Source organism: Hibiscus syriacus, unplaced genomic scaffold (genome assembly GCF_006381635.1).
Source record: "Hibiscus syriacus cultivar Baekdansim isolate YM2019G1 unplaced genomic scaffold, ASM638163v2 tig00111693_pilon, whole genome shotgun sequence".
NCBI lineage: Eukaryota > Viridiplantae > Streptophyta > Magnoliopsida > Malvales > Malvaceae > Hibiscus > Hibiscus syriacus.
Window position 1 is genome coordinate 613,964 of NW_024063156.1, and position 115,985 is coordinate 729,948.

General features: G+C 35.3%; 4 protein-coding genes, 1 long non-coding RNA gene, 2 other non-coding genes and 10 pseudogenes across 9 annotated transcripts; 6 read left to right on the plus strand and 11 right to left on the minus strand.

Annotated features, from left to right (window-relative positions):
• Positions 1 to 857: 857 nt before the first annotated feature.
• Positions 858 to 13,411, minus strand: LOC120167683 (chromatin modification-related protein EAF1 B-like). Of its 2 annotated transcripts, none has more exons than XM_039176626.1 (23): positions 13,132 to 13,411; positions 11,920 to 12,150; positions 11,754 to 11,808; positions 11,582 to 11,679; positions 10,053 to 11,493; positions 9,837 to 9,956; positions 9,401 to 9,667; positions 8,576 to 8,764; positions 8,335 to 8,415; positions 8,035 to 8,092; positions 7,467 to 7,960; positions 7,297 to 7,350; positions 6,730 to 6,787; positions 6,429 to 6,619; positions 6,273 to 6,326; positions 6,106 to 6,186; positions 5,750 to 5,884; positions 5,512 to 5,628; positions 4,520 to 4,620; positions 4,168 to 4,383; positions 3,711 to 4,083; positions 1,788 to 3,559; positions 858 to 1,148 (listed from the first exon to the last, which is right to left on the minus strand). In XM_039176626.1, the coding sequence occupies exons 2-22, from the start codon at positions 12,060 to 12,062 to the stop codon at positions 1,871 to 1,873; spliced, it is 6,015 nt and encodes a 2,004-aa protein (XP_039032557.1). In that variant the 5' UTR covers positions 12,063 to 12,150; positions 13,132 to 13,411; the 3' UTR covers positions 858 to 1,148; positions 1,788 to 1,870. The 2 variants fall into 2 exon arrangements, with proteins under 2 accessions (XP_039032557.1, XP_039032556.1); XM_039176625.1 differs by having other exon boundaries at positions 3,711 to 3,996; positions 11,920 to 12,157; positions 13,132 to 13,410.
• Positions 13,412 to 14,773: 1,362 nt separating this feature from the next.
• LOC120167687 lies at positions 14,774 to 15,931 on the plus strand. Of its 2 annotated transcripts, none has more exons than XR_005520064.1 (3): positions 14,774 to 15,123; positions 15,209 to 15,316; positions 15,602 to 15,931. It is a non-coding gene; the product is annotated as an uncharacterized LOC120167687 (long non-coding RNA). The 2 variants fall into 2 exon arrangements; XR_005520065.1 differs by having other exon boundaries at positions 15,270 to 15,316.
• Positions 15,932 to 27,947: 12,016 nt separating this feature from the next.
• Positions 27,948 to 30,452, minus strand: LOC120167684 (pentatricopeptide repeat-containing protein At5g48730, chloroplastic-like). The gene is given in 4 exon segments (XM_039176627.1): positions 27,948 to 28,474; positions 28,477 to 28,796; positions 28,928 to 29,334; positions 30,035 to 30,452. Coding segments are annotated over 4 exon segments (1,506 nt in total). The 5' UTR covers positions 30,422 to 30,452; the 3' UTR covers positions 27,948 to 28,082.
• Positions 30,453 to 30,947: 495 nt separating this feature from the next.
• On the minus strand, positions 30,948 to 32,135 carry LOC120167769 (annotated as a pseudogene).
• Positions 32,136 to 32,140: 5 nt separating this feature from the next.
• LOC120167685 lies at positions 32,141 to 35,478 on the minus strand (annotated as a pseudogene).
• Positions 35,479 to 35,772: 294 nt separating this feature from the next.
• On the minus strand, positions 35,773 to 37,253 carry LOC120167770 (annotated as a pseudogene).
• A 3,415-nt stretch (positions 37,254 to 40,668) lies between these two features.
• On the plus strand, positions 40,669 to 41,313 carry LOC120167686 (annotated as a pseudogene).
• A 922-nt stretch (positions 41,314 to 42,235) lies between these two features.
• On the minus strand, positions 42,236 to 42,991 carry LOC120167667 (small ubiquitin-related modifier 1-like). Its single transcript, XM_039176611.1, has 3 exons — positions 42,816 to 42,991; positions 42,579 to 42,728; positions 42,236 to 42,449 (listed from the first exon to the last, which is right to left on the minus strand). The coding sequence occupies exons 1-3, from the start codon at positions 42,900 to 42,902 to the stop codon at positions 42,378 to 42,380; spliced, it is 309 nt and encodes a 102-aa protein (XP_039032542.1). The 5' UTR covers positions 42,903 to 42,991; the 3' UTR covers positions 42,236 to 42,377.
• Positions 42,992 to 46,830: 3,839 nt separating this feature from the next.
• On the plus strand, positions 46,831 to 48,673 carry LOC120167666 (annotated as a pseudogene).
• Positions 48,674 to 55,418: 6,745 nt separating this feature from the next.
• LOC120167722 lies at positions 55,419 to 56,993 on the plus strand (annotated as a pseudogene).
• A 648-nt stretch (positions 56,994 to 57,641) lies between these two features.
• LOC120167723 lies at positions 57,642 to 65,615 on the minus strand (annotated as a pseudogene).
• A 3,000-nt stretch (positions 65,616 to 68,615) lies between these two features.
• On the minus strand, positions 68,616 to 68,703 carry LOC120167798. Its single transcript, XR_005520077.1, has one exon. It is a non-coding gene; the product is annotated as a small nucleolar RNA snoR114 (small nucleolar RNA).
• Positions 68,704 to 68,708: 5 nt separating this feature from the next.
• Positions 68,709 to 68,779, minus strand: TRNAV-GAC. Its single transcript has one exon. It is a non-coding gene; the product is annotated as a tRNA-Val (tRNA).
• Positions 68,780 to 76,015: 7,236 nt separating this feature from the next.
• Positions 76,016 to 78,024, plus strand: LOC120167663 (annotated as a pseudogene).
• Positions 78,025 to 78,919: 895 nt separating this feature from the next.
• LOC120167737 lies at positions 78,920 to 82,464 on the plus strand (annotated as a pseudogene).
• A 701-nt stretch (positions 82,465 to 83,165) lies between these two features.
• On the minus strand, positions 83,166 to 88,108 carry LOC120167735 (annotated as a pseudogene).
• Positions 88,109 to 93,937: 5,829 nt separating this feature from the next.
• LOC120167736 (transcription factor bHLH62-like) lies at positions 93,938 to 96,617 on the minus strand. Its single transcript, XM_039176663.1, has 8 exons — positions 95,683 to 96,617; positions 95,398 to 95,595; positions 95,250 to 95,315; positions 95,086 to 95,154; positions 94,931 to 95,002; positions 94,619 to 94,834; positions 94,437 to 94,536; positions 93,938 to 94,344 (listed from the first exon to the last, which is right to left on the minus strand). Exons 1-8 carry the CDS (start codon positions 96,118 to 96,120, stop codon positions 94,307 to 94,309), a joined length of 1,197 nt encoding a protein of 398 aa, XP_039032594.1. The 5' UTR covers positions 96,121 to 96,617; the 3' UTR covers positions 93,938 to 94,306.
• Between the last annotated feature and the right edge of the window lie 19,368 nt (positions 96,618 to 115,985).

Genomic DNA, 115,985 nt, shown 5'->3' on the forward strand with positions numbered 1-115,985 from the left:
GATGTAAAATTTTAATATATTTTTACATAAATTATATAAAATTTAATATTAATTAAAATTAAAAAAAATACATGATATATTTAAATACTCAAGTAATATATTATCAACAAATAGAATTTTTATATAAATAATCTTTATTTAAATATTTAGAATTTCATTTGTTAAAAAAACAAATATAGAACAAGGACAATTTGATAAAATATACATTCCAGTAATCTTTTATTCCTCCAACTAAACACTGTAATCTTACATTCCTGCCAAACCAACCAAACACAGTAATGTAACATTCCCAATAATCCTATTCTCTGATAATCTTTTATTCCCACTGGTAATCTTACATTCCGTGAACCAAACGCACCCTTAAAGGAACAAGTGCATATCCATTATTTTAAAAAAGTTATTAAATTTACTTTTTGTTAAAGGAAGAAGGAAAAATAAGACAATTTGTATACCAATTTTTTTAAATGAATATTAAAAAAATTGAATTTCTGAATCCGTATCTTGAATGACAGAATGAGTCTATACAGACGACTGTCGTTGCTGTTTTTTCTGTCTGCTTACTTTCAGTTCACCGGCCCCGCATAATGCTTATATCTGATCAGCCACCTCCCTGCTTCTTGCATAGTAATTTAAGAGGTTTAGGTAGATTTCCTGCTCATCACTATTTCCCCTTCTAAAATTTGTAATGATAAAAAGACATGTTGACTGAATACACACAGCATACTGTGTGTGAAAATCTAAGGAAGCAATAATTCATTGGCTTATCATAATCTGGATATAACCATATTCACAAAATTTTTGAAGGCTTTCTTTGCCCATAACAATGATTTCTACCCTCAAAAGGGTAATTTAATACATGCCACAAATCTCCTGGGCCAATAACAAATAAGACTCCCCCTCCCTTCCCCAGCAGGAAACGTAGTAGTATAAAGTAGGGGAAAACGAAGACGTGAGTTATGTACAAATGCCTCTATATTCTGTCTTCATTTTCCCAATACTCTTAAGTTTAGATCACCAATAATATACATAACTTCCCAAAAAACCAAAAAAGAAGAAAAAAGGGTCCATTTTTCCTGTTAATTTCTAACCTGCAAATTGAAACGACCTCTTTCCATATTGCAATGCCCTTGCAGAATAACCAGCTTCATCTGCATAAAACCCATATAGCTCATTCAGTGTCCACTCTCCGTTCAAGTTGAAGAAAATTTTGATACCAAAGAAATTAACATAAGGAAACCAAGTAAATAATCCAAACGGTACACAGAGGCAAGCACCCAGAGACTGCTAGTTGTAGATAAGTAGAGAGATGAAAGAATTTTGACAAGTTTTTATACTCTTAATTTTTCTCTGACGAATGCGGTAAGTTAGGCCTATAGAAATAGGCAGATTACGACAGCAATATACAATCTTGAGTCCTATTTATGAGTTAACCTACCTGGATAGAATTCTAATCTAACTTCTACTTAGATTAGATAAGTCATAGTGTACAAGTTTAATAAGAAGTGAAACACCAATTACAAAGTCTTTTAGACTTGTACGGCTACATTCTACACTAGCTGTAAAAGGTAGCCATCCTTAAATAATTCTCAATCAAGAGAGGGTACAGAAATAGTCGAGTAAAAGCCTTAAGAAGCCAATTAAGAAACAATGTGACGGACGGGTCAGCATTTATCATAATAATATTACAACAGTATGATAATTCCAATTGTCTTAGTTTTCCCTAATATGCCAATCTAACATGTAATAACTCTATAACAAAACTACCTAAATCTGTAAATTATTAGTACCTGTACACTGCTGTTACAAAGGCATGCAAACCCAACCAAGCAGAACCCTTTCGCTGTTGGAACTAATCCGTGCACAAGATTTTTCATTCCAGCTTAGAACTGGAAGGCCCGTGATATAAGCTACCTTGTACAGCTTGCAGATGCGGTGTTTGCTGTTGTGACTGCTGCTGCTGCTGTGTGGGTGAATTATGCAGATCTTGCAGTAATTGCTCTTGCAGCTGGCAGTGCTGTTGAGATGGGGATGGTGTTGGGGATTGTTGTATTTGTGGCTGTTGTGGCTGCTGTGCCCCAGCCTTGTTCCCATGAGGTGGTAAGCCACCCGGTAATTGTCTCTGATCTAACCCTTGGCTGACAGAAGGTACTGGAACATTACCAGCTGAATTTGTAAGAGGGGGGCTTCCTATGGATCCCATTTGAGTGGCCACAGTTGGCATACCAGGATTATACACTGGTTCTGATGATTTCCACTGAGAACCAGCAGAAGAAGGAACATTTTGCACTGTGTTGTTTGGTAAATCGATACCAACTTGGGACATTGCTTTGGCTGTGGTTGTACTCATCTGTGAAGCATTGTTCATGGGCTGTTGGTCAGCTTGAGCTGGCTCAGATTGAGATTTGCAGGAAGGATCAGAATTCACTGCTCGACTCTGTTGAAGCATCCTTTGAACAGCAGTTTGGTTTTGATGAACCTTCTTTTGGTTTGGCTGTGACTGTAGCTGCAAATGCTGGGGGTTGGGACCCACAGATGTTGGCAGGATGCATTGATTCACAGCTGATGGTGTATGGCCAGAGGGCACTGTGAAAACTTGACCTTGAGAACTATTATCAGAATGGGAAGCCATCTGCTGGAGTTGCTTTGTAGAAGGGGGTGTTGCCCCAGAAAATTGTTTTTGTTGTGGCTGGGAAACTAAAGGTTTAGATTGTTGGACAGGGCTCGTACCAGGCTCGGAATACAAACCTTGACCTTGCATCAACTGCGTGGTTTGCTCTCCTTTCTCAGCAGTTTGGTTTCTAGAGGCCACGCTGAGGCCATTCAGATGAGCAGGATCAGTAGAAAGGTTATGATGCACCAGCATGTTCCCTCTTCCCACTCCCTTCAAAAGTTTAGTTTGCTGTTGAGACTGTGTTTGTTGTCGTTGCTGAGGATGGTGCCTGCCAGATTGTTGATACTGCTGCTGCTGTTGCCAAGGTTGCCGCTGCCATTGCTTGCCTATCTGATTGTTCAATCCACTAGCACCAGTTTGGGGATTCCTACCAAGCCCATGAGGGGCCAAGTGGTGTTTCTGTTGGTGCTGTAATGACATACTAGTCACTGATGAAGATGGAGAGGGGAGTGATACTGGTTGAGTTGCAGCTTGAGATTGAATCTGGGAATTATTCTGAAGAGAAGAGGTTATGGGAAGTTGGGTTTGAGGTTGGACGTGTGGCATCAAACCACTAGATGCAGCGAACTGTTGTTGCTTCTGTTGCTGGGGCTGCTGTTGCATTTGCCTTTCTTTAGCAAGGCGCATGGCATATGCTTGCTGCTGTGGCCCATTAGCATGATTGGAAACCTGATTTTGAGAATGATGAGAGTTGCTCAGCACATGAGACTGCTGTGAAGGCGTTTGCTGCTGGGGATGACCAGGATACGACTGAACAGATGTAGTTGATTGATTAGGGTAAGCAGAATTCAACCCATTGAAAGCAGGGATTCCCTGGCTGGTCCCTTGAGCCTGCAATTGGAGCTCAGGTACCATTAATTGCCTTTGGGGGTCTGGACTGTGGCCAGACTATCAAAAAAAGAGAAGAAAAAAAATCAGACGCGAATATTGATATATAACAATTAACCATTTATATGGAATAGAAGAAGCCCAAACAGCTTGGAGGCAATACTATGTTGAAGCATAGACTTGACTATACTGCCTTATAAATGTAACTTACTCGCATCATGTGCTTGGTGTCACGAGGCCTCAACATTGAGTTTACTTGACCAGAACCTGGGTGCATATGGACGGGGCTTGGCATTCCCACCAAATTGGAGGAGAGCATGCTGCTAGAGTTCAGCATTGCTGATGATGTCATCCCTTGGAAGCCTGGCCTTGACATTGGCATGCTTCTATTTATACCACACATCATTCCCAAATTATTTCCACCAGGTAGCATACGAACCATACGATCTGATCCAGACACAGCCCCAGGGAGAGAGAAGTTTGACTGCTGAATATTCCTGCCAGATAACATTTGATTATATTGCTGCATTCTATGCTGCTCATCAGTTGGCAAAGATGTTCTGGGAACATCATTCCTACCAATCCTGAGAGAAAAATGACCCAAATTTTGTGCCATTAGCATACGGAGGTATGCAGGCACAGAGAGAATCTACACATTAGCTTAATACCTCACAGATGCATTGAGTGGTGTAGACGGTGATGCTAAATTACTACCAAGAACCAGACCAGAAGATCCCTGTAGTGAGGAATTTGCTCCAGAGGCAGGAGGCGTTGATCCCGCAGCTCCTTGATTTGATGCTGCTAAACCACTTGTGTGAGAAGCCTGATATCCAAGGGGTAGAACATCTTGACTTGATGCAGCAGCATCACAAAGATCGAGAGGCCTTTATCCAGACAAATAATAATAAAAATGATATTGCAGAACATTGCAATAAAAGCGCTAGCAAGAAAAGTGAAAAACTACAATGATTGAACTATCAAGCTAAAAACATTAATAAAAACAGGGACAACAAAGCTTACGTTAGAATCCCTCCATTTAGGTTATTAGGGCAGACTTGTGAAATAGCAATAACATGGGAGTTGTGGACAGGCACTATCTGCTTCAAACCCTGGTTACCATGCTTTACAATACACAATGAGATAAAGGCAAGTAAGGAGTTTGGAAGAATCAAGGTGAAGTTAAAAAAAGACATTCTAGGATCCTTTGAAGCATTAAGCGTGTAGGTTTTGTTCAAATCCATACTTATTTCCACACACTCAATTTAAATAAATTTCATACACTGGGCCACAACTTTGAGATGTACAAAGGCAGCAAAATTCAATAATTTCAAAGAAAATCTCAAACTTCAAAATCTCCATAAATTGTGTGATTCAACTTATCATACTATTTATTAATGTTTTATACTACCACTCAAATACTAAATGAATTGATCAGACTAAGCAAAAAGTACAAAAGATACTATGGATTCACATAGCAAGCCTCTATTCTATAAGTGGGAGTACAGAAGAGGTTATCTAAAACCAACAGATTCCTTTATTAATCTTCCTGTATATCCAAGAAGCCTAATGGTAATGATTTTTAACTTTTAAGAAGTTGCAGCTGGAGGACAACGGGACTACAGGTATGCTGTTTCCATCTTATGATTTATTTTCATAATTTTCTAATAATCTACTGAAGTTCGGTATTTCATTCCAGTCTTGGTCTCTCGGAGCACCGACAATTACAATATGTGAAACATCATTCACAATATTTCTTCATCTAAAAAGAAGGATGACAACATACAGTTGTTGATCAAGATGCACCTAAGCATGTCAAACAGAATCCTAAAATGACAATTTGCCTTCGTTGAAGAATAAATTCTAATGGTTCAAACTAGGAATACAGCAAAATTGACATTACTGAAGATGACAAGAAGACTATCTTCAACTGCTTGATTAAATCAGCCTCATCTGTTCTTAAAACTACCAACATGTCAGGATCTCTAGATATTAAAAATGTATCACAGATGTACCTGAGTCTGCCAGCAGTGCTGTTTCTTGCCAACAAGTACAATTTTCTCGAAATGAGACTTGAGAGTATCCTCTTCCATCGGCCCTTGCAAACGTTGAAACAGCTGTCTCGCACTGCCCTGCACAGCATACAGCAATAGACACCAAACATAGACTATAAGATTAGCTCCATTGAACACATCCGTCATCAATACATTTAAAAAAGAAATAGAAACTACTAGTTTTAGGGACAGAGAGGACCTTGGGAATGCCAGGCAATGTGGATGGATATGACAGAGAAGATCCTGAATCATCAGCACTGTCAGCTCCATCTCCACTTCTATCCATTAAAATTTTATGATGTTCCTTGCATTCTTTAGGATTGCGGAATACGCACTACAAGCATTGAGAAGTTCATGAGAAAGTTTCCAAATGGAGAAAAATGAATGGAGAACTGCTGTAGAGTGTAGATATAGAAAGGGATTATAGACAGATGAAAGAACAAGTAGCACTTTAAGAACAGTACACATTATTGGTGACATTTAAAAGGATGCACATTGGAAGGAAGTCCTACATAACAGAACATATTTGTAAAGACATTTAGCTCAAGCACTAACCTTAAATTGAAGGATACCGTTGATGGCATCACTTACAAGCTCCCAATTAGGACCCATGTCATGAACTAGTACAACAAGTGCCTGAACATAAATGCAGTAACATCTCAAGGCCCTGGTGCTAATGCTGACAGAAATAGAAGAATACGAACAGGATAACAAAAACTAACCTGATCTTCAAATAGTGACCACGGACAACCAGAACCAGGCTCCCCAGCAGACATCTAGAAGCAGTTTGCGTGATTATAATAATTACAAAAGGGATAAGACAACTATGAAGCATGTGATCAACCAGACAAACAAGAAAGGGTCAAGTAAAAAACTACCTTGGGTGTTTTGACTTTTCTAACTCTGTCACGACCATGACTTAATCTAATGATTTTGTTGGGGTTGGACATATTGCTCATTTGTGATCCCACTGGTGAAGGGATGGATCCACTGGGATTGATGTCAAAAGCATTATCTGGTTGTTGCTTAATTACCTTCAGCTTCGTGGCATTATGTTGCCCATATAAAACTAAGAAAAAGGATAATTCAAAATGTGAAATGTGAAGAACATGACACTGGATAGATATATCTTACCAAGTAACCAACCATTAACTCAAATACGAGAAAATAGAGCTTTACCGCTGGTTCCATTAGGATCAAAATGATGACTCTCTGATCTCTTTTTGGAATAATCTCGCTGCCAAAGAAACGGCACCATCAAACAAAAGATTCTCAACTAAAAAAGAGCACAATGAACAAATAATGTGGCAAACATAGAGGAAGAACAGAAGAATATCAGATAAAGTTCAATGCTGCAAAAAATGTCTTATGACTTGAGCACCCTCATTTCTATCATGCAAAGAAAAATATCAACTTGATCAGTGTACTCCTTGCTCTGATGTAAGAATGAAAAGACTAAATAAAAATAAAGTTTGAGGTTTTCCTTAATCAAGAAAACAGAACAAATTTGACAGAAAGGTTATTTAGAATTAACTAAAATATTTTAATTACTTTGAAAAATGAATGCGTAAAATTGCACTTTAAAAGTAACATACGCACTAGCCTAAAATTGTAATTACTCATTAATACAACTTTTTCTTTCTTAATGATAAAATAAATATACTATTTTAAAAAATAAGCAAAAGAAAAGAAAACAAGTCTGTTAATATCAAAATAAACATGGCATAATCTTTATAACAAATTCACCTGTTCATTTTGAGTGGTAGATTCCAGCTGCCAATCCTGATCATATGTAGAACCCTACCAAAAGCACAATTGAGGCCCTTAGAAACTACGAAGACAAATAACGAAACCATCCATACCATTCCTGAGGTAAACAAACCCCAGTCAGTTAACACAAAGGAATTCCTACGCACAAGATTCTTGACTTTTTTCTTCTTTTTTGGTTTTGTTGGTGTTTCTGCATAGTCATATGGAAGCTGCCTAGCAAAATCCCCAGTTGATTCAACCTCCATGCTTTTATAAATCTGGAATCCTCCTTGCAAAGTACTCTGATCATCCTGAAAAGAATTATTATCCCCACTGGAAGCATCTGTTTTTGTCGGAGCAGTGGCACTGCTAAAAGGACTTAAGAGCCTCTGTCTGGACCCAGTGCGCACACGTTTTGTTGGAATAGAATGAACATTTAAACTACTACCTGGCCTTTTGCCAATCAACATGGACTGCTGAGCACAGTTTCCATATGACAAATCAGCACAGGTTTCATATGGCCTCACAGGAAATGATTTCATAGGGTTCTTCCGCTTCTTGTTTAGTTTTGATGATTTTCTACCTTCCAAGGCTCCAGGCAAAGAATATGTACTTGTTTCTCCTTCATCCTCTTCACAAAAAAAGTCACCATATGCAAACTCTGAATTTGAACAAGTAGTAAGGAGCAGAAGACCATTAAATGACAAAGAAACACAAAAAAAGTGTAATGATTACCCGCTCCAGCATCACAAGCAGATGTTTCAACTTCCTCTTGTGCACTACTCCCAGTTTTCTGAAAAATAAAACAACAATCAACATTGGGCAGAAAAGTTCAAAAAGCTACGCAGAGCAAATTAGAAGAGATGGAGATGCATATATGTTGTCCATGACAGTTTGATTGGTGCAATTTTTCATATGCATCATATCAGGCCATTATACTGTTCTTGAGATTTTTATAAACGACTCTTTTTTATTAGATATAGGGGAAGCAAAAGAAAAAGGTCACGTATGAACTCATTAAGGAACTATATTTACCTCGATCTGTACCAAATAAGATTCAATAGATCTCCTGTAGGTTTCCATAGAACCGGAAGGAACAGAATAAAAGAGGCTTTCCTGGAAACAGAGCACATAAAAGTTAAGAGCAAAGAATGTAAAATAAGGAAAAGAAATATTTCCATAAGATACAACTTATTGTAAGAGATAGATCAAATTCAAAAGCCAAGAATACTGTCTAAATAAATGTTAAAAGCTAAGGAAAAAATTTAAGACATACATCTGTTAGGTGTTCATTCCAAGGAATGTCTATAATGCCGACATTGGATATACTGTCAGGTTTTCCTGGTGCTTCAGCTTGAAGTGCATGAACAGGGGAGCTGCTATATTTGAAAAATCTAAGAGCATATGCCCGAATAGCAAGATCATTAGTCTTTCCGGGGAGCTCCTGCTGCTCCTTACTCACATCCTGCCACAAAACATGGTGCACATAAAGAGATGATAGAAAGAACAATCTAGCATATTGATATGAAGTGAATATTGAGAAATGTTAATAAGAGAGAATCTTAAGGCAGGGAAAAAGAGACCAAATAACACTAGAGCCATTCCAAATATTTTAGTAGATATCCTTGCCCAACACCCAAGCCTGTCCAACTTCAAAGGTTATTTTTCTTTTAAATGTTAAAAAGTTAAAATTTTATATTGATATTAAATATATTTTACAATTAAAAATTACGGCTAGGCCCAGGCTAAAAGTATCTTGTCTGAGGCTCAAATTTGTATAGTGTACCTAAGTTCTTATTTTTGAACTGTAACCATCCAAGAGTTATCCATATAACTACCTAAGCTCTCAATAACCTCTTCTCTTCCTTCCCAGTTCAAGAAAAATTACCTTCATACCACATTGAAGAACAGAACTTACAAGCAGATAAGCAACATGAATAACGTACAAAACCAGTTATTAGAGAGGATACGGAAAAAACTAGCACCATAATTCAGTAAGAAAATTAAACATAAAAAATTATCATCATGACATTCATTGCAAGAGACATCCATAACTACTTAAACAAAAAGACCAAAAAGAGCACAACAATATAATCAGTACCATATCCAGTTCCATATTCTTGTTCTCGGTAACTTCATTGGCTCTTAACCCCACCAAATCATGACCAGAGATCTTTGGACCAAGACTTCTATCCTTACTATTTAGAAGCACCTCTGCTGAATGCCAAAACTCCATGACAGCATTGGCAAGGGTTAAAGCTACTCCTTTGAGTTTCCGGAACTGATTTAGTTCTTCATACTTCAATCGTGAAGTAAAAGCAGCAAATCGACATAAATGAGCAGCAGCAGTCATCTTCCAAAGACGCTCCTTTAAGAACATAAAGAACAAAAAGTATTTAAGGAAATGATGTCATATGTTCCTAGTCAATTTCATATACAGCTGCAATACTTGATTAAATCTAATAATAGAAAGGCTTTCAATAAGAAGGAAAGGAGAATACATAATATGGATTAATTTATATATAGTAAAATGATACCTGAGCAAAATCATTTGCCAACCATGCCATTTCCTCAAGCACAAAATCCCAGTGAGATTTTTGTCGATTCTCCAAGGGCAAGGTACTGACAGATAGCTCTGCAGTCCTTTGCCGCTTAGCCTGTTTACATAATGTGAGCCCTTTTAAACTTTTTAAAGAAAAATAAAATCTTACATCTAAATTTAATAGAACAAAGAGCATATATAATCAAACCACCTCTATAATCCGAGCCTCTTCCAAGATTGAATCTTCATGCGTCTTTTCCACCTCTTTCACATGATTATCCAAACTGGTTGGAACATCAGTATTAGCAGTAGGGGTTTTTCCTAACAAAGTCTTCTCAGGAATCTCACAAATAAAGTTACCCATGGTGACTAAAGGCCTACTAGAAGAAATGTTTTCACTTTTCGAGTTAGAATTATTACCCAGCACAGTACTAGTTTTCCCATCAGCTTCTGATACAGGGTGACAGCTTTGTTGCGCCTCATTGTTGGAAGGTAAACTCACTTCGTTTTGCAATACAGATCTAATTTCTTCCTCCACTTTTCCCATAGAATTGTTAAGAGAATGATTTTGGTTCAAGGAAGTATTAGTATCATAAATAATAGCAACATTATCAACAGACATGGTCTCATTATTTTCTTTTGACAATTCACCAACAGCAAAGTTTAGTGATTCCTCTTTTTCGGATTTTTTTTCCATGGGCTTTCCTTTAGATTCAACATTTTTTGGATTAATACATACACCATTATCATTATTTACATCTAAGCTTAAGCTGTTTTCAGTGCAAGCGGACTCCGAATCTAATACCTTCACCCCTCGTGTGACACTACTATTTTTCCCTTCAAGTTTTATGTCTTTCCCATCTCTTTTGGCATCACCAGCCCCATTTAGCTTTTTAGAAATAGTTTCATTTTCAGCTTTGGTGGCACCTGTACTAGGTGGACATTCAAAACCAGTTGAAACTACCTGTTCCTTTCCACCAACAGGATCAGGTTCCTCAGAAACCAAGTTAACTGGAGATTTGCGAGCCTCCAGTTGAACAGCTTCGTTAGGTACTGTAGCATCAACCTTGCTATTGGATAGATCACCTCTTGATTGGTCAGTTGTTGCTTCGGCAGCCTGCTTACCATCTAACTCCACATTCAACTGATTACCAGAAGTTTTCACCTCTGAAGCCAAATCACCATTTGAAGTCACAAATTTTCTAGTATTAACAGAGGGTGTGTTCTTCTCCTTTTGGTTATTTGTTTCTGATGTCAAAGCCTTATCATCCTTTGATGATCCATGAGCGGGTAAAGAAGAGCAATGACCACCTCGACACTGAATCATCTCTGTTGAACTTGATCGTGCTCCATCACGATTTATTTTTGATCTGTTCCTTCGAGCATACGGGCGGAAAATAGCAGAATCTTCTGATTCCTTGGCATTTTGAGCCCAATCCATCTGAGAAGATTGCTCTGATGGAACAACAGTATTCCTCTTACGAGAATGCATAAATTTCCTTTCACTTTCAGGCAACTCATTTTCACCATCAAAAAGTAAGAGGTTATCGGCACTATTGGGTTCACAAACTGCAGGAATCCCTGGTCTACCACTACTCTCTACAGAATCACCATGAGGTGAGGCAGTCAATGCAAAACTACCTTTTGCTTCACTGTAATAGTAATGGACAGGTGATACATCAGCTAGTTACTCAATTTAGATCCATAATTCAGCAGCGCACTACAGCAAGAAGAACATACCTGATAACAACATGTTCTGCTTGCTGATCATTAAGAGACGTAGACTGGACACTAACTGATGCTACATTGCTGAATTTGAAATCCAAGGGATTGCCACCCTGAGAGCAATGCTTTTTATCATGAATATTAATCAATAAAAATTAGAAGTAGCAAGAGGAGATCAAACACATACTTTCTCAAGAAACTCCAGTTCCCTTCTTCTTTCCTCACGAACATCGTACTCCTGTCTGTCATAGACCAGTAAAAATGAAAAATTGCATGTGGTTAGGGATGTGAACCAAGAGCACTTTTCAATAGAACTAAAAGAATTTTTGTAAGCAATGGAATGCAGGTATAACCTAAGCTCTGCTTGAGCCCTCTCAATAGCTGCTCTGGGCGGAGAGGTCTTGACACCAATCCCATCTCCACCATCAACAATACCTCCCATGGAATCAACCTCAGCATTTACTAAGAGAGCTGATCCTGAGTTACATCCATGCATCCCTACCTAAATATCTACTGGCTGGCCCCTCCCATTGAAGCAAAGGGGAAAAAACGAAAGAAAGAAATAAGGAGATATTGGTGAACACCTACAAGCTACAAAAGAAGTTTGAGGGTAAAAATCAGAATAACAACTAGAGTATACAGAAACAAAGGCAAATAAATGAACAATGAATTAAGAAGAAGCACCAATGAACCACAAAAATATTAGAAGGCAGTTATGACATTTTTTATGATAAGGACTGCTTTAGAAGGTTTTTTCTGGAAGATAACAAAATGTACGATAGAATAACTTGAACTAAATTAAAGAATGAAGAGAGACAGTATCCTTCTTCTTCTTTTTTAAAAAATATTTTCCACAATGTGTTGTTACTTCCCAGAAAGGAAAAAAAAAGGTTTACATTAATACATAATTATATCGTCAATCCCACAAAGATTTCATATCTTTCTTTCTTTAATTCCCCCCTCCTGGACAGCAGTTTCATAGCAACTTAAAACAACCAAATTATCTCCAGAAGCCATTAAAGTTCACTACCTGCCTTAAGTCTATATAAAAACTTGCGAAACAAAGTTAAACTTGCATGAGGAGAGAATGGCGCCACATTTGAGACAGTTAAATAATATAATAAAGGAAAAATGTATCTCGGCATTAATTGGAAGGAGAAATGCAACGTTGAATAGTAGTAATTAACAATTAAACCAACTGATGCCTCCCAATAGGCATACTTCTTGTCATATACATCCATACACAGAAGCAAAAGATAGCACGAAAGGAGTTTGGCGCCAGTAATTCTCTACAAATTCCAGGATAAGAACCACAAGAAGTCCAAAATCAGTTGCTAAACAACAAAGCCTAGAGCGTAATGAGCTTCCCCTGCATTTAACTTCCAATTAATGCCAATAAACATATATGAAGACGCTGCCACGTAAATCCACAAGCATTCAATCGAAATGCGAATGGAAAATCACAGGAAAAGACAAACTGATACCCTAAATGCATTGAATCACGGAAAGTGTTCCCTAATTTGGAGCATTACTCGAATTCTAGGGTTTTCAATACGAAAAATAACCTGAATTGGGGCACGGAGTAGTGCAATTAGGAACTAGGGCAAAGCTCCGAGGACCTCCTGAACGTTCCCGCTCTTTTTAACACTCTATTTACCTCTCAATCACTCTCTCTCTCTCCCGGGGTTTTGAAGCTACGAGCCCTTTCTCAAAGTTGTTGTGCTCAATCAAAACGACATGAATTAACCCCGAAATACGACACGTCCCTGTGAAATGCAAGCCATAAGCACGTTGTCGAGTCTCTCATATCAGTTTGTCGAATCTTTAATTAACTCTATTAACCCTCAGTTTAGACTTAAATTAGACACCGACTCTCCTTAGATTTCCCCCCCCCCCCAGTTTAATCTTATTGACCTGCGTTGTTTCGAGGAGTATACGGTGAGAAGTGATTTTTGAAAAATAATTTATAGATTATCGGAAGAAATAGAACAAAAATGGTATCATGATTGTGAAGAGTTTTCAAAATTGTCATTCATTAAAATGTCGAATTTTAAATGTTTCTTTGATCAGGGATGAATTAAGAAAGGTTTGCGAGCATAATTATCTTTTGAAAATTTAAATTACTTTATATTTTAAATATTTTTATATTTTGTATTAAAAATATATTGTTACTTTTCTAAAAGATTTATAAATTCGTCTTTTATTAAAATTTTATAAATTCATGTACTCACTATGAAATCGTGCTAAAAAGAGTACTTTACTAACAATATTAGCCAAAACATTTTCTAAAAGTAATAAAGCTCTTCCATCTTATGTCGAAATTAAAAAAAAATAAAGATTTGGGCTTACATATATGAATATAGATGTTTGTGTAAATGATTACATCCTTTATAAGAATAAATATAAGAGTGCTCAATCTTATCCAATTTGTAGTGAATCAAAATGGAAGAATGATGACAAATATGAAAATACGACCAATCAACATAAAAAAAATGGATGTTCCTTGTTCCTATATGTAATGGGGTAAGGAAAGGTAAGATAGTAGGATGCCTTCAACACTAGGTTGAGAACAACTTCCGTAGGAGACCTCCAAATTATGAAATATCCTCCATGGGACTCGATCCCACGACCAATCAACATGGTTCTAGCAAAATGGTTGTCCAAAATATTTTACAATATTTTACCAGTAACTCAAAGCTTGCAAAGATTATACATGTCATTAAATATTGATAAAGAGATTACATGACATGACATAAAAACAATCCTTATAGTGATGGGTTCATGTAACATCCACAGATTCTCTAGTTTGGGGGAAAATTGATTTATGGGTAATTTTAATCTTATTATTATTTGTTTTACTTATAATTTATTATTATTCGAATATAGTGCTGGCCTAGTACATGTGCCAGATGGACCTTAGCCCAGGATAACATGTTTGAGGGGCATCAGACTGTCGGGGTTATAATAAACATTCGTGAAATACAAAGGCTAAATAATAAATATGCATGTTTTGACTCGGGGACCAAAAGGTATTAATTTAAAAACAAGCATGACTCCCTCAATAATAAACCCATTCGCCCGACAATGAAATACCTTGGACCCTTATTAAACGACACCGTTTTATTAAAGTTAAATAACACCTTAAATTAACAAAACCTAATTTCTGCCACACTCAACCTATTACAGCGCCGCTCTGCTCGCCCTTCTTCTCTTCCTCACCCTCGCATGGCCGAAAGCAATGGCTCCTCAAGCCAGATAAAATCCGACCGACCACCATATTTTGTTGGCCACTCCTCACTCCGTTCACTGCCAACGACAGCCCGAGGGGCCAAACGACTCCCTAATCGACCTAAACCGCTCGAAACGATTCTCCTAACCTCTCATCTTCTCGACTGAATAATCCCCAAACCCATGGACGCCATTTTCTAACCGTAGATCGGTGAAGCTCCACCTCTTGACCACCATCCACGACAATGGATCAAACCCAAAGCCGCTCCTAAAACGAACCTGACCGATCACACCTTCACTCCCGACAATAGCCCCGACGCTCGGCCAAGGTAAGTTCTCTCTTTTCTTTTTGCTTCCTTTTTTTTTTTGTTTTTTACTGGAACTGATCCACTTTCCCTGTTTTTTATTCTTTAGATTTAGTTTTGTTTCAAAAATTTTATAAAGCTTAATCTCATCTACAACAAAACCCGTACAGAGTATGGATGGAACCAACAAGACCCTTTTTGCGTTCGAACTGCCCAGGTAAATCCCCAATCCCTCTCAAATTTAGGTTTTAAATAACAATCGCATACACAAAAAAAAGGGAAAAAAAACGAACTGGAAAATAAAAAAATCGAAGAAGAATTTTTCGAAATACATGTACCACTATAGCTTTTCTATTTTTGAATTTGAGATTACACCATTGTTCCTTTTTGTATCCCCTTTTACACTGTAAAATTGCAGATCCTTCTTCTTTTGTTGATCTTTCTGTGTTCGGTTGATTTCTGGTTCTCTATTCGATCGTTTCTGTTTTTCTCTTTTTTGCAGATTCCGACAATTGGAGCAACAACTTGACTAGGATTGTGGTCCCATTCCGGCATGAACAAACAATGTTGCTGTTCTGTAGGCCTTTGACCTATCTGCCTTTGCTCTTTTCTCAAATCGAGTATTGTACATTTGTACTAGGGAATATCTGTAGATGCTGGGGCGTAAACCAGCCTTTCACTGCCCTCCATACCAAAATTTAGGTTCAAATTGGCCCTTTTATTTGACTACTTGGTTTCACTGGGTAATTGTATTCGGCTTATTGGATCAAATAGGTTAAATAAGTACCGAATTAAACGAAGAAGCATTCATGTGACAATGTTAAAGGGACTTTTTTTTACTCTATGCTTTAAAATTTCACTGCTCGATAAGGATAGCAGCGGAGTGATGAACGTTGCTCGTTGTAGCTTTTTGTAAAGTCTTGATTATCGTAAAATAATAGTGGTTTTTGATTCAAAAAATGCACGAAATCATAATTTTAGGTGATATTTGTAATCTTGTAGGTTTTGGTTTGTGTTAGCATTGATATTGTTTGACTATAATTTCTATTATATTTTTTGTTTTAAAAAAATTATTTATGTTTTGTCTATTATACGGTATAAGTATAAGGACATAAAATTATTATTCGTCCGGGGCATTAAATCTCCTTGGACCGGCCCTGTTCGAATACAATTATTATTGATATTTCTAATGTATTATGGGTAATTTTAATCTTATGTAGAGATGGGTGACAGCGATAGCGGCGGAGATGTTGGTAAAGTAGCCGGACAAAAGCGGGGCAGAAGCCATGGCAGTTCAGATAGATCAGGTTTTCTCGCTTAATGAATACAATAATTGAGTCTTTAATGCATGTACTATGAGCAGAGTTGAAGTAGCCTTTTCATCACCTCTTTGAAGATCCACACCACGTACAAATCGGCCAACGAGTAATAGAAGGAAATCTGAAAACAAAGAGGATGATAACAATGAGAAAGGAGCTCCATCAGCAGGAGGTGACACTGATGATCCTGACTTAGACGATAGTTCGTCTCACATGGAAATTGATTAACAGTTTGTCGAGCTGTTACCAACTTATTAAATCTTTTTATCACAAAGAAAGCTTTTCACTGTTTTATCGTTTCTGGTAAGTTGGTAACAGCTCGACACACTTTTAATCTATTTCCATGTTGGACGAACTATCGTCTAAGCCAGGATCATCATTCATCAGTGTCTAAGCAAGGACGGCAATGATGAGAAGGGAACTTCACCGACAAGAAATATCTCCACCGGAGATCAAAAGCAGACAAGGATACAAGTTACAGTCTCAACAATCCAAAAACAAGGATGGCAATTGTTAGTGTGAAAAGCGCACAGCTGACGCGTCACGATCAGAAGTGAAGACGCAAGGTGAATGTTAGTGTATGAATAAGGTAGGTGTGTTTAGCTTAAGTAATTAGCTTAGTTGTTTAGGTTTGAATGAGTGCAGCTAGGTCCTTATTGTGCTGTACCATTCTGTTTTGTTGTTGTTGTTAGAGCTTGGTGTTGAACGGTTAAGAGAGTTGTTAAGCACTGTTATAATTGTCATCTCTAATAACATGAGTTGTATAAATTGTTGGTCTTCCTTGAAGATATAACAGCTTAATCAATAAAAATTAGAGTGTCGTCTCTCTTTTCCTCTCTATTATGATTCCTCTTTCATCTTAGCGTAAGGGTACTCTCTTCTGCTTTGAGAATCCAACATAGTATCATTCGCCAAGTTCTGCTGCTGCTCTGAAATTTCTGTAAAAGCAATGATATCATGAGACAAGTATGACTTCATCCGGCCAAACTTGCTCCATGCTGTTAGTTTGTTTGGAGACAAATGCTGATATGACATCTTGTTAGTTGCCTTAAAATTGTCAAATAATTCCCTTGCAGGTCATTTTCTTTTGCTAAAATTCATGCTAATGCCGTGGCAATAGCACACTTTTTTTTTCTCGAGAAACGCAAATGTTTTTGGGCGTAGTTTATAAACATCCTTATTGCCAAACTTAGTTACCTCGGGTTCGATCAAATTACAAAGTTGAACCAAAATTATAACTCGATGGAAAGAATTTTTATTAGTAGTCGCAGTCTTTCTCAATTTTGTTGATGCTTTGAACTTGAACACATTTGAAGATTTTTCTTTTTACTGGAACTGGGATTGGGGAATATGGCAAGACTAAGGCTTCTATATAAAAAGAGAAAATCGCCTCAGTGACCAAAAAAAAGTTATAATATACGATTTTAACCAACTTTTTTTGGATTTGCCAAAATGACCAACAAATTCGCAACGCGAAATAAAAATCGCAACGCGAAATAAAAATCGCAACGCGATCCCCAGAATCGCAAATCAGTTTCCAAAATCGCAACGCGATTCTTGAAAATCGCGATGCGATAGTACAAATTCGCATTGCGATTTTCCATAATCGCAACGCGAATATGAAAATCGCAACGCGAACACATAAATCGCAACGCGTATCCGTAAATCGCAACGTGTATCCGTAAATCGCAACGCGTATGGGTAAATCGCAATGCGTATCCGTATATCGCAACGCGTATCCGTAAATCGCAACGCGTATCCGTAAACCGCAACGTGTATCCGTAAATCGCAACGCGTATCCGTAAATCGCAATGCGTATCCGTAAATCGCAACGCGTATCCGTAAATCGCAACGATAATCCGTAAATCGCAACGCGTATCCGTAAATCGCAACGATAATCCGTAAATCGCAACGAGAATCTGTAAATCGCAACGATAATCCGTAAATCGCAACGAGAATCTGTAAATCACAACACTGAAATTTTGGGTATATAACACTGAAATCATAAACTAAATCCCTAAATCGCAACTCATTCCATCTCCATCTATCACTCTCTCCGGCGACATCCATTCCTATATCCAACGACATCCTTCCCAATCCGGCAACAAGTTTTAGTTTCGCAGCTCGTCTGTTTAGTAAATTAATTTACAACCATGAAATCATCTAATGTTGATCATGTTTGGATAGATTTGTGTTTTGGAGGGTCATGGGATAATGTTCATGGTGTTTTACAATATATGCCTTTACCCATGAATCTTCAACTAAAATTGTCTTTACAAAAGTTAACTTATGAAACTCTAATGCTACGTGTTTCAAATAAATTGAATTTAGAGCCCCTAAGTGGATTTAGGCTATCTTATCAGAGAAATGGTAAAGTTTATTTGTTAACCGACAATGAAGATGTTGAACGATTCATTGCTTACATTAGTGTTTCACAAGATGATGTTACATTGTATGTTGTTGAACCTAGAAGTAGTATTGTTGGGTCAGTAGCGGGTAGTAATCAACTAAGTTTTTCTCAAAACCCACAACCTTTCTCTAATCCAAATCCCAATCAACTTTCAGCACCAAATTCCGGTTTTCGTATTGACCAGTTAGACGATGATGAGCCAACAGAAAAAATTGTGAGTACTAGTCAGTATTCGAAATTTGGTCTTGGTCAATATCCGGACTTTGATATTGGTCAATACACGGATTTTGATGATGTTTCAGAAGAAGAAACAGACCATGCGTGTAATGATATTGATATTGGTCAATACCCGAATTTTGATGATGAAACAGCCGTTGCCGAAGAATGTAATGTTGATGATAATGAGGAGGAAGTTACGACTGTGAATGAACATGTTGAACATCCATTCTGTAATTCATATAATCCTGAAGAAGAAAAAGAAGAAGAAAAAGTCCCCGAAGAAAAGAAAATGCCACGGGCGTATAACTGGAATATGCCAGAATTACTTCAGATACCGGAAGAAGAGTTGATAAAGAAAGCAGTTGATTGTTACACAAAAGTTATTCGTATCAAGAAAGATGATTGTTTTGATACAAAGGAAGACTTGAAGATAGCTTTATATACGAAATGTGTGGAAGATGGCTATCAACTAAAAGTTAACAAATCAAGCAAAGATCGTTTCGAAACAAGGTGTATGATTGACAAAAACTGTACGTGGCGTATGATTGCAAAGAGAATAAAAGATTGCAAAATGTTTCAAGTTAGGACTTTTATTGATAAACATACATGTTCAAGAACCCAAGTTTTTCCTCACCATAGACAGGCAAACAAAAAGGTGTTGGGTGGTTTTCTGGCTGAGTTAATGTTTTTGAATGGCAGGGTATATCGGGGACATGAAATTATGACTGACATGAATGCTCGGTTCAAGATTAGTATATCATATTCTCAAGCTTGGAGAGCCAAATGTTATGCCTTGGAATTGTTGAGGGGGTCGCCAGAAGCATCGTTTGCCCAACTGCCGGCTTATTGTCACAATTTAAAGCTGAAAAATCCTGGGTCGGTAACTCATATCAAAACAGATAGAGATGGACGCTTTGAGTTGCTGTTTATCGCCATTGGTGCTACGGTTAGTAAATCAATATAATTTTGTTGACTCATTTTTGTTAGTTACATGCATTTCACATTTAAATGATTATATTTCTTGTGTATATTATTTTGTAGATTCGTTCGTTTATTACTTGCATGCGCCCAGTTATTATAGTTGACGGAGCACATTTGAAAGGTCGATACCTTGGAGTAAACTTATTAGCAGTAGCCATGGATGCTAACAATGGGATATTGCCAATAGCTTACGGGGTTGGCAAATCTGAAACCTCTGATTCATGGACATGGTTTATGGGGCATCTTAGGGATTGCATAGGTCCTATTAGCAATCTGACAATCATATCCGATAGGGCAAACTCAATTGACAACGCTGTTAGAAGGTGTTTCCCAGATGCTTTTCATGGACTTTGTGGTGTTCATTTGTATAGAAATCTAAAATCAAGGTCTGCTGGTATAAAAAAGCACAAATGGACATACTGGAAGGCTGTAAAAGCTTATCGGGAAGTGGATTTCAATAAGCATATAAATTGTTTAAGACGTGTTTTGCCTCAGTGTGCTCAAACACTAGAAGATGTCGGGTTTGAAAGATGGTCAAGAGTACATCAACTTGGAGCAAGATATGGTTTCATGACGTCTAATAGTGCAGAATCAATCAACGCTCTAAGTCGTCATTCCCGGAAATTACCCATTACTATGTTAATGGAGTTTTTTCGAGCCTCTATTCAACAGTGGTACTACAAGAAAAGAAACCATGCAGGTATTATTTCTTTGAATTCGTAACTTATCATATTTATATATTTTACTAAGTATTGTTTATTTAAATTTACAGGAACATTGGAACATCGTGTTACACCATGGACTGAAAAAAAGATAACGAAACGTGTTGTGAAGTCAACGTCATGGAGAGTTGAACCATGTTCAAACACTTTGTTTCAAGTACTGGATAATAACTTAAATGGGCTAGTCGATCTAAATGCAAAGACGTGTAGTTGTATGAAATGGCAAACATCTGGTTATCCGTGTGGCCATGTTATAAAAGTTGCTCTTCATTTAAACCAAGATGATTCAAGCGCATACGCTATGGATTGCTACACTACAGAAGTTTATCGACAGACTTATGCCGAGATTGTCTACCCTATTCCACATCCTTCTGAGTGGGACATACCAGATGACTTACAAACAGTTTTGCCACCAGCCATGGACAGAAGGCTACCTGGCCGACCAAAAAGTCACGATCGTATACCGTCTAAGGGTGAAGAGAAGAAGAGATCGACATGTAGTCGGTGCAAGGAAAGTGGTCATACAAGGTTGACATGTGGATCACCAGTGCCATCAAAATCATCTTTTCCTCTACCAAAATATGGATCCTCATCAAAATCCAAAGCTCATATGGTGTCAAGCAAAAGGCAATCATCTTTAAAATCCCAATCACGATTGGCTTCACCTTTTGAGACTGTTAACTTAGGTGATTTTTAAATGCAAACGTTGTATTATGTGGATTTTATGTGTGAACTTTTAACATTTTCAGTTGAATTAATGACTCAGGCCAACCATTTTGACTTAACCAACTCTTGTTATTCAGTTGTTATCACTATTAGGCATGCATTTGACTATCGCAACACGGAAAATACAATCGCAACGCGAAATGAAAATCCCAACATGAAAATCGCAATGCGGAAATGAAAATCGCAACGAGAGAATCGCAATGCGAAATGAAAATCGCAATGCGAAATGAAAATCGCAACGAGAGAATCGCAATGCGAAATGAAAATCGCAATGCGAAATGAAAATCGCAACGACAGAATCGCAATGCGAAATTAAAATCGCAATGCGAAATGAAAATCGCAATGCGAAATGAAAATCGCAATGCGAAATGAAAATCGCAACGAAAGAATCGCAATGCGAAATGAAAATCGCAATGCGAAATGAAAATCGCAACGAGATAATCGCAATGCGAAATTATAAACGCATTGCGATTTTCATTTCCGCATTGCGATTTTCATTTCGCATTGCGATTCTCTCGTTGCGATTTTCATTTCGCATTGCGATTTTCATTTCGCATTGCGATAGTCATTTTTGCCTTCAACATAATGCAGATTGAAATCAACAAAATCAACCATTACATTTCAATCAATTAAACAAGCACAAATAAGAATTATGTTCGCATCAATTACACAAATCAACTTTTACAAATCATCTTTTACAAATCAATTAAACAATCAAAAAATAAGCAATAATTCTTATTTCCGATCATCTACTATTGAATCAACTTTTACAAATCAATTAAACAATCAAAAAACAATCAATTAAACTATTGAATCAACTTTTGCAGCTCGACATCATTTTCACGCAGTTCACTTCTGAGATTAACCTGCAGAAACCAAACATTTGTTCAAACAACACTTTCTACGCAAATTATTGAATTCTAGTTACTTAACCAAACATTTTCATTTATAAGTATAAACTTACCAATTGTTTATGGACATTTTTATAACGCGGATGCAGGTAGGCAGCGTCTCGTATATATCGATTTAGCCATATAATGCCGAAACCACAAGCCTACTGCAGCTTTATCTCTATCGGTGGGAGGTAGATACTTGATGCTTCCCGTCGTCAAACGCTCCAACGCCAAGCATACGAGAGGACCACAATCTCCTCTGGCTCCGCTCGTTTGTTGTGGCGCGGTCTCGTCTCTAATAACTGTAATATTGAGCTTCTTTGGCTTCTTGTTTCCAGAACGAGTCCAATAATTGATCGCATCCAAGAATTTAGCCAAATGAGAGCTCCATCCCTTAATAACATCTCTTAAATCAGCCAATGATATGTAATTTATCATGCTGTCATACACTATTGTCTTAAGGGATGGGAGCTGAAGCTCGACGAGAATCCAATGTTTACGTTCCAAAACAGGGATAAACACCTGCAATCATAAGTAATAATTCATTCATTTGCGCACTTATTTCATAAAACCTTTAAACTCAATCTAAAATAAATACTAACCTTATCGACCTCCCACCATGCAGGATAAAGTTTAGCTTGTCCATTGCCCAAATCAAATGATTCATCTCGTGCATTCTTCAAGTGAACGGCGTGAAAAGACGTCGGCATTATTGTATATCGTATATTTTTATTTTTCTTAAGTTTTCTTATTATTAGAAGACGTGTCACCCACGCATCGATATGCTGTTTTACAAAAAAAAGACATATATTAGTGACTTACATAAATTTAAAAAAAAATTAATCAAATTGAAATATAAGAAAAATATAAGACTTACCCCCCATCGAAATAGCCATTGTCTTCGACCCCTAATAATACGCCCCACCAAGGCCGTTCAAGCAACAAAAGATATCATCGGTGAGCTTGCATATGTCAGTGAAACACCCCTTGCTCCGCTCATGTAGATAAAAATCAACTGCGGTCTTAGCCCAAAGGGTGTTATCCAAAATTGTGTCCGGTAGTTGTTCCCTCTCCTCTTCAGATACCGGTATGGTACTGGCCGGTAACTCATACGAGAGCCAACTTGAATCCATCATGTCCGGCACGTCAGAGGGTTTCTCAAGAAGCCTACATATGACGCCATGTGAATCGGGCTCTTGAATGGTGGGAGGGACCTCTTCAATGATGACAGTGGCCTCTTGAACGGTGGGAGGGGACTCTCGAGGAATGATATGGGGGGCCTCTTCAACGATAGGAGTGGACTCTTGAGGGATGACAGGCGAGTCGGGCTTCTTCTTGCGGTGTCTTCGCACTATTGGGGTGTACGGAGACTTAATAGCACGTGCACGCTGTCTGATGCGTGAACTCCGTCGTGCAAGCATAACCCGACGTAAAGCATCCACTCTATCGGGCCGCTAAATAATTAAATACAAAAATCAGTAAATAAACAGACATGATATTTAAACAGTGAAAACAAAGACAAATATGTTTCAAACTTGCATTGTATTCACCCAAGTCATTATTCTATCATAGTTCACAAAATGCATCAGATAACAAAGAAAAATATGTTTCAACTAATACCCTGAAGTTAGTATTTGTCTTTGTTTTGTCTATTGGTTGAAGTAATGCAATCCATTCAAGTTTCAATTTGCAGAAGAAGAAATAGTTTACTTTCGCAACACGAAACTTAAAATCGCAACGCGAAACCAAAATCGCAACGCGAAATGAAAATCGCAACGACAGAATCGCAATGCGAAATGAAAATCGCAACGAAAGAATCGCAACGCGAAATGAAAATCGCAATGCGATTTTGGTTTCGCGTTGCGATCTTGTCGTTGCGATTTTGGTTTCGCGTTGCGATTCTGTCGTTGCGATTTTGGTTTCGCGTTGCGATTCTGTCGTTGCGATTTTGGTTTCGCGTTGCGATTTTGGTTTCGCGTTGCGATTTTAAGTTTCGTGTTGCGAAAGTAAACTATTTCTTCTTCTGCAAATTGAAACTTGAATGGATAAATTTACTTTCAACCAAAAGACAAAACAAAGACAAATACTATTTCACAGTGTTAAAGAATACACAGTTTAGCAGAATTGGCAGCAACCGAACAAATTTACTTTCAACCAAAAGACAAAACAAAGACAAATACTATTTCACAGTGTTAAAGAATACACAGTTTAGCAGAATTGGCAGCAACCGAACAAATTTACTTTCAACCAAAAGACAAAACAAAGACAAATATATTTCACAGTGTTAAAGAATACACAGTTTAGCAGAATTGGCAGCAACCGAACAAATTTACTTTCAACCAAAAGACAAAACAAAGACAAATACTATTTCACAGTGTTAAAGAATACACAGTTTAGCAGAATTGGCAGCAACCGAACAAATTTACTTTCAACCAAAAGACAAAACAAAGACAAATACTATTTCACAGTGTTAAAGAATACACAGTTTAGCAGAATTGGCAGCAACCGAACAAATTTACTTTCAACCAAAAGACAAAACAAAGACAAATATATTTCACAGTGTTAAAGAATACACAGTTTAGCAGAATTGGCAGCAACCGAACAAATTTACTTTCAACCAAAAGACAAAACAAAGACAAATACTATTTCACAGTGTTAAAGAATACACAGTTTAGCAGAATTGGCAGCAACCGAATAAATTTACTAAGCAATCTAAGTGAAATGGCTAATCTAAGTGAAATTACGAGTAAATTTATCATTAAGTTAAATATGGAAAATCTTAAACTTACCTCGTTGCGTAGAGTATGAACCTCATTCTGCAACGATACTATCATCTCACGTAGAGCGGCAACCTCACCACGTAAAGTTGACACCTCCACACGCCATGCACCATCGTTATCTCGTAGAGTACCGATCTCCTCACGCAAGGCATTGACCTCATCACGTAACTCCCTTGACTCATCCCGTTGAGGTGGAGGTGGAGAACAGGGAGATAGGAGTCGTGGCATCTTTGCCGGTCGCCTATCATGAGGTGATGGTGGAGAAGAGGCTCGATGATGTGACGGGATAGGTGATGGCTCTCGTTCTAGAGATGTATAGTCGGGTCGATCGGGTGATGGCTCTAGGTGAGGTGATGGCTCTCGAATTGGAGGAAGTGGATGCTGCTCATCATCCGTGCCATCAAAAAAATTCTGACTAGCTTGCCACCAATCAGTGGCAAGCTCTTCCTCCGTGGGTGTCAGTCTTTGTAATGGAATGTTGGCCTCCTAAAATATAAAAACTCAAACAAAGTTAAACGTCTACTATTAATAACTTGTTTATATATTATATGAAAGTATTTGTGTTAACTTACATTATTTATTGTGGCATATGGTATTAAGTCTTCCCAATCCAACAGAGTTTTCCTCTTCCAGGAAATAGCCCTGAGAATATCATTTGACGTTTTTATTGCATATGTACGCATGCTGGGGAAAGCCTCGAATATCCAATCTACAAACAATATAATAACAAAATTAGTAATTGTTAAATAATTAATTATAATTTTAGAAACATTATATAGAAATTCTTACCTTAAAGGCCCAAACAAAGCCTGACAAAGTGTATTTGGACCCATCGCCCCGCAAACTTTTGCGGTCATCAAAGGCAGACGACAACTTAGTCCAGGTAGCTTTCCATATATACGAACCCACGGAAACAGATTCCATGCATTCAGGTCCTCTACCAATATTATTAGCTCCCGATGAATAGGTTGTCTGGCCTCTCTGCCTAAAAAGCCGGCATACACAAGTAGTAGAAGGCATACTCGGACAACATCGACGTCTTCCATCCGAGTGAAACCAGCTTTCTTATTAAATAATTTCTTCAGGTCGTCGACATGTAGGTTCGGCTTCTCCATTGACTCATCCGGAAAAACCCGGGATAACCATGATGGGCGGGCGATATGACGAGTGTACCGGCCTACATCATCGTGTCCGAATCGTAGACCAGTGATTAAGCAGAACTCCTTCCGCCCAAAGCAAGTATACGCTGGTGGAAAATGAAACCATATCTCTTCCTCACCACGTTGTATACTGTCGGGTAGATTTGATGTCATGGTCTGAAGCCACAAATGGGTCAAATTAGCATCTCCACCCGGATGCTGTACTCTCAGCCATGGCCCGAAGCAGGTTTCCTCAAACAATTGTCTTTGAGCAGGTGAAAGCTTCTTTGCAATTGTAGTGGCCAGGCTGACTTTATTTCTCAAGGTCAATTGAGCCGAAAAAAATTTCTACAAAAACAATAAACATACCAAGTTAGATATACCAAAAACTACACTGTGAAGATTTACCAAAACAATAAACATAAAAAGTAGTAGTTTATTCTTGAAACTAAAATTTGCAACACTGTTTTGTCTTTTGGTTGAAATGAAAATCGCAACGAGAGAATCGCAACGCGAGATGACAATCGCAACGAGAGAATCGCAACGCGAAATGAAAATCGCAACGAGAGAATCGCAACGCGAAATGAAAATCGCAATGCGATTTTGGTTTCGCGTTGCGATTCTCTCGTTGCGATTTTCATTTCGCGTTGCGATTCTCTCGTTGCGACAGTCATTCTCTCGTTGCGATTTTCATTTATCTCGTTGCGACTCTTCTGCAAATTGAAACTTGAATGGATTGCATTACTTCAACCAAAAGACAGAACAAAGACAAAGACAAATACTAACTTGAAAATCGCAACGAGAGAATAGCAACGCGAAATGAAAATCGCAACGACAGAATCGTAACGCGAAATGAAATCTAAGTGAAATGGTTAATCTATTATTGAAATGACCAGTAAACTTATCATCAGTTTCAATATGAAAAACCTACAATAATGCAAACATTTCAAAATAAAAATAATTAAAAAAACTAACCCTCATAGGTTGATTTTCCATTTCTGAATATTGTGAGGGATTTCTGACCGTGAATGGTTGTGAGGGATTTCGCCGGAGATGGGGACGGAAATCTTCGGAGATGGGGACGGATTTCTTCGCCGTAGAGAGTGAGAGATGGAGATGGGACTGAGTTGTGATTTTAGGTTTTAGGTTATGAGTTGCGATTACGGGATTTTGTCTTAATATTCTTTTTGTAATTTGAAAATAAAATACGCGTAGCGATTATAATGGCGCTTTAAATATCGCGTTGCGATTTACGGATACGCGTTGCAATTTTATGTATTATCGTTGCGATTTACGGATACGCGTTGCGATATACGGATACGCATTGCGATTTACCCATACGCGTTGCGATTTACGGATACACGTTGCGATTTACGGATACGCGTTGCGATTTATGTGTTCGCGTTGCGATTTTCATATTCGCGTTGCGATTATGGAAAATCGCAATGCGAATTTGTACTATCGCATCGCGATTTTCAAGAATCGCGTTGCGATTTTGGAAACTGATTTGCGATTCTGGAAACTGATTTGCGATTCTGGGGATCGCGTTGCGATTTTTATTTCGCGTTGCGATTTTGTTGGTCATTTTGGCAAATCCAAAAAAAGTTGGTTAAAATCGTATATTATAACTTTTTTTTGGTCACTGAGGCGATTTTCTCATATAAAAAACTTGAAACAAAAATGGTGAATTATTTTCATTTCACTCGTGGTGATGGTGTGCATTTACAGCATTAGGGGGGGAAACTAAAATACACACTATATCTCAGGGATATTTGACCTGTAATATTCTGGTTGTCAGAAATCAGGCTTCGGCATTCTCGAAGAAGTCCCGGTCGCTGACTCAACAAGATCCCGTAGCTCCTTTGCATGGTTAGTCATCCCACCGATAGAGTAAGACTTAATCATGGTTCTGTATGTGATCTTATCAGGTTTACATCCTTTCTGCTTCATCATTTCAAGCACTCCCTTCATCTCTGCAAAGAATCCCATCCTGCCATAAGCATCCACCAGACAGTTGAAAAACACAATGTCCAACGTTACGTCAGAATTCTCAACGAACCGTAAAACACCAGCGATTTTTTCAGGTTTTCCGGCTTGACCATAAGCTCTTACCAGGGAGCAAAGGGTGACACAACTAGGTTTGATTCTTTCCGACCGCATTAACCTAAACAAATATTCCATCTGTTCAAATCACCAGCCCTTCCAAAGGCATCTATCACCACATTGTAGGTAACAATTGTCCACGAGTAATGGTATTTTTGCATATATTCCATCACAGCACTCATCTTCTCATAGTTTCCAGTTTTTCCATATGAATCTAATAGAATGTTGAAGGTCTTAATATTAGGCTGGATACCAGCACTCTGAAACCTCTCATAACACTTCTCCATGGTTTCGATTTGCCCACTGCTGCCGAAGGCTCTGATCGTGGAGTTCATGGTCCAAACATCTGGTTCACAATCCTTTCCCCTAAGCATCTCCACCAGTGTCATTTCCATCTCTTGGAACCTTTCATCAAACGAAAAGAACGAGTTACTTTCATGCAAGTGAAGTTCAATCGCTTTTTACACTATATTGTATATAATATGGCATTCAGATGGAGCATTCCTGAAACTACAGAAGAGAGATCAACAAGATACATTTTTGCCTTGCCGTAGGCGTCAATAAGGGTGTTGTATGTGACTGTGTTGGGCCGAATTCCCCGACTCGCCATGTCAGAAAGCAAGACACGTACTTTGTCAAAGGCAAAAACCTGCAGGCACGATTTAATGAGGATCGAGTAAGTCTGCACATCAGGGTGACACATAGGAATGTCCTTCATCTCCTCTAGAAGGTAAAATGCTTTATCAAAGAGACCACTCCGACTGTAGGCAGACAAGAGAGCAGTGTAGGCTTCAAGATTCATAACACAGCCTTCATCACTCATAGCTTGAAAGAGCTCACGAGCTTTCTCAGGCTGCTTGCATTTCCCAAGCATAACAATAAGCTTGATGTATATAGCAGGGTTGGGTTTATACCAAAGCTGCTCCCGTAGTAGCTCAAAAACCTGGGGAAAAGATGTGATGACCCTGGTGTTATAATTGGAACATGTGATCTAGGAAGTTAAACTTGTTTCTCAAGGGAGTAGATCTTCTGTGCGGCTGCCTAACTTAAGATTAATTTAGGGCGGATTTTAACCTAAAACGTTATTCTGTCTAGTACTCTAGTTTAAAAGTTCATACAATCGATAATAATTTCAGTTAAAACCCGAATGTGACATTGCAACTGCTTTTAACCTAAAATATTACCTATCCACTCTAAAGATTATACAATTGATAATAATTTTGGAAGTTAGAACCGGAATAGTTATAAAAATTTACGATATGATAACATTTTCGATTACAAACTAAAATGTTATATTACTGTAAAGAGTTACATTCATGATAAGTTTTTTTTTGTTGCAACCGATTCCTATCGGGCTGTATTTTATACTCGTCCTAAAAGAAATAAAGAACACTGCTAGATCATAAGATGAAAATTTTCAGCTTCTCTTTGACTGTAACTTGTTTATGTGATCGGTTAAGCCTAAGCACCATCATTTATAGTAAATCGGTATCTTCACCTCAACACCGTATGCAACATAGTTCTTCAATTCAGGAGATATTTGAAGGGGGAAAAAACATACCCACAAAATCCCAACGATGAAATTACAAAACTATATGTACAGAAACGAAGAGCAAGAAGAAATCTCAAAATTTCAATCAGACCTTAAGAGCAGATTCCCAACGCAAAGCAGTGATTCTCTCATGAAGGGCTTCAAGCACAGTCCTGGGAAGCAGCTTCTTGGAATTGTTGGGTCCTCTCTTAGTTTCGATAAAAGCCTTGGTGGCCTCTCGTCGAAGAATGACGGAAATAGCCTTCCTTGAAGCTATCTTCCTGTTCACTTCTTCTCTCTCGGCATGAACAAGTCCTTTTTCCCTTCTTCTATCACTCACTGTTAAGCTCCATGTTTCCTCTTCTTCATCCTTGTCTGGAGCAGATGTTTCGGACTTGGCAGCGGAAATGGACGAAACCCGGAGTGGCTTAAGGATATGAGTCGGTGGCCGATTGACAGCGGGTAGAAATGGGTGGGGGTGAGCCGAGAGAGTGGCCATTTTAGATTTGCGTACAAATTGAGCACCAGAAATTGAAGTGAGAGCAGGTAATCAATTGTATGGTATATTTAGCACTGCTGGACTTGGACGTTGGCTACTCTATCTGATTTGGATTTTGTTTGGGCTAAAGTTTATGAAAAGGTCCACTTTATAGTAATCCTAAATATTGATTAACGTTGATGTGGGTGTGCATGGGTCGAATTTTGATCGATTTGAATTTGATTATAATAATTTAAAATTTTTATCCGTATCTAATTAGATTTGATATTTGATGATTTTTCATTTAATCTGAATCTGATGTAAATTTTATGAATAAAATATGTCCCTCAACGGTTTCCAAAACAAATTTAAAAAATATATTTTTATTCGAAGAGAGGGAAATAATTGAAGAAATACATGGAGGGATTTGCTTTTACGCAATAAAAATATAAAAAAGTAATTAAAAATATAGAAAGAGTAAAATTATATAAATTATCTCTAAGAAACAATTTTACTATTATGGTAGATGTTCCACCTAGTGCTGATAAGGAGTTTCATTCCATTGTAGATGTTCCCCGTCTGTCTCCTGGACAAGCTGTTGATGTCTCCCCTGTTAATTGGGTAAATGATATGCTGAAGCTTTCTAATGTTACAGACGATGAAACGACTAAGCCAGCTGCAAACAAGTTAATTACAGATTTTCTATTTGGCTTGGTTTCTAATAGGAAAAAGGTCAACCAAATGCTGGTCCAAGGCAAGTGCAGAAAAAACCATGTTAAAAAGAAATCACTCCCCACTCAAGTAAAGGTCAACAACAGTAAATTCGTGTTACTGTTTGACACTCTCCTAACTAAGGGATATACAAGTATCAGTTAACCCAAAAGAATTTCGCTCCACAATCACCCATTGACAAGCAGTTTTGGCACACCACCTTGCGGTGCGAGATAGTTCGATAAGTCTAACTCGGAAGACAACAGTAAGTTCGTGTTGCAGTTTTGGCACAATTCAGTCTCGACATCGTCTTCTCTTCTAGTCCTTTCCGTTTAATATCAACACCACCACCACCACCTATAACTTTCTCCGACCCTGATAGAATTCTCAAACACTCAGTTCTGCAAAGTATAAAGGAAAGTATAATATAGGTTATCTAACTTGGCGGATGACTCGAAAGTTCAATTATCTGGCAGAAACATTAAAGACTTGAAACAATCCACAGCAACTTAAGCATGAGGTTGTTTGCAGCGGTGGAGGTGTGGAAGCAACAAGAGGCTGCTCTAATGTTTCAGCAGTAGGAATATCCGAGGATGGGAAATATTTTCCTTCAGCTCCTTCCAGAAATCCCATTTGATGCGGGCAACAAATTCTATTCGCTTGCCTTCAACCCTGCATCAGTTCTTTGCGGAAATGTCCGTTTTCTCTGGCATAGATAACGCACTTTTTACCAAATTGCCAACAGCAAGTCTTTCCTGCAGAATTACTTCCACCATTCTCAAATGTTACATTTTCAACAACCTTTGGTACTTCTTCAGACAAAACAGTAGTCCGCTTATCATATGAGGCTTCTTCCTTAGACTTCATCTTAAAGGCTTGAGATTCATCATCCCATTCCCAACTAATGCTGCTACAGCTCTTATCATGCTGAATAGAAACGTGTGTACTTCCTGAGATGCATGGGAATCAGCATCACCACCATCACTGTCCCTTTCATCTTGGCTTTTCTGATAATGTAAATATAAATTTAGTACAACATATAGTTTAGAGAATAAAATATAATTTAGGCACCCTCTTTGTCCATAGAGCCCAAGTTTCATTCTTCACCTGACATTCAAGACTTTGAAGTTAGAAGCAGCCGATGACGGACTCACCATAAAATCAAGAAAAATTATAAAGTAGGAAACATTTAGTACTCCATGTTAGAATGATAACAGGTTGAAATTGAACTCAGAATCTGTTTGTTTTGCAAAAGATGATTTGTTTTTTCTTTTACTTTTAACTGGTAAAGCATTGACTGATTAACGGATCTATCTATTGGCCGGAAAAAAAAACGGATCTATCTAAATTTACTCCCTACTTTAAGCCAATGTCTGTAAATTTTCATCGCAAATTCACGAGATGCATAGAAAAGTGATTCCTACATAGAAAAAGGAATACCTCCAAGATTCCATGACCAAAGCTACTTTTTCTGAAGGCACTGAAATCAGGTTGCCGGTCCCAACAGAAATTTCCAGCTGCTGGACCAGTAGTGAAGTTTGTTGCTCAAAAGCCACCCATATACTCGTCATAGGTAGATGATGGCTCTGGACAGTTACCAGCTTCATCAGCATGTTCAACTGCCATTTTCTCACGGTTTCCCCCATCTCCTACTGTGATATGTACTGGCCCACATGGATCTAATGTATGATTGTAAACTCGATTGGACCTCTCGTAGGCATGAACCTGTAAAACTTGGAACAAAATAAGTTCAGATATTTCATGGATACAATACATGTTGTGGAATGGATTTCCCCTCCAAACCCCCAAAGAAGAAAAAACAATATCCATATACGTGTGTATGTGTCGCACGTGTGAATTCAACTGATTTGATAAATGTAACATCAGTTCATGCGAAGCAAGTGACCATGTTCTTTTACTGTGTCAACTTAGATTGTATAATGTTGGTCCCTTGTCGGTTGTCACCGAAATACCATAGTTGATTTTCATGACTTACATGTCCATTCAAGACTATGTCAACACTATAACTGTAAAGTAGTTCTTCCATTTCCACCCTCGTACATTCTGCCTCTTTATAATGAGCTTTATATGAATTGTACCATGGTGGATGCCAAGTAGCTACCAGCCATGGAGTCACGGATCTATCGACATTAGCTAAGTCCCTCTCCAGCCACTTGTATTGCTTTGCTGCAGAAGAAATAAGTAAGAAGTCTTAGCAAGGTTTACACAAGAATTTGAAATGAGAAAGGGGGATTGCGGAGTCAGTGATATCACTTTTATACTTCATAATAGCAAGAAAAAAACACTCCTAAAATACGTTTACTCCTATAACAATGTAGTAAAATAGAGAATTTCTGTGATTGGATTTCAGAGAGATTAAAACACCTGAAACTCTATATTAGTCATTCATGTCATTAATTTATATAAACCATTAATAAAAGGAATTAATTGCGAGGGTAATCAGAAACATATGCCAAGAAAAAACGAACTGTCAAAACCAAAAAATGTAACAAAATCCTATCTTTGATATCATATGGAAAAGCTCTGTATAATGATTTTACAAGGACAATAGTACCTGATTTACTAAAAGGAACGTATGCTCCTAGCATGATGAAATGTATCCCTCCTGCATTAAAGGAATTGTAGAATGTTGATGAAGATCTGCTTTCCTCCGAAGGAAATGCAAATCGAGAACTGTAAGCTACAAAGCTCTGGTTCCCAACTTGCTTCTATTTCATGGTTCCCTTCTACTACCATTATTGGAGTTTTAGAAATTAAACTCTGCATGAACCTGCAGAAAAACATTCAATTAACATAAGTTCATAGTTTTCGTGCAGTTAAAGTCGGACTAAATGAAGGCAATCAACAAACCCTTCTCTACTAGACACAACCTAAAATAGAAAAAAAAAGGCAGTAAAAAACAAAAAGAGGTAATAGTGAAACATCTGACCTCCCCCAGTAATCCCAACGAGGCTGATAGGTCTCATGTATTGGAGTCTGTGGAAATGAGCATCATAGCAGTCTGAACCAGTACCATTTGTGAGATAAAGGTCTGCATAAGTGACATTTCCAACTAATAAAACTGAATCAGGCTTGTTCCTTTTCAAATGACTGATAGTGTCGGTTGTATTATATGTTAGTCCCAGATCTCCCACAACTGCTATTCTCTTTGGATAGCTCCTGGGAACAGAACTGGCATTGTCCGGAAGTGGTAGATATCACTCATGGCTGAAATGGATGGATCTCCGCATCGAAATAATATTGTGAGCTGGGTTTCAGTTCTACATTAGGGTGAAAAAAGTACAACACTCATCCAGTGGTTCAAATCACAAGTCCTTACAGATATTATAAAAAAAGTTAGGTAGGAAGTATTCACCAAAGTAGGGGAGACAAATGCCTGGGAAGGGGCATTTCAGAACCAGCATATTTTTTCAAGAGTAGAATAGCTCTAAAAGAAATCACTTATCATGTAATAACTTGCAACAATCATCAGGTAAACTAATCCTAGTTTCTTAACAGAATTCATGCACTATTTTCAGCCCAAACACCATAAAAATTTAAGAATGGTGATAAAAAACACTATCGAATTTAAAGTCAACATTGTTGTTACTAATACAAAACTGCCTGGTCGAAATTGTAAACTGAATCCAAAACCTTCTCCACCAAAAGAGGAAATACCTAATCAATGTTGTAAAACAAGAACAAGGCCAAAAATTTCATTAGGCTTGTTTTTGTATTGTCTTAATTAATTTTTAACTCTTCCCAATCAGCGGACATCTTCAAATGCTAAGATCACATTGTTGGGACAGAAAAAAAGCTCAGCAGTACCAAGCATACTGAATTGCAAATTCAAATCTATCTTATACTAAGTTAAACTACGGTAACCACTCAAACCTGTTAGATGAACATGGCGGATGCTTCATGAGTTAATGAAAACCTTGACCTCCCATATCGAACCAACTTGCAACAGTATTGAGGTTTAATGGCTTTATATTGTTACCAATCTGGAATTCCCCTGCAAAAGTTGCCAATATCTAATTCACATAAATCAAGCAATAGAGCAATAACAATAGAAATTGAGAAAAAAGAAAATATGCAGCTAAATTAAAATTTTCTTGCAGCTAACTGATTCCAGTGGCATCAACCAAATAAAAAAATGACTATAAATTAAACCACTTCCAAAATCACTAACAAAATTCTCATGATTCTCTTTTTACTTACTGCTTTCGCTTTGACATTAAATTTCCATTTTCAAACTTTAATGTCGTCGGTCGGCCCATCGAGAGTGGAAAGAATCCGGTCGGCATCGGTAACGGCGATGGCGAGGGAGAAAACAAAGGACCACCAAAATGTCATCGTTAAGGAATACTTCGACATTGCAGCGAGAGAGAATAAGAAACTGTGTGAAGAAAGGAATAATTTTAAGGGTAAAGTATAATAATTGTCACTGAACTTTTCTAAAGCTTTCATTTAGGTCCCCCAACTTTTAAAACTTGCAATATGGTCCCCCAATAGTTACGTCGGGGACCATATTGCAAACGGACTAAATGTTGAGGGATCATATTGCAAACGGACTAAATGTTGAGGGACCATGTTGCAAATGGACTAAATGTTGGGGGATTATATTGCAAGTTTTAAAAGTTGGGACCTAAATGAAAGCTTTAGAAACCCTTATTAAAAACATACGTTGATCCATATAAAGCAATCTTCTGAACCTTTGTAATCTCTGAACCCGACTGATTGTCTTCAATAAATATTGTCAAGCTGGTAAAGAAAAGCAATATTAACAACAATTTACTTAATGTTATGATAAAGACCAAATGGACCACTTCATGTACTCAAAATATAGACGTACCTACGGACATTCTGAAACTTGACATACTTCAAGACCAATGGTTTCCCCTGAAAAGAGGAAGAGAGAGTGAGCATCATGAGGTTTATCAATTCACGGTGAGTTCATAAAATACCCTTATTTCCTGACAATGGAAAGACAGACAAAGAAGAGCTACCTTCAGATTATCAGGGGATAAAATAGCAGCGTCACTTGGAGGGAAGTCACTGACGTTACTGCATTATGTAAAGCGGAACATACTCCTCAGTGAAATGCTAAGTGCTTAAAATGGATAAACAATTTGCTAGAATGTAATATATCTTTGGTCTTACCTAAACCCCATATGTTCCCTGTTAGTAAAAATTTCACCGTCTTTGGACCTGAAAAGACAATCTTTGTGTTCAAATACTACAACACTAGACAAAATCAAAGGTAACTCTAGGAGTGCAACTTGAAACAGGCATGCTTCAACGGATAAGCCAATAGGACTTTGCTTCAATGTGATTGCATTCAAGATTTATGGAAATGTAAAGATATAAAAACATTACCATCCTCATCGGATCCCGTGACGACGATGGAATGTAGTTTAATGACTTGAGTGAAAGGGATATAAATCAGAAGTTGCTCATCGCATCACTCTCAAGGTTCAAACCTTCATCTTCTCTATAACCCTAACTCATGAGCATAAAATTGAATGATTTCATGATAATAAAATTTCACAGAAGCAACAACTTAATTAGCAAAATTCATACATGATATTTACAATGTCGAATCGATTAACCCTAAAATCAATGTTATAAAGAACTTCAACGAAAACCATTAGTTTCCCACACAATAAAGTAAGCATATCAGCCTAATTAATTCAATAACAAATGAAAACCAGCCATTCTTAAGAGAAACAGAACAGGTTGAAGATAGTTACTTGCTTGAGGCATTGGACAAAGAATGACTGGAGCTTTGGTTAAGGCATTCAACTCCAGACCAATCAATAATATCCAAGAGTCAACCTAATTATAAAAAAAGGTTCCCAAATAATCATGTTAATACAATTTTCCAAGAAGCCTCCTTTCGATTAGCCCACAAATACACTGATAGCGAAATATTTCAATCATCCAAAGAAATAAAAAGGAACTTTTCAAGTAAAGAATATCATCGAAAACATATTCATTACTATTTTCCTTGTTTTCCATCCAAATTTTTTCAAAAATTTCTCAAAAACCAAACAAAGGGTATCCGTATAGGAAATAACTATGAGGACAGGAAGACTCACTTGGTTCCTTGAATTGCAGTAGCTGATTCAGAAGCCGACATGGTTTACGGGATTAACGAGATTGATCAACCTGAGAACGAATAATCGGAGTGAAAGTTAACGAAGAAGAAAAATCTTAAAACCAAAAAATAATGGCGAGTATTCGAAAAATACAAAACTGGAAGATGTTTACGAAACGTCGTCGTTTAAAGCGTATTATTATGGGTAAAGTATATAGTCACTTTCTAATATTTCATTTAAGTTTCTAAACTTTTAAAACTTTTAATATGGTCCCTCAACATTTAGTCCGTTTGCAATATGGTCTCCCAATAGTTACACCGGGGATCATATTGCAAACAGACTAAATGTTGAGGGACCATATTGCAACGGACTAATGTTGGGGATTATATTATAAGTTTTAAAAGTTGAGGGACCTAAATGAAAGCTTTAGAAAAATTCAATGACTATTACAATACTTTACACTAATTTAAATGTCGGATGATTGAAAATATGATACGTGTAGTTTTCGCGAACAGTTACTGACACTTTAGCTGATGAATGAAATTTTGGATTTTTTTATATCAAAATATCATTATTTAAAAATAATTTTTAAAATAATATCTATTTTATCTGATGTGTAACTTTCGTTGATAATTACCGACAATACTTGTAACACCCCCAACCCGTATCCCAACCCGGATACAAGTCAGAGATATTATATTGACTTTTAAAACACAACTCATTACAAATAATAGTAAAATACTTGAACTATATTACGAAAAATAATAATATACATATGGTAATATAAGTTTACCAAAATATTCAGAGCGTACACTTAACTATTTAATTACATGCCAACATCCATTTTCATAAGAAAATGACCTACTGATTAAGTTGCTTCTGATCTGATAGTTGCAGGAGTAATGTTGTCCAGCTGCTTAACCTCGATCGTCTACTTTATCGGATCCTACGTGTGAAACACTCACACGCTAAGTCATCGACTTAGTGAGGCAATAATATAATAATAATATCAATAAATATAAAGTAATTGCCAAAATGAGATGGGTTACAGTAATAAGATGTATGTAAGTAATGCAATAACCAAAACCATGTTTCTTACACATATACTTATCAAATTCACATTCATAAGTTTGCCTTAGTAAGTTCCTTAGCCCATGGTACCATACAGAGAACCTAAGGTATGTGAGTATTGTGAGGTTGTGCACTAGCTGTCACCACAGCTCATATAATTGCACCTAAGTGCCACGTAGAATTGCATCGGAGTGCCGCGTAGAATGCACTGTAGTGCCATATAATAATGTCCATAAGAACCACATATCATTCCTTAAGAATCATATACATATGCCAAGGATCAAGTATGTGTCTCACCAGACTTCACACATGTTCCAAAGAATACATATATGTCTCGAAGGACCACATATCATTCCTTAAGAATCATATACATATACCAAGGATCAAGTATGTGTCTCACCAGACCTCACACATGTTCCAAAGAATACATATAGTCCCGAAGGACCACATATCATTCCTTAAGAATCATATGCATATGCCAAGGATCAAGTATGTGTCTCACCAGACTTCACACATGTTCCAAAGAATACATATATGTCCCGAAGGACCACATAGACCCTCTACCCTTGGCATGCCAACTATACCTATAGTTCTCATTTACATAACATGGGCTTTCACAATTTATCTAATTCATATCACGTAGACATATTATTTTTCATACCTTTCATATAACTCATATAACTTTTCTTTCATATTCATGTCCCATAATGCATATGGTATGGATTCATGTCATATGTCATCATATGAACTACGATCATGTATCAAAATATTGAATCTAGACTTATCACAAGTCTAGAACTGAATAAAATACATATTCATGCTATGCATATGCATTCACCTAGATTTCTTTGTTTTCCCTCGATTGATCCTACTTGTCGATGGTTCCGGAACTCGATTAGGCTCAATATCTACATAAGCAAAATTTTCAAGATGATTATCATGCCTAATTCTTGAAATTAACCTCTAATAGCCTACCAATTTAAGAAATTGATAGTTTAGTCTCTATTCTTTCTTTTCTCTTTTTTTTTATTATGGGGGAATCGGTTCCCCCCTGGGGGTATCGATTCCCCTCTAGCGTTATGGAAATTCATATTCGTTTGAGGGGTATCGATTCCCCTTGAATGGTATCGATTCCCTAGCCCAGAAATCCTATTTTTTAGCTCGAAAATCACTTCATTTCAGCTTAACCTTCATATTTTACTTCCTTTAATATTCCTAACTTCCATATACATATTTAAACTCATTTCTATTCCATAATCACTTCTTTAAACCCACATTTCCATCATTTACATGGCATCAAAATCACACTAATTTTTCAAGGTGTTCTAATTCCAATTCTAACACTTCATATTCCTTAATTAACTGATGACAAGTCAATCTCACTTCCAATTCTTATTATGAACTCTAATCTAAGATTTCACTTTTCTACTTCCTTTCTTTAATTCTTCATATACTTCTCATCTTGAGGTTTTTAAAACATTAAACTTCCTTTAAACTTAACTATTGCCTAATGGTCATGAATCAACCATAAATTCATCAAGAAATTCACTAACAGAAAATCTTGCCTTAGCTTGGGTCTCACGTAGAAGAAGACGAAAGAAGAAGATGACTCTGGAAGCTTCTTTTAATTTCCTACTCTTCCACGTACTTAATATAATACTAACCCCAAAATTATATTACTATAAAAACCATTTTGTCCTTCTAATCTTCCTTCTTTATAATTCAATCCTACACAAAATAACTCAAATAAGTCATTGAACTCTTTCATCATTCTACTTAAATCACCAAATGCTGAAACTTTACAAATTGATCACTAACCCGACATGGAGGATGTTACAATACTGACATATCGATAATTGCTTTTATATATATATATTATTTTAGAATGTAAATGTATGTAATTTTGATATTATAAGTATACCTTATGATTTGGGTTGTCTGTTTAGCAATTGGATAAGTAAGCTACATGTTAATATGTAGATAGTATGTATAAGGTATGTTTGAATAAGTTACTATGTGTGTGTATGTTTATAGTGCAAGTGTACAATCGAGTATAAAGACTGCAATTGTGGAACACGAATTAAATTATCTTAATGGTTAAAAGATAATTGTTATCTTTAAAGGTCTTAGGTTCGAATATAAACGACCGTAAATTTAAACGTTATTGTCAAATATTGAAAGTCTTTAGAATAGATAATATCACTTATAATTATCACATATAATAAGTAAATAAAGATTGTAATTGTGGATATGTTCGATTTTCTACATAAACAAAAAAATGAATAAGAAATTATACATGAACAAAAAAAATTATCGTCGGAGTCGTTTTAGCATTTTTGGTTTAGAATTTGAAGGAAATTAGGTTGTTGATTTGGAAGATCGAGAATGAATATTTTCAGATTAGCAGGTGATTATGACTCACCTGGCCAGCATTCTCGTCTTGCTCCTCAAGATTCATACTATGAAATCTTGCGCCGGTGATTTTTTCTCCTTTTTTTTTTTCTGTTTTTTCAAACTATTACTTTTATTCTTAGGTTTCCATTCGTTTTCCAGATTTTTTATTTTGCTTCATCTGCGCCAGGTATTTCTTTGAAGACCCAAGAGCTTTTCGCCATCGTTTTTCGCTAGCCGTTACTTGGATATTTTCACTGATTTCATCTCTCTTCACAACACTTTGATGAAATTAATATTTCTGGGAAGCTCCTTTCGAGTATTTGTAACATCCGTGTCCATAAGATTGTTCAAAGGTCAAAGACCATGACACTTTCCGCCATTATTCCTCTATTCCCTTGCCTGCTCTGGCCCTTTTCATTCACGGGAAATTCACCTTCAAGAGGTATTGTTTTCAACTTCTTCTTCCTCCAGTATTATGGTTCATTTTATATTTTGATTTAACGGAAAATGGTTCCCAGGTAATGTGGACATTTCCTTATATCTAGGAGCTGTTGCCATACTTCCTCAGCTTGTACTCTTACAAGGACGAGAAACATTAACAACTTGACTGGCCAATATTATTCCTTCTGGGGTATGCTTTAATTTTCTAATGTTTTTAAAGCAATGTCTATTTAAATCATTGTTAATACTTTGTATGATAATTTTAGGTTAGGACATTTGTTTTCTTCAATTATTTTTCTTTATGTTTAATTTTACAGTCCCCCAACATTTATTCCGTTTGCAATAGGTCCCTCAACTTAATCACTGTTAGAAATTAGGGTAAATTATATAAACGGTCATTGAACTTTTCAAGCACTTGAATTTAGGTCCCCAACTTTTAAAACTTGCAAAACAGTCCCCCAATAATTTATTTTCTTATTAAATATAGATGTATAGAAAATATAATGATTCAATTTATATTAAATGTATGAATCATTTATACTTTTGATATTTTTATTTTTCTGTATAAACTAGTATTAAAATATGGTTTATATTTTAATCAATATTTCAATATCGAATAAAATATATTTATATAAATGTATATTTATATTTAGATGTATAATAAAAAATATATTCATATATTAACGTATGAATCATTTATATTTTTGAATATTTTATTTTAATAAGAAATTAAAATTATTAATTATATTAGAAATACTCAACTTAAGATTATATATATAATCATGAATTATAAATATGAAAAATATAATTATTAAATTTAGTTTAAAAATATATAAATCTTAAATTTATTCTTTTAAATATTGTATCACTAATATTTAAAAAATATTAAATCTATCAAACAATTTATCAAATATAATATTTTTATTGTAAAAAATATAATATTTTCCCATCATTTATTGCTTTATGCTCGATGGGATTTGCAGCTGGAAGAACAACAAAAGACTTCAGTTACCAGCTTGAGTTTTCATGCTGCATGACATATAAAACATACCCATCAATGCCTGGGATATGTTGTTGTTTTATGAGATAGGGATGTTAATAACTCAGTATCAAAATCTTGATTTCCAAACAAATATATTCATGCATAATAAAACAGAACCCCAAAGTTCACCAGATCTTTCATTTACATTAGATATAACAACAATAAGATGATACTTTACCAACACTAATGCTCCCAAGCTTTCTTTTCCAATTACCAGCTATGGACTTCCACCACCGCCTCCAGTCTGATGAAGCATTGCATCAATTTCATCTCCATCCTCCATCTCAAGCTGCCCCAAACATCAGATTATTGATTTATTATCCAAAACTTCTCACAATAAATTTATACGTTTGGTCCTCGTCCATTTTGGTGATTTGGTGTTCAGGACCTTGAAATGATAGAGGATTTTGAAATTTACCTCGTCGGGAGTCTGCTCTCCTCGGAGCCTCCGCCCATCAAATAAGAAAGCAATCGAGTTGAAATCTACCGACTGCCTATCGCAATACGCATTCATCAATTTCCTCAGCTGAGTGCTTCTCTTGATCCTAAAAAACACTTCGTTGCCGTCCTGCACAATATACGATCAGATCAAAAATAAATGGAAAAGATTAAACAAAAAAGAGAGAGATGAAACGAAGGAAAACAAAACGAATACCTGGCCCTTCACTTTGAGATTAATGTGAGCAGCATCCCCCGGCTTCTTGTCCTCCGTCTGTCCTCCGCCGCTAGCTTCCGCCGACATTCTCACCGAGCCGCTTCTTTTAAGTCACCTCCGCTTATGTGGAGAAATTAAAAAAAGGCGAATTGGAGGGAAGAAGACAAATGGTGGGTGCTTTGAAATAGAAAAAGGAAGCGTCGGTTTTACGCTATATATACAATCTGTAAACCATTATGTGTGTGGGCTAAGGGAACATTGGTTTTAGGATGGGGACCCTTTAAATGGACGGCTAAAATCGACTATGGGGAAATTGGACGGTTGAGGGTGATTCCCATAATGGGATAAAGTCGAAGGGGGAATCGGCGATTCGTTTTCTTTGAGCACGATGCGTACTTTATTGCACGTTATGAAAATACTAATAATAATTACTATTTGATTATTGGTTGAATTTCATCCTTATCCACATAAGAAGAAGATAAATTAATATATGCATCCAGATATGTATTTATATAAAACATATTCAAAATTTTAGAAATATTTTTTTTATTTTCATTTATATATTAGTTAGAATTTATTTTTTATAGAAACCATTAGTTTTATTAAAAAAAAATATTCATAATTACAATAATAAAGGTTTAAATTATAATTGTAAACTAAACACATAATTGAGATATTTTTTTATAAACACAAAAACTTACAATTTAAGATCACACAAGGACTATACAAAAAATTAAAAATCTAATCAAAAATTTAAACAAAAGATAGATATGAACATATTTGATGCATCATAAACGAATCACAAAAGAGGATAAAGCTATTGAAAGACTAACGACAAACCATAAATCAGAGTCGAACGATGTGAAAAATAATCCAATAACTCAAATCACGTATCCAAATTCAATCTGATAATTCAAAGCAAAGAAGAAGATCATTATAACAGATAAACGCTATTTTGATCAGTCGTGACGAATGTCAAATCCAACCATAAGAAAAATATAAACAAAAATAACAGCCAAACAACTAAAACATGTTAAATATATAAAAAACATATTATATGCATAATTATTAAAAACTAAAAAAGAAAAGAAATCAAATATGTATTATAAGAATATAAAGGGAAAACAATAAATATTGACAACGGCAATCAACATCAAGTTTAATATCATCGTCTATCAATCATAAATGAAAATAGGACCAACGACGTTTTAGGTAAAAAATTAGTTAGAATTTGAATTTATGTGAGTATGTGTTTTTATCATGTCATGTATAAATAATTGTTAAATGTTATAAATATTATATTATATTATCTTGTTAAATACATTATATTTATGTAGTCCACATATAATGTTAGTATATGTTCTTTTCATTCGAATAATGTCATATAATCGTACTTTAGTTGTTCAGTTGTCTTTGTTTATAATCTTTGGATGAGATGATTAAAAGTTTTTGCTTAATATCTTTATTTTTTTAAAGTATATATTTAATATTTATTAAGAATAATAATTTTCTCCCTTATATAAAAATTATTTTAAAAAATATTTAAACCAAAGAAGAATTTATTATAAGACAAATTTAAAAAATATTTTTCATATCAGTAAAATTACATTATCATCTTAAAATCACCAAGACCGGATTTTTCTTTTGAATTTTTTTTTGACAAACCTTGACTTAAGTAATCTCGTTTCGATGAATCTTTTAAGCAAATAAAAACAGTTAGTTTTATTAAAATATATAAATTTAAAATTACAATAATAGTTTATAATTATAAACGTAAATTAACATTTCTTATAATCATAAATACGAAACTAGTCGGTCATATAACAACTATATAAGAAAAAAGTTAAAAATTCATAAAAAAAAACTCAAACAAAATAGATATGATAATAGGTTTGATTGCATCCACAAACAAACCAAACAAATCACAATAAGGGATAAAACTACTAAAATATCACCGACAACCGTAAATAAGAGTCGATCATCTCGAGAAAATTATATATGAACACAAAATGTATATCCAAATTCATCTGAGAGTCCAAAGCATGGCGTGTCAGTTAGATAATAAATAAACGCCATATACATCAATCGAGGCAATGTCAAGTTTAACCCTAAAAAAATAAACAATAAAATCAATCAAACAAATAATAAAAAATATTAAAACGTGCCAAAAGACAAACGAAAGCGTGTCACAAATGTAGAGAAAAATATATCATAAAAATATAATTATTAAAATTTAAAAAGAAGAAAAAAAACAAATATATAATATAAAAAATATTAATAAATGCTGAAAATTGGCGACCAACACCATACTGCAGCCAGCTAACCAAAACTCGGGGATTTTGCTACTACGAGAACCTGTAACTTTTTAATAAAAGAATAAAAGGTTAATAATGCATCATGTTTTTAACTATATCTTCTTAGAAACTTCGGATGTAAATTAAATCAAATTAGAAAGTTAATTTGCTTCTAACTTGGTCAGTAAAAGGTTTAATATTTTTATTTTAAATATCGTGTAATTGCAATTTTTTAATTAAAGTTGATAATTAATAAATCATCAAAACAATAAAAAAATATTTTAGTAATCGGAATATATTCAAGAGCTAACAGATTCGTAATATACAAATATACCCTTGCAAAGCAAACCTTATTTAAAAAAATGTTACTAAAAGGAATATTTTTTTAATTAATCTATCATAATTATAAGGTAATATTTTTTAATGATTCTCAACCATTTAATAATAAAAATTCAAACATTATTACAACTTTTAATACTCAAATCTAAAATCTTAAGAGATAATAATTATTTTTTTAACTCGTGGACAACATATACCTTTATTTAAAAAAAGTATTTATAAAAGGATAGATCGTAAGGTGTTAATGAAAATTAATTATATTTCATTGTTATTAATATTAATGTACACTTCTTATTATAAAAAATTGGGTAAATTATATAAATCGTAATTATAAGGTTTTATTTTGTTGAATCACTGATTATTAAAAGTTATAAAACAGTTTATTAATTATAGGGTATTATTTTATTTAGTCCCCAAACTATAAAATATTACAAAATGATCATTCGATTATTCATATGTTCTAAACTCGTCATTTCCTGTTGAAAATTGACGATCGTTTGAGCTAGACATTAATCTGTTGATTGAAATATGATAAAATCGTATTTTAATGATGTTTACTTGCATCGTTATTGCTTTCAAGTACTGACTCGACGACACAATGTTTCAAGCATTGCCTCTATGTTATAATATAAATGGAGAATTGATTCATAAAATGCAGTTCAAACAGTTTTGGGATCTTATTTTATCATATTTCAATCAATAGTTTAACGTCTAGATTAGACGACCATAAATTTTTAACGAAAATGACGAGTTTTAGAACATATGATTAGTCGTAATCATTTTGTAACTTTTAAAAGCCGGGTAGCAAAATAACACCCTATAGTTTAGGGATCATTTTATAACTTTCAATAATTAGGAGACCTAATAAAGTATCATCCTACAATTAGGGGATCATTTTTGTATTTTACCCTAAAAATAAACAAATTCTTAAATTTGAAAAAAAAAATAGTTAACCGTGGAGAAAGACAGTATAGGCTTTGACGAAAAGTCTGCCCCCATAGACAGTAACGGCGTTAGATTTATGACTCTAACAGTTTAGCCAGCACATCCTTTTAAGGCTGCTATCGTCAGCACCAAATTCATTAATTCCAGTCACCAAAAACCATTGCATTCAATGGTTAGATGAGTGGGGAACGATGGTAACTGGAGTGGAGAGTGGAAATTTAACTCGGACGAAATTGACTGGGAAATAAAAATAAAAATCGAAGCTTGGGTTTGAGAGAGTCAACTGAAAATGTGAAGAAACTGAAGTTTTTACAGAGTGAGAAAGAAAGAGATGTAAGCGGAGAATGGTCAAACATTACTTGTGGTGCCGATCAATGGTTGATAAACCCTCCATCTCCACCTCTTTCTCTCTCATTATTTCTTATTTTCTTCTTTAAACTCTTTCTCTATCTAAAACTCTCCTCATTTCTCTATCTGGGTTTTCTGAAGAAAGAAATGGCAGTAAGTTATTTCTTAGCTTTTTTTTTTTTGGTATTTTGGTGTAGTTTTATACTATTCTTCTGTTTGTAATTAATGGAATTATGGGATTTTGTTCTTTTTGTTATGCCACGAGAGATAAACCTAAGCAAAGCATGATTGTGTGTTTCCTTTTAGTTCTTTAATTGATTTTATTTGATGCTTTTCAGGTTTTGTATTGTGAATATTGTTTATATTATTATTATTGTAATCTTGTTTATGTTTTAGGCAATTGATTTCCTGAAATGAGCCTTTGGATGGATGAGATTTTTATATGACGCGTTTCATGTTCGGCTTGATTTCTGATCTGGGTTTATAAGGATCTGACTGCTTTGTAATCTTTGATATTAGAAAATTTAAAGCATCCAACAATGTCGATTAAATTGGATAAACAAGGTTGGTTTATCTGTGTGTTCGTCTCTAGTTTGTTCCGAATTCGATAAACTTGTATATGTTTATCATCACAAATTCACTGCATCCTAGCACCCATCGATCCATCTCTGTTTGTTTTTATTAATGATGGAGATTATTTCTGTTTGTATTGCCTAAAAACAAGCTTTTGTTTCCATTGCAGCAACGGCAACAGCGCTCCCCGTGCCGAAGTTTGGCGATTGGGAGGCTGAAGAAAATGTTCCCTACACAGTTTATTTCGATAAGGCCCGTCAGGGTCACGCCGGAGCAAAGTTTGTAAACCCAAATGATCCCCAAGAGAGCCCTGATTTGCATCAAGATTTTGTAGATCCAACTAGGTCTAATCCTGCTTCAATAGCAAACCTGGAGTGGATGAACCGGTAGGACAAGGACCTGCTAGAAGGGTACATGAACGCCGAAGGAGCAGGGAAGAAGGTTACCTCAGGCAATATGCTGACTCCCCGACACGTCATGACAATGTCAACCGCAGAGCTTCTGGGGACACTACTCCTTCACGCTATGGCCGTGGAGTAAGTTCCGGTGACGCACCAAAACGCTCTACAAGATCAAGTATTGCATCTGAAACAGCCTAGAGAAATCACCTCTTCATCACCAGGCACGAGGAACAGGGCGAGGTAGCATGGCATCACCTGCATGGGAAGGAAAAACTTCGTACGATAGTAGCTACGGTACTCCTGGGAGATCCAGACTGAGGCCAAATACTAGAGACGATGAAAGTGTAAGCTATTTTCATAGTCATTTCATTTTATCATCACAATTTGTCTGCAACACTTGATAATGCATTATGCCTGTCTTGCTTGGCTTGGGAATGACTCTTCTTGAGACAATCTTATCCCGAATTAAAAACTTGTCACTTTAGTCAAGCTTGGTGCTAATAATCTGGTTTCTTGTGTTACAGCCTGATAAAAGTGCAGCTGTTCCAAAATTCGGTGACTGGGATGAGTAATCCGGCATCAGCTGATGCTATACTCACATTTTTAACAAGGTGCGAGAAGAGAGGAACAATGGGGGTAGGGTACCAGGCATGTCGGGTGATCAATCCCCTACAACAATGCTCGGAGTCGGAAGCCAGCTAACAGCAATGCTGTTAAGGTATGTTGTTTGTGAGCCTCACTGAGCACCTCAGTTGCTTTGCTACGCCAATGGTTTACATGCATACAGATAATTCCTAACCCGTATTTCGTTGTTTCCTTCAGAGTTGCTGCTTCCATGGTGCAGGAAATGATGGATGTGAAAAACTTGTGGATCTGTTGTGAGTTGTGTGGGATGGATAAACATGTTTGTCTCTTTCGTTTTCTCTGTCATTTCGGCACTTAGCTGTGTATTTTGCTCTACCATTACATTATGTTTGATACACATTCTTTTATTGTATTCTAACCCGTAATTCAAGATTTCTTGTAAGTAAATGCTTAATAAACCAATTAGTATAAGTGCAACATTCATTCTTTAATAACTCACATAGATGAAAATACATCGAATGCAACTTTAAATATATAATTAAGTAAATCAGATAAGTTGAATTTTTATTAAAGTTAACCCCTTATTTTTTTGTTTAACAAGAGAAAATAACAATTTGCGTTGTAGATTACACTATCATCTTCATCTTTAATCATTGTGAATTCTATGTCTTATAATTGAGGGAACCTATGCATCTGATTGGAAGTGTCCGTACAAGCTTGGCTAGTGCATCTATCCCCTTATTCCACGAAGTTCTACAGTGTGACACCTTTAATATAAGATTAAAAAAAGTCGTTACCAGTTTTATTATTATTTAAATAACAAAAATGATAAAAATTATCTAAAAACATCAATGCTTTTTAACATTTCCGGTAAAGTGTCCAATAATAACAACCCGATAGAAAAAATAATAAACCGATACCGCTTTTTTTAGCTGTTTTTAAAGCTGTCGCACGTGATTATTTCCCTCTTATTCTCTTCTCGCATAATATTTTAAGTTTGACCGCTTCTTTATTGTCTATTTTAATTATCTATTAATTTATTTCGAGTTTTCATATACCTCGGAGACCTTCATAATTTTACCAAAGTTATGCTTCAAATATTGTAGATGTCCCAATAATTTTTTGTATATCCCCACTCCTAATTACATCTATTATCACGAATCACTCCTCCATTGTTTTATAAGTAATGTTGTCTAAAGAGAATCGTCTTGCCGCAACTTATAAGCCCAACTAAGTTCTTACTATTAAATAACATAATTAATAAATATTTGTATTATTTGATTAATCTACTTATTATAATAATTAATTTCACCACTGTAATTTGTAATCTCACCATTAATACAAGAGATATAGAAGTAGAGTGACTGACCACGAAGACCCAAAAGAAAGCCAAGCGAAAGCGCTTAGCAAAGATCTTGCATGTGTAAACGAATACGTACCAGAATAGAGGGAATCGCGCCACGTGGACACTTTTTAAAGCTCACATCGACCGCGCAACCTTCATAAAACTGTTGAAACTCTCGTCCCTGGTTTAAAAAACTCTAGACGTCATAATTTCACCAGGATTCTCCACTTCGCCCACATCATTCCCGATTTTTTCTTACTGTACTTTCTTGATTCTCGATTCAGGTATGATATTTGATCTCCCATTCTCTTCTTTTTTAATCTTTCTAGTGGATAATTTGAATTTTGATTAAAAGTATGCCCTCTTGTTATTTTCTGTCAAGTGATTGTTCTTGTCTCTTTTTTTTACTATGTTTTCTTGATATACTGAATCGAACTGGATTATGATAACACCTTGATGCTGTTTGCTCTTTCTAGGAGCAAGTTTGTGAAAAAAGATCTTATTTTTATGCTAGATAGTATTCTATCACTATACCATGTCCATGTTTCACTTGTTTTTAATTAAAAAATGGAACATAACGTGTCAGTCCCTGGATTCTGTTTTTTAGCTCTAAATAACGAGGTGTGTTTGATTTCAGATTGAACTTTTTGTGTAATGCAATTAAGTATCTTAGAGTTTTCATTGTTTGCTTTTAGTCTTCGAGTAGTACTTTAAAAAATCATAAGATGAACATGAGCACTCTGGAGGGTACTTCCCTTCCCACAGGCGTATACAAACTAACAAACTAGCCAATCCGTACAGCTTGGACCACCTGCAACTATTGATTGAGGCTATTGATGATGATTTAATTGAATCTTCCGCTAGAGCTTTCACAGAGTATGCTTAGTTTTCACTTAAAGTTTACATGAAATCTATCTTTATGGATCTTGCATCATGCTGATTGTTATTAATTTATTGGGATTTTATATCAGGCTCAGAGCAATTCAAGGAGGAACCATGGAAGGACTGTTGTGATGTAGATTCAGGTAGTTAAATTTACATGGGATGCTGTTTATAGTATTTTGTTTGACCTCATGTGCTACCTGAATTGCCTAGTAGAAGCTTTTTTGATGAGCTACCTTGTAAACTCATTCTATTTATCTTTACGAGTTGAAAGATTCCTTGTTAATAACAATGTTGAAGCTCCATCAACGACTGAATTTTAAGGTAGATATCATGTGGGTTTCAACCCCTGTATTGACTTAGGTGTTGTTAGTTTTTGTGAGGTCCAGGGTCCTTGGGACAGATTGTTCTGCCCCATAAATTGTTGAATATATGGAATTGCTGTTAATCTTTTCATATTTGAAGTAAGACTAATTAGAAGCACATCAATCACACTCCACTTAACCAAACGCAATGTAATCCAAGTGAAAATCTAGGTTATATTATGTGCCTTGCAATTGATTAAAAAATGATGATGGATCAAATGCTTCTTTATGTTACTTGAGAGATTTGCACTGAAATGGAAGTAAAACAGGAAGTACTTATAGTAATTTTACTTTGTTTTTTATGCCTATATTTTCTCAGAAGATGTATTCACTCCTTTAGCTGTATGCTGAGCATTGCCACCTTATAGAGTTTGTGCTTAATAACAACAAGAGCATTTTGTTAATTAAAACACACTTCTTTGGTTTCTAACATAGTTGTTTACCCTTATTCAGAAGGATGTTTGTAGGATTTACGAAGGTTGATGTTATTGCTTTTCAACTTTTTAGCCCAATCTAATCTTATGTTTTACTCGTGTGATCGCCTAGGTTCTTTATTACTTAATTTATTCTTTGTAGTTATTACCCTGATATTACTCTGCGTTTCTAGTTGCTGTAGCTCGCATCCCTCCCCTCCCAGGCTGGAGGTCAACTGATAATAATCGGAATAGGGTCCGAAGACTTTCTCCGTGCCCAAGTGTTATCACTTTGGAATGTTCAAAACTGTCAGTGGTAAGAACACTTCCACATGGTGTGCTGTCCCAAATGTGTAGCATAAAACATTTCAAGGAAAAATGTGTATATTTCCTTATTGTTTCTGTGCACTTGTGTTCATAAACGATGTAATAAAATTTTCAAGTGTCTTCATGCGAAAAGATGTTGATTTAAAGAGCTCTTAACTATTTAGTATTTATAGGTGTTTTCTCCATAAAAAAATGACTCCACTCTCGCATATTCATAACAGTTCCTACAAACATCATGCAATATAACTGTAACCTGGAAGCAACTGAAGAATGAACCCACTCACCCCAGGCCCACAATGAACCAAAACAGTCAACAAAATTAACTTTGAAACAATGGTGAATTTCCCTTGTAAGAAAACAGACTAAACTATTATCTTTACAGTATCTTATAACTAAGTATTAATCTAATAATAACCGTGGAGCATTTAGGCAGATCCTTTGCTAATATATAGTATTAATCTATAACCCATATTTATACACTAATATAAAAAATATAATCTACAAACGACATTAAAAGTACATGAATAGTTAAAAGAATTATTATTATCTTTAAAGGTTATGGATTTCAACAAAGTCTATTGAGATATTTGGTCTTTATTATAAAATAATTAATTTTTTTTAACATATATTATTTGTAAGAGAAAAAACTTGATGACCGAAAATGACTTATAATATATGATTTAATTAACTTTTTGTATTTGTAAAAATAACCAACGAATTCGCAACAAGAATTTACATTTCGTAACACGAATTTACAAAATTCGCAACTCGAATTCGGATTTCGCAACTCGAATTCGTCAATTTCGTAACTCAATTTTATCACGTTTACCTATATAGGTAATTTACATTTCGCAACACGAATTTATCAAATTTACAACTCGAATTCGGATTTCGCAACTCGAATTCGCCAATTTCACAACTCAAATTTACCGCGTTTACCTATTTAAATAATTATAACCGGTCAAAATAATAATGTTTTCTATCTTTTTTTACCGGTTTTGTTAATAATTCAATTTAAAAATATATATGTGATATTATTAAAAAATATATTAAAATTATTATTTTGAATTTTTTTTTCTTCTCATTTTGTTACAATATATAACTTAAATTCTACAACAAGCATTGGTTTATATTTACCTATATAGTTAAACGCGGTAAAATTGAGTTGTGAAATTGACGAATTTGAGTTGCGAATTTGGTAAATTCGTGTTGTGAAATGTAAATTCTTGTTGCGAATTCGAAAACTGTGTTGAGAAATTGGAATTCGTGTTACGAATTCGAAATCGCGTTGCGAAATCGTTGGTTATTTTTGCAAATCCCAAAAAAATATTAAAATGACATTTTCGATTACTTATGTTATTTTCTCATCTTATAATCATTTACATTAAAATATATATATATATATATAATTTATAAAAATATTAAATATTTTTATATGAATGAATTGAGTGGTCGAGAATGAGGATGATTGAGGGGACAAAGACGGGGGAAGTTTCCAAAGCGAGTTTTGCTTTTGGTTATGAATGGTAATTTTCTCTCAATCTCTTCCCTTTATTCACGCCGCTCTCTCTCAACTCTGTTTCGTCTTCCCCTGTTCCCATCCATCACCGTTTGCTTCACTTTCTTAATTTTCCACCTAAAATGTCTGAGTTTTCTTTGACGTCCGCCAAGAAGAAAACTCAGGACCTGTCAAGTCTTTTGCTCTCTGACTTTATGTTCTTTTGCTCTTTCATTCTCTCTCACCCTCTCTACTTTTCCGTCTTCATCTTCTTCAGGACCTGTCACTTTCACTCCCACTTTTGTCAACCATGGCTTCGCTTGCCACCACCTCGACAACTCACCCGAATCCAAGGTAAGTTTCCTACTTACTACCTACCAAACACTTGTTGAAACATTGAGATCTAAAGTTGAGGATCAAAGTGATGGCTTTGGATGCTTGGAAGAGCTTGAAGCATTTAAGATCGTGTTTGAAACTAGAGAAAGCCCAGATTCAGTTTTGGAGATGGAGTCTCAAGGAGATTGCTTTCAAGCTGTCGAAGAAGCTCCCACTGGAAACAAGGGTCCTTTAGCTGTGCCTGAAAATGTAAAACCACCGGAGATTACGCGTACGGAAACGAATCAGGTGAAGGCGGTGGTGAAGATCTTTGAAGACTTTGTCGTCAAAAAAGATGGGGGAGAAAATTTGTCGTCGAAAAAGAGAGGCAAAGAAGTCAAGTCAGTTGGCGTGGAGTTCAATAAAGTTGATGAAGAAAAAGAAGATGAAATCATGACAATGGGGAACAACAAAATAAGTGATGTTATAGTGATGGGTGCTGAAAATGGCTCTGAGCATGCTGCTAAAGCAATGGTGAATGATAAGAATTACAATTACCAAACAATGGGATCGGATGTTTGGAACTTGGGGTCGATGAGAAAAGGAGTGGAAGAGGACACTGGCATGCAAGCTTTTCGAGGAGAGACATTCACAATGTGGTGGGAAGAATTTGCTTGGGAGACTTTGAAACCGATTCCATTAGTGAAGTAGAAATGACAAGTGGTTTGAAGAAAGGAAAGAAAGGCGGCGGTAACAACAATGGCGGCTACTACCACGACAACGAGGAAGAGGAAGAATCGAATAGGCAACTATGTTGCTTACAGGCTCTCAAGTTGTCGGCTGGGAAGATGAACTTGGGAATGGGAAGGCCTAACCTTGTGAAGATCTCAAAGGCACTCAAAGGGATTGGATGGTTGCATCATGTCGGCAGCAGGCATGGCAAGAAGAAAGGGTACCATTGAAGTTAGATTTCATTTCATCACAAAGTAAATATGTTGAAATGTTACTCTTTTTCTTGTGCCCCATTTGTATGGGGTGGATGAGTAAGAACATAAAACAATGAATATGCAAGTGTGAACATTTGATCGTTTTCCTAGAGGTTTTCCATTTTCCTGCCTTGTTGGCGCGGTAGAATAGGTTAGGCCTAGACCCTAGAGAGATGCTTGTCATTGTCCATAAAAACCATTGGTTCCTCAAAGCCAAACCTTCAGTTATGTCACATGCTGACTAATGCACTAATGGTTTTTAACATTTTTACCTGGATTTGCATCTAAATGTAACTTGCGTATTAAATTCCATTTCTATGTGCCCCAATAGTTGGGATCTCTGCAGTCAACTACCTATATTTGCGCCCTTCCGAAGGGTGGGTTTGCAAAGCAAGCGAATTGTATTGTATGGTTTTGTGACTCTGCCATCACTTTTATTAGGTATTTTTCCTTCCTGTCTCAGCTTGCCGGCTTCACCTATTTATTTACTTTATTGACATTTGGAAGTTAATATGCATTATTGAACAAAAAAAAAGATAAATGTACACTTCCCCTAAACATTATTGTACAAAAAAGATAAAAGATAAATGAAAATTCAGCTCAGTTGGTAGAGCACAAGGGTTTTAATTTTGAGGTCGTGGGATTAAGTCCCACGAAGGACATTTCATAATTTGGAGGTCTTCACGGAAGCTACTCTCAACCTGACGTTGAAAACAACCTACTATTTTACCTCTCCTTACCCCATTACATATGGAAATAAGGGTCATTGGATAAAAGAGAAAAGATAAATGACGACATTTTACCTATTTTTTGATTTTTTCATTGGATTCCAAAAAGAGAAAGAGATAAGGATAAAAGAAATCTGATTGTAGCCGAAGCTAGTCCCTCTCAAACGATAAATGGTGCCCGCAAGATATTCAATGCCTGTACGGTTGGTAGACAGTCACTTATTAATATAACACCAAGATACCAGGGACGGACCACTAGTAGCGATCGGGAACCGTCTCCTATTAATTTTTTTTATAAATCATGGGATGATTATATGCACTCACGCAACAATCATCCTAGTAGTGGTATACGATATTAAACAATGGCGGATGAAGGGAAAGAGATGCATGCAGTGATGTTCCCATATTTTGCTTTCGGTCACATTAGTCCATTCATTCAACTCTCTAACAAGCTTTCCCTTCATGGAGTTAAAATCTCTTTCCTCACAGCTCCCGGTAATATTTCACGCATCAAATCATCATTCCTCGTCTCCCCAACATCCAAATCATCCCTCTCCAAATCCCTCCGGTTCAAGGCCTTCCCCCCGATATCCACAACACTTCTGAGATGACACCCGCCATGCATGAGCTGCTCAAGCAAGCCTTGGATCTCATGCAGCCTCAAATCCAAACTATACTCTCAGATCTCAAACCCCATTTTGTTTTCTTTGATTTCGCCCAACACTGGCTTCCGACACTGTGCTCTCCGCTAGGCATCAAGACGGTTAACTTCTCGGTCTTCTCCGCCATCTCTGGCGCTTACATCATTGTCCCCGCAAGGCTTATTGGAGTTGAAACCGATGAGCCCACGGTTGAAGACCTAAAGAAGCCTCCTTGCGGGTTCCCGGAAACATCGGTTACTTCTCTCAAAACATTCCAGGCTCGAGACTTGACATATGTTTTCAAGAGCTTTGATGGTAGCCCCGCGGTTTACTATAGAGGCAACGATTGCCTTCAAAATTGCAGTGTAAATGTTTTCAAAACCTGCAATGAAATGGAGGGTCCTTACATCGATTTCATGAAGACCCAGTTTCAAAAGCAAGTTCTTTTATGTGGTCCAATTGTTCCAGACCCACCGTCCGGTGTGCTCGACGAGAAATGGGCAAATTGGTTGGCTCAACACCCACCAAAGTCTGTCGTTTTTGCTCCTTCGGCAGCGAAACGTTTCTCCAAGATGATCAGTTAAAACAATTGGCTATGGGGTTACAAACTCATTGGGCTGCCATTTTTCCTGGTTTTGAACTTCCCCGGTGGAGTGGAAGCCCAGGCTGAGCTCGACGGGTTTTGCCAAAAGGGTTCATGGAGGCGGTTGAGGGAAGATGAGTTGTCCACACGGGATGGGTCCAACAGCAGCTTATATTAGCACACGAAAGTGTGGGTTGTTTCATTTGCCACTCTGGGTTTAGTTCCATTATAGAAGCTATGATGAACGATTGCCAGTTGGTGCTGTTGCCATTCAAGGGCGACCAGTTCTTGAACAGCAAGCTCGTGGCTGGAGACTTGAAGGCCGGAGTGGAGGTGAGTAGGAGAGACGAGGATGGGTATTTCTCCATGGAAGACATTAAGAAGGCTGTGGAGACCGTGATGGTGGATGTAGACAAGGAACCAGGAATTTCCATAAGAAAGAATCATATGAAATGGAAAGAATTTCTGCTGAATTCAGAGATCCAGGGCAAGTTTATCTCTGATCTAGTTGAGGAAATGACAGCCATGCTCTAAGCTCGTGTAAAATGCATGCAAAATGCATCTGTAACTTATATTATTATTAAGCAATAAAACGTACTATTTAATAAGAGCATTTAGATAATTTTAGTTTAGGCCATCTCTATTCTCTAATCCTTATCTTCACTCTAGCGCATTTCTATCTCTACTCTAGAGATAAACACATTTCTATCTCTATTCTAGAGATAAACAGTAATTCATCTCCAACGCTATCTCTACATTACCACTAACTCTACTTTATTCAAAATATTTAACTATTATAATATTAATTTTACAAATATAAAAAAATACAAAAAATTTGAAAAATTACAAAAAAATTAATATGATTATTTATCTAATTTCAATATATTTTTATCTATTTTATAATTTAATATATTTTAATTAAAAAAACCTAAATCTAGCACGAGTTACAGTACCACACTAGATGTAGTGTGATACTGTAGCAAATCTCCACTGTAGCGACAGATGTGACGTAAGACTAGAGCACACTACAGTAGAAATATCTCCACTGTGCTCAATGTTGGAGATGCCCTTAGGAACATATCTAAAAGTAATAAGGTACAAATATTGTAAGGCTCAGCTCGATCAAATTCATGAATGGTGGATGATATGAAAATGAAATTACATGGAGATGATGGATACTCGTTACCACTGCTTTGAATCTACACATCATGAGCTCAATGCAAGCCGTACACAGTGACGGAGAGGAGAGAGATTAGAATGGAAGATGTACATTAACCAATATGAATATTCCGCGACCAACATTTACTGTGAGGGTGAAATTTCCTATACCGGGAAGTGATGAAATCTGGAAAACTTCCCAAGAACTTTCCCAGGACAACGATTTTGCTGATGATGAATGGTAAAGCTTAGATTGATACAATAGAAGCTATGAGGGTGCTAAATGTATCTGACTTTACAAAAAGAAATGAAATAAATTACAAATTCTCTACAGGTCCGAATGATGTTATCCAACCAACTCAGTCGGAGGGGATAACCTTGCCGGAAGGGGGAGGCCACAGCCAATAGTTTTGGTTAACAGGGAGGTTAGGCTGCAATGATGCGATTGTGAACCCAGCAGATTGTGGAACTCCAATTGGTGGATGCTGAATTGAACTGCCATGTAAAAATTTCGACACAATAAATGGGGCAAATACATAAAGATACTGGAAACAGGACATATTCTGAGTGCATGAATGAAAAGAAAACTAATTTTCATACATGGATAATTTAAATGGTAAACTAAATCTATACGTTATTGCAGTAGTAGTTACAAATATAAACTGCTAGAACTACCGAAGGGGTTTCATTTTGGTGACTATTAGTGGCAAAGACCTATTTCTAACAAGGTAACGTTAATGACACAAAATCCAGGTACCGTAACAGATGTTCAGTTGTATCATAACACCTAGCTATTACAGCTAAGGTCACCGCATACACAACCTATGAGTGAGGCAAAAAGAAAAAACTGACCTGAATGAGAGAGACAAGGAGGATTCAACTGGTGCGTGAATTCCATTTTGATCAGGAGTAAGCAATGACCAAAAAACTGAGAATGAAAAGAAGGCAGACAATTAGAGGTTAACACCAAATTCTAAGCAAGAAAGAGCAAATGAAATAACTGGTGAACGCTGTTGTTTGTGGAGAGTTCAATGAAAAGGTAGTATCAACTCAAATGAAGCATGGTATTCAGATTAGCGTTCAAAACAAAATTGCTTTATGAATCACTATTGTTCATTCCCCTTCCTCTTGATCTATGTATCTTGGGATCATTTGAATTTACCTGATTGCTCTGCATGATCATTCAGACTAGGACAAAACAGTACGTTCTGCGTTATGAAGTCCAGGAGTTAGCCATATTTTTGGAATGTTAACATATGCGATCCACATCAAAGATATATATTAGCCAAGAGCAACTTTGTAGAGTCAAACAGGAAAACTCACCTCTTCTATACGTTGAGAGACATTATGGACTGCCTCTGCAGAAATAAATGAGTCAGATTCTTATTTTTGAAAAAGTAAACCCGGAAGAAAAGGATGAAAAAAATCGATGATATATGAGAAATGTTGCAATAAACATAAATTTATCCATAAAAGTCATGTAAATGGACCTTCCTAAACAATGATGATTTTATTGGATCTTAAAATCAGATACCCATTGTTTTAAAATGTAACAATGAAAAGCATATCCAGTCAATAGAGAACCACACAGCTCGCAGAGTATTGCTTCCCAAATGGAAAACAGTAGACGTTATTTCTAGGTTCATCTACTTCCATATCTCCATGAACATCTCAAACCATCAGCCTCCCCCAACTACTTGAGTGAGCACCACATTCCAACTTCAAAGACACCATCAACTATTCCTCTAAAATCAATCAGAAGATGAAAAAGGATGCCTGTCAATGCCACGTGCATATTCATGCAGTTGGTGACAAATTTGAAAGGCGATGGTAGCTAACAAGAGCAAACAGTCTACTAAAGTCTGAACCATAAATGCAGGACATACAATAATACTACCTAGTTTTGAAACACTGGGTTTTACAGCAAGTGTCAGGCCCAGAAAACAATCATCAGGTTGTGTGTCGAAATCCCATAGATTCAACTCAAGATTTGGCTTTGACCCTGCAGAGAATAATACAAGAAAACGTTAATTGGTTGGCCCACAAAAAAAAAGAGAATAGAAAAATGTTAATTAATAATCTTTGCACAGGTACGATAGTGAACTTCAAGACCCACCCATGTTGTTTAGCCTCAGCTCAAGTGGATCATGCAGTGGTGGATATGGAACACGAGCATCCACCTGTCCAGGATTTGTTTAGTAAAATTGATGTAATACAAATAGAAAAAAGAAAAATGACTCAAGAACACATGTATTACATTAAAAAAAGGATGCTGCAATGCCTGATCTGCCGTTGGCCTCCTTAACGGGTCCCATGAACAAAGTTGCTACAGACATTCAAAGCAGGGGGTGTAAGATATTATAGTAGTGCAAATGTCACTTTAATAAATGCTAGTCAGCCACAATACATACCTTGATTAAATCAATAGCATCTGGGCTAGCATTCGGAATGATATCCGATAGCTTGGTAGGTAAAATCTGCCCAAAAGTAATGGTGATAGATAAGAATAAAATAAAAGCAAGCATAAAAAACATAGAATATAAAATATAAATAATAAATAAATAAAACTACCTCTGAATAACTAATATTGATTAAACGAGAGATGTTTGTTGCTTCAGGAAATGATGTCCAATCTGGTGCACCCAAAACACAGCATATCTTGTACAGTTGATCTATTTCACTGCCAAGTGGTGAGAGTATAACAGTAAGGAAAAACCATCATAAGTTACATATCATTCTTTTACTTCAGTCAGTGATAAATGTTAAAGAACAAATCTACGTACACATCACCTACTACATACACAACACCTGCAAGTAAAGAAACATTCTTAAGATCACAGCACTGCCAAGATTGTTACACATTATACATATTTATAGTTATGCATCCATCCCATGGATGCATGCTCGCATATTCATGTACATAGACATAACAGTGTCCTCAAATATCTAAGGGTCATAGAACTGCCAAGACTAAGAAGGATAACAAATATTCCTTCCTCAATATCTATAGTTATTAATTCCCTAGCCATGAATGCATGCACACACATTCATGTACAAACACATAGTATCTATAAAGCATCAAAAGAGGCAAGACTAAGGATGCTATGAGTAAATTTGCATACACTACTTTAAGCAAAAGCAAAAAGGGTCCTACATATGCATGTAGAATCAATTTTGTTCTGGTGAAAACTTAAAAGTGCTTAAAGCACAAATGAATACAAAGTAGAAAAGAAACAATTTTAGAGGAAACAAAGAACAACCATATCATGTTCAATTTTTCAAGGAATACAATGTTAAATTACCAGTTACATAAAATCAATAAACTAGTAACTTTAAGCCATTGAAACTATTGACACTAGCAATCATAATTACAGATTCAACAGAAATACCAGAGTCCAGCATCACAGGACATGGCAACTGCATGTTACAGGAAACTTTACCAAAAACCAAACTTGAATACAAACTTGAGGAACATATTGAAGTTAGCATATATTAAATGTATGATATATGTTGGGACAACATAGTAAAGGAATACAAGTTGGACATCAAAGTATTTTCATGGCAGCAGGCATTTAATATGTGAGAAAAGATATATTTGTCAAAACAAAAGAAGTGCCTTAATTCACATCATCGTCCACCAAAATTGAAAAAAGGAAAAGCTCAGAAAAATAAATCACCTTTCACCAGGAAAAATAGGAGATGAAGTAAAAAGCTCTGCTAATATAGCACCAACAGCCCACATATCTGTAAATGTTACTTGTATCAAACATCATTCATGCCCTCCAAAAAATTGATATAGATAGACCTCAAAGTAACATTTAATGGAGAGAAAGAAATGCCTAAATCAAATTAACATGGAAAATAAATTATCAGATTCAAGTGATGTTTTGGATTCGTACAACAATACCATAAAACAACTAGAAGAAGATGCACACATGTACATATACACGCACACACAAAGATAATTAGACTAAGTTATATCCATGTACCAATAGCAGGAGTGTAGGAGGAAGACTGCAACAAAACTTCTGGAGCACGGTACCTGACATAATTATCCCACAAATTACTAGAAGGAAATAATACCGTATGAACAGGACATAATTACGAAGTAATCAGTGAGACTGCACCGACATTTTGTTAACATAAAGAAACATGAATGCAAAGTAAATGAGACAATTACTCACCATCGAGTAGAAACATATTCCGTATAAGGTGGCATCGATGATATTTCTCTCGCCAGTCCAAAATCAGCAATTTTAAGAACATTATTTGTCACCAGCAAGTTTTCTGGAAAAAGAAAAAAAGGATAGTCCACTATATGTATATCCACCATAAAAACCTACAGAATGCTCATAGATGTAAGGAAGATTTACCAGGTTTCAGATCTCGATGAAAATATCCATTTCTATGCATGTGAGCAAGTCCTTGCAGCATCTGAGACATGAAGCTGCGTATCTCCCATTCAGAAAAGGTTTTTGTCGCTCCCTCATGATTTCGTAAAGATTATGTTCCTAAAAAGAAATGTTCAACCTCTCACAATCAAACTGGAAGGGGATTCATTCAGTATAATGTTTGTTTACAATAAATAATTTTCTCACAACGAATTAAACAAAAGTACACAATTGTTGTATCATTATATTGAAAGGAAAGTACATTCAATAGTGAGAAGATCAGCAGTCAATCACCATTACTTGAAACCTTTATTATTAAATTAAACTATGAAATTTGTTGAAAGAGAAACAAAATTGAAGAATTTGTGCTACTTTGGGAAATGGATGAGGAGGTAGGTAGCGCCTGTACAACTGTCACTAAAGTTAATTATAGAATTCTGCAAAAATAAACCATGCATAGATTTAATTAATATAGGCTACCTTTCAAATTTTACAAGTTTAAACATTGTAATTAATATACCACATCCCTGGTACCCTAGCACTGGCATAGAAAATGATTACAAACTGGTATTTGTAACCAAGACAATGACAATTACTCTCCATGTTCCTAGCCCCAACCTAATCATAGTCATGTTCCCAAACTTCGTGTTGACCAAAAAAATGAAAATGAAGAAACTTAAATTATAATTACAGGGAGAGAAAAATACAATAGTTAAGTGGAAGATAAAATCATAAAACATCATGCATTTGTAGAATAATGTGAAGTTGGAAGAGATCCTTACCATGTACTCAAAAATGAAGAATAGTTCATTGCTTTCCCTGACAACCTCCTTTAGCTTTACAATATTAGGGTGATTTAGTTTATGAAGGGCCTGCAGATAATAAATAGAACAAGCTCTTGTGATTAAGGGTTATGTAAAAAGCAAAGGACTCTAACATTCAAGGAATTGTTACAGTTTACCTTAACTTCTCTTAGATTCATACACTCTTCCCAAAAGTAGAATTTCCGTTTCATTTTCTTTACAGCAACCTAGATTGAAAGCATTCACAAAATGCATCAGGAGCAACAAATCAAGGAAGTTCCACATTAATAAATTCACTATTGTCTTGTTTATCTTAAGAAAAAGTATAAACAAGGGGGATTTCAAAAGACTGCCCATGGTAGACTGTGTTAAGTGTTCCAGTCCAAGGGCTTCCGAATCACCACTGTAACATCCTCATTGAGGTGACAAACACCAGAATCATTTTCCAAACTCCAAAGTGAACCTTGAAGCGTTCAAGTTCTTCTAATCTTGTATATATATCTATACGCACACATAAACTGTACATGCACCAAATTTATACTTGAAGGGCTACTTAGATTATATAAGCTCTAATATCTCATGTCATGCATATATCCAACATTTCTAGCAATAGACAGCTCAAAATGCTTGCCAACATTACAGATATCCTGCTTGTTACACTCACAACTAGAGGCGACTTACATTGTCTTTCCAACATGATTTTTAAGTGCAGCAAAGTTTATAACCTTAACCACTGAATTAACTTCTACCATAAGTGAGGTGCAAGACTTATGTTGATTTTCCCACATGTTAGAAGAAAATTTTTAAGTGCAGCAAAGTATATAATAATATTAATCATTGAATTAACTTCAACCATGGCTGAGGAACAATGAGCAGAAGAACAAATCTTATCGACAAATAAAAAGAATTAGTGTGGTTATGTAAACTGAAAGATCAAAAAACACAACAGGAGCAAGTTACTTACAATCTCAAATGTTTCTATATTGAAGGCTTTGAACACACTACCACAGGTGCCATCTCCAAGCTCCTCGGAAATTTTATACCTAAGTGAGAAGAGAAAGTAGCAAGATATAGTGCCAAAGAGATACAAGCTTTAAATGAGTAGTTGACAAATTTTAAAAATGTCAAATCCAGTGGCAAGAAACAAACCTTTCCATTCTTGCAATTGTAGCAGATGACAATCAACAATTTGTCAATGTAGTTCTAGCAACCTCCAAATGGAGGTGTTTACAGTATTGACAAAGGCTTGATCACTAGTTTGCATATATGGTTTACTGCTAAACTGTAGCATGAAATGTAAGATACCGACAGGAAAAGACTTCTCATCGTAAGAATGATAAAATATCGGCCAGATAATTATCAACATCCTCAACTGCAGCTTCTACAAGCTGCGGCTGGAGCTTATCATCTAAGCTCAATGAATCTATGAGACCTCCAAAATAACTCCAGCACAAGTGTAAACTTCATCGGTTGATCCATTTTCCTTACAAGTTGCGGAACTGATGCCCCATATATCAAAACCAGGTTTGGGCTGTAAACAATCATAAAAAATCAGCATAACTTTACAAGACTAAACTGCGTAACATAAATCATGATCTAAAGAAAGAAAACTAACCAACATATTAGACCCAATCTTATAAGGCTTGTATAACAAAAATACAAAACAAAATTCTGCCCAAGATTGTAACACGGTGGCCTAGACATAGAAATTAACGTTGACTGAGGTCATGTATCAAAAAAAATTTCTTTATTTTTTTTGGGGGTGGGTGGGTGGGGGAGGGGGGAATCAGAAACAAACAAGGCAGTATCAATCTCTCCCTCCGTACCCGCTTTTTTACTAATTAATCAGCAAAATGTTCTGTAACAAATGAAAATCTCTGGATTTCAAACAAGGAGGAAATAAATCAGCAAATTCAATCAGATCTCCTACATATAAAGCCACAGATACAATTTATTTTTAACATCTTATCCATAAAAATAAAATCTAACTCAAGCATAACGCACAGATAAAAGAAATTAAAACCAAAATAAAGTGAGCTTGCTGGAAATCATCGATTTTCTAAAGCTGAAGAAGACAAATCAACCAATTTGAATTGTAAACAATAACATAAATCATCAAAAAGTGTAGGAGGGATAACCTTTCCCTAAATTAAAGAAAAATCTCCTTAACCGAAAACTGAACAAGAATTACAAAAAGGGTGAAAACTGATAGCTATCATGTTTAGCAAAAGAAAAGAAAAACATATACGTTCTATTTCCTCACCGAGAAAAAGCAAGTATTTCTTTTTTATTAAAAAAGGAAATATATAAATCTAAAACTATGAATTTAGTATCCAACGAACACCAGAACTCAATTATACTCAATAAAATCACATAGGCCATGGCCAAATTTAAATTAGTCTTCTCCGTTTTACCACTTCAATTATTAAAAATTTGCAACAAAAAAAAAGAATCGACAGCTTCCGGAAACTTTTTACCTCTCCTTTTTCTCGGAAAACAAACAGGAAGTAAAACGAAAACTCCAACTGCATTCCAATGTAGAAAATAATAACACAGCTCAGAAACATATATATTTATCCAAACAACGATTCTGAATTCTAAAAATTAAAATGTTTTTTTAAAGAAGAAGACAGATAGAGAAGAATAAATAGATTAAACTCACCTTCAAGGCACAAAGGGCGAAAATTATCTAAGGAAGAAAGAAAAAGAAAAAGGTCGCCAATGTATGTAGGATGATGTTTAAAACAATGAAAAGGGAAGAATTTCTGAGAGAGAGAGATTTAGATTACTAGAGAATCCATATGAGAGAGAATTCCGCAGAAGAAACGAAGGAGAAGAAACCGAGGAAAAATAAAATATTAAATTAAAATATTATTTTTTTAAAAAATAGATAATTATAGTTTTTTATTATTATTTATTTATTTTTCTTTACAAAATTGAAAGTTGAAACGAAGAACAATGCTTAGTTGGGGTGGGGAAGGGAGGTGGTCCAACTTTAATATAATATTGTTTCTTTGTTGAATTACAAGGTTATCCCTACAGATATTGATATATTACGTAGTTGCATTTTTTTGGACGAGATTGCCCTGAATTGATGGATAAGGAGTGACGTGGACGGCAACTACAATGGGCGCGATGAGTACGGGACTTGAGCGTCATTGAAGGATAAGTATATGGGTGTTCTTGTCTGTGACGAAATTTGAAGTGCGGGTTTAGCGTGTGATTGATACGGTTCGGATTCGGCTTGTTTCTTTGCGTGATTCGGGTCTAAATTAAGGATCGGTTCCTCTTGGGCTGGAATTTGGAACGACCTGCCATTAGTACTAGTAGCATGCTCATTCGTGCTATTGTGGTTAACAGCTAACACCACCCATTGTTTTTATTATTATTTATATCACCACCCATAGTATTTGTATTTTTTACAATTAATTAAGTTCGGTGTCCTTTGTATTAAAATATTAGCCCATTTTCAAAATAAATGTTTAAATTATTTTTAAAATAATTTAAGTTTTTATTACTATAAAAGTCTAATATTTCGTTTCATCCTCGTATGCATAAAGTATAACATAACCCGTCCTAGCTGGCTCCTACGGACCTTCGAACTACAGCCCGTCCTCTTCTTGCATCAGGAGCTATGACCACCAAGCAGTTTTAGGAAGAGATCCGACAGAAAAACTGTAAAGTCCAATGGCATAATCTGCTTTGGTTTTCATTTCACATTCCTAAGTACAGTTTAATTTATTGGATGGTAATCTTGGATCGTATTCCTACTAATGATAGATTGCAATGTTTTGGAATTGAAACTAATAATCAGTGCATCTTCTGTTCCGAAGGAAGGGAACTCAAGGATCATCTCTTTGCCGAATGTAAGACAACTGTTTCAATCTAGAATTCTATTCTCCAGCTCTCAGATATACATAAACCTTTCCTTACTTGGACTAATCTCCTTGATTGGGCATACAACACTGGAAAGGTAAATCTTTACTAGCTAGTATCTTGAAGATTTCTTGGTGCACCCTCAACTATACCATATGGGAAGAAAGGAACCGAAGATTTTTTAGAGGAACTTATAGATCCGATGACGAGATTCTTGACTCAATTAAACAGATTGTAGGAACTCAACTTAGCAATAGAAATGTTAATATATTTGATAGAACTAACCTATCTCTTTGTAATTATTGGGATATAATATAATTTTTTGGTGTAATTAGAACCCTTTCTTTTGCTCTTTTGATTGTATTGGATTTAAAGCTATTATGCTTTTTCGGTAATAAAATTCAAATTATTCAAAATAAATAAATAAATTATAACATAACTTTTTAGTTGCATTTTATTTTCTTTTTCAATAAATAAAGTTATATCTAATCCCTCCCAAACTCAACTCTGCTGTGTCATTCCTTATTTTTAATTTATTGCATATATTTAAATACTTGAAATTTTTCATATCTAAATTATGTGGGGTTTAAAAACTGTTTCTCAAATAAGTAATCACATGGGTTTTACAACTAATATAAAAAATCCGACGTGCCATTTCTATTTTACACAAGGAGTACACATAGGGGTGTTCATTCGGTTAAAACGGTGGCCGATCGAACCGAATTAATCAAATTTTTTTTTCTTTAACCGTTAACCGAACTGAATTTTTTTTCGAACATATTAACTGAACCGAATAAATTTCGGTTAATTCGGTTAATTTCGAATTAACCGATTTTTTTAAAAATTTTATAATTTATATAAAAATTAAATATTTTTAATTCAAAAAAAGTTTATAATTAATTTAAATATATATATAAAATAAAATTTTAGATAAATTTTTAATTAATTAGTATTGATTTAAGTTTAAAAGTTATTGGATCTTAAATTATTAATTGAGTTTTAAATGGTTTGGGCTTAGCCCATATGTTATATATAATATATTTAATATTTTTTAATTAAAAAACAGTTTACAAATAATTTAAATAATATATAATTATAAAATAAAAAATTTATATAATTTTTTAATTAATTAATATTGATTTAAGTTTAAAAGTTATTGGATCTTAAATTATTAATTGGGTTTTAAATGATTTGGGTTGAGCTCATATGTTATATAATATATTTAATATTTAAAATTTAATTTCGGTTAATTCGGTTAATTAACCGAATTCGAACCGAATTAACCGTTAATCGAATTCTAAATTTTTTTTAACTGTTAACCGACCGAACTAATTCGATAACCGAACCGAATTAACCGAACTAATTCAATTCAGTCGATTAACCGAATTAGTTCAGTTATTTGAACACCCTTACATATGGATCAAAGTATTTTGCACAGAAACATTAGAACCAAACCCAAATCTCACCACATGACGATGCTACTCTTTCCCACATGAAAACCCAACATTTCTGTCGAAATCCTTGAAGACGAAAAGGAACGTGTAATTATCAGCCTTAACATTCTGTCTCAACATGTTCAAATGCACTGAAATCCCATGTTTTGGGCAATAAGTCCTTGAGTAGCCTGTGATCATTGTGTTCCAAAGGAACACACTTTTCGGTTCAGGAATTTTATCGAACAAATTGTGTGCATGGCCCATGTCAGCCGATTTACCCATACAGAGAAAGGAATGACTTTGCTATGGGAAATCGGTGTTCTGATCAGGCCAAATGTTATGATTCGGCAATGGATTTGTTTGAATTGGTCTGTCGATTTGCAGGTTTCTACCAGAGAGAAAGGCGGGTCGAGCTGATGGAAACCTGGGTAAGCCATGTAGAAGTCATTAAACTTTGGGAAAGATTTGGAGTGTTTTGATAAAATGGGATATTGAAATTGGAAGAACAGTTGCATCAATTTGCTATTTCATGAAGCAGTACATCAAAAATGAATTAAAAAAATAATTGAAGCTCAGAAGCGCTGTTTTGTTCGCCTAGTTTATTAGGCGATAGTGAAGACCCAATTCTTCAACGGATCAATCAATCATCATAGCTTCACAATGCACCAGCCGGGAATCGAACCCGTGTCTGTACCGTGTCAGGGTACTATTCTACCACTAGACCACTAGTGCTTTCTGTTGATGAAGAACAACTAAATATATATATATTTTTTTTACAAGAGATGGAAGTGAAAAAAGTAGAAAATTTAAGACATACCAGTCATGGCATAAACCACACTCGGATACCTAAAGATGGAGTTTTAAAAAAAAGAAAATAAGAACGATATGATTTACGTTAGCCATTGATAGTGACATGAGTATGATTTTACTTTTTAAAATTTTACGTGTGTATATAGAATAGTTTTAGTTCACAGTTTTATATTTATGCGACAGATATATCAAATAAATATTACAAGAAAAATAAATAATTTAAATAACATATTATGATATTATATCCTAAAATCAAATTATATATTAATATTCATCAAAGATTTCACTAAAGAAAAGAATCATTACAATAGAGTTTGAATCTCTTTTGAATGATTTGAAACTAGAGATGAGTATGGGTCGGGTTTCTACCAATCCGAACCGAAATATATATACCCTCCACTCGATCCTATTTTTTGAAATAAAATCTTAACCCGATACAATCTGAAATAATAAAAAAATATTTTTATTCAATTAAAAAATGATTTAATTGAAAAAATAATATATAAAATGGTATTATTGTAATTATTCATAAATTTATAATGTAAAATTATTTTTTTACGTCAAGTATTGTTCACCCTAAACTCGAATCTGACCCGACCCGAACAACAACAACAAAACCCTGATTCCCATATACAATGAGATAAGGGGGAGGTAGGGTAGTATGCTGACCCCAACGCCAGGTTGAGAGCAGCTTCCGTGGAAGACCTCCGGCAGTAAGAAAATTAAAAATAAAGATAAGATGCAAATGCGTGTATAAATAAATAAATAAATACATAGATGAACAGTCTTCATATGCAGTCTTGATATGTGCGTCTGTAATGGGGAGTAATCCCTGTAAATAATTCCCTACAAATAATTCCCTACATAGAAATCTTAACCCGATACAATCTGAAATAATAAAAAAATATTTTTATTCAATTAAAAAATGATTTAATTGAAAAAATAATATATAAAATGGTATTATTGTAATTATTCATAAATTTATAATGTAAAATTATTTTTTTTACGTCATGTATTGCTCACCCTAAACTCGAATCTGACCCGACCCGAACAACAACAACAAAACCCTTATTCCCATATACAATGAGGTAAGGGGGAGGTAGGGTAGTAGGCTGACCCCAACGCCAGGTTGAGAGCAGCTTCCGTGGAAGACCTCCGGCAGTAAGAAAATTAAAAATAAAGATAAGATGCAAATGCGTGTATAAATAAATAAAAAATACATAGATGAATAGTCTTCATATGCAGTCTTGATATGTGCGTCTGTAATGGGAGTAATCCCTGTAATAATTCCCTACAAATAATTTCCTACATAGAAATCTCTGCATATAGACTGAAAATGTAAGACCCAGCTAAATTTAAAAAGAAGAAACATGAATAGAAATGATAAACAAAAGTCAATAATAGCAAGCTACAAGAAGGAATAAATTCAAATGAGTTAATTCTTAAACTAAGGCAACACTACTCCGATACCCTAGTTCTAAGCCTTCATACATTTCAATGACAGAAACATGTATAAAGTAGAAGTCATGGAAAGTACTACAAAGACATTAAAAAGAAGACAGAGATGTTACACCCTATGGCTGTGAACCGCACTACTCGACTACCCTGGTCTTAAGTCTCCATACTTTCCTATCAGAGGTCATGTCATCGGTAAGGGCTAATTCCTTCAAATCAGATCTTAAGCAGTCTTCCCACTTCTATCTTGGTCGTCCTCTCCTTCTGACACCGTCGACTGTAATCGACTCTACCCTCCTGACCGCATCCGACGGTTGTCGCCTAAGGACATGCCCAAACCACCGTAGTCTTCCCTCCCTCAATTTTTCGGATATAGGCACCACCCCCCAAGTACATCCTAATAGCAGAGTTAGGTGTCATATCCCACAGAGTCCTACCACATGTCCATCGAAGCATTCTCATTTCTACGGCCTCCATTCTCCTTATGTGATCCTTCTTGATTGCCCAATATTCTGATCCATACAGCAGCGCTGGTCTTATTGCCATTCTATAAAATTTTCCCTTTAGTTTTAGAGGAACCTTCTTGTCACACAAAACTCCAGTAGCAGCCCTCCACTTAGCCATCCCGCATTTATACGGTGTGTAACGTCTTCATCTACACCCCCATCTTTATGTATCATAGACCCTAGGTACTTGAAACAATCATTTGAGGGGATAATGTGTCCTTTTATGCATACTTCTACATCTTCATCGTTTTGGTTTCCACTGAAGTTTGAACATACATAATTTTTCTTTTCAATATTGATCCTTAGACCTTTTTCTTCCAAAGCAGTCTTCCATATAGCAAGTCTACTATTCAGCTCAGTTTTTGTTTCAGCAATTAGGACAATGTCGTCAGCTAAAAGCATACACCATGGAACACCGTCTGGTGTCGCACAATAGATGTCGTCCGTAATCAAGGCGAAGATGTAAGGGCTAAGAGCCGACCCCTGGTGGAGTCCGATTTCCACCGGGAATGCCTTGGTGTCGCCAACTGTAGTCCTGACGGTAATAGTAGATCTACAGTACATATCACGAATCACCCGGATATAAGCAGTTGGGATCCGTCTCGTTTCCAGGGTCTTCCAGATCGTATCGCGGGGAACGCTATCATACGCCTTCTCAAGGTCAATGAACGCCATGTGAAGATCACTATTTTTTTCCCTATATTTCTCCATAAGCCGTCGAAGTAGATGAATCGCCTCCGTAATAGACCTGCCTGACATAAAGCCAAATTGGTTTTCTGAAACCCTAGTAACATGTCTCAACCTAGCCTCTATTACCCTTTCCCATAGCTTCATGGTATGGCTGAGTAGTTTAATACCTCTGTAGTTACCACAACGTTGGGGATCTCCTTTATTCTTATAGATTGGTATCACCGTAGACTCTCTCCACTCCTTTGGCATCTTGGCAGTCTCTAAAATAATATTAAAGATGTTGGTCAACCACTTAACTCCCTCTTCTCCTAGGGTCAACCACACAGTGATAGGAATTTGATTTGGACCGACAGCTTTGTCCCTCCCCATCTTTCTAAGAGCCATTTTGACTTCCTCAAACTCAATTATACTTGTAGGGCAGTCATTGGCCGTAGTATGATGGTCGACTGACCCATCAACGATATTATCTCTACAGGGAGAGGCACCATTATTAAATAAGCCAAAGAAGTAACTACCCCAAACCCTCTTAATATCATCTTTAACTAAAAGAACACCATTGTTTTCCTTAATAAACCTAATGCTACCTAGATCCTTTTTCCTATTTTCCCTGGATTTTGCAAGCCTGAAGATGCCGTTTTGTCCTTCCTTGGTGTCTAATCTCTTGTACATTTCCTCGTATGCTTTATCATTTGCTTTAGCCACTGTTTTCTTGGCTTCCCGATTTGCGTCCTTGTATCTTTGTTTAGCTCTCGCTCTTTCTTCATCGTCATTGCATTGTAAAAACTCCTTGAAGCAAGTTTGTTTTCTCTTCACCATAGTTTGGACTTCTTCGTTCCACCACCACGATTCTTTATGTTCCTTGACCTACCCTGTCGAAACCCAAGAGTGTTTTTGCCCACATCTCTAATGGAATTTGCCATATTTTCCCATAACATATATGCATTATTTAATTTTGTAGTTCCAAAACCTGTATTAGACAAAACCTTACTCCTAAAGTCATCAGCTGTCGCTCCATGTAAGTGCTTCCAAAGGATCCTAGGTTTATCAAGTTTATCCCTCCTATGAGTGCTCCGCCCGCGGCGTACGTGGAATACCAAAACCAACAATCTGTGTTGTGATACACATGCCTCTTCAGGGAACACCTTACAGTCAATGCAAGACCATCGATCCCGATTTCGAACCAGAATGTAGTCGATTTGGGTACAATATTCCCTGCTATGGAACGAAATCAAGTTCACATCTCTCTTTTTAAAGAAGGAGTTAGTGACCACCATATCATGTGCAGTAGAAAATTCAAGCAACGTACGCCCCTCCTCGTTCCTACTACCAAAACCGAAACCCCCATGAACACCGTCGTACCCGTCGGTTGCACTACCTATATGGCCATTGAAGTCTCCCCCTATGAAAACTCTTTGGTCCTCTGGAATGCTCCTAAGTACATCATCTAACTGATTCCAGAAGCAATGTTTTTCCCCATCCCCTAGGCCAACGTGTGGGGCGTACACTGAAAGGACATTCACCACTTCCGCTTCTATAATAACCTTAATCATCATGATCCTATCCCGGTATCTACAAACTTCAACTACACTTTCCTTGAGCCTAGAGGATACCAAGATACCCACCCCATTTCTAGCGTTATCTACGCCTGAATACCATAACTTGTACCCATTACACTCTCTGGCGCGAGCCTCTTTCCACTTAGTCTCCTGAATACATGCAAAATCAATTTTCCTATTATTAAGTACGTCAGTCAGCTCCAGCAGCCTAGCATTTAATGTGCCTACATTCAACAAACAAACTCTAAGTCTAGTCTCCTTGGCACCACTTTGTCGAGCCCTCCCCTTATACGCCCTATGGGATCTAAAAGAAGGACATGACCTCAAGTAATCATCTATAGCCGAAGCTATGAGGAACTATGAAAACGCTAGAGAATTGAGGGGTACTAAGAAGCCTAGTTAGTTACTTAATAGGATTTTAAGACAAATTAACACTATCTTACTTAACTTTAGACCAACAACAAGAAACCAATGATTGAATTTATATCTTACTTAAATATGTAAAAGTAAAATACAGAGGTCATTATTATCTTTGTATTCAAATTCGAACATGTCAAACATATTTAACTAATTTAACACCCAAGATCTATAACTTTTAAAACACCAACAGAAAAATTCGAGGGCTTTAATATGGGAAGTGGTGAGATCGAATTTCGGAGTTGCAAAGGTGTAGCCAGAGATGTGGTATGGAGCCAGAGATCGTGATATAAACCAGATATATATAACAACAGATAAACAAAAAGCAATAAACCACTCAAAATCCTGCAAGAAATAGTTAAGAAAATTCCAAAATATTATCTACTATGATAACCCATAACTTGCAAAATTCAAAAATCAAGATATAATAGCCAAAAAAATCGATAAACAAAATAAAACGAAAAACGATGTATACAAAAGAGCAATTAGAAACAAGAAAAAATAGACTCGACTGAAGAAGCTGCAAATTGAAAAGAACATAAACTCAAAATTATATAGTTAGAAGACTATAAATTTTCGATGTTACCAAAGGAGATCTGAAAAGCGAAAGTGGAATGGAGATCTGAAAAGCGAAAGTGGGATGGAGCATTTCCCAGGGAGTTAAAAACCCAAGCGTATTCGCTGTAAATCCAAACAATTTACAAAGAGATCGAAGGAAATGGATTGACTGCTACTGCCTTTGTAAACTACTACTACGGTTTAGATATGGAATTTCTTGGAAACAAATCTGAAGAAGTTTCGCCCAGTAAATGGAAAGTTGTGTGAACGCGACCATTATTGACCCGACCCGAACATCACTTTTAAAAAAATCTGAGCTGAACCCCAAATTATAAAAAACAGCCCGATCGAGACGGGTTGAATCGAACCCGTCAGATTTGGGTCCTATGCCCATCCCTATTTGAAACACATCCCGCTAGACATGTCTCAACTAAAAATCGTTTTGCAATCTAGTTAGGGCTTTTGTTACCTTCTCCGGACATACTTTAGCCGAGGCATGCCTAGCAAGCGGTTTTGCAAATTGCAATAAGTTGTAAACAGCATCACTCCATACACGGTTTTGTGAGGGCTGAGACACCGACCTTCCATGGTTCCCAGCAGCTCCATGCGTAAAGCTTGGGCTTGAGAAGTCTCCGAAATTGGAAACAGCTTTCTTAAAGTCCAACAATCACTCGGCAAAAGAATTAGAATCCCACAGGTTTAAGGCAGTAGTTAAACATGAAGGCTCTCCACAGTCCATACAGCTTGTGCTGCCTGCCATGGATTTAAATAGTGATAAGCTATCAAAATAATGATAATTATATAACAGTAAAAGTATTGTCTGAAACTTTTATTGTACGATCGCTATATTTATATATCCACAATAACACCTGCTATAAACTTATATTGCAATTGCGACAAACACAACATAATCAAAAATACGTTCACAATCATAATTTAAATCTCTATTTTTGACCAAATGAAGTTATTTAATGAAATATATATGTTTGGTTGTTTTTCACTAGAGATGGAATTTAATGTTTTGTAATGGGTACTAAAGCGATGAAAGTGACAAATAATATTCTTTCTATTTCATAATTTTTGTCTTACATTAATTAAGCATATAATTTTAGGAGATAATTTTGACCATATTTTTAAGTTATATAAGATGAGAAAAATGATAAAATTATTTCATAATTTTTGTCTTACATTAATTATTTCTACAAAGAGAGTGATAATTATCATGTATAGAATTTTATTAATTATTTTCAAAAAAATAATTTTATTAATTAAATCAATTTTGATACATTACTTTTTTTTGTATTTGAAATTGTTTCAAATTTAATATTAACTACTAAAACGAAGAGTCTATATTTTCTTACAGTTTTGCCGACTTCTCTTTTTAACTATCAAAGATGTTAAACCATTATGTTTTCTTACATTTTTTTTCTAAATAATTTAATTATTTTTATAAGTAAAGTCAGACGACGCCATATTTACAATGGATAATATCCAAGATAACTACTTATTTGATCATTCACTTATTATTTAATTTTTATTTTGTTCATTTAATTATTATCTTTTAAAAATTATATTTAAAGTTACGTTTCAGTTATGTTTTGATCACCCATTGTTAAAAAATTAATGATGATATTGATATAGCATTTTTTTTATTAATTCTCAATGTTGATGTGGCATTATCTTATGATGACATGTGAATATCATCGTTAATTTAACGATAGGTGACCAAAATAAAACCAAAATATAACGTTAGATATGATTTTGAAAAAGAAATAGTTAAGTGACCAAAACAAAAACTAAATAATAGGTTGATGACAAAATAAGTAGTTTACCCTAATATTTATTGTTTAATGGAAGTCGTTTAACATTTAAAATGGCTAGGCCCTAACATAAAAAACGATGCCTCGAAACAGCCCAAGAAGAAGACCATCTGAGCCCATTATTCTTGTTTTATATAAATCTCAACCGAGTCAAGGAAAGATAATCCGAGTTCAGTGTTTGGAGTTGAGAGTGAAACAAAATGAATATCAGCTGCGCGTTGAAGTTGAAGGTGTCTCCCATTGTGCTCCTGTTGGTTCTTTTCTCATTAGGTATGTTCCTTATCCGATCAACCTTTTCGTTCATTAGTTATACGTTCTCTCGATTTCCAGATCTGATCGACTGTTGAAACGTCTCTTGTGTTCTGATTTAATCTATCTTCTTTTTTCTAATTTGTTAGCAATTCAGCTTACTTACGCTTTAATTAATTATCCGTTTCATTCGTGTACACTTTAAACTCCTCAGCGAATGCCAAGAAGTCCGGAGTTGTGACCGAGCTGCAGATCGGCGTCAAAGTGTTTCTTTGCCCCTTTTTATTCGCTATTTAATTACATTTTTGCGTATCTTTTCATACTTATCTGATCGGCGATAAATCAAACGCTGTAAAATCCGTCTCTCATTAGCTTTAATATGATATAGTGCATTTTGGAGAGTGTTAGGTTTGAGATTTTGAGTGGTCGTATTTTCTCCTTTATTTGTATACATTTATTTAGCATTGATTTTTCATGGCCGTTTATCTACGAATGTGGAATTTTCTACTTTGCTCATGAAACCTAACGAAATGCAGAGTTCAATTACAGAATGAGGTTTTAATTTTTACCTTTTAATTTGGTAATTTTAGTTCTTGTTGTTGAGTTTTCTGTGCATAAAAAACGATTTGACTGTTATTTATTGTTTCTCATTCTTTTTGGTCCCTTTTCTCTTTACTTTTGTGATCTTATTATATATTTATTTCTCACCTTTTTCACAGTATAAGCCCCCATCATGTGAATTCCAAGCTCGTAAAGGTGATACCGTGATAGAGTCAAAGTGCACTATCGGGTATGTTTCACTAGCTTCAGCTGGATGTTAAGTTTTATTATCATATTTCTTGACCCTTGAGCATAAATGACAATATTTACTTGTGCCTTTCTCCCCTGCTAAACATTTTCGAGCTCTCTATATGTTGTCTGGTTTCAACTTTCTAGCATGTTCTTTTGTTGGATTTTGGAATAGAAGTTTGGTTTAAAATTTATATTTTTGATTGTGCTTTTTCCCCTGTTCCAAATATCATTTAGTTGTGCATTTTTCTATTTCTAATTCATTGCACTAAAGGGTTTAAGAGGAGAAAAAGAAAAGCAATAAGTGATTTGTTGTGAATTTTTGTGGTTAAGATTTAAGAATTATTGCTCTGAAAGTTTTTATGGTTGGAATTAATCGTTTAACTACCTATGAGCTATGAGTTTCTTGGTTTACATGAATTTTCATTCATTTTTGCAGGGGAAGCTCATTGATGGAACAAATTTTTATTCCAGTTTCGAAAGGGGTGATCCCGTTGAGTTTGAGCTTGGTAGCGGACAAGTAATCAAAGGTTAATTCCCCTTAACAAATGCTCCACCTTTTGTTATTACTCTGAAAATGAATCATTTGCTTTACAACCAGATTGTTTATTCCTTACATTGTATGGAGTTCATTGATGCCTGAAAATGGAAATGATATTTGCAGGATGGGACCAAGGATTGCTGGGGATGTGCGTCAAGTTGAAAATACCCGCCAAGCTTGGATATGGTGAACAGGGTTCACCGCCCACCATCCCAGGTAAAATATTTGTTTTTGTTCGTATTCGTTTATGCTCGACTATTCAACGATAAACAGTTGTCGGTTATGCATATAATATTGAAGGAGTGATATTATTTTGGAAATTTTGAATCAAATCTTTGCTTTAGATGGCTGTTTGTTTGTCCAGAAGGATCTAAAATAAAATGACAAATTTGAGGTTGTGCCAAACTTAACAGGTGGAGCAACGCTAATATTTGAAACAGAGCTTGTTTCGGTCAATGGGAAGCCATCGAGTGGTGGGGATACGACTGACGATGAGCTATAGATTAGTTACTTGCAGCAGATTAGCGGTATCCTTCTTTATTTACGTTTGTTTTCCTTTTAGAAACGCTATATGCAGTCATGGATAAGGGAGGTGGTTCCGCTGAAATTTTTTATATATTTTAAATATTTTTATTGATAATCTATTTTTGTTTTTTAAAAAATTTATAAGTTTATCCTATTTAAAATATCATAAATTTGTTCCTTAACATAAAATTTTATATCTGTCTCTTACTATATGAAAGCAACAACTTCCACGGTTCACAAAACATTTAACATTATTTGATTAAAATCGATTTTGTTTTATTAGGATTGAACAAGAAAATTGAAAAAATTGGTAACCGATTCGGATAGTAATAATTGGTTACTTCGGTTTGGTTTTATTAAATTTAGTTCGTGGTTATAAACAAAAATTTGAAATTATCAAAACGAATTTATCTAATAAATAATTTGTGAATGCAACGTGTAAACCTTCCAAAAGTTAAAAATAGGATTAAAAATGTTTACGAATTAAATTAAATTTAAAAGTAAGTACAAGCATTTAAATTTATATTTGCCCATTAAAAATGAAGAAATAAGATTACTTTTAATCTTTGAATTTGACCTCTTTAATTTATTTTAATTCATGAACTTAAATTTTCCATGATTTTGATATTACGATACCATGAGTATATTTCATTGGTACACTCTAAAAAACATATTACTTTTGGAGAAAAAATCTTACGTGAAAATTCATCCAATAAAATCAAGTGTGTGATTTGGTGGATTAATCAAAATAAAATATTAGAAATCGGAATGGCAAAAAAAAGTTTACTAAAATTAGAGTGGAACATAATTTTTTTTAAAAAATTAAAGAAAATTATAAAAATTATTTAAGGACTTAAAATTGTTTTATAAAAAAATATAGAGAAAATAAAATATTTCTGAATTTAAAATAGTGAAATTCTGGAAGCATCCTAAACCATTAGGAAACAATCAATAAGTTATCGCTAAAACCTTTAGTTTGGAAGCCTCTAGAATCTACAGTCTCCCATAAAATCCCTTTCTTTGAAGTCCTACATTTGTTTGCTTCTCAAAGCTTTTCGTTCAAGCTCTCGCCTTATATTTCCACGCGCTCATTCTCTAGCTAATTCTAGATTCCACAACGCAAAATGGATGAGGATTTCGATATCCCGGCGGCTGACGATATGATGAAAACGACGACATCGATCTCCCCGACGAGGCTCCCATCATGAAGGTCGGAGAAGAAAAGGAGATCGGAAAGCAAGGCTTGAAGAAGAAACTTGTTAAGGAAGGTGAAGGTTGGGAGAATCCTGAAAGCGGCGACGAAGTTGAAGGTATGAACTATAGTCTAAACGAAGAATCGGAAGCAAAAAAATTAGAAAAAAATCTTCTTTTTTCTGATAATGTTTTGGAGTCTGATTGGTTGTTGGCGCAGTTCATTATACGGGGACATTGCTGGATGGAGCTAAATTCGATTCCAGCCGTGATAGAGGGACTCCTTTCAAGTTCACTCTAGGTCAAGGTAAATGAAGATTTTCACTTTCGCTTTTGGAAATTTCTGAAAACAATTTTAATATGTTTTATATTGAATTTGAGGGAAATTATGAAGTTGGAAATTTAAGTTTGGTTTTAGCGTTTTGCACTATTAGTACGAATCCAATTCATTTGTTCTCAGTAGCATGTGCTTAAATGTTATCCTATTTATTAGCTTTATTTTGTTCCTTTTCCTGCGAGTCTCTGAAAATAAAACTTGTGTACAGGCTGTTCAAGTTTTTAACTGTGAACAAGTTTCGAGCTTGCTCCATTTGGGGTGTATTAATTGAGTTATTTTGAATCTTTGCGTTCATTGCAATTAGACGTTAGTAGTATGGAGTACCGGATTCCTGATTTATTTTACTGTAATTAATTTGGTTGATTCAATGAGTTGCCTGTTGACGATAATGTGTCTGTTTGTTATCGTTATGGTTGATTGAGGGCAAGACCTCCGTAAGTTCAAGATATGGCAAGCATGAGGAATGAGAATGTTGTTTTGCTTATGAAATTTGAATCCTTCATTGTAAAATTTATACCGACTTCGTTGAAGTGGGAAATTCTTCTAATTGGTATTACGCATAAATATGGTATTTCTACTTTCTTTTAATGTTTGCAGGACAAGTTATTAAAGGATGGGATGAAGGTATTAAGACAATGAAGAAAGGAGAAAATGCTATTTTTACCATTCCTCCTGAGCTGGCATATGGTGAACCTGGCTCTCCACCAACAATTCCTCCTAATGCAACCCTCAAATTTGATGTTGAATTGCTATCTTGGTCTAGCGTCAAGGACATTTGCAAGGATGGTGGGTTATTTAAGAAGATACTTACTGAAGGAGAGAAATGGGAGAATCCAAAGGACCTTGATGAAGTGCTAGGTATTATAATCTTTTCCTTTTAATATTTATAATATAATATTATCTCTGTATGAATGATTGTTTGATTGAACTAGGTTTAATAATTGGTTTGTATCTTGAATCTAGTTAACTATGAAGCTAGGCTCGAGGATGGAACAGTGGTTGCAAAAGCCGATGGCAAGGAGTTAACGGTTAAGGATGGTTTGTATTGCTGATGACTTTTCTCTTCAGTTATCTCCTAATTTGTCTTGTGTAATTCTTAAAATTCCCGTGGCTGTTTCTTTTATGAATAGGTCATTTCTGCCCTGCATTGGCTAAAGCTGTTAAGACTATGAAGAAAGGGGAGAAGGTACTTCTTACAGTGAAGCCCCAATGTAAGTTATTCTCACTAATTTCCTCTTAAGAATGAAGGTAAATATAGATAGTTCTTGTCGTTAACCTCATTTTACATGATAAAAGATGGCTTTGGTGAGAAGGGGAAACCAGCTGCTGGTGTTGAAAGTGCAGTACCTCCAAATGCCACACTCCAGATTACCTTGGAGTTGATTTCTTGGAAAACTGTCACTGAGGTCACTGATGACAAGAAGGTTATAAAAAAGATCCTGAACGAAGGGGAGGGATATGAGCGACCGAATGAGGATCTGTTGTTGAAGGTATGTTTAATTATGAGAAAGAAATTTCGGTTTTCTGCTGGCAGTATGCTAGAAACTTGTTGCTTGAACATCTATTTTTTTTTTATAAACCTTTTGCAGTCAAATTAATTGGGAAGCTACAAGATGGTACCATATTCTTAAAGAAAGGTCAAGCTGAAGGAGAAGAGTTGTTCAAGTTCAAGACAGATGAAGGTAATGAACTAACAGAAGTCATCCTCCTCTACCCTCAGACACCAGTTCAATGATTTTAGCTGAACACTCTCTTCTTGAAATTTCTTTCAGAGCAAGTCATTGATGGTCTTGATAAAGCTGTGATGACGATGAAAAAGGGTGAAGTAGCACAGCTGACTATTGGACCTGAGTATGCTTTTGGGTCATCTGAGTCAAAGCAGGAGCTGGCTGTGGTTCCCCCCAACTCGACCGTGTACTATGTTGAGATGGTATCATTATCAAGGTTAGTGGATCAGTGTGCTTATATGTTTTAGTTCTTTGTTATGGATCTCTGAGGTACCCATTTGGGAGTGAATTAGAAGTGGTTCTGACAAATTGTTTCTGCAGGATAAAGAAATGGGATATGAACACTGCAGAAAAGATTGAAGCAGCTGGTAAAAGAAGGAAGAAGGAAATGTGTTCTTCAAGGCTGGTAAATATGTGAAAGCTTCCAAGAGATACGAGAAGGTATGCAGTAGCGGTGCAATTGGATTGGCTGTGGAAGTTTTCTCTTCCAATGCCTTGTGATTCAATTGGTGTTTGTACATGCAGGCTGTGAAGTATATAGATTATGATACATCCTTCAGTGAAGAAGAGAAAAAGCAGTCAAAGGCCATTGAAGGTTGCTTGCAATCTGAACAATGCAGCTTGCAAGCTGAAACTAAAGGACTACAAGCAAGCTGAGAATTGTGCACCAAGGTCTTAACGGTTTTCACAATTGCAGTCATAACATTTTGCTAGATACTGTAGCAATATTAACAGTTGCATGTTATGTGGACGCAGGTTTTGGAATTAGAAAGTTCAAACGTGAAAGCCTTGTATAGAAGGGCTCAAGCATACATCCTCTGGAAGATTAGATTTGGCTGAGTTTGATATCAAGAAGCTCTTGAACTTGATCCCGATAACAGGTATTTGGTTTTTTTAATAGGCTAGGAAGAAACTGTTTTCTGCCAGTCTGGGCATTGTTGAATGTCTTCGTAATGTTTGTTTTGCTACCGGGAGATTAAGATGGAGTACAAAGTTTGAAGGAGAAGATCAAGGAGTACAATAAGAAGAACCAAATTCTATGGCAATATGTTTGCCAAGATGAATAAAGTTGAGTCTACCAAAGAAGCTGCTGCTCCAATGGGCATAGATAGCAAGGCATAGGGGAGAGTTGGAGTTTGGCATCAACCGTTTGACTACTTTTGTTTTATTGTTTGACATTAGAATGTTTTGATTGCTGAATAATAAACTATTAGATTCAATATAATGTCTACTTTGACTTGCATGATAATGTTTAAGCATTTCCACAACTTGCTTGTATTATGTTCTTGGTATATTTCGGGAGTGGTTGGATTTGGGATCAAATTCTCTAATAGAATACAAACATTATGGGCGTAGGTTGCGACATATTGTTAGCTTAAGTAGAGAAAATTCTTCTGCTCAGCTTTTCGATGATGGTGCCCCATCGTCTCCATCTAGTTTGAACAAGTAGCACTTGTCTCGTCAGATCAACTCACATGTAATTTTGAGGTTGGTTGTGAGGTGAGGCAGATAAAGGGGCTGTGCATCCGAGAACCATTACACTTCACAATTTACTTATGTTTCTACTGCTCCGAGGATCCTCTTATAAAGAAATGATTGTTTGACGACCCAACCATATCAAGCATGAATGGACTTGTATCCTACCATCTCGTAAAGGTATAAGAAGAGAGTTCATTGTCCACTCCAAATCATGACGAAAGGAGCAACCTACAATCGTTTCCAAATCGATAGTTAACATTCATAATTATTTTCTTATTTTATAAATTTGTTTATTAGATAAAAAGAAATTCACTTATTTCCTTCATATCTACGAAAACCTTGGTTCTTACAAACGTGAGAAAAAATTTATACTAGCAAGTGATAGCTACCACTAATAATTTTTTAATCAAGTATGCTTTTCTTTTTGGCAAGCTGAGGTTGACATATCGATCCTATTACACTACTTGAGAGTTGAGATCGTCTAAAGTTTTATTCTATCATTAGATTCAGAAGGTAACAACAACAACTAAATCTCAGAAACTGAGACTGTAAATCTTACACAATCTGCCTGACAAATAAAGAATCGACGCCATCATATGATGCCTGCCTTGCCCGTTGGCAATTAATAGGCAAGCAAAACTTACATTGTACAATGTACTACACAACAAAACAGCACACAATTTCTCATCCTCCTACGCTGGTTTTGGAGGTTTTCTCTTCTCTAATCTCCAAAACCCTTTGTTTGATACACTTTATGTTCAGCATGGCATGCGACTTAGCAACCATAAAAAACAATATGTTCTGGTGGTCCATTTTAGTATGGCCAGAAATATTGTTTCATGCACAAATGAATTTACTGCTTCAGGTCATTACCAGTAACCAAATTTGCTTTGTTATTGATCCATGGAGGCTACTCACTGCAATTTATTATGGCTCAATTTTACCTGAATTTCATGCAACTCCCTTCCCGGGACGCAATGTCGCTCTATCAACTCACCTGTTCTCCGATCAAATCAAGACCGACCACGAGGAAACTGATACCTTGAAATAATAGAAAATAGAAGTGAATCCCTTGGGCAGATAACAAGCTTCTCACCGAGGCAGTTAACAAGACAAAAGCCAGAGCAAGTTCTTTCCTGTACAGATGATTTCTCCTTTTTTTCAAAGTTTTCTTTGTTGCTTCTAGTTTGCCAAGCTCTTCAAGGCCAGAATCTGAGGAGGATCTCAGAAGACTTGTTGCCTCCATTAAAGCATCTGATTCCTTCTCATACGCAACGAGATCGGCCTCCGATGATCTACCTGACTTTTTTTGTAACTATCCACTCATAAACTTCCAAACCGAAACAGTCCTGATATCATTGCATTGAACTTTGTCACTGACATGGTGTTTTTCAAATAGAAGGTATGGAACTACGAAAGGGAATGGGTGGTGCTGGAAGGTATTGAACACGGACATAATTCCAGGGACATAGCAAACAACCCAAGCTGGTAGTTGAGCTTCTGGCAGGAACATTGTCAACGGGAGAATGATGCAGAACAAGGTGAAGGAGTAAAAGGTAGAATAAAGCTTTCGTAGGAGAAAGAACAGGAATATCAAATTGGCTTTCTTGGCCATACTTACCTGGATATGGAAAGAAAATGAGACAAGCACAAAATTGAACTCTACGCTTTTATAGTCATAAGGTAGGTTGTAAACTCCATAACTAAATGATGCCAGGAAACATTTAACATATTTTGAGTTGAAACTTTGATGAATTTCCATGTTCAAAGAGCTTGGTAAACCAAAAATAAGCTTCATTTAACAGATGAGTTAAGACATGCATTGCTTACAAACAAATAACATGATTAGTCTATTACTGCAAAATTATTATTGATCTTGTTTTTACTTTAGGAAAAAGACTTGGTTGAGGCTAAATCTTAGACTGTTGCTCTTGTCCAAAAGCAGCTCACAACCCACATCTTGGGCAACCCCACAAGTTTTAAAGTTTTGGACTACACTACAGACTAGGATTCCAAGTGTTCCTCGCCTAAATGACCAGCAGAGTGAGGTAAATAAAGATGAGATGGTAAAGGCTAGCGTAGTAACATATGAAAGCAGTTCCCTACAACATGTTTGAGTGTTACTCATCTGGATGAAGAGCCCTAATAAGAAGGATCCCTAATTAAGCTTTATCTCCTGAAAGATAGTCTGGTTGGATTCTCGCAGGAATGAGGAAATTAATAATTTTTTATGAAGTACAATTTTTAAAGGTGATATATTAATTTATGCGTGTGTGGTTTAGTTTTTATGAAATCAAGAAATGTCTGACATAATAGTTTCAAGAAACCACAGTACCTTAGAACGAAGTATGTCAAAGAGCACAAACGGAACAATTGCATTGGACCAGAATGCCAGCGATGCTGCTGTTTCTTATATGCCTCATAGGACTCGGGAAGCTCACAAAGGCACTGCAGATTAAAAGATTAGGTCACCTTTCCTTACTCCCTCAAGTGAGGAAGGAATTTTTTATATTATAAATGACAGTCACACACCTTAACATCATTCAGATATACAAACTTCCATCCAGAAAGGTGAGCACAACTGCAATATCCATGTCCTCGACAGTTGTTCGTTCCAGCCATCCACCACAGTCCTCAAGGGCCTTAATTCGCCACACACCAGCAGTTCCATTGAAACCAAAGAAGTTGATAAACACACCATTGACCTGCTGTTCAACCTCAAAATGGAATGATAATTTATGTTCTGCAATCTTGTGAGCAAGTTCTCATCCTTATTTACAAAGGCCCACCTTGTCTGAACCAAGCAATATCATCATTCCCCTAGAAGAAGACAGGGAAACAAGTGCTGTTCAACAGAATATTGAGCTAAGAAGTCAAAACAGAAAAACACCAAGGAAATATAATTTTTACAGAGAAAATCAACCAGTACCAACACAAATAGAATAGGAAATTCCAACCAAGAACTGAAGTTCCATCATTCAAAAAATTTCGGCGCATGCATTGAACTTCTTAATGTCTCAATGGTGTCATTGGATACCACTTACGCAACAATTGACATATCACTATTACTAAAAACTAGCATAGCATAGAAACTGAGAAATATCAAGCATTTAGAAAACCAAGTATGTTCCTAAAATGCAGATGTGACATCATTGGATAATTAATTCATCTGCGCATATTCTTCAAAAGAAGTACAGCTCAATATGAAAGTTAAAATTGGATACTAGGAAAAGATTAAAACAAAAGAGTTTAAACCATGTTTGATCTCTTGTAACATCCACATTGTTATCTAAGGTTTCCAACTGGATTTATTGCAAGGAAGAAACAAATACACATAACATGGATGACCAAGGATCCAGGAATCTTCATCTTAAGTGTCAAATGCCCCTGGATTAAATCTTTATGTCAAAGGCTACATTTGCTAGTAACAATCCAACAAGGTTTATCTACACAACCAGATTGTAAATAAAGACCACATCGGTCAGAATTGTGTTGCTTACAACTGTATATTGCCGAACACTATGGTATTTCCCCTCTTGGACTAACGATTACTATTAAAAACGAATCCTAAATTTATTCAGGTTAGCTTTATCTTGAATAAGTGACAATGATAATAAGGATCATCTTGGGGACCACACCAAAATCATGTTTAAAGGTAATGACTAAAGGGTATATGAAAACAAAAACAGATAAATTTACATAATTAAAATGAAAATTTTCAGTTATTTTATATTTCTCCACCTAGACATTATAAATGCCAAATATCAAAACTTTCTTAAACGTATGGAGTCTCAGCTGAAGCGAACTAAAATGTTACCTTGAAATGAGGAATGGTTTTCTTCAAGAAATCTGGTGCCGGTTGAAAATCAGCATCAAAAATTGCAACGAACTCATAATTTTTCACATAATCACAGCTCATTGCAGATTTCAGGTTTCCCGCCTTGTAGCCAGTACGGATAAGACGATGCCTATATAATATATGCACGCCCCTGTGCTGCCATTTCTGTACTTCTGCTTTGATAAGAAGTTGAACATCTACATCATCAGAATCATCCAAAACCTGAACCAGAATTCTCTCCTTAGGCCAGTCCATAATACAAACAGCTGCAATAGATTGTTGGTACACCTGCACACCATAAAGTGAAAATTTTATGAAACGTTTACTACAAACCTCTTATAAACGAATAATTTATTTTATTCAACTTCCAAATAGTGGAAGGAAAGCAAATGCCTAAAATAATTTGAATGTCAGTATCTCAGTCAACGTGGAACTAACAAGGGAACTAGAAATCACTAAGCACTAGGCCTAATCTACCAATGCATGCTGCCCTACTACCATAGAACACCAACAAGGAAGACAGAAGAAGGAATGTAACCCGGTGAATTCAAAGTAGCCTAGCCTAATCTTAAAATTTTATTTCTTTTAGTACCCTAATCAACACATTGTATGAACGTACAATTAAAGTTTAAAGACCTAAACAAAACCAAAAGGTTTACAAGTCACTGTTCAATATCCCCTTATCTAAATAGTGCATCCATGACCGAATGGAGCAACTTTAGTAAATTTAAGCTTCAATCTACTTAACGATTTACTAAAGCGGATGATTTCGCAGGGACTTTAAAACCTGCATCTTTAGGGCTTAGCTTACCTCCCTCTCATTGCACATAGGAATTTGCACCAACACCATTGGATAATCCTCTACATTCTCTCCTTCGACTCTCCCCGTCGGATACTCCATCGCTGCCGTCGGCTTCAGCTTCCTAAATTTGATCCAGAAACATCCTAATATCAACACCACGCGATCCACCGACTGAACCAAGAACAGAACTATGCACACATTCGCCAAGCTCTGAAGCGGCGGTGCCAACCAATCAGCTCTCTTTTCGAGCCACTTGGCATAAACGAGATCGACGGCGGCCTCCGCCTCCTCCGCCGACGGCGGACTAAAATGCCATCCCTTGAAAAACGCGACTAACTCGACGCAAAGCAAAAGAATCACCAGGAAGAGAAAGAGCTTGATAACACGGTAGAGCCTGGAAGCGGTGTAATCGGAGGAGGAATCCGGGGAGAAGATACGTCGGTTGGCGGTACGAAGAAGGAGAAGAGAAGCGATAGCGATTGAGGCGAGAGAGTTAGCGAGTTGCTGGAGCCTCAAGAGACAAACCCAGGAAAGCTGGCGTGCGCTTCGGGAGCGATCCTTGTCGGGCGTCCGATCAGGAAGGGGGTTGGTGATCTGGACGGTTAGAAGTCCGTTGGTGGGATTGTTAGTATCGTTGGTGAAAAACTGGTGGTTATGCTCCCTTTGCTTGTTCCACCATTCCTGAAACTCGTAGTTGGGCGGTCGCGACATAAAGCAACAAATGTAAATGAAATGCCTTTGATTCTCGCTTTGCTTCTGTTCCAACTGCTCAAGTAGAAAGCGGCGGAAGCTCAATTTAGGAAGAATATTCTTAAAATAAAAAATGCCGAGCTTTTAAGAAGCCAGAGAGGATTAAACCCAGATTACGCATAATCCACGCGCTAATTACGGGGATCTTAATACGTAAAAGAGTGTAACTAGTAAAACATTTATATCTATTTATATAATAATTTTATTAAGTCAGATAATCAATTATAGATTAAAAAAATTAATGCAAATGTATTAAATAATATTAGTAGAATAATTAAGGGGATTTGAAATGGGGTTAGCGGTAATTAGATTTGAAGTGGTGGAGGTGATGCTCGGCACGTGGGGGGATGGATGACTGACTTCACCTTTAACAGCTCTTTGACAACCCTATGAAAATGCCCATTTTACACCTTACCCAACCTTTTCTTTTTCATGCTTTACTCGCTACAAAGGTCAATATTAGCTCTTATATTCAACTGTTTATTTTATTTTTTTATTATAAAAATTCATTTTAGTCTCTATCATATCTAAAAATTTCATATTTTAATTTAAAATATTAAAATGATTATTATTTGACCTAAACATTTTTATCGATTTTCAAATTGAATGTTGCAACACTCGACGACTACGATCGAACAACGATAATAATGAGCACCGTTCAATTAATTTAAAAAATGTTAAATTATAAATTATTAAACGTATAATTATAAATTAGTTAAAATATAAATGTAATTTATTTAAAACACAATATTTATTAAACACTAATTTTTATAACTATTTACCCCATTTATTTTAATCATCAAATTTTTAATTTTATCAATCAGGTCACCTACCATTAAATATTAACATAGAAGATGACGTGACAGTTAATAAAATTTATATAATTATACATTTAGTCCTCATTACTTACACATTCTATTAATTTGGTCATAACTTTTATTTAATTTAATAAATTTAATCCTCAACCAGATGGTGATATTTGGTCATAACTACTGTTGATGGGTTTGAACCTGAGATGCAATCTAAAAAACTAAGCACCCTAATCACTAAGTTGGACCACTAAATTTGTTTAGTATATAGAACACAATCTATATAATTTATAATATATTTAATGGTAATAAATGACCTTATATGGACTCAAACATTAAATAATTGAATAGTATGAAAATATAAAAAAAATATAAACAAATATTATAATTGATTAATAAATGAATATGTTTTATTTATTTTTTAAACCACATTTAATGCAAAAATTAAAATAAAAGTGAATTTAATATGTTATAATTGAAACGTATCATTTTACATATTTTAAATTAATAAATTGTCTTCATTATTCAAATTTATTAAATTAATTAAAAGTTAGGACCAAATTAATAGAATGTGAAAGTAATGATGACTAAATGTGTAATTATATAAATTTTATTAATTGTCTCGTCATCTCCTGCGTTAATATTTAACGGTAGATGGCTTGATTGATAGGACTTAAATAGTTAGGTGACCCGATTGACGAAATTGAAAAATCGGTGATTAAAGTAAAAGGGGTAAATAGTTAGGTGGTCAATGGTATAGTTTACCCTAAAAACTAATGTTTTTTATAAAATTAAATTACATTTTGATTTTTAACTAATTTATAATTATATGTTTAATACTTTATAATTTAACGTTTTATAAATTAATTTAATGATGCTCATCGTTAACGGTGCTCATCCATACTCGATCAGCGTTATACAATTTTTCCTAAATAATTTATATAATATATATTCTAAAAGCGAGTAATTAAGAACAATAAAGAATAGCGTTGATCTTTGTCTCAGTGTCTAGATATGAATAAATAATTTTAAATTAAAACAAAAATATTACATAATTTTATAATTTTTTTCAATTTAAATCGTAGTATTATAATCTAAAAAAATCTAAGTAAATTCAATGTATATTTTTAATTAAATATTTTTTATGTTTTGACTTGTAGTTGCAATGTTAACGTAAATGAATACAATGAAATTTGAAGTTTGAATATAAATTAATTTTAAATTCAAATTTTATAAGTGTTTAAAAAATTCGGTTTAAAATATTTTGAGAGAGATTATTTGCTTGCATGAAACAAACTCAAATACAAATTAAATTCAAAGTGGCATATTATAGTATATAGGAATTAATGGAAGATGGTTCATAGGCAGTGGAGAATCAAAATGAGCTTGAAATATAAATAGATTAGATGTAATTTTTTATTTTTTATTTTAAATTTAAATAAATCTAAGGTAGTATATGTCCAAATATTTTCAATTCTCTAACAATTTATACAGTGATATGAAAGTTAATGTTAATATTGATATTTTGTTTCTCCAAGAGATGATGATGGCGTGGGTTATACCCTACAAGTCTTATGGGCTCATTCTAGTGCACGTCCATCATTGGGCTTTGAAAAACATATATATATGTATATATATATATATATATATATTCTGAAGGCTTTCAAAGATTTTGTACTTTAAAAACTAGAGAAAATATATGTGCTTCAATCCTCGTTATTTTATAGTGGCATAAGTAACCAACACGAAACTGGTCACGGCTAAGGCACCAAACAAAACAAAAGCACCCAAGCCTCACTACCATACTTGCTTACAAGAATCAAGGCACCACAAGGACCTACATAACACAACGAAACATAGCACGTAGCCGAGACTATAAGGCCTAAAGGAAAATGGCCGAAAGATATCGAGGGTCACTCCGATCATTTCCCTAAAGTTTTAAAATTATCATATATTTTAAAGTCTCCACGTCACTATGTGCATTATCGGTATCGTCTTCCCCAGTTACATACCGGAAATTTCCTTAGCATGGCCACTTTCTCATTTTTCTCATACAGATTGTTTAACGTTTGTTTTAGACTTTTAGTTAGATTTTGGCTTAATTCACAATTTAACCCTCCCAAGTATATCCCGTTATCCACTCAGCCTAAACTATATTTTGACATAATTTACCCCTTAAATTATCATTTTGTCCCAGTTTACTCCAAAACAAAAAAATACGAATGTGACACATGTCATGTTATTATTGGACAGCGACATTTTTGGGGGTAACTTTAGACAGAAAACAATTTACAGTGTAAAATAGGAAAATAAGTCCATTTTCATGAAAAAATTATTTTATTTTTCTTTTTACTATTTGATATAGTCCATTTTTTAATATATATTTACTTCTTCTTTTACAGATCACACCCCTTGACTCTGGATGCGGAGTTTCTAAATCCAGTATGGAACCATTTTCCTTCTCTCTCTTTTTTCCTTCAATTTTTTGTATTATTTTTTTCATTTTAAACATTCATTACAAGGAAAAATGGCATGAACTGTGGATAAAGTTAAAATAACCCTGATAGATTAGGTTAAGCATGCATTGAGAGATTGACTTTTAGTTACCCAAATAAAGAATTAAGTGTGTTTATACATATATATATATATATATATATATATATATAATGTTGTAATAAAGTTGAAAAGTGCAAAGAGAAAAGAAAGTATATTTGCAGCAAAAGAGAAGAAAGTTGGTGCAAATGATGGGGACACAGAGAAGCTTTGAAATGCAGAAGAACATAAACACGCTTATGGTTGGATGGCATGAAATAATGCATTGGTTGGCGAAGAGAATCATGGGGGGATGCTGCCTTTTTCTCACCCAACCAAATTTCTTTTAATTTTAGACTCACAACCCATCGAGTCATTTCAGTAATGAAATGTGTATATAAAGTGTGTTATAATTATGAATAGGATAAGATAATTTTCAACAGATTCATTAATTAAAAAAATCAATTACTCAAACCAAATTTTAAAGATCAAAATTATCTCAATAATTATATAAATAGTCATTTTATATCTTATTTTTTTAACATTTTAATTTTTGGTCAAAACAATAACGTTCAATGCAAACTATTAATCGATTAATGGTCAATCAATTTAAGTGACATAATATATTTATATGTATCCAATTATTGACCTAACACATGTCATGTTATCACTTTCGGTGATGTGACGTTACTTTAGTGATATAACATATGCCACATCATTGGATGATGGAACACATATCATGCTATTACTTTGGGTGACGTTGCACATGATATATCATCGACATAGGTTGACTTTTAATCAATTAATTGTTATCATCCAACATGATCTGTTTTGATTAAAAATTAAACCATTAAGAGTTAAATGCTAAACAAAATAAAAGATAAAGTGATTATTTATGTAAAAATTAAAAAAAAAATTATTACATTGGGTATAATATTTAGAGTTTATCTTATGAGTGAAAGACACTGACTTTTAATTTTAATATAATGAGAATTACTAAGGCAATGGGAGACATACCCTAATCAATCATATATAGTATTCCCTAAAAGAGCAACCAAATGGGCTCATGAAGAAGTATATGTCCTAATCCCAATCACTTAAAATTTAAAAAAAAGGGGTTAATTAGGTGTTGTGGGAGACTCTAAAATAGCCTTTTCTCTACCTGGTGAGCACATGGATTTGGGGATTTGATTAAGACTATTTACCAAACAAATTCCCATAGAAAAAACCTAGAGACATAATGCTACCACAGTTAAAAGATGAGATGACCCATCCCATGACAAAAACTATCATCTATCAGCTACGGATGGTATGAATAGGGATTATCATCAAATTTTGATTCGATCAGTACTGTTATTATAGTATTCTATAAGTTACAATTTTAAATATATAATAATTTTAGAGAATTATAAACAATTTAGACATTACACCAATAAATTTATATATAATATTAAATTAATAAATAGGGACCAATAAAACATGTCTCTAAATGATTGGTTTCCAATTTTAATTTGTATGTAAAAATGTCTTTCCAGTGACAAACAGCATATAAAGGCATCTTTCCGGCAATTAAACAAATTCTAATATGAGAATCCAATTATTGACCCTTGAATTAGAAATTAATTAAATAAAAAAACAAAATTTTAAAATTGATTACCAATTTAAATTTTGATGAAAGCATCTTTCCAATATAAATACTTGAATTCCACTACAATGATTACTATTTTTTTTAAATTTTTATTCTTCTTAAAAAAATAATATTAATTTTGAAAGTAGGTGAGATAATAAAGTTCAATGGGTCTAGTCAGAATCTCACCAATGCCAACCTGGGATTCTTTTGATGCATAAATTAACCTAGCATAAAGTATCAATAAAAACAAAAACAAATGTTTAATCAAATGGTTGGTTATAACATTTGGTTATGCTTAAATTAATTAACTAATTACTTATTTCCTTTTTGTTGTTGTCAATATAATTTTTTTAATAGTTTTTGATGATTATAAGATAATTTCCGTTAAAAATATTTTTTAATTGTTAATAATTTATATACACATTGTAGACGCAACTATTCAAACTCAAACTTTTTAGATAAATCGGCACTTATTTTTATCAATGCCATTGTTTAATAAATTCTATTTTTGTCACAATAAAAAAGAAAGAAAGATAGGGACACAGGGATCTAGTTTTGGTTAATATATGAAAAATAATGTAAAATCGCCAAGAATTAAGGGTTGAAGCCAGCTATGCTCAGCTAAAAGGTCATCAACGTCTTAATCATGAGTTTTCTAGATAGAAAATTTTAGGCAACAAATACAGCTGGTTAACGCTTAAAAACACTAGTAAGGGTCTATTCAAGAAGATTACAAGATCTATCAGTGCTTTTTAAAAAAATAAATAAAAATTGAGTTGACGGTGACCTCCATGCAAAAGTTTCCAAGAGAATTCTGGGAAATTTTGTTTTTAGGTTAAGCTTACGTCTCAAATTATAATAAAGTAGAATGTCCAATGGTGTGGAAAATGAAAGCTGCTTAATTAGCATTACTTGATAAAAATACTATATCTTACAAATGTTGGTGCCTTTTCTCTATAAAGATCTTTGCACCATGAATACACAAATTTTACATTGGGTAAATTGGTAAGAAAAAAAGGATCCACAAAAAAGGGGTAAAAATGAATTAGAAGTTGAAGAAGAAAACCCTAAAATTAAGATTAAAAAAAGGAAAAGAATCCTCCACTTTAAACCTAAGCATAAATGGCTAGCACTAGCCTAGTTATGGTAGTTCATGCACTGGTCCAATAATAAGTTCATTTTTTATATATATACAATAGTAATTCTCTGCTTTAAACCTTTAATCCAGGACCAAAAAATGGTGTGTTATTAGAGCTCAACTTTCATGTCAGAAACTTGATTTGACCCTGCAATTACAAGAATAATCAATCATTAATTAATCAGTCTGATATAATTGGTTTGTTAATTCTATTATCAATGAGCTTTTTTTGTTGCTTACCCTGGAAGTTTTGTGAATGTAATGCCATTTCTTGGCTCTGATTCTGGCCAAACCCCATCTGAACTAGGGTTTCAAGGTCACCTTCACAAAATGTTGGGTACTGAAACATGATTTTGACACCCAAATTTTAGTTGTTTAGGTCTATGAAAATGGAGAAGATGAACTCTGAAAATGAAACTCACCTGAGGTACAGTTTTAATAAACTGGTTAATTTGAGGCAAATGGGTGTTAAGTTTAGGGCAGATGGCAGAATCTAAAGGGTCCACCGAGCATTGAGTCATTGTCCCATTAGTAATATTGCCATGTAATGGTGGATTTTGCTGGGACTGATGCCCCAAAAAGGCTGAGGAATTTACTGGGAATATTGGATGCTGCAAAGTGTTGTTTGATTGAAACACCTGCAAAAACAAAAAAAGGTAATCCCAATTCAAAGAATTGAAACATTATTTATTCTAAAAAAAATGAACTGTTGAAAATAAGAGCTTTAGACTTACATCCTTTGACATTAAACTCTCCACGTTGAAGTCCAGGCTGGTGTTCACTGTAGCTAACTTCATTGAGAGGAACTGCAAATAAAAAAATCCATGGAACTTGTATACCAAGAAATTGATCACCACACGTTTATCAAATAAAAAGTTAATAATTTTACCTCAACTTGTCGTTGCAATGATTGAACATAGTTTATAATTTCGTTCAGCATCAAGGCTTTTCCAGTAACCTACAATTTGAAACCCCAGAAACCCATTACTTCTAAGAATTAGAGCAACCATTTTTCTTTTTTAAACTTGATTTAGAACATATTTTGTTGCAGACCTTGTTGCAACCGGGAACAAGATTTTGCAGAAGCTTCATTCTCTCACTGATTTTCTCTCTACGGACCTGATCAAAGTGACAGATATTGATAAGCAAGAAACCCCAGTTTTTGAATTCAGAAGAAAAGTGAATTATGTATGATTCTCACTCTTTCAGCTAAGCTATGGCTGTCAGTTGCTTGACCCCTTCTTGCTCTAACATGAATATAGTCCTTGGGAGGCTCAGGAGCCCTTGTATTGCTTCCATTGGCGTCTTCTTCCACTGCTTTACCAGAGCCATTTTCGTTTTCATTGCTTTCGGATAACTTGCATCGCTTTTCATTTGATGCCTCGTTGGGTTTAATCACCTGGAAATGAATAATTATAGGATGTTGAAATGAAAATTTTCTCTTTAAAGAAAGTTACCAAACTGGAGCTCTGTTCAAAGTTCGTACCTTTGAAGAATTTGGCGATGGGGATGGTGAAGTTTCGTTTGTTTTTGCTTTGGGAGCCGCTTTTCTTTTCCTTGAATTTGGACCTTTAAAACCAGGCTCGGGGTGCTGTTTGGAGACGGTGGATTCCTCTTGAGAATTGGCTGCCAATGTTTTTATTGCCGGACTACTGGAAACACGCGGTAGCTTGACATTCGCCGCCGACGGATCAAATCTACAAGCGGCAATCTCACCATTGTCTTTGGGTCCAAATTGAGTCGTTCGACAATTGAAACTCCTGCTTCCAAAGATAGAGAATTTCGCTGCTCTCTCTGCAAATCCAGGATCAGCTGAGAAATCAGCCACACCGGAATTCATTCCCATTGATTTTGGCACCGGCAAGTTCAATTTAGGAGGGGAATTCAGTGGAGTGCTGTAACAAGAAGAAGCCGCCGCCAACATGGGCTGAGAATGTTGGGGGATCTCACCGGAGTTACCAATGCTCCCCAATTTCCCAATCAATTACCTCATCATCAAGCTCTCACTTGACATATTGCAATTCGATGCAGCTGGGGAAGACACCATGGAACTCAAGGCCGACTCGTACTGTAAACCATAATCTGTCGGAAAACAATCTTGGGACTGAGTTTCCATTACCGGAGACAGCGACTGCCAATCTGACATCGGCGACGATGATAAAGACGACCCAAAGTGCAATGGCGGGATTCCTGCATCAAGGAAAAACCGGTTCTCCATTTACTAAAATCCAATGTGAAGATCCAGATTAAAAAAAATTGGGCTTGGGATTCTTTAGAGTTCCAAAAGGCAAATGAGTGGAATTTAAGTGGGAAAAAATGATTGTTTGTTTTCATACAATAGAGGTGGTTAGAGGAAACGTTGGGCAGGACGCGAATTTGGTGAAGGAAAGCAAAGCAAAAGAGAGAGAGAGACGGTGAAAGGGGAAGAATCGGGTTGGGCTGCCATGGAGTTATATAGATGTAAAACAATGCTTATTGCTTGACTTTTTTTTTTCTTCCTTTTGTTTTTGCAATAATTAAACAATTTATTTTTTCCTAATTTTAAATAATTGAATGATGATTACAGTTATATATATAATTATATAAATTCAAATTCTTTACATTATATTACACATTTTTAATTAAATCATAGCTAAAATTACTTATATAATTATATATCAAATTAAAATTATATATTATATCATAAATTTCATCAAAAATTGTATAAAAATTTGATTTTTATCCATAAAAATACTGATATACACTTTTAGGACAAAGATCTAGGATTATATTTAGGGATGAGCATGGGTGGGGTTTTTGGTCTACCCGACCTGATCCGAGATCAATGACTCATCCACTGGAACCCGACCCGACCCACATAATATATACCCTCCACCCAACCCGACTCGAAATGATAAAAAATATTATTTTTATTCAATAAAACAGTAATTTAATTGACAAAATAATATATATATAGAGATATTATTGTAATTATTCTTAAATATATAAGGTAAAAAAATTTAAATCGGGTATTTTTCATCCTAAACCTAAATCCAACCCAACCCGAACACCACCTTTAAAAAATCTGACCGACCCGAACCTAATTTAAAAAATACAACCCGATCAGGTCGAGTCAAGCAGAAACCCGTCGGGTTCGAGTCTCACGTCCATCCCTAATTATATTTCTTGAACCAATTTTCTTTAGTCAAATTGCGCCTTTGGTGCTTGTCAAATCATAACCTTTGTGTATTTTTTCTTCTACAATTATTAATGAAAGTAACTCATGCATGAACAAATGATTAATCTTTCATTTCACGGTATTAGTCTTTTTGACGTATCCAACTCATCGAATAAAATATTGTTGGGATTGGAGTTAAATTGGTTGAATTGAAAAATAAAAATATATTTGTTCATATTAGAATTAATTTAAAAATAATACAAAACTGTATATATAAAAAGATACACCAACCAGTGTCATTATTAACAAAAATATAAATAATATAATTAAATAGTGTGTTTTCGTTTTATATTCTACTTATCATAGAGTGAGCTAATCTGTCTTCAATCATAAATCACAATACTAATAATAACATACATACTATTTCAATTTATTTTTTGTTTAAGTACACTGATGTGAAAAGTAATACGTACGTAGCTAGTAAATCAGAATTGAAATTGGCTCGACTTAAAATCTATTATTAGTTTCGGTAATAAAAAGAAAATAATATTCTCTTTAAAGGAATCGGATTTATTTTAACTTTTAAATTAAAAAAAAATCACTACAATGGTTAGAAAATGTATGAATTCAAATATGAGGAGGAGAAAACTATATTCCAATGCAGACCCGACATACACACATGTTTAACCACATGGTCGTGGCAAGGTTTTCGGGGGCCATGTACAAATTTGTATAAAGGGGCCCCTATTTTCTAGATATATTCGATTTCGGGACAACAATAGCGGCGTTTTCTTGACAAACGCCACAATAAATCCATCTATAAGGGCGTTTTATCAATAAAGCCGCAATAATAGTGGTGTTTTTTTGAAAAAAACGTCGCAATAGATCTATCATTAGTGACTTTTATTGATAAAACCCACTATATATATTTTTTTTTGGGCCCCATTTTTTAGGGGCCCTGCACGGTCATGCAGTTCGCGTCGCCCCAGCCACGGCCCCCTGTTGACCATATGGTTGCAGCAGTTGTCTTTCTTTGAACATTTTGTTTATGTTTTGATTGGATTCAAAGGGAATGGTTTCATCAATGACGAATTAGGTTTTTGCCAACCCTCCTGCATTTATATAAATCGAAGTTTGCATGCATTCATGGTGCAGTCTTGATAAAATAAATGAATAAACGTGAGTATATTAAAGGACGCACGTATATATGACAGATGGATCCTAAACGCATCTGAATAAATGGTCAAAATTCAACAACTGCTGTGCATTGCTTCTTCTGGCACCGTCCATCTAGACTCAAACATTTTCTAAAGAGAAAATCGCCTCAGTGACCAAAAAAAGTTATAATACGATTTTAACCAACTTTTTTGGATTTGCCAAAATGACCAACAAATTCGCAACGCGAAATAAAAATCGCAACGCGATCCCCAGAATCGCAAATCAGTTTCCAAATTCGCAACGCGATTCTTGAAAATCGCGATGCGATAGTACAAATTCGCATTGCGATTTTCAATAATCGCAACGCGAATATGAAAATCGCAACGCGAACACATAAATCGCAACGCGTATCCGTAAATCGCAACGTGTATCCGTAAATCGCAACGCGTATGGGTAAATCGCAATGCGTATCCGTATATCGCAACGCGTATCCGTAAATCGCAACGCGTATCCGTAAACCGCAACGTGTATCCGTAAATCGCAACGCGTATCCGTAAATCGCAATGCGTATCCGTAAATCGCAACGCGTATCCGTAAATCGCAACGATAATCCGTAAATCGCAACGCGTATCCGTAAATCGCAACGATAATCCGTAAATCGCAACGAGAATCTGTAAATCGCAACGATAATCCGTAAATCGCAACGAGAATCTGTAAATCACAACACTGAAATTTTGGGTATATAACACTAAAATCATAAACTAAATCCCTAAATCGCAACTCATTCCATCTCCATCTATCACTCTCTCCGGCGACATCCGTTCCTATATCCAACGACATCCTTCCCAATCCGGCAACAGGTTTTAGTTTCGCAGCTCGTCTGTTTAGTAAATTAATTTACAACCATGAAATCATCTAATGTTGATCATGTTTGGATAGATTTGTGTTTTGGAGGGTCATGGGATAATGTTCATGGTGTTTTACAATATATGCCTTTACCCATGAATCTTCAACTAAAATTGTCTTTACAAAAGTTAACTTATGAAACTCTAATGCTACGTGTTTCAAATAATTGAATTTAGAGCCCCTAAGTGGATTTAGGCTATCTTATCAGAGAAATGGTAAAGTTTATTTGTTAACCGACAATGAAGATGTTGAACGATTCATTGCTTACATTAGTGTTTCACAAGATGATGTTACATTGTATGTTGTTGAACCTAGAAGTAGTATTGTTGGGTCAGTAGCGGTAGTAATCAACTAAGTTTTTCTCAAAACCCACAACCTTTCTCTAATCCAAATCCCAATCAACTTTCAGCACCAAATTCCGGTTTTCGTATTGACCAGTTAGACGATGATGCCAACAGAAAAAATTGTGAGTACTAGTCAGTATTCGAAATTTGGTCTTGGTCAATATCCGGACTTTGATATTGGTCAATACACGGATTTTGATGATGTTTCAGAAGAAGAAACAGACCATGCGTGTAATGATATTGATATTGGTCAATACCCGAATTTTGATGATGAAACAGCCGTTGCCGAAGAATGTAATGTTGATGATAATGAGGAGGAAGTTACGACTGTGAATGAACATGTTGAACATCCATTCTGTAATTCATATAATCCTAAAGAAGAAAAAGAAGAAGAAAAAGTCCCCGAAGAAAAGAAAATGCCACGGGCGTATAACTGGAATATGCCAGAATTACTTCAGATACCTGAAGAAGAGTTGATAAAGAAAGCAGTTGATTGTTACACAAAAGTTATTCGTATCAAGAAAGATGATTGTTTTGATACAAAGGAAGACTTGAAGATAGCTTTATATACGAAATGTGTGGAAGATGGCTATCAACTAAAAGTTAACAAATCAAGCAAAGATCGTTTCGAAACAAGGTGTATGATTGACAAAAACTGTACGTGGCGTATGATTGCAAAGAGAATAAAAGATTGCAAAATGTTTCAAGTTAGGACTTTTATTGATAAACATACATGTTCAAGAACCCAAGTTTTTCCTCACCATAGACAGGCAAACAAAAAGGTGTTGGGTGGTTTTCTGGCTGAGTTAATGTTTTTGAATGGCAGGGTATATCGGGGACATGAAATTATGACTGACATGAATGCTCGGTTCAAGATTAGTATATCATATTCTCAAGCTTGGAGAGCCAAATGTTATGCCTTGGAATTGTTGAGGGGGTCGCCAGAAGCATCGTTTGCCCAACTGCCGGCTTATTGTCACAATTTAAAGCTGAAAAATCCTGGGTCGGTAACTCATATCAAAACAGATAGAGATGGACGCTTTGAGTTGCTGTTTATCGCCATTGGTGCTACGGTTAGTAAATCAATATAATTTTGTTGACTCATTTTTGTTAGTTACATGCATTTCACATTAAATGATTATATTTCTTGTGTATATTATTTTGTAGATTCGTTCGTTTATTACTTGCATGCGCCCAGTTATTATAGTTGACGGAGCACATTTGAAAGGTCGATACCTTGGAGTAAACTTATTAGCAGTAGCCATGGATGCTAACAATGGGATATTGCCAATAGCTTACGGGGTTGGCAAATCTGAAACCTCTGATTCATGGACATGGTTTATGGGGCATCTTAGGGATTGCATAGGTCCTATTAGCAATCTGACAATCATATCCGATAGGGCAAACTCAATTGACAACGCTGTTAGAAGGTGTTTCCCAGATGCTTTCATGGACTTTGTGGTGTTCATTTGTATAGAAATCTAAAATCAAGGTCTGCTGTATAAAAAAGCACAAATGGACATACTGGAAGGCTGTAAAAGCTTATCGGGAAGTGGATTTCAATAAGCATATAAATTGTTTAAGACGTTTTGCCTCAGTGTGCTCAAACTAGAAGATGTCGGGTTTGAAAGATGGTCAAGAGTACATCAACTTGGAGCAAGATATGGTTTCATGACGTCTAATAGTGCAGAATCAATCAACGCTCTAAGTCGTCATTCCCGGAAATTACCCATTACTATGTTAATGGAGTTTTTTCGAGCCTCTATTCAACAGTGGTACTACAAGAAAAGAAACCATGCAGGTATTATTTCTTTGAATTCGTAACTTATCATATTTATATATTTTACTAAGTATTGTTTATTTAAATTTACAGGAACATTGGAACATCGTGTTACACCATGGACTGAAAAAAAGATAACGAAACGTGTTGTGAAGTCAACGTCATGGAGAGTTGAACCATGTTCAAACACTTTGTTCAAGTACTGGATAATAACTTAAATGGGCTAGTCGATCTAAATGCAAAGACGTGTAGTTGTATGAAATGGCAAACATCTGGTTATCCGTGTGGCCATGTTATAAAAGTTGCTATTCATTTAAACCAAGATGATTCAAGCGCATACGCTATGGATTGCTACACTACAGAAGTTTATCGACAGACTTAGCCGAGATTGTCTACCCTATTCCACATCCTTCTGAGTGGGACATACCAGATGACTTACAAACAGTTTTGCCACCAGCCATGGACAGAAGGCTACCTGGCCGACCAAAAAGTCACGATCGTATACCGTCTAAGGGTGAAGAGAAGAAGAGATCGACATGTAATCGGTGCAAGGAAAGTGGTCATACAAGGTTGACATGTGGATCACCAGTGCCATCAAAATCATCTTTTCCTCTACCAAAATATGGATCCTCATCAAAATCCAAAGCTCATATGGTGTCAAGCAAAAGGCAATCATCTTTAAAATCCCAATCACGATTGGCTTCACCTTTTGAGACTGTTAACTTAGGTGATTTTTAAATGCAAACGTTGTATTATGTGGATTTTATGTGTGAACTTTTAACATTTTCAGTTGAATTAATGACTCAGGCCAACCATTTTGACTTAACCAACTCTTGTTATTCAGTTGTTATCACTATTAGGCATGCATTTGACTATCGCAACACGGAAAATACAATCGCAACGCGAAATGAAAATCTCAACATGAAAATCGCAATGCGGAAATGAAAATCGCAACGAGAGAATCGCAATGCGAAATGAAAATCGCAATGCGAAATGAAAATCGCAACGAGAGAATCGCAATGCGAAATGAAAAACGCAATGCGAAATGAAAATCGCAACGACAGAATCGCAATGCGAAATTAAAATCGCAATGCGAAATGAAAATCGCAATGCGAAATGAAAATCGCAACGAGATAATCGCAATGCGAAATTATAAACGCATTGCGATTTTCATTTCCGCATTGCGATTTTCATTTCGCATTGCGATTCTCTCGTTGCGATTTTCATTTCGCATTGCGATTTTCATTTCGCATTGCGATGGTCATTTTTGCCTTCAACATAATGCAGATTGAAATCAACAAAATCAACCATTACATTTCAATCAATTAAACAAGCACAAATAAGAATTATGTTCGCATCAATTACACAAATCAACTTTTACAAATCATCTTTTACAAATCAATTAAACAATCAAAAATAAGCAATAATTCTTATTTCCGATCATCTACTATTGAATCAACTTTTACAAATCAATTAAACAATCAAAAAACAATCAATTAAACTATTGAATCAACTTTTGCAGCTCGACATCATTTTCACGCAGTTCACTTCTGAGATTAACCTGCAGAAACCAAACATTTGTTCAAACAACACTTTCTACACATCTAAAACCTACAAACAGCAAATTATTGAATTCTAGTTACTTAACCAAACATTTTCATTTATAAGTATATAAACTTACCAATTGTTTATGGACATTTTTATAACGCGGATGCAGGTAGGCAGCGTCTCGTATATATCGATTTAGCCATATAATGCCGAAACCACAAGCCTACTGCAGCTTTATCTCTATCGGTGGGAGGTAGATACTTGATGCTTCCCGTCGTCAAACGCTCCAACGCCAAGCATACGAGAGGACCACAATCTCCTCTGGCTCCGCTCGTTTGTTGTGGCGCGGTCTCGTCTCTAATAACTGTAATATTGAGCTTCTTTGGCTTCTTGTTTCCAGAACGAGTCCAATAATTGATCGCATCCAAGAATTTAGCCAAATGAGAGCTCCATCCCTTAATAACATCTCTTAAATCAGCCAATGATATGTAATTTATCATGCTGTCATACACTATTGTCTTAAGGGATGGGAGCTGAAGCTCGACGAGAATCCAATGTTTACGTTCCAAAACAGGGATAAACACCTGCAATCATAAGTAATAATTCATTCATTTGCGCACTTATTTCATAAAACCTTTAAACTCAATCTAAAATAAATACTAACCTTATCGACCTCCCACCATGCAGGATAAGTTTAGCTTGTCCATTGCCCAAATCAAATGATTCATCTCATGCATTCTTCAAGTGAACGGCGTGAAAAGACGTCGGCATTATTGTATATCGTATATTTTTATTTTTCTTAAGTTTTCTTATTATTAGACGTGTCACCCACGCATCGATATGCTGTTTTACAAAAAAAGACATATATTAGTGACTTACATAAATTTAAAAAAAAAATTAATCAAATTGAAATATAAGAAAAATATAAGACTTACCCCCCCATCGAAATAGCCATTGTCTTCGACCCCTAATAATACGCCCCACCAAGGCCGTTCAAGCAACAAAAAGATATCATCGGTGAGCTTGCATATGTCAGTGAAACACCCCTTGCTCCGCTCATGTAGATAAAAATCAACTGCGGTCTTAGCCCAAAGGGTGTTATCCAAAATTGTGTCCGGTAGTTGTTCCCTCTCCTCTTCAGATACCGGTATGGTACTGGCCGGTAACTCATACGAGAGCCAACTTGAATCCATCATGTCCGGCACGTCAGAGGGTTTCTCAAGAAGCCTACATATGACGCCATGTGAATCGGGCTCTTGAATGGTGGGAGGGACCTCTTCAATGATGACAGTGGCCTCTTGAACGGTGGGAGGGGACTCTCGAGGAATGATATGGGGGGCCTCTTCAACGATAGGAGTGGACTCTTGAGGGATGACAGGCGAGTCGGGCTTCTTCTTGCGGTGTCTTCGCACTATTGGGGTGTACGGAGACTTAATAGCACGTGCACGCTGTCTGATGCGTGAACTCCGTCGTGCAAGCATAACCCGACGTAAAGCATCCACTCTATCGGGCCGCTAAATAATTAAATACAAAAATCAGTAAATAAACAGACATGATATTTAAACAGTGAAAACAAAGACAAATATGTTTCAAACTTGCATTGTATTCACCCAAGTCATTATTCTATCATAGTTCACAAAATGCATCAGATAACAAAGAAAAATATGTTTCAAACTAATACCCTGAAGTTAGTATTTGTCTTTGTTTTGTCTATTGGTTGAAGTAATGCAATCCATTCAAGTTTCAATTTGCAGAAGAAGAATAGTTTACTTTCGCAACACGAAACTTAAAATCGCAACGCGAAACCAAATCGCAACGCGAAATGAAAATCGCAACGACAGAATCGCAATGCGAAATGAAAATCGCAACGAAAGAATCGCAACGCGAAATGAAAATCGCAATGCGATTTTGGTTTCGCGTTGCGATCTTGTCGTTGCGATTTTGGTTTCGCGTTGCGATTCTGTCGTTGCGATTTTCATTTCGCGTTGCGATTTTGGTTTCGCGTGCGATTTTAAGTTTCGTGTTGCGAAAGTAAACTATTTCTTCTTCTGCAAATTGAAACTTGAATGGATAAATTTACTTTCAACCAAAAGACAAAACAAAGACAAATACTATTTCACAGTGTTAAAGAATACACAGTTTAGCAGAATTGGCAGCAACCGAACAAATTTACTTTCAACCAAAAGACAAAACAAAGACAAATACTATTTCACAGTGTTAAAGAATACACAGTTTAGCAGAATTGGCAGCAACCGAACAAATTTACTTTCAACCAAAAGACAAAACAAAGACAAATATATTTCACAGTGTTAAAGAATACACAGTTTAGCAGAATTGGCAGCAACCGAACAAATTTACTTTCAACCAAAGACAAAACAAAGACAAATACTATTTCACAGTGTTAAAGAATACACAGTTTAGCAGAATTGGCAGCAACCGAACAAATTTACTTTCAACCAAAAGACAAAACAAAGACAATACTATTTCACAGTGTTAAAGAATACACAGTTTAGCAGAATTGGCAGCAACCGAACAAATTTACTTTCACCAAAAGACAAAACAAAGACAAATATATTTCACAGTGTTAAAGAATACACAGTTTAGCAGAATTGGCAGCAACCGAACAAATTTACTTTCAACCAAAAGACAAAACAAAGACAATACTATTTCACAGTGTTAAAGAATACACAGTTTAGCAGAATTGGCAGCAACCGAATAAATTTACTAAGCAATCTAAGTGAAATGGCTAATCTAAGTGAAATTACGAGTAAATTTATCATTAAGTTAAATATGGAAAATCTTAAACTTACCTCGTTGCGTAGAGTATGAACCTCATTCTGCAACGATACTATCATCTCACGTAGAGCGGCAACCTCACCACGTAAAGTTGACACCTCCACACGCCATGCACCATCGTTATCGCGTAGAGTACCGATCTCCTCACGCAAGGCATTGACCTCATCACGTAACTCCCTTGACTCATCCCGTTGAGGTGGAGGTGGAGAACAGGGAGATAGGAGTCGTGGCATCTTTGCCGGTCGCCTATCATGAGGTGATGGTGGAGAAGAGGCTCGATGATGTGACGGGATAGGTGATGGCTCTCGTTCTAGAGATGTATAGTCGGGTCGATCGGGTGATGGCTCTAGGTGAGGTGATGGCTCTCGAATTGGAGGAAGTGGATGCTGCTCATCATCCGTGCCATCAAAAAAATTCTGACTAGCTTGCCACCAATCAGTGGCAAGCTCTTCCTCCGTGGGTGTCAGTCTTTGTAATGGAATGTTGGCCTCCTAAAATATAAAAACTCAAACAAAGTTAAACGTCTACTATTAATAACTTGTTTATATATTATATGAAAGTATTTGTGTTAACTTACATTATTTATTGTGGCATATGGTATTAAGTCTTCCCAATCCAACAGAGTTTTCCTCTTCCAGGAAATAGCCCTGGGAATATCATTTGACGTTTTTATTGCATATGTACGCATGCTGGGGAAAGCCTCGAATATCCAAATCTACAAACAATATAATAACAAAATTAGTAATTGTTAAATAATTAATTATAATTTTAGAAACATTATATAGAAATTCTTACCTTAAAGGCCCAAACAAAGCCTGACAAAGTGTATTTGGACCCATCGCCCCGCAAACTTTTGCGGTCATCAAAGGCAGACGACAACTTAGTCCAGGTAGCTTTCCATATATACGAACCCCACGGAAACATATTCCATGCATTCAGGTCCTCTACCAATATTATTAGCTCCCGATGAATAGGTTGTCTGGCCTCTCTGCCTAAAAAGCCGGCATACACAAGTAGTAGAAGGCATACTCGGACAACATCGACGTCTTCCATCCGAGTGAAACCAGCTTTCTTATTAAATAATTTCTTCAGGTCGTCGACATGTAGGTTCGGCTTCTCCATTGACTCATCCGGAAAAACCCGGGATAACCATGATGGGCGGGCGATATGACGAGTGTACCGGCCTACATCATCGTGTCCGAATCGTAGACCAGTGATTAAGCAGAACTCCTTCCGCCCAAAGCAAGTATACGCTGGTGGAAAATGAAACCATATCTCTTCCTCACCACGTTGTATACTGTCGGGTAGATTTGATGTCATGGTCTGAAGCCACAAATGGGTCAAATTAGCATCTCCACCCGGATGCTGTACTCTCAGCCATGGCCCGAAGCAGGTTTCCTCAAACAATTGTCTTTGAGCAGGTGAAAGCTTCTTTGCAATTGTAGTGGCCAGGCTGACTTTATTTCTCAAGGTCAATTGAGCCGAAAAAAATTTCTACAAAAACAATAAACATACCAAGTTAGATATACCAAAAACTACACTGTGAAGATATACCAAAAACAATAAACATAAAAAGTAGTAGTTTATTCTTGAAACTAAAATTTGCAACACTGTTTTGTCTTTTGGTTGAAATGAAAATCGCAACGAGAGAATCGCAACGCGAGATGACAATCGCAACGAGAGAATCGCAACGCGAAATGAAAATCGCAACGAGAGAATCGCAACGCGAAATGAAAATCGCAATGCGATTTTGGTTTCGCGTTGCGATTCTCTCGTTGCGATTTTCATTTCGCGTTGCGATTCTCTCGTTGCGACAGTCATTCTCTCGTTGCGATTTTCATTTATCTCGTTGCGACTCTTCTGCAAATTGAAACTTGAATGGATTGCATTACTTCAACCAAAAGACAGAACAAAGACAAGACAAATACTAACTTGAAAATCGCAACGAGAGAATAGCAACGCGAAATGAAAATCGCAACGACAGAATCGTAACGCGAAATGAAATCTAAGTGAAATGGTTAATCTATTATTGAAATGACCAGTAAACTTATCATCAGTTTCAATATGAAAAACCTACAATAATGCAAACATTTCAAAATAAAAATAATTAAAAAACTAACCCTCGGAGGTTGATTTTCCATTTCTGAATATTGTGAGGGATTTCTGACCGTGAATGGTTGTGAGGGATTTCGCCGGAGATGGGGACGGAAATCTTCGGAGATGGGGACGGATTTCTTCGCCGTAGAGAGTGAGAGATGGAGATGGGACTGAGTTGTGATTTTAGGTTTTAGGTTATGAGTTGCGATTACGGGATTTTGTCTTAATATTCTTTTTGTAATTTGAAAATAAAATACGCGTAGCGATTATAATGGCGCTTTAAATATCGCGTTGCGATTTACGGATACGCGTTGCGATTTTATGTATTATCGTTGCGATTTACGGATACGCGTTGCGATATACGGATACGCATTGCGATTTACCCATACGCGTTGCGATTTACGGATACACGTTGCGATTTACGGATACGCGTTGCGATTTATGTGTTCGCGTTGCGATTTTCATATTCGCGTTGCGATTATGGAAAATCGCAATGCGAATTTGTACTATCGCATCGCGATTTTCAAGAATCGCGTTGCGATTTTGGAAACTGATTTGCGATTCTGGAAACTGATTTGCGATTCTGGGGATCGCGTTGCGATTTTTATTTCGCGTTGCGATTTTGTTGGTCATTTTGGCAAATCCAAAAAAAGTTGGTTAAAATCGTATATTATAACTTTTTTTTGGTCACTGAGGCGATTTTCTCTTTTCTAAATAGGAGCAGGCTTCATCTTTAGTTTCTTCAAATCATATTATATATCAAGAATATGTGGCCACCCAACGGAGCTATCCATTTATTTTAAGTATGGGGGGCAGTCAACCTTAGTTGCATCCCATTACTGCTACATTTCTTCTTCCATATCTGCTCATTCATCTACCCCTTCACTCATTTTATACATTTAAAGCTTGGGCCTTTTTTAATATCGGAGAAAATTAATATATTCATTCATTTCTTTCTTAAAAATTCTTTTGAAATTATAAAAATAAAAAATATTTTATTGATTTTTTTTTCTATGAATGTGACAAGGAAACTAATGTATGGAGTTGACTACGTAAAAATAAAGAAGTATATCATAAAAAATAACATATATATTTCACTCATTAATTGGTTGAAAATAAATGACCATCCAGCTCAGTTGGTAGAGCACAAGGTTCTTAACCTTGAGGTCGTGGGATCAAGTCCCACGGAGGGCATTTCATAATTTGGAGGTCTCTTACGGAAGCTGCTCTCAACCTGGTGTTGGGGGTAGCCTACTATCTTACCTCCCCCTAACCCCATATATATGGAAAAAAGGGACAACCATTTAATTAATTGGTTGAAAATATCACATCATTGTCTAATTACATATGATAGAGAGAGAAAATTAAGTCACTTCTAATAAAAAGAAATTGAGGCAAAAAGGGGACTAATTTATTAGTTAAGCCTTTAACTCTTTAAAAAAAATGGTGTAACGAGCTTTATTTATTTTAGGGTAGAGTAAGTTTAGTACTCAAAGTATTATTTTTTGTCTGTTTTGGCATCTAAATTTTATTCGTTTTCAAAATCATACATAACGTTAAGTTTAGGTTTCAACATATTGTTAAAAAATTAACAGAATTATTGGCGTTAAAATGATGAGATAACATTATCTTATAGTGACACATCAACATCACCGCTAGGTCTTTAACGTCGGGTACCAAAGTGAAACGTTAGGTATGAATTTGAAAACAATTAAAGTTTGAGTGCTAAAACAAAACAATTATAATAAATTAGATACTAATAGTGTAGTTGACCCTTTATTATATCGGTAAAATTATATTATCACACAAGCCAAGCCACATTGAATTTAAGGTAAAACATTGTGAATAAATAGGATCGGCACTAACAAAAAGGGGCTACTTTGATAGGATGACAGAGAAGAGTGTTGTGATTGGAACGCAGAGAGTGCAATGCCTGTGCATATACCCCCCAAAATCTTTTATCAGAAAGGGCACTATTTATCTATTTCCCAACCCCATCATTAATTCATTGCCACTAACCACAAAACCCAAATAGAAATTTCAGAGAGAAGGTTAATTAAACTTGTGTTCAGCAGCACAGTTAGGGATGAATCGAGAGACGGATAGAGACAATCGTTTACCTTTAAGATTTTAAAAATTTATATACTAACATAAAAATTTTATGTTCGTTTCTAAATATAAAAAATTTAAATCATAGTATAAGCGGACTTTTCACATAAAACCCCGAATCTAAGGAAACTACTGCGATTGGCTTCCAATACAAGAGGCAGTGCAGGCCAGCTTGGTGGCTGACGATAGCCAGTTTTACCATTCACATACTAAACTTATTCTTTAACAACTAACTAAAATATTTATTTATTTATTGCTATTCACTTTCCGGTTTTTCTGTTTCTTGGCATGTCATTGGTAACTTAAAATGCAACTCATTTTATCTTTAAAATTCTGACCCCCACAAGAAAGGTTAAAGCCCCGGGGGAACAAATAAAAGTGGCTACGTCAACTTTAATATACGGTTAAGTAAATACGTTATCGAAAATATTATTTTTTTTAATATTTATGATAAAATGTTATTTAAAATATTTATTATTTTTTTACCGAAAATGTTATTTTCGCTAACTAATTTCCAGTAGAACCTAATATTAACATTTCCGGTAAAAAAATAATGTTTTATATTGAGCTTTATCATAAATATTAAACAGTTTAGGTAACGCCCAATAATAACATTTTCGGTAAAAAAAATAATGTTTTAGGTAGTATTTTACTAAAAATGTTAAAAATAATAATATTTTTTATTAACCGTATATTAAAGTTGTCATACCTTAAACATTACCATAAAAATGACATTTGTTTAAGGAAAGCTTGAACTGAAGGTGAGGAAGCAATCAATGGTGGTTGAGTGCTTCTTCTTTTCTTCCTTTCGGATAATTTAATAAGTCTAGAAGTATAATAATGCCTTGGTATATTAAAAAATAGAATATGTTTATTTGTTTTAAAATATAAATGAGATGGGCGGTGCGTTGTCCGAAACCAGAAACTTTTAAAAACCAGCAGCGGGATCGGAGAGATTGAACCGCCCATACTTAGGATTAGGATTACAAGAGTTAAAGTGTATCGTACCCAAACTATGACCTTCCTTTTAAACTGTTGCCTAAATTTTTGAATATTCTAATTTCATCTCTAAATTAGGACTTTTATCCTAAATTAGTTATCGAACTTTTGATCGTCCTAATTTCACCTCTAAAATATAACTCTCTTTCTAAATTGGTCCTCAAACTTTTGAATATTCCAATTTCATCATCAAATTCATCCAAATATATAATTAGTTCCAACCATAGTTTAACCTATATTTTGTTTTTTCCCCAAACATAGAACAGCATAATTTGGTCTAACGATTTTAATAACAAGGGATGTGATTAGTATATACGTATAGTTTGGGATGAAATTGGAATGTTTGAAAAGTTTGGAGACTAATTTATAATGAAGGTCATAGTTTGGTGATGAAATTGAAATGCTCAAAAGTTTGAGGACTAATTTAGAATGATAGTCATAATTTAATGATGAAATTAGAATATTTAAAAGTTTACGGACCAATTTAAAATGATGATCATACTTTGGGGACATAATGATAAAATTACCCTCTAACATTTGCATTATCACTTTATCCTCTATTTTTTTAACATTTTACCCTCAACGTTTCAATTTTTAGTCAAAACATATTATTTGGATGAAAATCGCTAGTTGATTAATAAACAACCCATGTTGCTGGCATGATATTTTTATATATATCTAATTGAATATTTTACAGGTTATATCATCGCTTTAAATGATGCAGTACATATCACGCCATCATTTTTGTGATATTACTCATGCCATGTCAATACTTTAATTGGAATATTAAGATAATAATAAATTTGTTCGAAAACAATGCTTAGTTGATTTGATTTTATTAAAATTTAATCACTTTTATCCCATAATTTAGGATATAAAACGAAGGGAGATAAAATAAAGTAGTATATTAAATAAATAAATAAAAGTCGACACTAATTATCCCTCTTATTCCAATGAAAAAAACAAAAGCTTGGTGTGGGTCTTAATAGTCTAATTGGAGTTAGTGTTACGGCCCAATTTAGTGGTAACAATGGAGTGGTGTTTGATGAAGAAGTGGGTATTGAAGGGGAAGATAACCCAATTGAACAGACCCATGGACTTTTAAAAAAATCAAATAAGAAGAAACCATTTGGTAGCAGAGGGCACGATATTGTAATTTTAAAAAATGTTTTATAATGTTAAAAAATATATTATAATATATATATATATATATTAAATTTTATTGTATTAATAGTTTAAAAATATTAAAATAAAATTTTAACAATAATTGAGGGATGAAATTATATATTACCCATTAGTTTAATACGTCATGTTATTCCTAAGCTGCAGTTAATATAACATTAACTATTTTATAATTGAATCAAAAGTTTAATAAATATTTTATAATTTCTAAAATTTTAATGATCAAAAGATTATTTCAGTATAGTTTAATGATTGTTTTACGTAGTTTTATTTTCATTTAATTAAATTATGTACTTTTGATTTTTACGATATAATCGAATGATAAAAAAAAGTATGAACAGAAATAATTTAATAACTCGAATTGTCATCGTATGCGTCTAATTTAATCAAATTGTTTGCTTTTTTTTCTTTCTTTCTTGAATCATAAAGTTGAAAGTTTCCATTCTTATCTATAAAAGTTAAAGTCATCTTATAATTAGTGATTAACTCTTTAATTGAAACATCTATTAGAAGGGATGAGATTAGGTTCCTTAAGCAAAGTCAGGGATTCGAATCCTTGCATTTACGAATGGAGCAAACTGGGTTGAGAAGGTCGCCCTCGCCTCTACAGTATCCGATCTAGATTAATCAGTCAATAGATCGGATACAAATGATTAATTAAAAAAAATATACTAGGAAGAAATTAATCGTTGAATATCACGACTTCAAAAAAAAAAAGGAAAATTACAAAAGTTTTGACCCTTGTCATTGTATTATTTCATATAGATGTTTGTGATTTTGGTCACCTTCCGATGCATCATACATTTGATCCGTAGGACGTTGGTCCAATATTTTCGAATAAGCAAGCAATCGTTCCTTGTCGGTCAAATCATCCTTTATCTTGTTGTTGGAAGCTTTATCAATCCTCCTCAACAACATTTTAATTTTTTATTATCATTCAAAGATTTTCTTAGAATACTTAAATAAAGTATAGGTTGATAAGTTCAAAATTTGGTATAATGTCAAAAAGGTATAATGATAAAAAAATACCCCTAATATTTGATAAATATTCATTTTGATCCTTATTCTCTTTTTTTTACCACTTTAGCTTCAACGTTTCATTTTGGGGTAAAATATTATCTCGTTAGATGAAAACCGTGAGTTAACAAACAATAAACGCAACTTACTGACTAATCATATTCACGTGGACAAAGATAATGATGCGGCACTTCCACATGGATTAGAATGATGACATGGCAAGTAGCCACATCAACATCTTTGTCCACATGAATACGCTTAGTCAATAAGTTGCATTGATCATTAGTTAACTAACAGTTTCCATTCATTGAGGGAGTCTTTTATCCCATAATGAAACATGGGAGTTAAAGTGCTTCTAAATTGTAATAAGGATCAAAGTGAATATTTTATCAAATGTCAAGGCTGTTTTTGCCTTTACGCCTATCAAAAAATATTTTTAATGCTTGATTAAATAATTATTTCGATATTTTTATTAGGGTTTCTCTATTTTTCTCTCAATATTTTTGTGTCGCATTATTCTTTCTCTTTCATTTTTGTTTAGCTCGAGACGACACCAATGTTAATATTTGGTTGCTGATCGTCGGTGATTATTATTTTTCGTATATTTTTTCATACTATCTATTTTTTATAATATTTTCAATTTTAAATAATAATATATGTCATCGGGAGAGATTTTTCTTTGCTATTGTGGCACATTTCATGTGACTTTTGGTACATTTTTCGCATACCTATGCAGTCGGGTTGGTGCTTGCACAAAGATCTCACGATATTTGTTTTGGGATTGGTTTACCGATGATCACTTATTGTCAGATTCCCTTATTGGTAAAAGGTTGTTTGCCAGTATAATCAAAATCGTGCAATAAAGCAGCTCGTCAAATTGTTTGGTTTGTTCACCACTCTTTTATCACTTCGTAAAACGTCTTGTTCGACAGATACAAAGAGTTTTATGAAGATTACTGAGTTCTTTTGGTGTTGAACGTCATTCTCAATGGAAGATTCTGTTTTTCTTCGTATTTTCGGGTTTAATATTTTTGTTTTATGTATGAGTTTTTTGGTGTCTATTGTCTCATTTTTCTCTCTATGTTTGAGTGCATTGTAATTTTGATTCTTTATTTTGTTTTTATTAATGAAATACAGTCGTCATTGTTAAAAAAAATCATTTCGACTACATTTTTTTAGAGCATTTTGATCTCCAAACGTTTTATTTTAGGATAAAAATACTCGGAGTATTGATGATTTGTTAAACAATAATTTCCATAAATAAAGAGTTTTTTTTATCCTAAAATAAAACGTTGGGATCAAAATAATTAAAAAATAATGAAGTGTCAATGTGACTATTTAATGAATCGTTAGATATATTTTATTATTATTATTATTATTATACTTCAAAATTTTAATTTTTCTGACAAACTTCATTATACCTAACTATTATAAGTAGATATTTTCATATATTTAGTCTCATGTGGAACAGATTCTTTTATATATATAATTCTGAATGGATTCAAATTTCAACTTAGTTATATTTAATATTTATTTCGGATATGTATTTTACGGACAGCATATAATTTATTTATTTATTTCTAAAAAAGAGATTGCTTCAATGTGTAATCTATAGCTTACATTTAAAGCTGTCACTCAAATGAACGAGGAGATTAAATTTAGATTTTAGGGAAGCTAATTAGGAGACAAGTCATTAATTATAATGATAAAGACAATTGTCGTATTTACTATTTACCAATAGTTAGGGGCTGTTTCATTGTCTCTTAATGGAATCATTCAGCGTTGAATGTTGAACCGTTTAATATTCAGCGCGTTTGTTTCGCACTTCTGAATGATTCAGTGCTGACTGATTCAACAAAACAGTGATGAATGATTCAGCACAGAAGTACATTCTGAATCATTCAGAGTCAGTTATCAAACAACATATCACATTCAGAGACATTTGAATCATTCAGCGCTTAATCATTCTGAAGTAAACAAATAACCCCTTAGTTGATAAAACCCAAAACAAGATATTGTGCCATATACCAGCTGCCCTCTGAGGGTAAATATTGAAAAGCTATTTTAAAATTTTATCAAATAATATTTAAAAGTAATAAAATAAAACTATTTTATCAAAATAAAATATAAAATCTTAAAAATTAAAATTAATATGAAAAAACCGAAAAATAAGATTAATCAAATTGAAAATCGATGAATTGTTATAAAATTTTAAAAATTTGAATCGGACCATATACACCTTAACTGCTCTCCCAATCTTCCCTCGGTCCATCCCTAATTTTATTTGTTGAGTATTATTATTTTTTCCACGTTAATGATTCAGTTTAGATAAATTTGATATGTGTATGTTTATTTCATGATATGTTTAGTATTTCTAATTTATTCCTTTTTTCATTTTATTTCATGTTGATCATCTCTTCTATCTCCTTGGATCGATCATTTGAGTACTAAATCCTCATGTTGACCTAATATCCAATTTTCAGTTCATTTGATACACACAATACCCAGCAGCTGCCTGCACAGATTTTTTTTAAAACATAGCCTTGTTCCCATATGTAATGGGGTAAGGGGGGTAAGATAGTAGGCTGCCCCCAACTTAATGTTGAGGGCAGCTTTCATAGAATACCCTCCAAATTATGAAATACCCTCTATGAGACTTGATATCATGACCTCAAGGTTAAGAACTTTGTGCTCTA

What these genes read in the sequence shown, in the direction of transcription:
- LOC120167683 (XM_039176626.1), bottom strand. Translation starts at nt 12,062, where the DNA reads ATGCATGGATGTAACTCAGGATCAGCTCTCTTAGTAAATGCTGAGGTT. An exon ending in AGAAAAAAGTCAAGAATCTT is followed by an intron (nt 7,351 to 7,466) that starts GTGCGTAGGAAT and finishes TGCTTTTGGTAG; the next exon opens with GGTTCTACATATGATCAGGA. An exon ending in CTAAATGGAGGGATTCTAAC is followed by an intron (nt 4,384 to 4,519) that starts GTAAGCTTTGTT and finishes GTCTGGATAAAG; the next exon opens with GCCTCTCGATCTTTGTGATG.
- LOC120167667 (XM_039176611.1), bottom strand. Translation starts at nt 42,902, where the DNA reads ATGTCGGCGGAAGCTAGCGGCGGAGGACAGACGGAGGACAAGAAGCCG. An exon ending in ATCTCAAAGTGAAGGGCCAG is followed by an intron (nt 42,729 to 42,815) that starts GTATTCGTTTTG and finishes TATATTGTGCAG; the next exon opens with GACGGCAACGAAGTGTTTTT. An exon ending in GAGAGCAGACTCCCGACGAG is followed by an intron (nt 42,450 to 42,578) that starts GTAAATTTCAAA and finishes TGTTTGGGGCAG; the next exon opens with CTTGAGATGGAGGATGGAGA.
- LOC120167736 (XM_039176663.1), bottom strand. Translation starts at nt 96,120, where the DNA reads ATGTTGGCGGCGGCTTCTTCTTGTTACAGCACTCCACTGAATTCCCCT. An exon ending in CATTGCAACGACAAGTTGAG is followed by an intron (nt 95,003 to 95,085) that starts GTAAAATTATTA and finishes TTTTATTTGCAG; the next exon opens with TTCCTCTCAATGAAGTTAGC. An exon ending in AGAGTTTAATGTCAAAGGAT is followed by an intron (nt 94,835 to 94,930) that starts GTAAGTCTAAAG and finishes TTGTTTTTGCAG; the next exon opens with GTGTTTCAATCAAACAACAC.